The sequence below is a fragment of the Neophocaena asiaeorientalis genome, unplaced genomic scaffold, assembly GCF_003031525.2.
Source record: "Neophocaena asiaeorientalis asiaeorientalis breed wild unplaced genomic scaffold, Neophocaena_asiaeorientalis_V1.1 scaffold147, whole genome shotgun sequence".
Lineage (NCBI taxonomy): Eukaryota > Metazoa > Chordata > Mammalia > Artiodactyla > Phocoenidae > Neophocaena > Neophocaena asiaeorientalis.
The window spans coordinates 6,591,668-6,702,382 of record NW_020173758.1 but is presented as its reverse complement, the minus strand read 5'-3'; the positions used below and the strand labels follow the sequence as shown (position 1 = coordinate 6,702,382).

At 35.8% G+C, this 110,715-nt stretch overlaps 2 protein-coding genes and 1 non-coding gene across 6 annotated transcripts; 2 read left to right on the top strand and 1 right to left on the bottom strand.

The window, feature by feature from the left end:
* Positions 1 to 2,900: 2,900 nt before the first annotated feature.
* Positions 2,901 to 86,237, bottom strand: SLC30A7 (solute carrier family 30 member 7). 3 transcript variants are annotated; one of them, XM_024751240.1, is made up of 11 exons: positions 85,983 to 86,237; positions 85,662 to 85,763; positions 72,440 to 72,553; positions 68,034 to 68,121; positions 67,268 to 67,394; positions 58,336 to 58,479; positions 52,733 to 52,783; positions 49,342 to 49,477; positions 24,375 to 24,465; positions 18,272 to 18,421; positions 2,901 to 9,347 (listed from the first exon to the last, which is right to left on the bottom strand). In XM_024751240.1, exons 1-11 carry the CDS (start codon positions 86,060 to 86,062, stop codon positions 9,300 to 9,302), a joined length of 1,131 nt encoding a protein of 376 aa, XP_024607008.1. In that variant the 5' UTR covers positions 86,063 to 86,237; the 3' UTR covers positions 2,901 to 9,299. The 3 variants fall into 3 exon arrangements, with proteins under 3 accessions (XP_024607008.1, XP_024607009.1, XP_024607010.1); XM_024751241.1 differs by having other exon boundaries at positions 72,440 to 72,511; positions 85,983 to 86,224; XM_024751242.1 differs by lacking the exon at positions 85,662 to 85,763 and having other exon boundaries at positions 85,983 to 86,224.
* Positions 20,230 to 20,335, top strand: LOC112403707 (U6 spliceosomal RNA). The gene has a single exon (XR_003003960.1). It is a non-coding gene; the product is annotated as a U6 spliceosomal RNA (small nuclear RNA).
* Positions 86,238 to 86,953: 716 nt separating the features above from the next.
* On the top strand, positions 86,954 to 102,442 carry EXTL2 (exostosin like glycosyltransferase 2). 2 transcript variants are annotated; one of them, XM_024751275.1, is made up of 6 exons: positions 87,006 to 87,130; positions 87,349 to 87,515; positions 89,729 to 89,808; positions 96,650 to 97,077; positions 97,719 to 97,789; positions 100,353 to 102,435. In XM_024751275.1, the coding sequence occupies exons 3-6, from the start codon at positions 89,804 to 89,806 to the stop codon at positions 100,839 to 100,841; spliced, it is 993 nt and encodes a 330-aa protein (XP_024607043.1). In that variant the 5' UTR covers positions 87,006 to 87,130; positions 87,349 to 87,515; positions 89,729 to 89,803; the 3' UTR covers positions 100,842 to 102,435. The 2 variants fall into 2 exon arrangements, with proteins under 2 accessions (XP_024607044.1, XP_024607043.1); XM_024751276.1 differs by having other exon boundaries at positions 86,954 to 87,515; positions 100,353 to 102,442.
* The last annotated feature ends 8,273 nt before the right edge of the window (positions 102,443 to 110,715 follow it).

Sequence of the window (110,715 nt, the reverse complement as noted above, 5' to 3'; positions counted from 1 at the left end):
GTAACTTTGTCTTGGTTTGAAGTTCCGAGGAAATCAGTATGACCTGTGTGCAAATTATTGCTCAAGGGGAAGTAGTATGATGTACATACAGGACAGATAACCCCTGTAAAGTTGAACAACAATCTGATCTAACTTAATGCCTAGGGTGGAAAACAGTGATGGCTAATCAGACAGACCTTATTTATAATTTTAGAAGCAGTTGCAATGTTTTCAAAAGTCCAGGCCAAATGGCAGGGTTCTAATTGCTGTGAAACTATACCTATGCTTAGATGTGAATCTTAACTTCTTGTTTACTTGTACAGTGAGTGTCACCCTTTTAAAATATTATATGTACCTAAAGTCAGGAAATACTTTGGGGAATGCTTTTGTTTTCATATTATTTTGTTTTCAATCCTTTGACTTTAGCAGGGACTGTCTTTCAAAGAGTACAATTCACTTTAACAATCCATACAGAACCATTTTTCAAAAAGGTGCTAACCTTTATATTGTAAGCATAATTCATCCATTGTTTTCAATAAATATCGATTGTTTAAACGGTGCCAGACTTGATGCCTTTGAGTATTGTCACACTGTTACCATTATTACTCCTATTGGTTATAGGAATTTATTAGATAAAGTAGAATTATTCATTTACATGTTGGTAGCTTGTGCTAAGCCTGAACTTCATGGTAGATTTTTTTTTTTAAGTCTGGAAGTAGAGCTGGATGAGCTGACAGATTGTTTGAATGAGATTGAATCCTATTAAAATGATGTTTTCTTTTTCTTTTCTGCATACAGAATGAAAAATACTAAATTGCTGTCATTTTATCTACATCTGTTAGACCTGCTTACTTCTCTCTCTCTTTGCTGTTTCTCTGGTCTAGAGTAATGAGAAGTTTGCTTATTGCCATATCATGGGAAATGAGATTGAATAAGGAGGGAAGGCAAAGCATTATGAGTTGCTAAAGTTGTTCAGAGGAATTTGTATTTGATGAGCATTTAGACAGCCACTCGATTCCTGAGCTGAAGGAATCACAATGGAAACTGGGAAGCTTACTTTGTTAGTATAACACAGGGTGGCTTCTGGGGGGAGGGAAGCCAAAAACTCTAGATAAAGAAAGATTGGGTAGTGAACTATTTTAGTAAATAACTTGCCTAAACCTGTATGTAAACAGAAGAGGCTGCTCTAAAGGGGCGTTGATAGGCCACTGTGGACTTCCACTAGGCCAGAGGCTAATTCCAGAGAACACAGGAAAGGCAGGGCAGGGAGTCCATGGCAGGTGCTGTAGCTCTAGCAGGTCAAAGTCCACTATGCAGGAGGGCAAGCAGAAGGTAATCAGGAAACCAGGTTAGGGGAAATGTTTTTAAAGGGCCTGGACAGTAGTCTGATTCAGCAGAAATTCCTTGTCTTCCTGCCTGAGGCCAGAATTTTTTTTGTGGTGTGTTGTGTGTGTGTGTGTGTGTGCTGAAATGGAGGTGGCTAGAGCTGGGCATGGAATAGACGGGAAGTCAGACAGTTCCTCAGAGTGACTCTGCGTACAGTTATCAATGAAGTACTAGAGTAGGGCAGTGGGAATGGAAAGGTGAATTTAAAAGATTTGCAAAGAATTGTTGCAGGGAGGGGGACCCCTTCCAGGGCCCGAGAGTGGGCTGTCGTCTAATACTCGGAAATGAACTGTCCGAGGAGACACGTGTGCTGACAAAGCAAGAGACTATTGGGAAGAGGCGCCTGGGTGGAGAGCAGCAGGGTAAGGGAACCCAGGAGAACTGCTCTGCCACGTGGCTTGCCGGCTCGGGTTTACGGTAATTAGTTTAGTTTCTGGGCTGTCTCTGGCCAGTCACTCTGCCTCCGGGTCCTTCCTGGTGGCGCGTGCATCGCTCAGCCAAGATGGATTCCAGTGAGGAGGATTCTGGGAGGGTGGTAGGACATAAACGGACTGGCATCTCCTCTCTCCTTTTGACCCTTCCCGAATTCTTCCGGTTGGTGGTAGCTTGTTAGTTCTGCGTTCCTTACCAGGACCTCCTGTTGTAGGAAAACTCATGCAAGTGGTTGCTGTGATACCTGGCCAGGGTGGGCGGTTTCAGTCGGTGGTTCCCCTAACAGAATGAGGAGGACTTTGTGATAGGGATTCAGGAAACGGGGGTGTGGCAAAGGCGACGTTTAGATTTCTAAGAATTCTGTAAGGAATTCTGACAGAAATGGTAGTTGAAAAGAGATCTGAGTGGGAAAGGTAAATGTATTATTCTCTTTTTGTTGAATTTGAGATGCTGGTAGTTATGCCACAGTTGTGACAAGAATCAAGCCACCGATGGCCTTTGATTAACTCCACAAACTAGGGAGGAGTGAAGCAATATTACTAGGAGCTACAGAAATGGTTAGAAAGGAAGTGGAAGAAGCACATGTAAGATGCTTGACAACAGACACCCTGAGGATGAAGCCCTCATTGTGTGGCAAAGATTGCATTGTAAGAGTATGTTTCAGAAAGTGGGATGAGTGGGATCCGGGGTTTTGTGGAGAAGTTACTGAAATAAAAGAATTTCTTCTGATTAGAGGGAAAAAATTTGGAAGGATAATGGAGGCTCATGTCAGATGGTTTTGGTCTTCATTTCCTATAAGCTGAGATCATAGGGAATGAGGTGAGAGAACAATTTGGGGTTAATGGTAATGTCTGGAAATACTTTAAGACTTGTTTATGAGGTAAAATAATGAGTTTGAGGATCCACAATGAGGATCTTCACAATGTCAAGACATTTCCAAGTCTCCTGCCATCTCCTCTTTCCTGATCAACTTTGCTGTTTCTGGGCCCTGAGAATCATTCTTTCCCCTCCATTCCTTAAGTCCTCCAGAATCTGTTCCAATAACTGTTAAATTCACAGTGTTCTTTTCAGTTCATCAAACTAATAGACACAATTCAGGTAAACATTTTTAAACAGAAATTTTATTGGAAGAATTTTGATACAATAGTTTATCATTCTTTTTAAATACATCTGAGGTTAAACAAAATATATACATGAATGTCTTCAAGTAGAAAAAAGTGAAATATACATTATGAATTTGTTGTGTTGTTCTTAGGCAAATCATAATTGCTCACTTTAGCATATTTAAACCAAATTACAACATAGTCTTTGACATTCCAACCTAGCCTTGTACTCAAACGTTTATTTAGAAATGTTTTGATGCCATACTCTTCACCATAGGAATCAAACCGAAATTCAAACTTGGCCATATGTTTAGAAACCATTAAAGACAGGGAGGTAAAGAGTTGTAGGGGTGTTTAGAATAGGATTTGGCAATTTTTCATTCACAGTATTTCTGATATAAAAGACCCATTCTGTGTATTGATCAAAGTCACATATGTTGGGGCAAAATATCACTTGGGCAGAGATATCACTGAATTTGCTATTAGAGGAAGCAATGAGAATCTGATTACTTGGCAAGCTCTTGACAGGATATGTCTAGTTCAGAACAGAATCTTCATTGAGCCTAATCGATGCAGGATATATGATACATAAAACTCAAATACTAAAATTCAAAATAAAGCTTTTTTTTTTCCACTAGTGAAAAAGGGAAGTTTTACATTGGCAGAAGCAATGAAAAGAGATGGAAAATAAGTAAAGAAATAAAGAGAAGCTCTACTGAAATTTAGTATTTAGAGGGGAAAAGACAGAGAAGATAAAAACTATCTTAGGAATGTTTAAATCACTTAATGAATACATGTAGTGTTGTTTTTATAGAAGTACCTTCAAGATATACCTTTGAAAGAGTTTTAGATGAAAATACATCTGGGATAAATGAAATAGAATGTTATACACAGGTCCTTAAAGTAATAGGAATATGGCAATTTTCTATAAAAACAAAGGACAGTGTGGTTTCTCATTTGGCTATACAAAATATAAAAATTCAAGTGACCCAGGTTCCACAGTCCCAGTTCTACGAAATTCCTGTCCAACAGCATGCAAAATGGAAAACATCTCGATATTTCCACTGTTCCTGTATTAAAATGAAGGAGCAGCTAGCTTAGAGGGCTACTTGAAAAAAAAAAATGGCCAAAGTGAATATAAACTCACTTATTTGTGCAAAAATGCCAAAGAAAAGCTGAGATGTCTTCTGTAATAAACAGTAAATTACTGGTTTACCTGTCCCCAGTCCTTACTTGTGTATCCACTGCTGTCTACAATATTTACTCACTGGTTATCCAAACATTTACTAAGTGCGTTAAGTGTAAATTCATGCTAAGTGTGGTGACAATAGGATGTATGAGACAAAGACATTCTTTTTTACAGACTTTCCATCAGGATCAAAATTACAAATATTAAATTTTCAAAGCCATGGGAAGAGTTCAAAGTTAAATATTATTAAGTTTAAGCATAGATTACTACTAATTGTGAAATATATTTCTTCCTTTTGAAAAGGTGTCTATAAAATGTAATGTTGTAAATCAAATCCTATGTATCCCTCTCATGCAGTGCAAAATTATTTGTACTTCTTGGAAGACAACTTCCTACTAACTAGGTTAATGTCTCTTGGCCAGGAGTTCAGTTTCTCTTCACACACTGGTGCTGACACTATTGAATCAGTCCCTTTTAAGCAGCTTACTCTGTGTCAAAAAAACTTTTTACTTTTTTTTTTTAAAGTTCTTAAAAGTGCTTAAAAGAGCTCTGATTGCTCTTTTTAGCCTGCACAGTTTAAGTTAAATGGCGAAGGTAATAAGAGTAAGAGAGCATCCAAAGAAGGAATGAGTCTAACCAATGTATATATAACAACTATTCCCCTATATCAATTTTGTCATGGTGATGGTTCATGATTTTATAGGAGAGTGTGTTTAGATCTGCTACAACTTCTTGGACCTTTAAATCATTGTAGAATGACATACAAAAAAGAGTAGCTGTCACCAAGAAGTACTGGATCTAGAGTCAGTGCTCTACCACTGGCTATCCCCCAGTTAGGTCATTTACAATCTCTCGAAACAGCTTCCTCATCTGTAAAATGGAGTTATGAATTAATTCCTTCCTCACAAGAATGTTAGGAGAATCAGAAGATAAAATATATCTGAAAAAGATCTATGGATCAAAATCATGGAAAAATCTTTCTTTATAAAAATATGAGGATTTTAAATGTGATAACATGAAAAAGGCCATACAAAGAGCCTGATATATAAACACTTAATAAAAGTAACCCCACCCTTCCTGTATAATTTGTAGTTAGGAAATGGTTAAACATAAACCAAAGACACACTCATCAAAGACATCGATTTGACCTTTAAATAGAACTATACTTCTCTGCAAATACTTTTTTTGATACATAATTTTTCATTGTCTTGATTCTATGATAGAGGTCTGGATCCCTAAGGCTTTTGGGGATAGTGTCTTGAAAGAATCTTCTATGAGTAAAACTTTTATTGAATGTTCTTTAAAGAATAAAATAATTTCCTTTTTTGTCAAAGTTCTGGTGAAGTGAAAAATAATTTGTTTCGAAGATAGTGACAGAAAGAAAAAAAAGTTTAACTTTTTTTTTTTTTTAACTTTCTCAAGGTAATGCTTTTAATGAAGAGTTGAAAGTAGCAGTTTAACATCTGGGATTCTGATAAGACTTCAAAATTTTACCCTATTAAAAATTTTGTTTTGTTCTATACAACATTTAATGCCCAATTTTGTGTGGCTCTGAGAATAACGTTAAGAATTCAAGAGCTCTCTGGTGACTGAAAACTTAACAAGGATGAAATGATATGACCTATGAATTAGCCTGGTTTCTAAAAAGCACCAATTCACAGAATTTAAACAAAATAAAGAAACTAAACAATCCTTAAATTGGATTTAGTCTTGGGCAATTAACAGAAAAATTTACTCACAAGTTAAAAGTATCCAATGCACACCTGTCACTATTTTTTTTAAAAAAATCAGAAACTGGTTCCAGAAGAGTAAAAAAGAGTAAAAAAATTAATCATATATTTCATAAAGAATACTATGGAAATAATATTCTAAATCTCATAATTAGCTATGAAAAATAAGACAATAAAAAAACTCCATTTATAACGTGCCTTAATGTACCAAAAATGGAGGTCAGCTGTCCTTTATTTAAAAATGCTTCTTCAACACATTTACAGAATTACACTGGAGACAAAGCACAGTAAGTCAGAAAACTTACTGGATTCTGGTCTTGGCTTTGCCACTAATTATCTCTGTGACCTTGAATAAATGACAGCATTTCTGGGCTTCAATTTTCTCATCTGTAAAGTGAGAGGTAGAATGAGAGACTGCTTCTAAGGACAGTCTCCTTGGATGTAAAATTCTATGCTAAGCAATGAATTATTTTTGTTCTTAAATCCCAGCATTATATAAGAGGATGCTACCATATTAATAATTCTGTAAAACAGATTATACCATGGTAGGTAAAAACATTATAGAACTCTGATCATCTGCATCTGGAGTCAACGATTTGGCTGCTTTACAGAGATGCACAAAACTCACAGTATTTTGGTTATTGGTGTTTACCAGTAGGCTTTGAAGAACGCTGGAGCATTCCAAGTACATGGGAAATGCCAGTAACATCTGTTACCACTTCCTTATGCCTCTGCAGAAGATGCTGTGGGGATGTGTGAGGAACACTGAGCTACAGATAAACTAGCTACTGTCCTTCACAAAGTGCACAAGGAGTAAGCAAGATAAGGGAGCCATACATAGGTTAAGCCCTTCATCTCGATCAATATAATCTAGATTTAAAAACACAAAACTAGTATAGGTATATTTCTCTTTGGGGAAGTTTACTTGGCAAGGTAAACATTCCCTGAGCAATACAAATTTTTTCTCCAGAGAATATTTGGTTTTTAAAATATCAGCAAAGTTATACTCGGATTTTTTCTCCCAAGAATTAGGCCAACAATAGGGACATTCTAAATTTATAATAATAATCAAGGAGTATTTCTCAGTGAAATTATCTACTTTAGCAATACATCTGTGCCAAGAACATTGAGAAGACAAAGTATTTCCTAAAAGGGAGAAAAAAATTCCTTTTTGTCCTGCTGCACACACAGGTTTAAGAACATTTCATTAAAGCATAAATGTTAAGGCCAACCTGCTAAATGATATGAATTGGAGATCTCTTGTAACAGGTGCAAAACTAAGAGTTTCATCTCAGTCAAATGTCCTATATATATATACTCTATTCCTTATCAAAGAAAAAAACCATACTCATGCACTTGTGTATTGAGAGCGTAGTTAAATAAAGTGATGCATATTTTGACAAGAAACTTCACTTGGAATGGAGGCCTCAGTGAAAGGCAGAATTGGATCTTCAATGTGCACTGTGAATTTTACAGCCAGTGCAAAAATTATCTCTGTATGTGAAACATCCGTACAATGTCACATAATTAGTTTTTAAAGGCACACATCTAAAATCCCCGCCTTCCTCTAGGTCTGTCATTTTACACAATATGCCAAAACCTATAGAATATCGCAGGCCTCTATCAGGCTTGGTAGTGGATGCAAACTTCCAAGTGACTACTTATAATGAAAAAGCAGTACCATTATCAGGACATTTCCTTTTATATTTCCATCCTGAAACATCTTAACAATTGTTTCAGTTAAATGCATTCTATTGCAGGAATTCTTAGCTTTAGAACTGCCTGGCAGTAAGTAAAAATGTTTTGAAAATACTACTTAATCTGCAAAAAGGGGACTATCAACAGTTCATGGCAATCTGCAGCGGTTTAGAAAAGCATGAAGAAAGCAGTCTATAGTTTTCCTAACAGTATATTTCATAAATTGTAGGTCAGAAATAGGGAAACAGATACCTTGAAACTTAGACAAAATCAACAGTGATTTCTGCCACATCAGTGAAAAAGTGCTTATTACTGATCTACATTCTAAACATTCATTTCCATCCTGCAGGGTTTTCCCCCCAGCAATTTAAATTTTTCCCTTTCAGTTAAAAGGGAATATATACATTGTGATAAAATGAAGTACAATGGGAAAATGTCTATTCAGAACAATTTCTTCATAAAACACAGAGAATATTTAAGTAGAACATTCAAGCACTTATCTCAAATTGCAACTTTATTTTTCAAACACACAAGAGCCTAGAAATCAACTTATTTATTAACTTCCAAGATACCTGTGTTAGGAAGAGTTCTATGTTACCACATTTACTCAGTACCTTCAATACTTCAAAGTCAATAAAATGCTGCTTTAGGATTCCTGAAAGCAACTGTATTTGTGTAACACTTGCACAGGAAAACGTATGACTTGGCATTTGAAGAATGAAAAAGCAAAATAACATTGTCACAACCATTTCTGCCTTCACTCTACATGCCTTTTCCTTTCATTAATAGAATCTATAAAAACAGCAAGGAAAGATATACGAAAGTTTATCACAGACACAGTAGCTTTTATAGAAATTTGGAATTTAGCAGATGTTTTAAGTAAGTTAAAACACCCGTCTGTATAACAGAAGCATTTGCAAAGTTTTGAAAACACAGTACACAAAATAATTTAATGTAATAACTGAATTTGATTTAAAAAGCAAAATAACACCTTTTATTTTTTGATGGGATAAAGCAATAAAAGGCAGATTTTTATATATCTAAACCTATGCTGCAAGTACACAAAAAGACATCTGTATACATTACTAACAAGAGTCTTATTTTGTACAGAATACAGAATACCCATTAAAAAAAAACATATACATGACCTTTGATGGTACATTTCTATGCTGGCAAATACATTTTCTGATACAAAGGCACTTTGAAAACCCAATATGGTTTGGTTCATAAGTTTGCAAGGTACAAACAATTTTACAAACATGGTTATATTGAAGAACGTCAACAATTGTGACATTACATATAAAGCAGATTTCCATTTTTCTTTTTCTTTTTTTTTTTTTTAAATAACACTGGTTTTCTGGGAATGAAAGCAGTGGTTTCCAGCAGCTTCAGTGAAGACATTCCAGATGATTAGAGGCCCACTGTCTGAATTTCTTACTGGCTAGGATGAGAGGTGGGAGTGAGGGCATTTGAAATGAAAAAAAAAAAGGAAACAAACAAACAGAAAACAATACCCTGGAACAAAACTAGAAACCTCAGAAATCAAAATGGTTTGGAGGGAAGAAGCACAGAAGACCAAAAGTCCAGGAGAGATCCTCTTAATTCTGATCCCTTAGTTGTAAACTCCTGGCAGAGCACAATCGGCTGACTCTGCCTGGTCTACTTGGTGCTGGGGAGTTGTAGTGATGATTTCTCTTTTTAAAAAGCTAGGTACCATGATTAGGATTTTACAGTACCAGAAAAAATTAGGTCCCCCAAAAAGCATAATTTCTTTTCATTCATTTACATGGCCGCAAAGTCAATCTGTACATAAAGCTGTCTCACTCCGGCCTGAAAAGTTAAAAAAAAAAAAAAAATTAGAAAATCAAACAAACCAATAATAGACTATAAATTTCAGAAAAGTAGTAGGAAGAAAAATTTCTTTTCTTTTCTTTTTTTTTGAAAAAGGAAAGAATTATTTTCCTTTTCTGTCTTTGGGAAAGAAGTCTCCATTTTTCATCATAAAGTGCCAATAATTTTATTTTAGAAACAAGTATGTTAATAAGTTGCAAAAAAGATTCTCCATTTAGCCCTACAAAAGAAAGCTATGCCACTAATTACATGCCCTGCCCAAGTGAATTTTGGAAAAATGAGGTTACCCAGCTACCATTATTCTGCTAGAAAACACCACAGTGCTTGACTAGTTGGCTACTAAAATCATAAATCTATCCAGTCTAAATCTTCCTATGATAAACGATTTTAAACACTGAAATAAGCATAACCATCTACTGGTTATTTACTCTACACTCCAACTCCTCTTTTCAATTTTGGATATAAACTTGCTATTCAAGGACACTGATCTCAAAATTGCCCCCACCTCTCCTGTTTTATCAATTTTTCTATATTTGCTATCTATAATTCCTTTCTTCTCTCTTGAACTCATTTCAACCAAACTTTTGCTGCCAACCACTTCCCCAAACTGTCAAGGTCACCTCTAAATTGCTTAGCCCAGCACTCAATTCTCAGTCCTCATCTTAGTAATTAATCTAGCAGCAAAAAGGACACGGACAATCACTTCCTCCTACTGAAACACTTTTCCTCCTCTTGGCTTCCAGAGAATACCCACTGGTTGACCTTTTACCTCACTTATCAATCCTTCTCAGTCTCCTTTGTGGGTTTCTCCTCCTGTCTTTGAATACTAAACACTCAAATACCCAAAGGCTTAGTCCTCAGACCCCTTCTTTTTTGACACTTGTCCCCTAGATGGTCTCACCCAGTATCCAGACTTTCAGTACCGTCTACATGCTCACACCTTTTGTAGACTGGAACCTACCTACCATCTACCTGACAGTTCTACTTGGATGTCTGACAAGCATCGAAACACAGCCAAATTAATCCCTATTTCCTCCCCTCTAAACTGTTGATCCTATATCTTCTTGGGCTCAATTCCTTCCTCAATGCTGCAACTTAAAAACCTTTCTTTCTCTCATACCCAACCCATTAGCAAAACCTGTTTGCCTTACCTTCAAAATAATGCAAATACAGAATCTGATCAATTTACATCACCTCCATTGCTATCCCCTGGCCCAAGTCACTATCATCTCTTGCCTACATTTTGTAACGGCCTCTGATCTCGTTTTCACTCTTTTACCTTTGCCCTCCTTTGGTCTGTTTCCAGTAGAGCAACTATAGTGATGTCACTCCATCACTCAAACCCTACAACAGCTTACCTTCCTCAGTCCTTAGCCCAGAGTCCTACAATGGCCTTCAAAGCTTTCCCATGATCTGGCCCCTATTACCTCTCTGATCTCATCTCTTACTTCTCTCCCTTTGTTGACTCTGTTCCAGCCACACTGGGCCCTCTGCCTGGTACAATGTTCCTCAAGATTGCCACATGACATACTCCCTTTCCTGTCATATCTCTACTCAGATGTCAGTGAGGCTTATCCTGACCACCCTATTAAAAAATGCATTCAATTCATTCATCCAACAAATACATTTTGTGCATCTATTGGAATCCAGGCACTCTTCTGTCCCCCGGGAATACAACAGCCAACAAAATAGGTAAAAAATACCCTTGCCCTCATGGAATTTATAAGCTGTTGGGAACTAGGAAGGAGGGGAGATGATAAACAAGCAAGTAAATATAGTATGTCAGATGAGATGATGAGATAGATATTATCTATCTCTCTCTCTCTCTCTATCTATCAAAAGAACAAAAAACAAAAACAAAGCTTGGTGCAAGAGATGGTAAATGCCTCAGCACCCCCAGTCTCCCTACCCTGCTCTCCCTATCTATAACACTTATCACTTTCTAATATATCATAAAACTTATTTGCTGTGATTGTTACTCTCCAATGATAATGTCCAAGATAAAAGGACTTTGTCCTGTCTTTTGCTGCTGACTCCCAGAACCTCAAGTAGTGCCCAGCACACAGTAAATGATCAATAAATACCTGTTGGATGAACTGAAATTCTATTAATTTCCTTCTTTCAAATAAAAAAACAATTTTTAAAGATTAAAGCATACAATCGGTTACAATTAAGCACTTTCTTGTCAGCAACATAGAATGAAGAGTAAAGTGGAACATCTAAGAGAAAGAAAAGCCGGAGTGGGGGATAAAATAATAACGCTACCTTCTCCCAGGAATTTCTGGGCTCCTGAAAGCATTACTTTCTACCATGGCTTTTCTTCTAGCATTCCAGTTGGGGGGCTCTGCCCAGCACTAATGAATGTCTAAGGGGTCAGGAGCTGCTCTAGTGGAATAAAAAGCTGGAAAAGACCCCAGTAGCTTTCCAGCACAGAAAACATGCTAGCGTTTTTGCCTCATTAAAAAAAAAAAGAAAGAAAGAAAAGAAAAATCCTTGCTGTGGTAAAGTTAAAGTTCTCTGAAAATACATTGAATTGCACGCACTCAAAGAGTTTTGTGGCAGAAAAAAGAACTTAACATCTGTATGATTTTAAGCTAAAAACTGAAACAGAATCTCAGTTTTCCTAATTTTAAAAGTGTTGATAAATACCAATCCTACTTATCTCACAAAAATGTTATATATTCATCCAGTATTTGACAAACATTTAATAAATCCTTGCTACATATCAGGCACTATTGCAAGGATCATATGTGAATATACAAGAAAGGATTCTTACATGCTATAAAAAACAAATTATTATGATTGATTATATTTGATTTACTCAACTCAGATGGGCCCCGTAATAACTGTACTTAGGAGCCCTTCTGAAAAATTCTTGTGTATCTAACCTTAGGAGAAAACAACTATTGCCCAAATAAACTGGCTTAATTTCTTTTCTCTTTAACAAAATTGTTAATGAAAGAAAAATGGACAAGATAAGTTGGGCTCCCATTATTATCTGCCACTTTCCTAACATCCCCCCCCACCCACATACAGTGAAGATAGTAATAAGAAATGAGGTAGCCCAAGGCAATAAAAAAGAAAGAGGAAAAACAAAGAGGCTAGGTAAATTGATCTTTGCATAATCACAAGTTAATTACTCAAGCTGATACCTTTCCCCAGAGGGCCTACTGCTTTACACAAAAGCCCAGTCTAACAGAAAAAGTCATTTTGTTTCATCCATCTGGCTGGATGGGAACACCTTTAAGTCTTCCAGCTTCCCATTTTCCTTTCTCAATTGCCTTCAATGTAGAGAGAAAAAGTGGAATTTCCAACGACTCCTTTAGGAAGTCACCCACTTCCTGAATGCAAACTAGGTTTTCTTTACAGTTTATCCACACAACAAAGACATGACAAATACTCCAGCAGATCAAAACAGTGCCCAGTGCCATTAAATATTCTACCTGCCGCTGGGATGACTCTAAAGCCGGCTGAGGGTTGTCCTCAAAAAAAGTGAAAACCATAGAATACTTGTTGTGTCTTATATCCTGAGAATCATGTATAAACCGTAATTCAGTTAACACTTTTTTAAGTTGGAAAGACAGCTAGTTATTTTTAACATCCATGCTTCTAAGAAAATAAGTGTTAACCTGAAATCATAGACTTAGAATACTCTCCATAAATACTCATTGTTGTGGAAAGGAAGACAAATCAGCAGTAAAAATTTAGAAAAATAAACAAGAATACGGCTAAAGAAAATTACTGGGTTGTTTGTATTTCTCTACCAATTCTCAAAAACTGCAGAAACTTTCTACTTTAATTTTTTTTTTTGCTGTACGCGGGCCTCTCACTGCTGTGGCCTCTCCCATTGCGGAGCACAGGCTCCGGACGCGCAGGCTCAGCAGCCATGGCTCACGGGCCCAGCCGCTCCGCGGCATGTGGGATCTTCCCGGACCGGGGCACGAACCTGCGTCCCCTGCATCGGCAGGCGGACCCTCAACCACTGCGCCACCAGGGAAGCCCTCTACTTTAATTTTTGACTCAATGTAGAATATTAGTCTTTATCCCTTAAAAATGAATTCTTGAAAAACTGCCTTACTCTTCCATGTGAAAACTGAATCATCTCAGAATTCGTGAAATAGTGACTTACTATGATGAAATTACAAGTCATGAACAATAACTTGGGTCTGGGTTCCTTTTTCTGTAAACTGGGGAGAATACCCCACCTGTGCTGCAGGTAGATTAATATGTTAGGTGTCTATCGCAGTGCCTGGCATGTGGTGGGCTCTCAAAAAGGCTAGCTGCTGCTGCTGTTATTATCTCCACCACCATCAACCAATGGACACTTAACCCCTGTGGATTAATTAAAACTAATCAATCATTATAAAAGATTAAAACTCCCTACAAACAGGAAGGGTGGAAAACTAGCTAGCCACCCGGAAAGGCACAGAGAGCTTCTCCTATTCCCTACTGTCAGAGACAGGAAGGGATCACGCAGGCAGGACAGCAGTGCAGGTGGGAGGTCCTGAATCTGGGGGAACTCCCATCTGGGTTAGTGAGGAGGCTTTTTGGTTCCTTCCTGGCGATCAGTGTTAACTTCTATTTTGAGGCAAGAAAACAGAGCACAGAAAGCTGAAGCAGGAAGCCAGGGGTTCAGGACTTAATAGGTATAACAGAAACAGGCAGAAGAGAAGATGGAAGATATCGAGGTACAATTTCTATCAAGGAGCAAATAATATGCATTAGCCTTGATTGTCTTTTCTGCTGTGTGGAACTGAGGAGGGTAATGAACCCAAGCATATTCTAGATTTTTCTTCAAACTTTATTTCTAACCAAAGTGTATTAAAAAAATTAACAGATGATATCAGCCAGTTTAAAACAAGAAACATAAATGATAAATTGCCTTCCTCATCCAGTATCCCACATCCACTTCCTGTTCATATACTAAACATAAAGAATTAAGTTTTCTATTTCATCTGTTCCCAAATGATAAATCATTTTTAAAAAGTTAGTGCACATGGTGGAAAGGAGAGGGACTTTTTCTATGTCAACAAAAAATCCTGTAGTTTAAAAACTGGATTATCACTTAACTAATAATCCCAAAGGAATCAAAGTATTGAAGAGACTTCTACCAATTCACTAGTATTGCTCTATATTCGTGATAGCAAGCCAACTGCCTTAGCCATTCATGATTAAGTGATAACTATGGAACATGAGAATAAAAAGACATGCTTAATGTACAGTTCTAAAACAGTCGCAAAGCTTATAGTTTTAAAAACAAAACAAAATGTTATAATTCTCAAACTTATGTTAACCTTTTCAAAGCTAACCCCATATAAATTTTAACAAGAACTTTTTAACCAAAAAAAAATTTTTTAATTCCAATTTAAGATCAGCTATAAGAAAAATACATTAAAATGTCATAGAACCACAAAGTATTGAGAAAATCCTTCTTTTGGTCTTTTGGAACTAAGGCCACCAGTATTTCAAGTCTTTCTACAAGAAATGTACTTAAAGGATTAGTCTAACTTTTTTCTTAAAAATGGAGCAATTTGATCCTTACTACTTTTGATAAGTAAAATCTATGATTAAGATATAATTTAAAATTTTTAAAAAACATAAAAAAAATTTAAATTTCATTTCATGAATTGCAAATGTTACTGCAAGGTATTGGATATACTCATAGCATAATGAATATGCATGACTAGGGCATAAGCAGTAAAGGAAAATAAATTAATAAAAAACTTCAGTTTTGCATATGTCAGAACCAAAACAACTATCACAAAACAACTTTACAATCATTAAATGTATGGAATGAAAATCATGAGAAGGATGACTTCTCTCTGCCTGCTGGGAAAAATGTGTTGAACCATTTTCACTGCAAGCCTAAGAGAGTCCCTAGTCTCTGCAAGGAATGAAATCAAGTGGGCTTGACCTTAGCTGATAAAAAGGCTTAAAATATGTTTTAGAGCTTAAAATTTTCAAAACCCAAATACAGTTTCCAAAACCAAAGAGGCAGCTGAGTAAACTTTCAACTTCAGCCGTTTTAAAAGCCAAGATTTCTAAGGTTACCAGAAGAACCTCCCTCCACCTACTTCAATTATAACTTCAGCTGTTCTAAGCACAGACACAGCTGCTCACACATTTCTAAACCTATAAATTGCATTCCTTCTCAGAGGGAAAATTAAGTGACTTATGTGCCGAAGTCTTCGGACAGTATGAGGTATCCTAGAGGTGGACAGAAGCTCAGACTGTGAGGGTGGAAGGACATGGTATAACTAGGAGAAAATCGAGACTGAAGGAGAGAATAATGACCTAGAAATGGCAGTGAAAAGCAAGGTTGTTGCTAGTCATGTTCTCCTTTTTGCCTCTGAAAAAGGGAGGAGGTGTGAGAAGGATTCAGACATGTTGTGAAGGTTTTGCATGCTGCATTATGAAACTCATGGTGGTACAGACTTCTTATAATGTCTGTTAAGAAAAGACAGTTCTTAAATGTCTAGAGTAAATAAGTGGTACCAGCATATTGTTTTGTAGTAGAGGACGTCTGGCTGTTGCCTACATTATAAGATTATTTCATTAATTATTCCAAAGGAACATAACCATACACCTCTATTAGAGAAGAGAGATCGTTTAATTTATGCTAAGGTCCTGAATTTAAACTGTCAGTCTGTCCCTCTCTCTTTCTCTATCTATATGATGCTTAGAAGGGTCTTTAAGGCTTCAGAGAGAAAGTAACAATTGAATTGGACCTTTACATTAGAGTAGGATTTTTGTCTCACACAGGTAAGTAAATAGTCTGGTGGGGCTGGCGTATGAAGTACATGGCAATGAATAATAGTAGGAGAGAGGCTTGAAAAGTTAATTGTGTCATGCTAGAAAGTTTGGGCTTTATCCTGGTGGCAATGAGGAGCCACCAAACTTTTATTTTTTAACTTTTTATTTTGAAAAGGCTTAAAGTCAAAAGAATAGCACAATAAATGCATATCTACCCATCACCTGTGTAAACCAATTGCAAACATTTTGCCACATTTGCCTTATTTCTTTATATATGTATTTATTTATAATCCTTTTTACTTTTGCTGAAACATTTGAAAATTAGACATCCTGATACTTTGCCACTAAAGCCTTCAGCATGTATCTCCTAAGAATACGAGCATTCTTCTATAACCACAATACCATTATCGTACCCAAGAAGTTTAACACCTACACAATTATATGAGCTATTGTGTGGTCCATATTCTAATTACCCAATAGTTTCCTCTGTGGCTGTTTCTCCCCAGTCCAAGATCCAATCGAGGGCCACACATTGCATTTAATTGTGAAGTCTCCTCTAATCTAGAAGAATCCCCAATCGTTCCTTTTTTTCCTTTCATGACACTGACACTTCTTAAGAATCCAGGGTAACAGTCCACAAGGTGACGGGATTCACATTAACCATTTCTGGCAAGAGTGCCACACAGGTCATGCTGTGTACTTCCCACTGCATCACATCAGGAGGGCTGGGTCAGTTTTTAAGCACAGATTTTTTTGTTTTTTAACATCTTTATTGGAGTATAATTGCTTTACAATGTTGTGTTAGTTTCTGTCGTATAACAAAGTGAATCAGCTATACGTATACATATATCCCCAAATCCCCTCCCTCTTGCGTCTCCCTCCCACCCTCCCTATCCAACCCCTCTAGGTGGTTACAAAGCACCGAGCTGATCTCCCTGTGCTATGCAGCTGCTTCCCACTAGCTATCTGTTTTACATTTGGTAGTGTATATATGTCTATGCTACTCTCCCACTTCGTCCCAGCTTACCCTACCCCCTCCCCGTGTCCTCAAGTCCATTCTCTATGTCTGCGTCTTTATTCCTGTCCTGCCCCTAGGTTCTTCAGAACCATTTTTTTTTTAGATTCCATAAATATGCATACAGTATTAGCATACAGTATTTGTGTTAGCATACAGTATTTGTTTTTCTCTTTCTGACTTGCTTCACTCTGTATGACAGATTCTAGGTCCACCCACCTCACTACAAATAACTCAATTTCGTTTCTTTTTATGGCTGAGGGATATTCCATTGTATATATGTGCCACATCTTCTTTACCCATTCATCTGTCGATGGGCACTTAGGTTGCTTGCATGTCCTGGCTATTGGAAATAGTGCTTCAATGAACACTGAAGCACAGATTTTTAAGGCATGGAATCAGTTTCCTCATTAGATTTATGTGTTAGATAATTTTGGAAGCAGTATCAACATCTAGATTTTTTGCCAAATATTTCCAGCAAGCTAGACCAAAAAAAAAAAAAAAAAAATCTGTGGTCTCTCTCTTCAGATAGTCTTGACATGATGTTCTTATTCTCCCAGTATATACAGAATAACCTAGTAATCACTTTTACTTTATCAGTCACTGACTATGTCAACTCATGATGGCATAAACATTACCTGATATAATTTGGTTGCAGTCATGCACTGACTAATTCGTGATTCCATATACAGAATTAAGAAAAACTCAACAGCGTATTAAGCCATTAAATGACACAGAAGTAGAGATGGCTTTGCTATCAACAAAAATGTTAACATAGTTTGCTTTTAGCCAACGCCACTGACCAGACATTATTCTTATTCCAAATGCTACCTTAGAATTCCTAGCTTCAAATATCATATAACATGTCTTATAAGGAGAGTACAGTAAGGGAGAATCGACTTTTTCTTAAAGGAGCTCAAATCAGTACAACAACGAGTAAACAGGACTATCTTCATTAACAGCATTCACTGAAGTAAGGATCTCCCAAATTTGACTCTGTGGTTGAAAAAAACTTTCACACTTACCTCACAGTGTAGTATATATATATTCAATATGTTAAATAGTAAATCTTTTTAAGACTAGTAGATACAATAAATTCCTAGACCCTTAAAAGAAGTTAGTAAAAAAATCATACCTGAGTAAAAATATTATGTGTTTGGCTTAAAATCCACCTGGCATCAGCATCAGGTGCCACTACTAATTTCAAGGTCCCAACATAAACATCAGAACATAAGGTCCAGAAATGCTGTTCTTGTAAACTGTAAACTCCTTGCAACTGCTGCACCTAAAATATAAAGAGCACATATTAACATGAACTCAAGTATAAGTACACCCAACTTAAATCATGCAACACATCAGTAAACATGGATTCTACTCTCTAATGAAAAAAGTGGCCTTAAAAAAAAAAGGGGCCGGGGGGGGGGGGGAGGTGGCTTGCATTGATTAACAAATACCTACTGGGTACTTACTATGTGCTGGTACCATGACAGGTGTTTGGGAAATATAAATGAGCACATATCAAAATTTGTGGGGCACAGCTGAGAGAGCGCCTAAGTGAAATTCACATTTTCAAATACAGTTGACCCGAGAACAGCACAGGGGTTAGGGACGCCAGCCCTCTTCTCAGTCAAAAATCTGAGGATGCAACCAACCATGGATCATGCAGTACTGTGGTTATTTACTACTGAAAAATATCCATGTATAAGTAGAACGTGCAGTTCAAACCTGTGTTGTTCAAGGGTCAACTGTACATCGATCAGAAGACAAATACAAATACAAATGAGCTAAGAAATTAGGAAAAAAACAACAGAGTCAACTTAAGAAATAAAACGGAAGGAAATAAAGGATGGAAATCAACGATCCACAAATTTAGAAATGACAGAGTTCACCATATCAAAAAACTAGTTCTCTGAAAAGATTAACGAGCTAGAGAGTCAGTGTTTCGTACGTAATGGGGGCATGTTTTAGACAGGATGATTCTTCATCGTGTACAAGTGTCAGGAACTACAGGATCTTTGCATCCCCAGGACCCAGGGAACTACATGCCAACATATACCCTTCCCCAACTCATGTGACAACCAGAAAAGGGAGGGATGTCTCAAAGTTTTTCCAGTGGCTCCTTAAGTGTTCCACACCCTTAGGTTGACAACCACTGGCAAGACAAACTCTGATGGCGGTAAAAAAATAAAATAAATGAACATGCAATTAAACAAAGTACAAAATGAAAAAGGAAAAGAACTACAAACAACAGATTTTAAAAACCATAAAACGGAATACTATATGAATGTATCAATATGTGAGTGTACAAAATACTACAGCTGAGTAGAATCCAAACACTTCTTACCACCTCTACTGCTGTCAGGCTAGTTGAAGCCACTTTAGTTTGGATTATTATAATACCTTATTAACTGGTCTCTCTATTTCTAGCCTTGCACCTCTTCATCTATTCTCAAAACAGTAGCCCAAGTAAGAATCTGTTACTTTAGATCAGATGCTTTCACTCTGTTCAGAATCCTCCAGTAGATTCCCATCTTACTCTGAACAAAAACCAGTGCTTTCACAATAACTTACATGGACCCACATCATGTGGCCCCTTGTTATTTACCTTATTTACCTCATCTCCTACTACTCCTCCCCTTGCTTCCTCTTCCTCAGCTACAGAAGCCTCTTCACCACTCTGAAAAGTCAGGCACACTCCTGCCCCAGGGCATTTGCTATTCCCTCTGCCTGGAGTGTCTTTCCTTCCAGATTTCTGCCTCGCCTACTTTGTTTGGGTCTTGACTCAAATGCCATCTTCTCAGGAGGTCCTTCTACTGTTATTCTATGTAAAACTACAATGCTTTTATTTTTACATTTCTCTGGTTTGTTTTACTTTTCGGCATATAATGTCGCACACTACATTACTATGTTATTTATATTGTTTCTTGCCTGTCTCCTCTGGCAGAACTCAAGCTCAATAAAGGCAGGGATTTATTTTCGACTTTTATGTTTTGTATCCTCAGCACCTAAAACTTAAGGACCTAAGCCTGGCCCAAGTAATTGCTCAGTAAATAGTACATGTATATATATAAAATGAATATAAATTCAATTTTGGTGTTTGCTTTCGTAACACATATACTAAAATGAGAACGATCAGAGAAGATTAACATGGCCCTTGTGCAAGAATGACACGCAAATTCATGAAGGGTTCCATGGTCATTTCACAATGTACATGTATATCAAAACAACATATTGTACACTTTAAATATACATAATTTTCATTTATCAATTTTACCTCACTAAAGCTGGAAAAAATAAATAATAAAATCAGAAAAGCAACAACAAAAAACACAATTTCAAAAATCTAGACAAAAATGAATAAATTTCTGGAAATACAGAAAATGCTGTAATATAAGAAAAAAAACAGAAGATATAAAAGGGCCATTAAAAACTGAAAAGGTAATAAAAGTTCTCTTTCATAAAGCCCCCCCCAACCCCCAGTCCCAGAGGGCAGACTTTCAAGAAACTTAACATAACCTCTTAGTTTTGCCAGAAAATAAAAAAGAGGTGCTATCTCATATAAGAAATAATCTTGATCCCCAACCAGATAAAGACAATAAATCATAAGCTAATTTCTCTTATGAATTAAATAAGCTAACTCCAACAGTATATTAAAAAATAACATATCATGACTACGTTAGGTTTATCCCAAGAGGGAAAGATTAAACATCAGAAACTCTATTACTGTTATTCTTCAATTAGTGAAGCAAAGGAGAAAAATCACATAATCATTTCAATAAAAGCATTACAATTATTTAATAAAATTCAACCCCTATTTATGATTGGAAGGACACTTCCTTAACTTAATAAAAGCTATCTACCCAAAACGTACAGAAAACGCTTAAGGAAAAAACGTTAGATGTATTCCCTTGAAGATCAGGAAAATCTTTACAAAGATGTCCAAATCACCGCTATTGTTCAATATCTCTGTATAGATCTAGAGGAGATGAACTAAGATCAGAACCCAGAAGTTAAAAAGATCTTTATAACAATTACACCAATTTAAAAAAGAAAGAGGTTACTCAGTGAAGGGGCTAACTACCAATTCCTGGAAATAGTCAAGAAGCCGAAAGACCAACTGAATGTCGCAAAGGAGATTCTTCCAACAGATAGAAGTCTGGGCCAAATGAATAATAAGATCTTTTTGAATTCTGAGATTCCCTGATTCTTAAGTAATCTGTTTGGGCTGCCAATTAAGAAAAAGTTGAACTTATATTTATCAAAAATATTTATTTTTATCAGAATTTGTTGTAGGATCACTTTCTATAAGCTCCAAGACACTTGGTGGGAAATGTGAGACAATAACCATTGTGCCCTTTAAAAAAACTGCTTTTACTAGGGAAAGAGGTCAAGGTGCACTTCCTCTTCCTCTTTCAGGACTCTGATGACACAGTGGTTTGAACCTGATATCCCTCCACACTTTTCTAAATGGAAATGGTATACTGCTAGGGAAACAACACCCTGACTGAACAGATTTCTTCTACCTCCACAGATATAGCAGTACAAGCACATTCCTGCAGTTATCCTAAAGCATAAGTTAAGGAATGAGTCTTATAGAAACTGGCATTAACTTTACTCGAATTAAAAAAAGTGGGGAAAGTGTAGCTACAGATGAAAATCTGTGTCGCTCTTCCTGCTCGGACAGTGTGGTTTAACAGAAAGAGCATGAGCTTTTAAAGCCAGAATGATATGGATTTGAATCCAGATTCAGCCACTACCATCTGTGACTTTAGATGAGTTACTTAAATCCTCAAACATCAATTTTACTCAGTTTTCCTAGGGAAAGGAAGATGAAACTTACCCTGTATGGTTAATGTGAAGAAAAGAAACAATATATGTAAATCACTTAATATAGGGACCAGCTTAGAGTAGGCGTTCAATAAATTGCCCCTTTCTCTTCCACAACTATGCTGACTGGTCCTACCTTAAAATCATAAAACCACAAATGTCAAATGGGCAGCACTTCACTTTCCCTATCTCATAAAGGACTATTCTATACCTTCTCTTTTCTCCTCTGGTCTTCTAATTTCTCTGCATGATTACTCTGCCCTGTAAATCAAAGAGAAAATAGAAGCACACAGGAAATCCCTTATCCTGCACCACCAAATCCACCAGTCAGCCCTCATCTCTTTCAGCACTTTCTGTCTTCCCTTGGGGGATACAGTACCCCTGGCTCCTATCTACAATGAATTCCTCCATAGTGCTTTGGGTTCTCTCCTTTTTCACCTTCTCAAGACCTTCATTCCTTCAGCAGGTAGTGAAGTAACCTGCTTCGCTACCATGCCATCAATTTCTTCCTGTAACACACAGGCTCCAGAACTGCACTGTGCAATACAGAAGTCACTAAACACATGTGACTAAATACATGAAAATGAAATGAAGTTTAAAAACTAGTTGCGCTATAGCTCCAATTATTAAGCTTCAAGTGCTCAATAGCCACATGTTCCTTGTGACTTCCATACTGGGAAATGTAGATTATTGAACATCTCCATTACTGGGGAAAGTTCTATGGGATGCTGTTTTAAAACATCTTATTTTAAAAACAAATTCCCTCACCACTGTTACTATATCTACAGCCAAGCTATCAGCTCATTTCTTTGTTCCCTTTAACAACACTTCTTAAAAAAAGTTGACTGTAACCACTATCTCTACCTCCCCAATTCATTTTCTCCTTAATCTACTATTATCATGCTTTCTCCAAACTCTACTGAAAATGCTTTTATCAAGGCCATTAATGCTGTTCATGATCCCAATCAATGGTCACTTCTCTGTTCCTACTGTAATTGTCTCACAGAAATATTTGGCGCCGTTGATTACTTCCTCCTTCAACTTCTTCTGGGTTTTCCAGCTCCCATTCCTGGCTTTCCTGCCTATGCTCTAAATCTGGAGTGGAAGCTTGACCTAAAGATTAGAGCTTAATCCTCCCAAGGTAACCTTACATAATCCTAATGTTTTAAATGCTAGTCATATACTGATGACTCAAACTCCCCCTAGTTCTCAGCAGTCCCTAAAACTCCAGATTTGCATATCCAACCACTTGAGTGACATTTCCCCTAGATGTACAGTAGGCATTTCATTTTTAACATATCCAGAATAGAACTCTTGATTTGGGAGGCTTTTCCACCCTCACACCTGCATCAACCTCAACAAATGGTATTAGCATCTACCTAGTTGCGATTCAACACTTTTTCTCCCCTCTGCTAATATAATCCATCTCCAAAAACTTATCCAAAATATCTACTTAGCTCCATTTTCACTTCTACCACTGTAGTCCAGGCCATGATTTTTCAGATTAGAACAGCCTCTTAACTGGTTTTCTTTGCTTTCATTCTCCCTAGAGTTTATTCTCTAATAGCAAGCAGAATAAGCTTTTAAAAACTTACATTTTGTGACACTCTATCTGCCTAAAAGCTTACTAATGCTTCCCAGTGATTAGAATTAAATCTAAACCTCTTAGTAAGACCAAAACCTCTATATGATCTGTCCTCTGCCATTCTCCCCAGCCTTTCCAGCCACTCTTCCCTTTATTATGCTTCAGCCACAATGGCTTTTTTTTTTTCCTGTTTTTCAAACACACTAAATTAGTTCCAGTCATAGAACTTTTCGCATTAGCATTTTCCTTTGCTTGGAACACTCTTCTCCAAGATGTTCATGTCTGGCTCCTTCTTGTCAACAAGATTTCAATTTCCTTGAATATGACTTCCTGGATAAATCTGACATAGCCATCCATGTCTCACAAGACTTTGTTTTATTTATATTATAGTAATCATCACTGATATTTTCTTATTTATTTATTGTTTAGTGCCTGTGTTTTCCCACCAGATCATAAATTCTTTGATAGACCCTGACTACCTTATTTACCATTACACCCCTAATACCTTAGAAGAATATATGGCATAAAAGGGGAGCTCACAAAATCTATGCTGAAGAAATGCTTATATCATCTGCTATTTATATTTATATTTTAAAAGAGCTGCTTGATTTCTAGATGAGGACAACTTCTACCACATTTTCTTTAGTGAAGCTCAATATTTTCCAATGATTTTATTCTGGTTCATATAAACGGCATTCATGGTCAGCATTTAGTCTTGGCAGAAATACTAAATTATACACACATGCTACCCATATTTATAAAAGTTATAACCCCTAACAGCTTGGAAACAACCAAAACCCAATGGTTTGGAAGCTTTGAAACTTACCCTCTGATAGCACTGAGGGAGAGTATTTTCCAAAAGGGGAGGAGTTCGCTGCATTAATATTCCAACAGACTCTCTTAAAAGAGGAATAACACTATAGAAAAGGAAGACATCAAACTTATTAAAGCCACATTCTGACAATCCCATCCTGCAAGAAAGTAATAATATACCTCCCATTAGAATATAACAAAGATTTGTCAGAATAATATGAGGAAAAAGAATCCAGCCGTTGCTCCAAATTTTTCATGGGACAAATAAGTTATTCTTTAAAGTAAAAGTAAAAGAGCTAAATGAAATGTATCAATGTATGAAACAATAAACACGCTACTGAATAGTACTGGAGCATCTAAAATTTAAACACAGCAGTCGTTCAACTGTCATTTATAATATGACTTCAAATGGCTAGAATCTTCAAGGATAATCTATAAGGCATATCATGGCCAACTGGTCCTTAACGTTTATCAAATATTTACATTCATTTATGTGAAGAGTACTGTTAAGGAAAATACAAAAAAAATTAATACAGCATATTAAGTTCATTCGTCCAGTGTTTTTCCAACCCGATTATATATCGGTCTTCATTGATTATTAAAAAAAAATAGAAGCCTGGATATAACCACAGATCTAGTGAATCAGCACCTCTTGTGATAGGGCCCCAAAATCTGTATGAACTGATGTAATTAGTCCTCAACCAGTATTTGGAAATTACGGCTTTAGGCTACTTGGATGGTTAAATGCACACAAAGCAATTAATAGTGTAATGGTGAGGCTGACTCTAATGAGGTAGTTTTCTAAACCAGCTACATATCAAATTCACCTTAGAGTCTTGTTTGCTGTCATTTCTAACATATTGAATGAGAATCTCTGAGGGAGAGTTGAGGCATCTATGTTTTTAAAAAGCTCTCCAGGGGGAGTCCAATGAGTCAGGGGGTGAGGCACTGCTCTATTGCTTGAAGCAGACTGAGAGGGAAGGTCAAGAATAGCTTCATTACACTTAATAGCTTAAACCAGTTCTTTCTTTTAAACTTGTAGTATCTCAATATTTCTAGAGTAAAACCCCTCCTGATTATAGCTATAGGAGACAGAGAGAAAAACAAAACAAAACAAAACATATACCTTTTAAGGAAGGCAGAAGGTGAAGTGTACCTTAAAAGATTAGTAGTACTTCTGACAGACAGAAAAGAAAAAGATATTAATGAACACACAAAGGAACAGGGACAATGCTTGTCTTGTTCACTGTTATATTCCCAAGGAGGCCTAGTAAAGTGCTGGTCACAAAGTGGGCCCACAATAAATACTTGTTGGTTAGATGAATGATAAATGCATAGATATTAGATGTTTTAGAATCTAGATTAAAGAAAGGAAAGGCCCCAGGGAAGAAATTAGGAGACTGTTCCATACTTTGTGTACAGTGATAAGTATCTGGATAGGGAGGGTAAAAACAGGAAGAGAAACAAATAGGAAAATTAAACAGATACTGAGAGATATTGAGATATTTAGAAACTGGTGTCCAGGGAAGCAACACCTAGGGCAAGCTTAGAAAACTAAAAGTGTGGAGAGAATAGCAGTAATGAATATAAAAGCTCAGTGTAGACAGGAGTTTAAGTCACATTCAAATGAAATTATTCTTCAGTCAGACAGTGATTTACGAGCCAAGAATAATTGGATGCCACCTTTAATTGCTTCTTCTCCCTTAAAACTCTCATGCTCTAAATCACCGAGTTCTCATGACTTAACATTCTAAACACTTCTAAACTCCATCCCCTCCCTGTCATTCTATTACGCATGTCTACAATAATCTCCATATCACTTCACTTGGATTATTACAACAGCCTCCTAAATGGTCCCTTTACCTCTAGTCTTATTTCCTTAAGTCTGCTGTGATAGGCAGCTTTAAAGATGGATCCCAATGACCCCTGCCTCCCTAGCGTTCATGCTCTCGTGTAATCCCTTCCCCTCGAGTGTGGGCTGGATCTAGTGACTTGCTCCTAATGAGTAAAGTATGGCAAAAATGACAAGATGTCAATTCTAAATTAAAGTACTCTGGCTTCCATCTTGTTCACCCTCCTCTCTTGCTCTCTCACTTGCCTGCTCAAAGCTGCCACGCTACGAGCTGTCCCATGGAGAGGCCCAGGGCAAGGAACTGAGAGATGCCTCTGGAGAGGAACTAAGACCCTCAGTCCAACAGCCCAAAAGAAACTCAATACCGTCAACAACCACTTCAGTGAGCTTGGAAGTGGATCCTCCTCCAGATGAGTACTGGAATGACTGTAGCTGGCTGACACCTTGACTGTTAACTTGTCAGAGACCCTGAGCCAGAGCCCAGTTAGCCACGCTCAGGTTCCGGAACCAAGGCAAAGATAATAATGTGTGTTATTTCAGCTACGAGGTTTTTGTGTTAAGTTCTTACGCATTCATAGATAACTAATATAACCATTCTTTACAAAGCCATTAGACTAATCTACCTAAAATCAGTATCTGACTCTATTCCTTCCCCATTTAAAAAAAAATCCATTAAGAGCTCCCTACTGCCTAGGGGATTAAGTGTAAGCTCTTTCACATGGTATATTTTTTTGATCTGCCCTCCTCTAGCTTCACTTCCTATCATTTTTGCTTCACATTTTAAGCTCTCTAAAACGTAAGCATGTTTGTACTTCACTTTCTGCTGTTTTTCCTTTCATGTTCTGGCTCATGCTGTAAACTCTCTAGAATGTCCCTAAACTGCCCTGTAATCTGGCTTCTATTCCTTCTTTAAAATCTCAAGTGTCTCCCCTTTTAGGGTATATTCCCTGATCCCAAACTGTCCTCCAAACTGTATAAATGTCCTCTCTGTGCTCCTGTAAAAAATCTGTGATACCTATATTAACACTGGAGGAAAAATGGGTGGAAAGCAACTGGAATCGGGGTTAAGGATTTTGACAGTGAAAGAACATCGGTTATTCCTTCATCTAACCTGAAGAGTAGTGTCTGTTTCTATCTACTGTGCTGTTATTAAATAGGTGAGGACTCCCTGGATTTACAAAAAGGCAAAGAAAAACAACACAGTAGAATAATAAGGCATAATTCAACCATTACATTTTTTCTTTCCTCTCTCCATCCTCATTTCTCAGGAAAAAGAAAGGATCAGTCCCTAAATGTTTCTATATATCTAATTTACACAATTTTTATGTTTTCGTACTTTCCTTATTGTACTTCTCAGAAAATGAGGCAAAAAAATGGTTCCCCTAGAATAACTGTTTGAGAATAAGTTTAAAAAAATTTTTTATACAGCAGGTTCTTATTAGTTATTTATTTTATATATATTAGTGTATATATGTCAATCCCAATATCCCAAATCATCACATCACCACCCCCCCGACAATAAGAAAAGTTTTTCCATGTGCCCACTAAATTTAGCTATTTTGATCATTTCTTCTCCAATCTTTATCTCAAGAAACTCCTAATAATCTGGAGATATCTGAGGTGGAAAAATCACTCAAATGTAAATCATGAGACTTGGGGTTCTAATTCTGCCATTAAATAGCTTCAGGCAAATAGTATAACATTCCAGAGCATCAGTTTTCTCATCTATAGAATGAGGAAGTAGATTAAATATCTAGGCAATTTCTTCCATCTTTAATTTATTTTCATTCAATAAGAAAAAAAAGGTCAATCTACAAGGAATACTAAGAGGGAATATATTTGGAAATGAGAGAAAATATAAGTTGCCTTTATATTCTAAATAGCAACAACAACAATGCACAACAGCATCATCAAATAAGATACACTTTGCAAATGAATTTAATCTATTACTAATTAGGCAATCCTGCAAATGGATTTTATTACACAATCAATACAAATAAGCAATAATTAAGCACTACATGCTTTGCTTGGCATCAGATTTTCTCGAATCAGATGGAATCTTACTCTAGAGTTGTGGAAATGGAGACCTAGTGCACCAAAGTAACTTGCCCAAGGACATAGCTAGTGAATGGGAGAGCTAGAAGAGTAAGAACAGGTCTTTTGACTCCAAACTCAATTTTGAAAAGTTCAAGTCAACATTTACTATATGCCTACCATGTGCCAGACATGTGCTAGGCACCAGAAATAAAAAGATAAATATACAATGCCTTACCTCAAAGAAATTCACAACTATTGAAAAAGCCTGTAGAGATCAATGGAAATCAGGCAACAAACACTTATTTAGGACCCACCATTTGCAGGAAGGCACATATGAATTCAAAACAACTGTAGATTAAAAGCCTGTATCCAATTTCACTTCCCATGAACTTTTGGTGAACGGTTTTTTTATTAGTATGTTGACAACTTACTTTTAAACATACCTTTAAAAATAAAAAGTATAACTTTCAAAATAAAGTGGGGGAAAAAGGAATAGAAGAGAATATGGACTCTACTGTAACAGAAGGCATGCAATATGAGCAATGATATTACTTAAGCAATAGTTGTAAAATATCACCTTGCAAACAACTTTTAAAATATTTATTGTCTTAGAATACCTAGGGCTAGTCTAGCTTTCCCTGCAAAGAGCTAAAACACAATTAATATAAAAGAGTTGAGTCCAATCTAAAATAATCCTTAAGGAGATCAGCTTTAAAACATTAAAGACATTCCCTTAATACAGTCTCTTAATAAGTCACCCAAAATAACCATCTACAAATTTATCCAAACCTTTGTTCAAATTTTTGTGTTAACCCACGTGTGTTGCCTCTCAAAGACTGCTACGCTCTTGTAAGAACAACAATAACAACAACTAGTATGGCCCTTTTTCTCCTGAAGTTTACTTTCACCTGTGGCACTTAGTTTGAGGATTCTAGAACTGGTGAAGTTCCATGATCACAGATTACACACTATTAGAATTAACAGAGGGGACTTCCCTGGTGGCACAGTGGTTAAGAATCCGCCTGCCAACACAGGGGACACAGGCTCAAGCCCTGGTCTGGGAAGATCCCACATGCTGCGGAGCAACTAAGCCCATGCACCACAACTACTGAGCCTGCGCTCTAGAGCCTGCGAGCCACAACTACTGAGCCCACGTGCCACAACTACTGAAGCCCGTGCGCCTAGAGCCCATGCTCCTCAACAAGAGAAGCCACCACAACGAGAAGCCCGCACACCACAACGAAGAGAAGCCCCCGCTCGCCGCAACTGGAGAAAGCCCACGAGCAGCAAAGAAGACCCAACGCAGCCAAAAATAAATAAATAAATTTATAAAAAAAGAATTAACAGACAATTTAGAGATCACTCATTTTAACACAATTCAAGATAAGTATTTTAATAATAAAATTAATGTTAGAAGCAAGCATCTATTTTAAAATAACTAAATAAAAGATATAACTGATATGTATAAGGAAATAATATATAGAGAGTGTATCAACAGGTTCTTACTGATTTTGTTATACTATAAAATTTGGAATGGTTGCCTACTTAGGTAGAATTTTAATAAAATATTTACATTCAACAGCAGCAAGCATTTCACCAAAGCACATGGAAGCATCACACTAATTTTCTCCAATAATAATTTTAAAATATTGTTAAGAATTTCAGATGTAGGAGCTATATAACTAGGTTATGAAACTGGGGTGGGGAGAAAAAGGTGCTTGCTAAATCACATGGTGATAAGCAATTTAGAACCAAAGCCAATTTCTATAACAATCTCAGAGGTCATAAAAATGTAAAAGAAACCTGTAGAAACTCTATTTTTGCTTTTTAAAAATTGTGTTTAGCTCAGGAGTTTACGCCCATATTTTTCTGATTAACTATTGTAATAGGGAATCATAAAATAGATTTTAGCATGGATCTATCTAGCCATAATGAAAGGATATGGGGAAAAAGACAAACTCAGCAAATTCCTGACTGAGCTAAGACTTAGAGCTGCATCCAAACCCAGAAAGTAAGCATTTGGAAACAATTAGAGGTTCACTTCTGGCTGACTAACTCAATTCTAGCTTTAACAGTGAAATAGCATTTTCCTAGCATACATAAAAAGAATGAGTCATTAGGTACATGAGTTCACCAGTAAAACATGGTAATAGTTTTATTCCTCAAAACCTGAAGATAAATCAAATTTACAATCATACACTTAAAATTAATATGAAAGCTTAAATGTTAGCAGATTAAATAAGCAACAGTTATTACTCTTTATTGCCAGTAACTTTGTAAATGAAAAAATACTAAATCTTACTTCAAAAGCAGCATATTTAGTGAGTCTCACCATTTCAACAGTACATAAAATTATCTAGCAATAATTATAAACAAACCAAACCAAAGAAAAGGGTATACATTATGAAAACTTTTGAAGAACAGACTGGTGATAATCATAATCATTAACAATAAAAAATTTCAGAGAGTTGAAACTATTACTTAGATCTGAGAATAAATATTAATAATAATTAAAAAATAATTACTGATTCAACTTTTTTGAATTGGCTAATGGGCTTAAGTCCTCCTGCATATTACCAGTGGTTCTTATAATCTACAAGCGTATAGGTAGCGGTACTTTATAAAAGAACCCATAAATTTAAAGGTCTAGTATATATCATATACTCGAAAATGTTTAGTGGACAAAAAAAACAAAGAAAATTGGCCCCCCAAAGCAATGTATTCTGCATTCAGACATGGTGGTCCTATGACAAGCTGTAAATATGCAGTCATATTTACACAAATACAATGATTCCGTAGTAAAAAACAATTACCCATTAACCCAGAATTTCATGAGCCTAATATAGAACAGATAACCCAGAACCACAGGAATTGTGGTTCGCCTTATAATTATTCTGAGTTTCTGAAACCTATGGTTTAAATCAACGCATATTTACAGAGTACCTACTTTACTCAATAATGGAGACAGTAAGATATCCTAAAATACCCCTAGAACTTAGAGCCAAAGTCATGAAAAGGTCACTCTTTTCCTTAAACTTCTGGAACTTAGTTATAACACTTAATGCATTTGGTCTTTGGACTGAAACCATTAGTAAATAATGTCGTTAGTAAATAGTAATGTCTTTGTTTAGACAACACTTAATAGTTTTTAAAGTATTTAATAAATTTTTTCCAATTTGATCCTCACAACAACCTTAAGTAACTTTCAGAAAATGCTGGAATCACAGATGTAAGCAAGATCATAAGAGATCATTTAGGCCAACCCCCTCATTTTACAGAAAAGAAAACCATCTCAGAGAGATTAAGACAACTTGTTCTTTGTTACACACTGGTAAGTGGCAGAGTTGGGTGGGATAACTCCAAGACTAAAGCTCTCTGCACTACACTGCAGAGTCTCATCATGATTGAGCCCTCTGGAGTCAGAGACCATATTATATTCTTTTAATTCCCAGTGCCCAGCACAGTGTATGGAATATAATAAGTGCTTGACATATGTCTGCTGAATGCATAGTCTATTTTAAAATTTCAAACACTAGAGGAAGATTATTAAAATGTAAAACATCCCTTGTTTGACATGACTTTCAACCCTTCACAATAACAGCTAAATAACAAAACAAGAAAAGAGCCCCTCAATTTAGTCATTTCCCCAAAAGAATCTCCAATAAATAGAAGCAAAAGTATCTTATTCTCTATTCAAGTATAGGTGAGAAAGAATTAATTACACTTAGGCAGAAGCAATCAACATTCCCAGCTCTTGATGTGCAATTTGTTATCTTAATAAAGGCTCTTTATTCTAATGAATAAGAATATTCTCATAAATAAGAAACTAAAATCACACCAACAATATAAGTAAAAAAAAAATTACTAAGTGACACATATGTATCTATGAAGAGCAAAGGTGCAAATAAATAAGAAAAATGAATGAAAATTCATAAATACCCTGTCAAGAGGGAGGGAAATGGGAAAAAACAATGGAATAAAAGAAGTAAGAAGAGAGGACTTCCCTGGTGGCACAGTGGTTAAGAATCCACCTGCCAATGCAGAGGACACGGGTTCGAGCCCTGGTCCGGGAAGATTCTACATGCCGCGGAGCAACTAAGCCCGTGTGCCACAACTACTGAGCCTGCACTCTAGAGCCCACGAGCCACAACTACTGAAACCATGTGCCACAATTACTGAAGCCTGCGTGCCTAGAGCCTGTGCTCTGCAACAAGAGAAGCCACCGCAACGAGAAGCCCATGCACTGCAATGAAGAATAGCCCCCGCTCGCTGCAACTAGAGAAAGCCCGCGCACAGCAACGAAGACCCAAGGCAGCCAAAAATAAATAAATAATTTTTTTAAAAAAAGGAAAAGCAGAGAAAAAGGTGAAAGGAGTAAAAAGAAAAAGACGAGGACAAAGAGCACCACAAGATATACATAGTTTTGAGAGAAGACTGGAAGAAATCTTCTTATTCTTATTAAATATGGTAATGTTTGTATTGAAAAGATCATGAGACTTGGAGGTACCATCCCATTACCTCTGCAACTCACTGAAAGCAGTGGCGAGGCTAAGATGGACAAAGGCAGGAGATGACGCTCTTTAAGGAAATCTGCATTTTAAAAAGTACAGAAGTGAAGAAACAGGATTTTATTTAGGAAAACCAGATAAGAGGGCAAGAAATATTTATTAATCACTTCAGTGATCACAAGTTTTAACTCAGAACAAAAAGGCCTTAAGATCAGCACGAAAAATCCAAGAGGAATGGGACCAGAGTGCTGATCAAATACCTAGGTTCTACAAGGCTATTAGGAATCTGAGCTAAACAGTGTCTATCTGGTTTTAGGTTAAGCAATTAACACACAATGCTTGCCAAGTGGCAGGTCTGTTCTAGGCTTGGTATATCTTAACCTATTTAATCCACATATAGCAAATTATGAGGAAGATACAACTATCATTGCCACTTTAAAGATGAAAAATTGAGGCTAAGTGGCTTGTCCAAGGTCACACAGATAAAAAGTAGAAACAGGATTTGAACCCAGGCAGTTTTGCTCCACAGTAAATGCTCTTAACTTCTCTGCAAGACTCCTTCCAACTAAGTCATCAGGGTGGCTTTGCTAGTGCTCCCAAAACACCTTTACCCAAAGGAGAATTCTGACATTAGGAAATGCTAACCTTCAAAGTGTATAGGAGGCCTGGACCACAAAAAGAAATTTAAAAGCTCTGGAAAAGATGATCAGTAATAACAATATGAAAGTTTTCTGCCATCTGAGAGCTGACTGGTAAAGTCAAAAGTTGAACAGAAGCAAACCCCTGACACCTGGTTTCTGTTCTGGACCCATCCTCAATGATAACTTCCAAAGTCACATGTCTGAGAAGCAAACCTAACATAGGAAATGAAAAGCAAAGGAAAAAGTACTCTTATTTGCTTACCCAAATTAAACTTAAAATACCACTGTGAGAGTATAATTTTTATTAAATATCTCAAAGTAGGTTTCTAATTGCTACAGTGCTACATTGGATGCTGACTACATTAAAATATTTAGTTACTGAGGTAGGAATAGAAATCATGTTTTCAAAGGATAAACTAAGCAAGAGAACAGAGTAACAAGTGCAGACTATACCTAGTGGTGGAGAATTTCAAATTAATTACACACAAATTAACAATGAACAATGAATAATCAAAGGGACGAATAGTTTTTCTTTTGGCAGGAGTAAATTAAGAGTAGAAAAAACTTAATATGCTTTCAACCTTTTAAATTTTACTTTTATTTTTTTAAAGGCTAAAAATGTCTATGATTCCGAAGTCAAAAGTATATTTAAAATATACTTCAAAGTCACTTCTAATCCCTTCCCTCTGCCTAGAGGTAACTATATTTATCATATTTGTTTTTGGTTTATTCTTTGTGTTTCTTTTCAAAGTTATAAGAAAACATGCAGATTATATGTGTATCTCTTCTCCTTATGGAAAAGGTAATAGTGCTACTTTTTGCCTCTCTTATGCTATACTCCTATATACCATTTGCTACATATCAAGTGCTATTTTGTTTTCTTAACAATACATCTTGAAAATAATGCCACATTACCATATAGAGCTATTCCTTATTCTTTATTATTATTATTATTACGGTAAAAAACATGTAACACTAAATTTATCATCTTAACCATTTTTAAATATATAGTTCAGTAGTGTTAAGTAACATTGTTGTGCAAAAGATCTCTAGAACTTTTTCACACTGCAACACTGAAACTCTTTACCCATTAAACACTATAATTCCCATCCCTCCTGCCCCAGGCCTTGGCAACCACCTTTCTACTTTGTTTCCACAATTTTAACTACTTTATATATTTCATATGAGTAGACTCATACAATATTTGCTCTTTGGGATTGGATTATTTAGCTTAGCATAATGTCCCCACGTTTCATCCATAATGTAATGTGTGACAGACCTTCCTTCTTTTTAAATGCTACATAATGTTCCATTGTATGTATGTACATTTTCTTTATCCATTCATTTGTTGACAGATATCTGGGTTACTTCTACCTCTTGGCTATTGTGAATAATGCTGCAATGAACATGGATATATGAATATCTTTTTGTGATCCTGCTCTGAGTTCTTTTGGACATGTACACAGAAGTGGAATTGCTAGATCATATGGTACTCTATTTTTAACTTTCCATAACGGTGGCATCATTTTACATTCCTATTAACAGTGCACAAAGGCTCCAAATTCTCCACATCCTTGCCAACACTTATTATCTATTCTTTTGATAGTAGACATCCAGATGGGTGTGAGGTGATGTCTTATCATTTTGATTTGCATTTCCCTAGTGATTAGTAACACTGAGCATCTTTTTACATGCCTATTGGCCAGATGTAAATCTTCTTTGGAGAAATGTTTATTAAAATCCTTTGCTTATTTTTAAATTGGTTTATTTTGTTGTTGTTGTTGAGTTGTAGACTTTCCTTGTATATTCTGAATACTAACATCTTACAAGATATATATGACTTGCAATTATTTGCTCCAATTCCATAGGTTGCCTTTTCACTCTGCTGATTTTTCCTTTTGATGAGCTGAAGTTCTTAAGCTTGGTAAAGTCCAATTTGTCTATTTTTTATTTTTTTTGCCTGTCTTCTTTGGTTAGTATCCAAGAAATCATCCCTAAAACCAATATTCTGAAACTTTTCTCCTAGGAGAAAAGTTTTTGTCTAGGAGTTTAATAGTTTTAGATCATATGTTTAAGGTCTTTAATCCATTTTGAGTTAATTTTTTTATGTGGTGTAAAGTAAGGGGCCAACTTCATTATTTTGCATGTGGATATCCATTTTCTCAAAACCATTTGTTGAGGAGACTGCTTTATCCCCATTGTGTAGTCCAGGCACCCCTGTCAAAAATCATTTGGCTATATATATGCAAATGTTTACTTCTGGGCTCTTTATTCAGTTTACTGGTCTATATATCTGTCTTTATGCCAGGACCACACCATCTAAATCACTGTTTCTTTGTTGTTATGTTTTGAAATCAGGGAGTGTAAGGCCTCCAACTTTGTTCTTCTTTCTTAAGATTGTTTTGGCTATCATAGTCTATTCACATTCCATACAAGTTTTAGTATTTCTTAAAAATCTATTTCTGAAAAAAAATATGTCATTAGGATTTTGATAGGGATTGCACTGAATCTGTAGATGACTTTGGGCAGCATACACATTTCAACAATATTGAAGTCTTCTGATCCATGCATGAGATGTCTTTCCATTTATTTATATCTTCTTTGATTTCTTTTAGCAATGCTTTATGGTTTACAATGTACACATGTTTCACCTCCTTGGTGGAATTTATTCTTAAGTATTTTATCCTTTTTGGTGCTATGGTAAATGGGATTGTTTTTAAATTTTCCTTTTCTGATTGGTCATTGTTATTATATAAGAATGCAACTGGGTTTTGAGTGCTGATTTTGTATTTTGCAACTTTGCTGAATTCTTTTATTAGTTCTAACAGTTTTTGTGTGTATGTGTAATCTAGGATTTTCTACATATAAGATCATGTCATGTGTGAACAGGGATAATTGTAATATTTCTTTTCCAATTTGTATGCCTTTTCTTTTTCTTGTCTGATTGCTCTGGCTAGAACTTTCAGTACTATGGCAAATAGTAGTGGGAAAATTGGGCATCCTTGCCTTGTTCTTGATCTTGGAGGAAACATTTTCATTCCTCCCCAGGTGTGGGTTTTTCACATATGGCTTTTATTATGTTGAAGTAGTTTCCTTCTAGTCTTGGTTTGTTAGTGTTTTTAATCATGAAAGGGTGTTGAATTTTGTTACCTTTCTGCATTGTTTGAGATGACCACATCTTTTCTTCCTTCATTTTGTTCATATGGTGTATAATACTGATTGATTTTCATTATGTTGAACCATCCTTACGTTCCAAGTATAAATCTCCCCTAGTCATGGTGTATGATGCTTTCAATGTGCTATTGAACTTGGTTTGCTACTGTTTTGCTTAGGATTCTTAAATCAACACTCATCAGGGATACTGGGTCTATAGTTTTCCTGTTGTGTCTTTGTCTGGTTTTGATATCCAGTTAATGCTGGCATCATGAGTTTGGGATTCTCCTCTCAATTCTCTAGAATAGTTTGAAAAGAACTGGTACTATCACTTCTTTAAATTTTTGGTAAGATTCACCAGTGAAACCGTCTGATCCTGGGCTTTTCTTTGTTGAGAGTTTTCGATTACTGCTTCAATCTCTTCACTAGTAATAGGTTTGTTCACATCTTGAAAATTTCTTCATGATTCAGCAGTGGTAGGTTGTATGTTTCTAGAAATTTATCAATTTCTTCTAGGTTATCCAATTTGTTGGCATACAACTGTTCATAGTAGTCCCCTATAGTTCTTTTTATGTCTGTGATATCAGTTGTAATATCTCCTATTTCATTTCCTATTTTAGATATTTGAGTCTTTTTTTTTCTTAGGTGGTCTAGCAAAGTTTTATCAATTTTGTTGATCTTTTCAAAAAACCAACTCTAGGTTTTGTTGACTTTTTTCTATTGTTTTTCTATTCTCTATTTCATTTATCTCTGCTCTAACCTTTAGTATTTCCTTCCTTCTGCTGACTTCGAGTTTAGTTTGTTCTTTTTCTAGCTCCTTGAGCTGTAAGGTTAGGTTGTTGATCTGAGATCTTTCTTTCCTTTTTAAAAAATGTATGTGTTTATAGCTATGAACTTCCCTCTTTGTACTGCTTTTGCTGAATCCCATATGTTTTGGTATGTTGTGTTTTTATTTGTTTTCATTTGTCTCCATATATTTTCTAAATTCTCTTGTGATTTCTTCCTTGATCCATTGGTTGTTAAAGAGCCTGTTGTTTAATTTCCACATATTTTTGGATTTTCAAGTTTTCCTTTTGCTATTGATTTCTAGTTTCATTCCACTGTGGTCAGAGAAAATATTTTATATAATTTCAATGTTCTAAATTTTGTTAGGACCTCTTTTGTGACATGACATATCTTCTTTCTGGGAGAATGTTCCATGTGCGCTTGAGAAGAATGTGTATTCTGCTGTAGTTGGGTCAGGCTCAACAACAACCTGTTAGGTCCAACTGGTCTATAGTGTTCAAGTCTTCTCTTTCCCTATTGAGTCTCTAATGAATGACTGGTTGATTTCCTAGTTCCTCTAAGGTACTGAAGTCTCCTACTATTACTATGTTGCTGTCTATTTCTCCCTTTTTGTCAATGTTTGCTTTATATATTTGGGTGCTCTCATGTTAGCAGCATATGTATTTACAATTGTTGTATCTTCCTGGTGAATTGACCCTTTTATCCTTACAATGTTTCTTCTTTGTCTCTTGTGACAGTTTTTGTTGTCTATTTTGGCTAAGTATGGCTACCACTGCTCTCTTCAGGTTCCTGTTTGTACAAAGTATCTTTTGCTACCCTTTCACTTTTAGTCTATGTGAGTCCTTATAGCTAAAGTGAATATCTTGTAGGCAGAATAAAGATGAATCTTTTTTTCTTAAAATCCATTCAGCCAGTCAATGTTTTTGAAACGGTATGTTTAATCCCTTTACATATAATTACTGGCATGGAAGGACTTACTATTACCATTTTGTTCAGTTTTCTGTCTATCTTGTAGCTTTTTCATCTCTCTTTCACCTTTTTTCCCTCTTTTACTTCTTCATTTGTGTTTCATTGATTTTTTGTAGTGACATGTTCTGGTTCCCTTCTCATTTCCCCTTTGTGTATATTCTATTAATATTTCCCTTGTGGTTATCACTGCATGTGACAAGTTGCTCTTCTTTTGCTGCTTTCAAGATTCTCACATTATATGTAACTTTTGACAGCTTGATTATGATGTGCCTCAGTGTAGGTTTCTTTATTTTATATTTATCCAAGTTGAAGTTCTTTACATTTCTTGAATTTGTATATCTGTTTTTCTTCTTAGATTTGGGAAAGTTTCTTTAGCTAGGTATTCTGCATCTTTCTCTCTTTCTTTACTTTCTGAGACTCCCATAATGCATTTATTGTTCTGCTTGTCCATAAATCCCTCAGGCTCTCCTCATTTTTTTTCTTCTTTTCTTTTACTCCTCTGCCTCAATAATTTTTGTTAAGTCCTGCCTTCAATCTCACTGATTCTTTCTTCTGCCTGGTCAAATCTGCTGTTGAGGCCCTCCAGTGAAATTTTCAATTCAGTTATTGTTGTTCTTTTGTTTGGCTCTTCTCCACAGTTTCTATCTCTTTGATGATATTCCCATTTTGTTCATGCACCATTTTCCTGATTTTGTTTAGTGTCTACCTGTGCTTTCTTTTAATTAATTGGGAATCTTTATGATGGTAATTTTGAATTCTTCACCTGGCAATTCATATGTCACCTTTTTTCAGGTTTGGTTTCTGGATATCTAATTGTTTCCTTGGTTGGCTGTTTCTTTGTATGTCTTATTTTTCATTCTTGGGATTTCAGCACCTTAAGAATCAGTCAACTTTCCAGATTTTGTGGTCTGGTTTCATGCAGGGAGGACTTACTCTATATAGCCTGGCTGGAGATTCAGGAGACCTCTCAAGTCTTTTCTGATACATGCCCTCTCTGAGCTTGCGCATGTAACCTCCTATTTGAAAAAGGATGCTGGCTCCTATTCAAGAGCTCCTCCTGGTGTCTATCTGCAATACTGCTGCCTCCTGGAGCTGTAGTAAATCACAGTCCTCGAGTTCCACCTAGTGTCTGTCTGTGATACTGCAGACTGTAATGCACAACTGACGTCTATTCCCAGGGATGCCCAACCAAGGCACCGATTTTTGTCAGTACTTGGATACAACCAAGACAAATCTCTCAGGCAGCACCACCCTAAAAGTCAGTTAATGTTAAACTCCTTTCCCCCCGCAGGAATATGGGAATTGGAGGTTTCCTCCCAAACAGTCCACCATGTGCAGGCTTGGGTGGTGGGAGTGGTTATGAGGAGAGAAAGTGGGGAGTGTCATGAATTTCCTGTCAAGCCTCCATGTGGTTGGCTTTCCATTAATTAGCCTGGTGTGCAGGAAACTTTTAACTTGTTTCTGGATTTCTCACAGAGGTATTTTGTCAGTTTGTTGTGTTAAATCTGTCTCCATGGAGGAAAGAGAGTCTAGGGCTTCCTATTATGCCATCTTGCTGATTATACTTCCTGTCTCCCTTTATTCTTTATTTTTAGGGATACATAGAAGTCCCTTACTGATGTATATATGTGTTCTTTCCAATCTTTGGCACAAACACATAAAGCCACAAAGAATGGCCTTAAAATATATCTTTATGTATTTTTGCCAATTTATCTTTAGGATACATTCCTAGAAGTGGGACTACTTAATCAAAGGTAAACATACATTTAATTATGCTAGATGTTTGTCAAAGTTCTCTCCACAGAGATAGTACCACTCTCATTTCTATCAGCAATGTATGAGAGTACTTATTTTACCTACAGCCTTGCCAAAAGATTATGCAAGTTTTTGGATATTTATCCACCTGATTGGTGAGAAGTGGTGTTACAATATAGTTTTAATTTGCATTTCTTTTTTATAAGTGAGGCTTAACTACTTTTACATGTTTAAAAGTCATCTGTATTTCTTTTCCTTTGAACTAAATGACCTTATACTTTTGCCCATTTTTCGATCAGGCTTTTACTTTAATTTTTATTTTTAAGAGTGCTCTCTATATTAGGGAGGTTAGCCCTTTATGATCTAAGTAGCAAATATTTATCCCAATTGATTATGCCTTTTGACTTCCCTTATGGTGCTCTTTTTTTCTATGCCAAAGTTTTTTTTTAAATGTAACTTAATTCATCAATCTTTTCTCTCAGATTCTAGGTTTTGAGCCATAGCTGTTCCCCTAATATTCCCATGTTGTAAAAATAATTCAGACATGCTTTTTTTCTAGTATTAGCATGGGTTCCTTTACTTTTAGAGCTCCAATCCATTTAGAATTTATCCAGGTAACAGTATGAGGTACAGTTCCAAATTTATCTTTCTCCACATGGTTGGTTATCCAGTTAGTAGAAAGCTCATCTTTGCCCCACTGACTCAAAATGCTGCCTTTATCCCTATAAAATTTCTATTTGCATATAAATCTATTTCTGGAATTTCTAATATGCTCCATTAGTCTGTTTACTTTTTTAGGCATCTCACTATTTTAATTGTAAAGGCTTGGGGTTTCCCTGGTGGTCCAGTGGTTAAGCCTCCATGCTCCTAATGCAGGGGGCCTGGGTTCGATCCCTGGTCAGGGAACTAGATCCTGCATGTTGCAACTAAAGATCCTGCACGCCAAATGGAAGATCCCGCACATGGCAACAAAGATCCACGTGCCACAACTAAGACCCAGTGCAGCCAAATAAATAAATATTTAAAAAAAAAAAACTGTGAAGGCTTTACACTTTACATCTTCTTTTTCAAGGTTTTCTTGGCTATTCCTCCTGCTTCTTCATTTTTCCTTATAAACTTTAAATTCAACTTTTATTACCTCCTCTCTAGAAAAAAAACCTGTTGGTATTTTTATTAGAATAGTTTAAAATTTATAAATAAGAGTTAACATGTTTATAATGTTGATTCTTTAAAAACACCATAATTGACCAAAAAAAGGCTCTGTTCAAGTCTACTTTTGTTTTTCAGAAGTGTTTAAATCTTTTCTCCTACAAGTTTTACACATTGTATCTCTATTTGTTATTGCTACTGAAACGGTGTCTTCTCTTTAATTGTAACATTCAAATGGATTTTGCTTATATATAAAGGGTACTAATTTTATACATTAGTTTTGCAACTGTAACTTTACTAAATTACCTGTTTGTCATAGTTTTTCCATTGAGTCTTAGAGGGTTTAAAGAAATATAGTCATATATTTTACATAAAAGAATAATCTCTTCTTTCCAATTTTTAAGTCTCAAATACTTTCTCTTATCTAATGTTATTGGCTTATGATCACTAATACATTACCACACTTGCTCTGTTCCTTCTAATATTTCTAAGACTGTCTGCCAGCCTTTCTTAATTGGGATCCCTCTTCTGAACCATTGAACACAAAATGATTTCAGTGACTATTTCTCAATGCCCGCAAGAATAGTACATAACCAGTACTTTTCTAGATGCAGAGGTGAAGTTAATAGCTGCATACAAATGGATACTTTACGGCATTAGGGTATTCTTTCCCAGAATGCTGGTTGAGAAAAGCTGTTAGACTATTCAGTATTTATAAATGCTCTTACTAACTATGATGGTTTTACATGTGATTAAAAAATACAATTACCATACAATAATATTCCCATATGTTTGATTTTACAATATGAGTACAAACAGCAAGTTAAAATCTTGGGAAACTGTTTATCTTTATCTTAGTCCCAAAAGTATAGTACACAAATTATAACCACTTGAAAGACAAACCACAAAGGAAATTGTTAGGCAACACCCAAAACCATTCTCGAAAAAAAAAATCTGTAATTTCTCATATATATATAACTATTTGAAGATATGGTAGCATATTACTTGTTTAAAAAAATGCTTTTTTGACTTAATATAGGCTACAAATAATTATCTATTTAACCACAAAATCAACAAGGTTTATCAAAATCAGTATCTGATCCAAATCCTGTATTCTTGAACAATGATAACCATCTAGATAATCATTTAGAATTTCAACTTTATAAATTTTGTTTCATTACTGTATATTCTTTCCATTTCATACTGCAGCTTATGACCACTACCTGTTATTTCTAAAGCCTGTACCTTGGTTTGCTTCTAAAAGCTGGGCTATTTTTTCCTTCTATATGATAATAAATAAATATATTGTTTGAAATACTTTTGCCCCTAACAAAAAGACAATTTCTTTTTTTAAGAAAAGTTTTCTTTGTGTTTACAAATGATTAGTGAAAGTCACAAAGCAGCACAAGATAGTATCTTCTGAGTTGCAGAAAACTGATTAAAGAAAAAAAAAAGGCTTCAGAAATACCACACCAGTAACAAAGCTTTTTTCTGCATCCTGTTTATGTATTTTTTCCCATCATGCACAGGTACCCTTTTTATTTAAGTGAATCAAAAATCAAGCTACAGATTTATGTAGCTTTTAAATCACAGTGCAATTCAAAGCTACAACTAATTGTTCAGATTTCTGTTCTCTAAGTTATGAACCCACTTTCCATTCCAATTCAACTTACTAAGGGGGGGGGGGAAGTGAAATCACACTGAAATCTCCTATATTTTCAGATGATAAAAGATTATACTCTTGCTCTTATACTCAATCTCCTGCTTTTCACTGGGAAAAAAAAAAAAATCCATCACAGTACAACCGAGTTTCACACAGAAGTTTAAATTACCCTTTGCATGTTAGGAAATGTTTAGAGAAAAAGATGTCTTTTTCTAGGAAATCACTTTCACTTGAAAGTGATGCTGCAACACTGGGCAGTCTAGAAGGGACAGACATCTATTTCATGGCACATTCTCAATTGAGGAACATTTAGATCTAGAGAATATATAAAGAGCACCATTATTTCTCTTGTTTTTAGTGAACTGAGAATATATGAAAAAATTAACGGTAAGGAAAATTACTTCTCTAATACTCCATTTTGTTGAGTGCTTAAAAATTTTAATCTACTTCCTAAAATTAGCTTTGGCTAATTAGACAAACTCTTAATCAATTTGAGAAGTGTCTCAAAGTTATCTGCTTGCAAATATTTCATTATCATGTAAATATTTAAGTAAAATAAGTTTGCTTTCTTAACAGAAAAACAGACTGAACTGGAATGTTTTAATTTTGTACTTTGGAGCTTATTGATTTACTTTAGAAAAATTAGGAAAGAAGCAGAATTTTAAAATTACATCACCCAGAGAGATCCAATTAACATTTAGGGATATATATATATATTTTTTCCCCCCATCCTACATGGACTGTTTACAATAATGACTCATACTTATGCATTGCCCTGTATCTTGTCATTTATTGTCACTGAATTAAGACCTTGCTACCTAATAAATCATCCCAAAACTTTATTGACTTAAAACAATAACTGTACTATTATCTTTCATCTAGAACCTGCGAATGCCCTACTACTGACCAAACTTAATAAATCAGCACATGTAGTAGAAACTCAATAATGGAAAAAAAGAAAAGGCCTAAAAATGACTAAAGAAATACTGTTAAAGTGATAACGTGACCCCTGCATGTTGTGATCCCGACTGATCTTTCTTGACTTCTTTATATTTTCATCATTTCCCAAGTTTTCTATAATGACTACATATTTATTATCAGAAAAAGCTAAAAAATTTTTCTTACTCAGAATATAATCTTGTATACATGATACAGATAAAAATACTATATATTATATATATATATAAATAAAAAGAGACTCAGAATAAAAAAGTCAAGCCCATAAAAATATTAACATAACTCTCTTGGCTGGTGGAACTATGGGTAATTTTTTCCCTTATTCTTTTTTATATTTTACCAAGTTTCTTTATCAACATAACTATTTCCATAATTTTAAAAAACTACTTTTAAATATGTAATTTTCACTAAATCTTTAGCCTCCCCTCTAAATAGCCGCAGCATGTTCATGCTCTACCTGAAAACTGGCTATCCCCTGAGGACACTTTTCCTCACAGCACTTTCTCTCCCACACTCCCTGTACTACTGGGACTTACGGGGAGGTAAATGTCCTCCTCACTTATCACTACTACTGTTCCTACTTCTCCCCAACACAGCTCCTTTAAGGCCCATGCCATCAGATTATGCCACCTTCTACCCACCCTAATTACTAGTGATACAATTCTTGATAGCTCCCCTTCAGTCACTGAATAGTTTAGCAACAGGCTTATTCTCTTTCCGTCTCTACGTTTTTCATTACTCTTAATTGAAATATTCACATGAACAATCCATCCAACATTTGGCCTCTATATGATGCTCTTTTCCTGGATCCACCCCTATGATCAGACCTTAGACCTTAAGATCTCAGTTTCAAGCATCTCAATAAACCTTCCTACTTCTGATTTCTTCCCCCAATCCATCTTTAACACTTTTCCCAGAATTCCAATCCAATCCACTCCCATCACTTTCATTTTCAGAATCTATTATTACCTTTAAATCTTAGTTTCCTACGTCTAAAATCCCTGCCTTGCTCCTTTCTCACTCTGCCAGTGAGAAAGGAGCAAGGCAGGGATTATAGACATGGGACACTAACACCACCCAAAACTCACCCAGCAAAACACTCACCCAACAAAACCTCAGACCTTTTAAATCCAGCTCTCTGCCTATTCCATATCTTTTACCAAGTAGCTGAACAAGACTAGAAAAAAAGAAAAAGAAAAAAAAACACAACTGTGCTGGTTGCTTTCACTTTAAATTCATGACCACAAACCTCAAAGTGAGCTCTCAGTGTCGCCAGCAGTCACTGCTCCCCTTTACAGCAAAGGGCCTTGAAAAGGAGTTGACTACAGTTACTTCCATTTCCTCCCCTCCCATTCTCTCTTGAAGCTACTCTGATCAGGCTTTCATTCTCATCACTCCTCTGGGCATGTTACCTAAGTTACCAATTATCAGCCCAAAAGCATTTAATAGGCTTAATTATTCCTTCTTGTTTAAAACACTTGCTTTACACGGCTCCTAAAACAAGGCACGCCCATGTGTCTCCTCGCTCCTCACTGGCCACTCCGCTTTCCTCTCCTCTGCTGGAGTTGCCTCTGTTCCCCACCTTCCCTAGGGTTCAGTCCTCCAGCCACTTCTATCAGTGCTCATTCTCTGGGCAAACTCATCCAATCTCATGGCTTTAAATACCATGCAGCTTGATGACACCCAAATTTCTATCTTTCCCCTCAACCCCTTCCCCAAATTCTAGATACATATACCTGCCACCTCTCTGCCCTACTCACTGCACTCCCCTCTCGTCATTCCTCAAACGATGCAGAGGACTTTCCAAGCCCTTCTAAAATACAGCCCCTTCCCCTACTTCATAGCATTTATCACTATATGACATACATTATCTATTTGCATGTCCATCTGCTTTATTGACTATAACCCCTATTAGAATATAAGCTCCATGAGGGTAGGGTATTTGCTATATTGTTTACTGACTAGCACAGAGTGGGCACTAAAACATTTGTTAAATGATTTAAAGATTCGTTAAAGTTTTCTGCTTTATCTCCAAGTGGTGGGATTGAAAGGACATTTCAATAGACAAGTTGCACATTTCAATAATGTTTGAGTTTTTTACAATCAACATGTATTACTTTTGATATGAGAACAAAGGAAAAGAACAAGTAAAAATGTTAAGCTTAACAAAAATGAAAAAGAATCAAATTATATGAATTTGAGAATATATATTTATGTAAACTACTGAGAAAAAGTTTTATAAACAGGTCAGTAGGACTCAGACAAGGATAACACCTAAGTTTTATCGGTTTATCTTGAAAGCCAACTGTAGTTGGTTGTGGCTGCCTGAAGCATTATTCCCTTTAGCTAAATTGGGTTCAGCAGAAAAGAGGGTTGCTTTCCAGGAAAATGGAAGGGGTAGGAATTGTGGAATTCATGACAGATAAATGATACTCCATGACTTTAAATCTATATGTGAACTATTTCCAATCCTTTATATTCAGCTGAGTGCTCCCAAGAATTCTGTACTTGTACTTGCACCACCTACTTGAGATCACCATATAAATGTCTATGAGAGACCTCAAACCTAGCAACAACCAAAACAGAACTTCTGATGAGCAATGCCCTTTGAATCAGATAAAACAACTCTTCCCCTAGTCTTCCCTCTTTCAGTAGAGGAACCTTCATTCACCCAGTTGCTCATGTAAAAACTCTAGGAATTACCCTTAATTTCCCCCCTTTCACTCAACCCTTCACCTAAACATTCATATCTAGGAGCAAATCTTATTAATTCTAGGCCCAAAGCATTTTCGAACTTTAGCTACATCTTTCTACCTCCTAGATTATTAGTACCTTAGACCAAGGGACCCTGGCCTCTTATTTGGTCCACTTTAATAGCTTTCTAGTTGGTCTGCCTGTGTGCCCTCTTACCCCCTTTTAATCTTATTAACTACAAAGCAGCCAAAATTATTTTTAACAATACAAATCAAATAATGTCACCCCCTATGGTTTCCTCCTCCACCTAAAATAAAATCCAAACTCCTAACCCTGGCTAATTTTCCCAGGCCTATCCCTCCGGCTTTATTTCAAAGTACTCTCCCCTTACTACCTATACTTCTGCCATAATGACCAACTTTCAGTGCTAATGTTCTTTCCACTACAGGGCTTTTACACTAGCTGTTCCTTAGACTAGAATGCTCTCTCCAACACTCTGATCTCAATTTAAATCCTCCCTCTTCAGAAGTCTTCTCTTATGACTCAATCTAAAATGGCACCTCAGTCACTAACATCCCATCTTAACTCTCTGCACAATTAACTGCTAGATACTTGAGTGGTTTATTGATTAATTTGTTTGTGTCTCTCTCTTTTACTATAATGTAAGAGCAAAACAGTAAGTTATCTTGTCCTTTCACCACCCTGGTGAGAGGGTCTACTTAATAAATATTTGCTGAAAATAATTTGTGTAGCTTCTTAATGTGTTATATTTCAGAAAAAAAAAGTTCTCTTGTCCTCTGTGTGTATTTATTCATATTTGTGGAACAAGTGAATGGGACTAGAGCTAAGTAAGAATTCCCAATTTAGGATTAGAGAAAATAATTCTCTGAGGCTGAAAAAACATGAATTTATTTTGATTCAAATTGAAAATGTACCAACTTTTGCCTGGCAGAGTTAGGTGCTGACTTTACAACAATGAAAAAACAGTTTGCCCTTATGGAGCTTAAGGAAGACAATAAAACGGGCTATTTCAACATAGTTAGTAAATGCCACAAGAGGAGTAGCAGGCGGTGCTACAGGTATGCTTAACCCCTCCTGGGAGGCAGACGATCAGGAAACGCTTCCTCAAGGAAGTGCCATTTAAACTGAAATCTAATCTCAAGGATGAGAATTGTTATCTATATACTTGTGGGGGTGAAGGGGAAAGGAGAAGGTACTCAGTGTAAAAGTATTTTATTTTGGAGAGAGGAAACAAGAGCAAAGCTCAGAATCCAGAAAGCTCATAACATGTTTTCAGGGAACTGAGTTATTTACTGTGGCTGGAGACCAGAATAGAAATTGAGACAGGGTGAGAGAAAGACTGAAGAGATAAATGGGTACCAATGTGAAGGCCTACTGAGGAGTTCAGACTTTATCCTGAGGGCAAGAAAGCCATGGCAGGATTTAAAGCAAGATTATTTTTCCATGTACCATAATCTTCATTAAAGAAAGATCACTTTGATCACAATGTGGGAAAGAAATTAGAGGGAGAAAGAAAGGTCAATCTCTTCCAAGCAACAAATGATAGGAGAATTAGGATAATAAGAGTGGAGACAAAGTAAAATAAAGATTAAGATCCTACTCTAAGAAGTCTTAGAAGCAGCCACAAATTATAACACAAAATAAAATAAACACTGAACATGCAAATAGAGAGGTACAGATGTAAGTTACCAAATCTATCAGGAGTTAAGTTTCATAGAATATGTGAATCCAAGCTGAACTTTCAAGGAAATATGTAAGATTTCCAAAGATGAAGAAAGGAGATTCCAAGTTTTATAAAAGATTTTTACATAGCAGAGATGATTCCTAGTACAAATAATTTAAAGAAAAATTTAAAATAATCTGCATGTTTAAAATGTATACTGTATCCTATTTTTTAAGCAAAAACTTGAAAACCTACATTTATGACTAATTTATAAGATTATAATTCCATTGTAATTTTTAAAGTCTATTCTATTCAACTGCAAGCTATAAAAATCATCACAGTCTGCCCTCTAATAGCTCTTCTATCATTATAAAGATAGCTTTACTAACAGTAAAATCATATGGATAAATTAGACAAAAACAGTCCAGTCAAGACATATCTATATAAATAATTCACATTGTGAAATAAAGGCACATAATGTTCCATTATTCTGATAAAAATTAAAATAATAATAAAATAACTTGACAGAAATTTAAGAGATAGTAACCATACACTAATTCAGAAAATATTTATTGAGAATTTATACACACTCACACACATTTTTACATACACATTGGTACTATGACAGGCAACAGAGAGCCAAAGAGCTAAAAGATAGATTCTTCCTCAAGAATTTATAATCTAGATAGGGAGAAGGACGTAAATATGCTTCAGTAAGCAATTTTATAAGACTTCTGCAATGATAATATAACTTTATAAATTAAAAATTGTTCTAGAAGAGATTTTAATATTCTTTTGCATTTGATAGTGCAAAAGACAGATGTCAAAGGAATAATATTCTAACATTAATACATTTTATATTTCCAATGTTCTACTCTACAGATATAGTGTTGGATTTAAGAAAATTACTACTGATTTGATTTACAGAAGATCAATTACTAAACACCAAAAAGAAATATCAAACCCTAGGTAAACACAGAAAAAAACAGTAAGATGAAAAGAGAAATAATCTATGTAGAAATTTGTTAAAGACCAAAAAACCCCCAACATAATAATAATTTAGATCTGTAATTTAAGTAGTATATTTATCACCTCTCATTTTAATACCTGAAAGTAACATACCAACACTTACCTTACAACTATGAGCATGGCTATCAGGATTGAACAAATAGGATCTGCTATCATTAGACCAAAATTCTGCATCATGATGGCAGAGACAATTACACCGATACTCCCAAGTGTATCTGCTAGAATGTGTAAAAATACACCTAGAAATAAAACATAATGAAAATCAAAATAACATTTTCTGATCAACTGAAAATGCAAATATTTCTTAAAACTATATTCTTGATTTTATATATAAAAAACTAGCAATTTGAAAATCAGTAAGAATGCAGATTCACTGTTTAGTAAAGAAGTAATATTGATAGTACCTTTGGGAATTGAAATAATCTTTCCTTTTAAAAAACAGCAGGGGTTAAAATATTTGACTCATGAAGTTATGCTTGCTCTTAATGATCCTTAGTATTTTGCTATAATATAAATGAAGAAGTAGAGAAATAACTGATTTAAAAAATTTTTTGTGCACATTCATCTCTGGTTAAGAGTCCAGAAGTTAATTAATACTTTGTTAGAAGAAAACTGCATTAGGCTGAAAGAATCAGTCAAGAAAACATTGTTTATAACTACAAAATATGTACACACAGAGCCCTCTGCTGGTAATTAAAATTATTACCATTTGAGACTAGAATTTCCTATGGACCATACTGCTAATCCTGGTAATTATCCTGAAGGTATTGCTACCTAAAGTTACACACTAAACTCAAACCTGATATGAAAGAAAGTAGAGATTTGAATATTTTAAAGTGGACGTAAATATATTTTGAACTTTTAATAATTAAATATTACATTAGTAGGATACTGATACTCTGCCCAAGAACCTAGATATATTAACATTTAATAATTGATACTTGACTGGAAAACCATTAAAAAAATGTCAAAAATTTAGTATACATTATTTTAAAAAATTTTAATTAAGACAAATTATTCAACATTTAGATCTGTAAGAGGTAAAATTTACTGTATAGCAAAACACTGTATCTTAAACAAACCTCAACCACATGTTGCTAGAAATAGAACATTCTTCAACAGCATCAACTACTCTATCTGAAAAGAAATATCTAATGTGTGAAACCATGTGTGTACTTTAGAAATATTTTTCTTTTTTATTATTCAATAAGCAATTAAAGGTAACCCAATTATGTTTTAGGTATAAAACAGAATTATTTAAACTTGAAGACACTTTCTAATAATTTAAAAATGGACTATTAACAAGTTGTTAATTGAATCTTAATACACTTGAATTGAATCTTAACACACTCTATGAAAATATGCTTCAATCGATCTGCTAATGTGGAATTTTATATCATGTATTAATACCAAATGTAACTGATTCCTCAGTACCTAATACGCTTTTTCATTTGTACACAGCATTGACCTTTACAACAACTCTTCAAAAAGTTAACAGCTCTTTTTTCTATAACAAAAAATATGTTACAAGCACACTTATTAAAAAAATATTCTATTTCTCTATGGTGTTTCATATAACAAAGAATTAAATAGGTTAATAAATTTTGGGACCACTTTAAGTTTTAAAATTAAAACCGGAGGAAGATACACATGGAAGTGGATTGAGGGTCCCTAACCTTCAAAACTCTTAAGTGATATGTGATTTTAAATTTTTATACATTCTTTAATCAATGTTTTCGTAGGACCAGAATTGAAAGCAGCTCTAAACACTGAAAAGGAAAAAGAAAAGAACAAAGGTTCTTGATTTTCCTTTGACTGGCAAGTCCCTGGCTACATCTTATTTGCTGACCTGAAAACTGTTTACTAGCAAATGTCGTTAACTAACTAAGCCCTTCTTACTTTCCAGTAACTCTTTCAAGAAGAAAATCACTACAGAGAGAAATCTAAACTAACATGTTTAACTTATATAAAAATTAAAACCCTTAAAAAGACTTGGTAGGATACTGATATTTTAACTGCCCAAGAACCTACAAAGCCAGGGGTCATATTGAAAATGCAGCAAATAACTGAAAAATTCAGTAAAGTCAGTTTTTCATGTGTGAGTATCTATATGGAAAAGTTTTAGTACCTGGAAGTTATCCTAACCTTCAGCTTTCTACTGGGCTGCTTCAGCCACCATAAATTAATGGATACTCTGAAAATACAAGCTAATTTTCACAACAGCTTGTATAAAAGATAATTAGGAATGCAAATCTGACCTCCCTTCCCTCAACTTGTGATGATTTCCAAGACTAAAACTAAATTCTTATTATCAAGGCTAAATTTGTAGCATTGGATACAGATGCATTACATATGCATGATTACAAGCTATTTCAGCAAATGCTCTCCTAAAACAATTCTGTGTATTTCACAAATGGAAAACTAGTCACTACAAGACACATTTAAGCCTCCTGAAATAAGCTCTTCAGTATGGAGGAACATATTCACAGTGAAAAAATAAAAAGCAAGAACTATATCAAAGAATAGAGGAGAAAATAAAAATAAGTCCAGTTGAAGTTGGATCACAAGCTAGTGAGAAAGTCAGACTGCAGTCAAAAGTTAATAAAGGCAGGAAGATGGGGAGCTGCAAATTAGGAACTATGACAGTGAAGTTTATATGGAAATCCAGAGCCAAAGGTTGGTTCACATCCCAAAAAAGAAACTACCATAGTTCGTAGACAAGACTGATTTTCTCTAGCTTGTAAAATTCTGTAATATATCATTTTACATAATATGTAAGTCCTCTTTATGTGTCATCATTTGATGCCTATGGATATGAGAAAGATCTCCCTTTGCATTAGTTTTTTAAAAAATATAAAGGACTTTACTTTTGAGAGCAGTTTTAGGTTCACAGCAAAACTAAGTGGAAGGTAGAGATTTCCCTTACGCCCACTGTTCCAACTCAGGCATAACCTCCCTCATTGTCAACCTCCCCCACCAGAGTAGTATATTTGTTACAAATGACACATCATTATGACCCAAGTTCACAGTTTACATTAGGATTCACTCTTAGCTCTGTACATTATTTGAGTTTGGATGCATTACATTTTTAGCATTAAATTTTTCCACAACATAAATACATGTTGAATGTTATTCTTGGAAAAATTATTTAATAATTCTACAAACGCAAACATACTATTATTTATTACTAATATATTTATTACTAAATATTACGGTGTTACTAGAGTCACCGGCATGAGTATTTATTTAGATTTAAGCAGTATAGTTTCTGAATATTTTAATCTTCTTATTAAATCTGAGAAAACAGCCTAGTGACAGTTAAAAGAACATCTGCTAATATACCTAATAGTATATATTAAAAAATCGACTAGGAAGGCTAACATTTTAAACACAAATACTGTGTTATACATTTTTCTTAAAGGAAAACTTCAGATAGCTCAAAACTACGAAACCAGTTTCATAAAACTGAGAAATATACAAATTGCTTGTCATACCTTGTAAAATCTGTCTACTGGGTCCTGTTGTTTCTTTTAAGGAGGGGCCATCTGTAGAGAGTTAAGTTAAATTATTTTAAAACATGTCTTCATTCCTGATTCAATTTTTGCAACTCAGAGTACTTTTCATTCAAATGTATCGTGAAGGATGCATGACTATATAGCCACATCAGACCTACAAAATTATTTTTAAAATTTAATATGGTAATTAAATGAAGATAGACATAGGAAATTTCAAACTGCATCAACAGTACAGAGTATTTAGGAAATTATTATATTAAGCAATCTAGTAAAAAAAAACAGTAAATAAAAACATTGAGTCTTCTAATATTCATAACATACCTTACAGAGCCTGCTGTACCAATTTTACAATTGGAAAATCCAGAAAAAATAAAACTACTGCTTGATATTATAAGAAGACCAAGAAATGAAGCCAGGACAGCATCCAGGAAAACTGGACTATGGCAGTTTCCCAATAACTTCTAGATGAACGCAGCAAGCTTTTCATACAGAAGAGATAAAAATACTTTTTCATATTGCCTTTATAATGACGAAATGAAAAAATAATGCAATTTTTATACTTGGAAGATTACTAATCAGTATTAACATCAAAGCAGAAAATACAGGTAAACAATGTAAAAGATCAGCAATGTTTGTTATGGGATCATCAAGTGGACTGACGAGCTTTTGATCATGACTAACAGTCATGGTTCTTGGCCCACAGCACCAAAGAGTGGACACACCCTTGTTACTACATCTTTGATGGAACACTGTAACAATGCCAGAAGAAGTATAAAAGCATAAGGCTACACAATGACTTCTGACTTAATATGGCACTGCTGCGTGGGGAGAAAGATGGAGCTACCTTGAAAATCCTGATAGTCAAAAGTGTAACTCTTCTAAAAATGCAGCTCCCAATCAGAGCATGAGATTTCTGTCTATACATAGTTGGTCGAGATAAAGACAGTCTTTTTTTTTTCCTTTTCCATTATGGTTTATTATAAGATATTGAATACAGTTTCCTGTGCTATACAGTAAGACTTTATTGTTTATCTATTTTATATATAGTAGTTTGTATCTGCTAATCCCAAACTCCTAATTTATCCCTCTCCCACCCCCTTTCCCCTTTGGACCATAAGTCTGTTTTCTATGTCTGTGAGTCTATTTCTGTTTTGTAAATAAGTTCATTTGTGTCATATTTTAGATTCCACATATAACTGATATCATATGGTATTTGTCTTTCTCTTTCTGACTTACTTCACTTAGTATGATAATCTCTAGGTCCGTCCACATTGCTGCAAATGGCATTATTTCATTCTTTCTTATGGCTGAGTAGTATTCCGTTGTGTATATATACCACATCTTTCTTATCTATTCATCTGTTGATGGACATTTAGGGTGCTTCCATGTCTTGGCTATTGTAAACAGTGCTGCTACGAACATTGGGGTGCATGTATCTTTTTGAATTAGAGTTTTCTCCAGATATATGCCCAGGAGTGGGACTGCTGATCATACGGCAACTCTATTTCTAGTTTTTTAAGGAACCTCCATACTGTTTTCCACAGTGGCTGTACCAACTGACATTCCTGCCAACAATGCAGGAGGGTTCCCTTTTCTTGAGTTAAGTTAAATTATTTTAAAACATGTCTTCATTCCTGATTCAATTTTTGCAACTCAGAGTACTTTTCATTCAAATGTATCGTGAAGGATGCATGACTATATAGCCACATCAGACCTACAAAATTATTTTTAAAATTTAATATGGTAATTAAATGAAGATAGACATAGGAAATTTCAAACTGCATCAACAGTACAGAGTATTTAGGAAATTATTATATTAAGCAATCTAGTAAAAAAAAACAGTAAATAAAAACATTGAGTCTTCTAATATTCATAACATACCTTACAGAGCCTGCTGTACCAATTTTACAATTGGAAAATCCAGAAAAAATAAAACTACTGCTTGATATTATAAGAAGACCAAGAAATGAAGCCAGGACAGCATCCAGGAAAACTGGACTATGGCAGTTTCCCAATAACTTCTAGGTGAACGCAGCAAGCTTTTCATACAGAAGAGATAAAAATACTTTTTCATATTGCCTTTATAATGACGAAATGAAAAAATAATGCAATTTTTATACTTGGAAGATTACTAATCAGTATTAACATCAAAGCAGAAAATACAGGTAAACAATGTAAAAGATCAGCAATGTTTGTTATGGGATCATCAAGTGGACTGACGAGCTTTTGATCATGACTAACAGTCATGGTTCTTGGCCCACAGCACCAAAGAGTGGACACACCCTTGTTACTACATCTTTGATGGAACACTGTAACAATGCCAGAAGAAGTATAAAAGCATAAGGCTACACAATGACTTCTGACTTAATATGGCACTGCTGCGTGGGGAGAAAGATGGAGCTACCTTGAAAATCCTGATAGTCAAAAGTGTAACTCTTCTAAAAATGCAGCTCCCAATCAGAGCATGAGATTTCTGTCTATACATAGTTGGTCGAGATAAAGACAGTCTTTTTTTTTTCCTTTTCCATTATGGTTTATTATAAGATATTGAATACAGTTTCCTGTGCTATACAGTAAGACTTTATTGTTTATCTATTTTATATATAGTAGTTTGTATCTGCTAATCCCAAACTCCTAATTTATCCCTCTCCCACCCCCTTTCCCCTTTGGACCATAAGTCTGTTTTCTATGTCTGTGAGTCTATTTCTGTTTTGTAAATAAGTTCATTTGTGTCATATTTTAGATTCCACATATAACTGATATCATATGGTATTTGTCTTTCTCTTTCTGACTTACTTCACTTAGTATGATAATCTCTAGGTCCGTCCACATTGCTGCAAATGGCATTATTTCATTCTTTCTTATGGCTGAGTAGTATTCCGTTGTGTATATATACCACATCTTTCTTATCTATTCATCTGTTGATGGACATTTAGGGTGCTTCCATGTCTTGGCTATTGTAAACAGTGCTGCTACGAACATTGGGGTGCATGTATCTTTTTGAATTAGAGTTTTCTCCAGATATATGCCCAGGAGTGGGACTGCTGATCATACGGCAACTCTATTTCTAGTTTTTTAAGGAACCTCCATACTGTTTTCCACAGTGGCTGTACCAACTGACATTCCTGCCAACAATGCAGGAGGGTTCCCTTTTCTCCAAACCCTCTCCAACATTTGTTATCTGTAGACTTTTTAATGATGGTCATTCTGAGTGGTGTGAGGTGATACACTGTAGTTCTGATTTTCATTTCTCCAACAGTTAGTGATGTTGAGCATCTTTTCATGTGCCTATTGGCTACCTGTATGTCTTTGGAGAAATGTCTATTTAGGTTTTCTGCCCTTTTTTTAAATTGGGTTGTTTGTTTTTTTGTTATTGAGTTGTATGAACTGTTTGTATATTTTGGAAATTAAACCCTTGTCGGTCTCATTGTTTGCAAATATTTTCTTCCAGTCTGTAGGTTGTTTTTTCATTTTGTTTATGGTTTCCTTTGCTGTGCAAAAGCTTATAAATCTGATTAGGTCCCATTTGTTTACTTTTGCCTTTATTTCTATTGCCTTGGGAGTCTGACCTAAGAAAACATTGGTACGATTTATGTCAGAGAATGTTTTGCCTGTGTTCTCTTCTAGGAGTTTTATAGTGTCATGTCTTATATTTAAGTCATAAAAATAACATTTGGTGATAGGTTATGTAATTTTTGGAATGTAATTCTGAAGGTGTTCAAAGAATTAACTGAAACTGCTATAACAGAATTCCTTAAAGTTTCTTAGTATTGATACTTACATTATAAGGATGGAAAATAGGAACAGAATTGATGCCAAACCTGTTTTATGCTAATAAGTGTTATTTGTCCATAAACTAATTGAGGAAAAAAAGACTTCTAGTCATATCATTAAGATATGCATTTCAGGGACTTCCCTGGTGATGCAGTGGTTAAGAATCCACCTGCCAATGCAGGGGACATGGGTTCGATAAGATATTGAATATATCTTATCAATATCTTGGGATCTTCCTGGTCTGGGAAGATGCCATATGCCATGGAGCAACTAAGCTCGTGCGCCACAACTACAAAGTCTGCACTCTAGAGCCTGCAGGCCACAACTACTAAGCCCATGTGCCACAACTACTGAAGCCCATGTGCCGAGAGCCCGTGCTCCCCAACAAGAGAAGCCACCGCAATGAGAAGTCCGCGCACCGCAACGAAGAGTAGCCCCTGCTTGCCACAACTAGAGAAAGCCCGTGTGCAGCAATGAAGACCCAACACAGCCATATAAAATAAGATATGTATTTCAAATAAAATGTTGCTTTATGTTTATATACATATCAAAAATCAAAATAGAATTATTTTCATTGACTTTATACTAGTAAACGCTACAATAACTCCAACCAAAAGAAATGTTTAAATGTTGTCTTGTGTTCCTAAGAAATAAAATATTTTAATTTATATACATATTTTATTGCCAAGAAATATAACAGGTGGTCAACTAAGGACTTAAATATACTCCATTTTATAAAATTCTGGAAAGGAAGTGGAATAGAAATAAGAATTCGAGGAGAAACAGGATGCTGTAAAATTTATAACTGTTTATGCATTTTTGAATGGGTGACAGTGGGTCTCAAATCACTAAGGCATTTAGAGTCCACTGACTGACTATATTCAAAAGTAATATGGAAGTTTCATTCTAAAATATAATCTATAAGGTATCAGAAATTACATTCTTTGCAATTATTTAAACAATTTTTTTTAGAAATCATCTTAAAAATGTGAGCAATATACAGTTTTTCAAAATTATTTTGGGATGCATGTGAGCAAAAAACTTAGAAACGCAGGTTTTAAAGCATATCAGTGTAATAGTTACAAAAATATAGCAAATGTTAGAGACTGAAAAAATTAGGAGCTTAGTATTCAATCTATAAGGCCCATTTCATATTTTCAAATTGAAAGCTTTAGGATTTTGTCTGTGTGCCAAGTACAGACAATTTTTAAGCATATAATTTATTTAAAGATTAATCAAACGGTATCACCTAAGTAGCTTCTATCTATTAACCTATATTCTAAAATTTCGTGAATAAACTATTTAAATATAATTTTAAAATACAATGTTAATTAAGTTGATAAATACCTTATAATTTAGTACCCAGTACTATATAAGTTAGCATATAAAGATTTCTAAGGAAACATGGAGGTAAATATCAGGTGATAGCTATCAAAATTACAAGAAAAATGTGAAAAATTGAAAACTGTCATATTTTTATAAGCCTATATATGGCACAAAAGGCCTCAGTATACTTCAAAAAAATCATTTGCTAAAATGCAATAGTTCCTCATTCACTGACACTCATTTAAAATAGTGTCATTTTATTATAATAAACTCACTGAAAAAAGCTACATTCACTGCCCATGCCAAGTTAATTTCATTATATACTAAAAATAAACTAGTCCAGGAAACCATTCAGTCTGACTCATTAGAAAGGAACTTGATTGCAATATTTTTAACAGATTATTTCAACTACAAAAATTAATCTACGCAATTTCTGCTTATTTAAAAAACTGTCCACTTGAAAGTATTTAGGCTGTACTCACCATGAGAATGAAAGTGTCCATGTCCATGAGCGTGATCATGGCTATGTGCAGCACCATGTTTCAATTCATGACTATGGCAATGATCTCCATGGCCATGTGCCTGATCCAGAGCACCGTTAAAGAGGGAATGACTGTGTCCATGGCCTAAAAACAAAGAGTGTTAGAACAAAAGTTATGTAAAAATATATTATTTAATGGTTACAATAATATTGACATTAGTGAAAAGAATTAGCTCTAAAACCAGATTCGATTTACTTGTAGAAAGTGCTACAGATTCACTAAAACAATACTGAGTTTCTAGTATAAAGTACAGGAAAGAAATAAAAGCATGGAAGGAAGTAGATTTTCATTTGCAGTAGACTTTACTGGAGATGAAAATAAGTGAGAAGTACACAGAAATATTTAAAGAGATTAGACAATGTTGTTCATTCATTCATTTGGGACACATTATGTTACAGCATCATTCTAGGCACTAAGGATAAAGCAGTGAATAATACAGACAAAATCTTGGCCAAAACTTTGCCAAGTACTATTATACATACTAACAAAGATAAAACAATGCATGCATATGGTCACATTAAGACAGAGGCAGGGAAGCAGCTGCATTTGGTAAAAGGACCAGTAAAATTAAAGCAGGTAGAATCCTTAGGGGAAAAAAAGCACAAAATAGTGGGGAATCATTTCTCCATAGCAGACCTAAAAACTACTAAACCATCATAGAAACATCTTCTACAAACTATTCCAAAGCATAGAAAAAGACTGGATGTTACCTAATTCAAAAATATCACTTATATTTACAAAAATCCTAAATACCAGAAAATCAAATTCAGCATTGCATTACATGAAAAATCATGAATAATGGAGAAATCAACTTCCAGAATGGTGGACAGAGGATGTGGGCAAACTAGTTCTCCTGAAACAACAAAAATATGTGGAACACAACTAAAAAATTTCAGAACTCTGACAATTAACCAAAACCACAAAAGGAACTGAAAATCATCTACCCAAGAAACTACCAAACCTCAGTAAGATAGTAGGGTCTTGATGTTTTAACTTGGGGCTATGCCATTCCACTTCCTGCCTCAGCTCAGTTGAGAATAGCCAAAAGCCAGCAGCTGTGCAGACAGTGGAGAGATCTGATTTCTTCTGAAGCACTGTTAAAAGCACCATGTCCAGAGCACAGTCAATATTTTGTCCAAACTTTCAGTTCCCTGAAAAAAATTTCTATTCTCAATGTGATAACTATCAGACTCAGAGTTCAGCTTTGAGAATTCAATAGCCATACACTGCAGGAAATGAATTAATCCAAGGATGTCATACAACAGAAATAAAAACTACAATAATGTCAGCAACAACAAACTCTGAGAGGGTGAAGTAATCTGATCTCAGTGTCATTTTAATATAAAAGGTCCAGTTTTCAACAAAAAAATTATAAGACATGGAAAAAAAGAAGTATGCCATATATACAGGAGAAAAACCAGCCAAGAGAAAATATTCCTGAAGGGTACTCAGATTTTGAACTTAATAAACAAAAACTTTAGATCAGCTCTTATAAATATGATCAAAGAACTAAAGGAAACCATGTCTAAAGGATGAAAGTATAATAATGATGACTCATCAAGTAGAGAAAATTAACAAAGAAACAGAAATTATCTATCTATTAGAAAACCAAACAGAGGACTTCCCTGGTGGTGCAGTGGTTAAGAATCCACCAGCGGATGCAGGGGACACAGGTTCGAGCCCTGGTCCAGGAAGATCCCACATGCCACGGAGCAACTAAGCCCACGTGCCACAACTATTGAAGCCGGCATGCCTAGAGCCCGTACTTCGCAACAAGAGAAGCCACCACCATGAGAAGCCCGCGCACCGCAACTAAGAGTAGCCCCTGCTCGCCACAACTAGAGAAAGCCCGTGTGCAGCAATGAAGACCCAACACGGCCAAAAGTAAATAAATAAAATAAATTTTAAAAAAAAGAAAAGAAAAGAAAACCAAACAGAAACCCTGGAGTTAAAAAAAATAATAACTAAGATAAAATATCCACTTTAGAAGGGCTCAACCACAGATCTGGGCTGCAACAACAGCAAACTTGAAGATGGATCAATAGAGATTATCCACTCTGAAAAGCAGGGAAAGAAAAGAAAATCAAGAAAAATGAACCTTAGAGACCTGTGAAAACATCAAGTGTACCAATTAAGTATAAAGGGAGTCTCAAAGAGAGAAGAGAAAGAAAAAGAGAAAAAGTATCTGAAGAAATAATGGCTGGAAACTCCCCGAATTTGATGAAAAATATTATCTACACATTCAAGAAGCTCAGGAAACTCCAAGTAGAATAAACTCAAATAGATCCATATCTAAAGACATTGCAGTCAAATGGATGAACATCAAAAAGAAATCTTGAAACTTGAATAGCAAGATAAAAATGACTTATCACATACAAGGGAACTTGAACAAGATGAAATGCTGACTTCACCACAAAATCATGGAGGCCAAAAGACAATAGGATGACAAAACTAAAATAAAAAAAGACTCAACCAAGAATTCTAAATTCAACTAAAGTCTCCTTTAAATATAAGGAAAAATTAGACATTTCCACATAAACTGAAGTATTCCCTACAAATGAAATGAAAGGACACTTAAACAGTAACTCAAATCCACTCAAAAAAATAAAGAACACCAGTAAAGGTAATTACGAAAGAGAGGATAAACATATTTTTTTATTTGTAACTTGTTTCTTCTCCTATACATTTTATTGGGTTGGCCAAAAAGTTCGTTCAGGTTTGTCCATAACATCTTACAGAAAAACCCGAATAGACTTTTTGGCCAATCCAATAAAAGACAACTGCATAAAGCAATAATTATAAAACTGTATCGATGGGCTTAAAACATAAAACGTGTAATTCATCTGACAATAATAGTACAAAGAAGAGAGGTGGGGATCAAGGTATATCAAAGTTTTTGTGTATTATTAAATTACTATTAATCTGAATTATTAAGTTACTATTAATCTGTTTTAAGTTAAGATGATACTTGTAATCCCCAGGGCAACAGTTAAGAAAATAACTAAAAAATATACAGTAAAAGAAAGAAGAGAATTAAAAAGGTACACTAAAAAATATCTATTTAATTTAAAAGACAAGAATCGAGGAACAGAGTAACAAAAAGGACAAAAGATACAGACAACAAATATTAAAATGGCACATGTAAATCCTACCTTAGTAGTAATTACATGAAATGTAAATTTTTAAAAAACCCCAATCAAAAGGCAGAGGTTGTCAGAATGGATTTAAAAAAAAATGATCCAGCTGTATTCTGTCAGCAAATTCTAGATTCAAAGACACAAATAAGTTGCAAGTAAAAGGACAGGAAGGGGCTTCCCTGGTGGCGCAGTGGTTGAGAGTCCGCCTGCCGATGCAGGGGACGCGGGTTTGTGCCCCGGTCCGGGAAGATCCCACATGCCGTGGAGCGGCTGGGCCCGTGAGCCATGGCCGCTGAGCCTGCGCATCCAGAGCCTGTGCTCCGCAACGGGAGAGGCTGCAACAGTGAGAGGCCCTCGTACCGCAAAAAAAGGACAGAAAGAAAAGTATACCAATACCATGCATTATGGCGTGCGTGTGCCATAATGGCTATCATAATACAATAAGCTAGAATTTATTGTGAGAGAAAAAGAACATCTTATATAACAAGTTCAACCCCTCAGGAAGATATCCCACAGTTATAGAAATATATGAACTGAACAACATACCTCCAAAATACATAAAGCAAAAACTAAAAAAATTAACTGGGAAAATAAACAACAATAGTTGAAGACTTCAATACCCTACTTTCAATAATGAGTAGATAACTAGGCAGAAGCTCAACAAGGAAACGGAAGATTGAGCAACTATGAACAAATCAGACTTAACAGACAGCTACAGAACACCCCACCTAACAGCAGAATACATACTCTTCTCACATGTACAAGGAAGAGTCTCCAGGAGAGACCAAGTGCTAGGTCATAAAACAAGACTCAACAAAACTTTTAAAATTTGAAATGATAAAAAGTATGTCATCTGATCACAATGAAATTAAATCAAAAATCAACAACAGAAGAAAATTAGGGAAATTCACAAATATGAAAAAAATCAAAAAACACACCCCTGAATAACTAATGGATCAAAGAAGAAATCAGAAGGGAAATTTAAAAATACTTTGAGATGAACAAAAATGAAAACATGACATACCCAAACTTACATTATAGCAATGCTTAGAAAAAAATGTTTAGTTATTATGCCTGTGCTAAAAAAAAAAAAAAAATCAAATCAATAATCTAATCTTCCACCTTAAAAAAATTAGAAAAAGAAGAAAAAAATTAAACCCAAAAGCAAGGAGAAGAAAGTGCGTAATAAATATTACAGCAGAAATAAAATGAAATGAAGACAAGAAAACCAATGGAGAAAAACCAACAAAACCAAAGGGAAGAATAACTAGACTGACCAAGAAAAAAAAAGAGAGAAGGCATAAATTCCTAAAATCACTGCTGATCTTATGAGAAAAAAAAGGCATACTTTTAAATACATATCTATAAACAATAATAAGTTATTTAGATGAAATGGACAAATTCCTAGAAACACACAAACTGCTGAAACTGACTCAATAGGAAACACAAATCACAATAGACCTATAACAAGCAAAAAAACGGAATAATTTTAGAACCGCCAACAAAGAAAAGCCCAGGATTCACAAGTGAATTCTGCCAAACATTTAAAAAGTACCGCTACTTCACAAACTCTCCCCTACCTATGTCCTCCAAATAACAGAAGAGAAAGGAACATTTCCCAACTCATTATATAAGGCCAGTATTACCCTGATACCAACACCAGCCAAAGATATCAAAAGAAAACTACAGACAAATATCCCTTAAGAATATAAACACGAAAGTCCTCAACAAAATGCTAACAAATCAAATCTAGCAATATGTCAAAAGGATTATAAACCATGGCCAAATGGGATTTATCCTAAGAATGCAAAGGTGCTTTAATATCTGAAAATCAAGCAATGTAATATACCATATTAATAGAATAAAGGGTAAAACCCAACTGATCATCTTCAAAAATAAAGAAAAAAATCACTAATAAAATCCGATACCCTTCCATGATGAAAACGCCCAGTAAACTAGGAATAAAAAGAAAACTTCCTTAATCTAAAGGGCATTTCTGAAAAACCCATAGCTAACACAGCTAAAGTCATCTTTAATAAAGAAAGATTGAATGCTTTCACCCTAAAATCAGGAAAAAGAAAATGTCCATTCTCACTACTTCTATTTAACACTGTAGGATCTGGCCAGGGCATTTAGACAAGTTATAAAAAAAGGCATTCAGATTGGCATTCATCTGGGCCTTCAGCAAGTCACAGTAGTAACATCAAAGATCACTGATCACAGATCATAACAAACATAATAATAATGAAAAAGGTTGATATATTGCAAGAATTACCAAAATGAGACACAGAGACATGAAGTAAGCAAATGGTGTTGGAAAAATAGTGCTGATAGGTTTGATGCAAGGTTGCCACAAACCTTCAATTTGTAAAAAAATGCAAAATCTGCAAAGCTCAATAAAATAAGGTATGCTTGTATTTAGAAAATTCTAAAGAATCTACCAAAAACCTGTTAGAATAATGAGCTATTTCAGCAATGTGGCAGGACACAATATCAATATACAAAAATGAGCTGTATCCCTTATCCCATTTTGCAATCCAAAGAAAACAATCCCACTGATAATGGCAGGCAAAAAAAAAGAAGCCCTACAAGTAAAGTTAACAAAAGAAGTGTGAGACTTGTACCCTAACAACTACAAACCACTGTTGCAAGAAACCAAAGAAGCTACAAATAAATGGAAAGGCATCCCATGTTCATGGATCAGGAGACTTAACATTGTTAAGATGACAATAATTCCCAAAATGACCTACAGATTCAGTACAATTCCTATCAAAACCCCAGCTGCCTTTTTTTTGGGCAGAAATTGACAAACTGATCCTAAAATTTATATGGAAATGCAAGAAGAGACCCAGAGTAGCCAAAACAACCTTAAAAAAGAATAAAGTTGGACAATTCACATGTTCCAATTTCAAAATGTACCCCAAAGCTACCTTAATCAAGACTGTGTGGTTCTAGCCCTAAGGACAGACATATAGGTCCATGAAACAGAATTGAGAGTCCAGAAGTAAACTCTCAATTGATTGTTGACAAGGGTGCCAAGACAATTCAACAAAGAAAAAAACAATCTTTTAGCAAATTCTATTGAGAAAAGCAGACATTTATATACAAGAAAATGACATTGGACCCAGACGTCACACCATACACAAAATTGACACAAAATGGATCACAGACCTAAATTTTAACCCCCAAATTTAAGGACGGTTCCTCATGAGAAAATCTATCAATGTAATTACTAATTTTAAATTAACTAAAGCAGGAAAAAAAATGATTACTTCAATAGATGCAGAAAAAAAAGAAATAGGGCTTCCCTGGTGGTGCAGTGGTTGAGAGTCCGCCTGCTGATGCAGAGGACATGGGTTCGTGCTCAGGTCTGGGAAGATCCCACATGCTGCGGAGCGGCTGGGCCCGTGAGCCATGGCCGCTGAGCCTGCGCATCCGGAGCCTGTGCTCCACAACGGGAGAGGCCACAACAGTGAGAGGCCCGTGTACCGCAAAAACAAAAAAAGAAAAGAAAAATAAAGAAATATCCTTAACTTGATAAACCAGTTTTATCAGAAACAGACCACAAACATCAGACCCAATGGTAAAACTTTAGCAGCGTTCTTTTATTAAAGCAATGGTTCTGAACTTTTACTGCACACGAAAGTTGACTGGAGAGCTTCAAAACATGCTGATGTTTGGGTCTCTTCCTCCAGAGATTCTGATGTAAATATTCTGGGATTAAACCTGGGCATCAACGTTTCTTTAAAAGCTACCCAGGTGATTATCCAGGTTGACACAATGATATAAGCTATAAGTATTTCTAATGAACATTGTTCTAGAGGTCCTGGCTATGTAATTAAGACAAGCAGGAATAATTGTTTTCATTCTTAATAGTGAGAAAAACTTTTCAAATACCTAAAAATGAACCAAATGAAAACTATAAAGATCTTTATTAAAGTGCCTAAGACAATTTAATAAAGGACTCAAAATATAAGATGTTAATTCTCTGCAATAAACATAAAGACAATGCATTCCCAATCAAATCCCAAAAAGATTTTTCATAAAACTTGACTAGCTGATGAAAAATACCAAATGAGCAAGACAGGCCCAAACAACTTTGGAGGGAAAAAAAAGAGAGAGAGAGAGAGATGGGATTAACCCTACCAGATATTAAAACATAAAGTTTACAGCAATTATTCCAGTGTGATAGTGGGGTGGCCAAAAATAAACAGGCCAGATCTGATACATAAAGCAATTTAATATAGGGTAAAAGTGTCCTTTTATATCAATGATGTAAAGAGCAGATTAATAAATGGTGCTTAGAAAACTGCTTATTCATTCACACCGAGAAAAAAAAGTCCTAACTCACCCCATCACAAAAATAAATTACATACAGATGAAGGACCAAAGTCGATGGGAAAAAACCATAAAACCGAAGTTTTCACAGTATTAAATAATAAGAGAATACGTTTATGACCCAGGGACAGAAAATTCCTTAAACAAAGCAGAAAACATACCACAAAATATATGACAGAAAAACTAGACTATACCCAAATTAAAAACCCCTATATAAAAGCTTAAATAGACAAGCCATAGACTGGGAAAAGATATTTGCAACACATAAAACAAAGAATTAATATACAAAATATATTAAAAATGCTTGTAAGGGGATTAACAATAAGAAAAACAGGCAAAAAAAAAAAAGGGGGGGGGACAATTCCAGAAAAGGAAAAAATCTGAATGGCCTAAAAACATACAGAAAGATTTTCAACCACACTACTAGGCAAAGAAATACCAAATAAAATGATACCATTTTTATCAAAATATCACCAAAATGGTTTTAAACCCATAATATTAAGTTCTGATATGGGTGAGAGAATACTAGTACTTGAATTTTTTGCTGGGGTAAAAGGGAATGAGTCATTTGGAGGGCAAATTGCTAACATCTATTGAAACTAAAAACTAGATATCCTGTGTTCCAGCAATTCTACTCATATTCCAGCAGACTGCAATTCAAAGAACTTTCTGTGATGATGGAAATCTTCTACATTTGCTGTCCAAATGGTAGCCCTATGTGACTACTGAGCACTTGAAATGTAATTAGTATAACTGAGGAACTGAATTCTTAATTTTATTAAATTTAATTAACCATAATGTAAAGTTAAATAGTCACATGTGACTAATGACTACTGCATAGGATAGCACAGCTTTGGAAAAACACTTGCATGTGTTCACAAGGATATGCTTCATATGGAACTGCGAAAAACAAGAAACAACTTAAATCCATAGAAGACTGGTTAAATAAACCATGGTAACCCACACCATGGAGTTTTGTGTTTCTGTTAACAAGAGAAGGTACACTGATGGATACCAGGTGGAAGGATCTCAAAGACAGATTGTATGATAAATTTCATACCCCCATACACTGTAACTTTTTAGTAACTAGATTTGTACTGTGGTTTTGATATTTGTTTGTTTTATATAAATGATATCATACTAAACAGATGAGCTACAGAGGTCTGGAAGTATCCACACCAAGCTGATAACATGTACAACTCTGAGAAGCCACTAAGAGGGAGGGACATGGAGAAGCGGGAAGAATTGTTCAGGAAGACATTAATATGAGTCTATTAACATATTACTTTCTTTATTAAAAGTCAGTATAGTAAGTTAAACTTTAAAAATTATCAATTTTCAAAAGTGACTATGACAGAAACCAGAAATGAAGAAACAAAGGGTTCTAACCATCATACCAGAGCCATGAGAATGTCCATGACCTCCATGCTTGAAAACAAATATTCCTACTAGGTTTACCAAAAACCCAAGAATTGAAACAAGAAGCAGTCTCTCATGGTGTACATCTGGAGGGGCTAATGCTCTCTAGAAAATACAGAATACAAACAAATTGCATTGATATAATTTCTGACTGATCAACTGGTAAATTTTTTTAAATTTTTAGTTATTTTCAGAATTAAAATCACTCCAAAATTATCTGCCAAAACAGTTAATAAAAATAAAACCATTGCTCACATACTGTAGAAAAGGTAAGTTACTATTCTTAAATAAATACATTTAAAAGCATGAACATTTGGACTAAAACCATCCTTCTTCAGAATCTTAAAATACTGTCATTAATTTTCAGTTGATTAATCTTTAAATTTTCTCTTTACTTGTTTTAATATACAAAACATTCAAGATTCATTGGCAAAATCCTCACATTCTATCTTAAGAACTCTTCCAACAGACCTCACTACAGGGACTGTGTGTTTACTTTTCATAAAGTGTCAACACTTCATTCACAGCACTATTATTTGTTTTCAATTTGAAGTAGTTTCACATATAATTTTTTCAATTACTTTATAAGTTCCTCCTGTACACACATAATATTTTATCTAATCCAAGACTGGCCTCAATAAATAATGATAGTGTGAAAAATAGCTCTATTACAAGTATCTTTAGTTAGTAAACATTTTCATTATAGAAACATAATTTACTGACTCTAATTATTATCTACTATACCTCAATTCCTTCTGAGAAAATAAAAAAAGCAGTGAAGATCAAAAACAGGCCGTTGACAAAACCAGCCAGAACTTCTGCTCTAACATACCTAAAGAAGAGCAAACAACTGAATTAAGTTATTTCTTAAAAATCAAATCACAAATTCACATATATTCAGAGGTCCTAAACCATACTATATGGTTATAAGCAGCCAACAAAGTCCCAGTGTTTATAGTATGTTTTATTGTACATATAGCATAAAATTGAGAAAATAAATTTATTATGAGTTATATTTAACAGCAGAATGCCATAAAATATATAGATTTCTACAAAAGACCTTTTTAGAGTAAGTAGGTTTAGACAGACCTTTCACAGAAATGTAAATCTCAAGCTGCCAGTGGAGAAGGAAGGACAGGACAAGATAAGTGGGCAAAGAAGGAAGGATACAAAGATAAAAAGTAGAAGAAGAGACCTTGAAAAAGGGGTTTTTATAACTTGTTAATTCCTTCTTTTCTAAGAACTCCTTATGCCTTCTGCTTTGTGCCTTTCAGCTTTCAAATCTTTGGCAAGGGGAGCTTTGACTGAAGGAAAACATAATTATTTCTGAATTATCCCAGAGACAACTTCAGATTTATATTTCTATCACTCTTCTTCTAAGATTAATAAATTTAACAAAAACTTTTCAATTCTAGCTTCACATAATGCTAATTAAACTATTTTTAAAATACCTCTCTTTTTCTCCATGGGCTTCTGAAGCTTTCTGCTTCCTACCTCTGTGAAGCATTGGGGAAAGTTTTTATTTTTCCATGACGTATATTTGGCTTAGTTAAAGTCATTAAAACAACTTTAACTTGGCAGTTTTACATGTTCAGACATTATTTAAAGGGTGCTGACAGCAATTAATGACTCTGGTTCTTGAACAATGTAACAGGAGCATCAAAAAGCTAGACTTCCTAGCTTTCTATGTTAATTTCTAGATAATACAATTTTCACTGCAAAAAATATTTTTAAAGAGAAAAAACTCTTTAAAATATACTCCATATGGTTATGTTGAAGCTTGTCTGTTAAGTACATTCCAACATAGTGTATATTTCTACACTCAGAAATACTGCATATGTCTACCTTCTAATACATATATGTGAATTAAATTAATATCTTATTTGTCAAAGTAAACACTTTTTTTTCATTAAATTCAAAGAATTCACTGCCTGCTTTCCACAATCCACACTTAGGAATTTATCTAATATATCAACAGTGTTACTGTCCAAGAAATAAAAAACACTCTCTTTTAACCCACCCTTCTAATCCCATAGCTAATGCTTGATGGAAAGCCTTTTGTCCTTGAGTTCCATTAGATTTCAAGATCAAAGGCAGGATTGTTTTTCAGGCATCTTTTTGTCCCTAATGCTTAGCTTAGTAGGTGCTCCATAAATTCTGATAAATTGTTGGGCTAAAGTGATTTTAATTAGGTTTAATATATTTGCTAAAGTTGACTGCAGGATTAAAATGAAAAACTTGTGAAATCTAGACACACTTGCTTTTCCAAACACACTGTGTTTACCTGAACAGACTGAGTCTTGGAATTAAAACATACGATCCATGAATGTGCTATTGACTATTTAGTATGATGGTATGTGGATTCTTTAGCCAGGGAGAAAAAGATACAAATATATGTACATATGTATATAAGCATGCACATATGCATCTATCTACCTATCAGATATGTATTACTTTTTTTTTTTTTTTTTTTTTTTGCGGTACTTGGGCCTCTCACTGTTGTGGCCACTCCCGTTGCGGAGCACAGGCTCCGGACGCGCAGGCTCAGCAGCCATGGCTCACGGGCCCAGCCACTCCGCAGCACGTGGGATCCTCCCGGACCAGGGCACGAACCCGCGTCCCCTGCATCAGCAGGCGGACTCTCAACCACTGCGCCACCAGGGAAGCCCCAGATATGTATTACTTTTATTCTAGCTTTGCTGTTTCAAAATTAGGAGTGTGACAATACACAGAGATGACTTTACATAAAAAAAATACTGAAAAGTTTTTGCTGCCTTTCAGATTCTGCCTATGGTTTCTACTATTGCAGTCAGCCTGCTATTCTGATCATACTGAATTAGGGGTTTGGGGACTCATCACTGGCTTAGCCTACTCAGTATAATTCTGTTATACTGGCACCTACATTTACTGCTGCTACTTACTACTATAGCAATTACTAATAGTTCCAAATGTTACATCAGCTTTTTTCCCCTAATTTTTCCCTTCTCAAAAGAAAAAAAAGCAAATAAGGAGAAGACAGGATAAACAAATTTAAAAATGTCAAGAATATTACTCTCATATATTTTAGTTAAAGTTGAATCAGTAAAACCTGCTATGGTACTGAAGGTATTCAAAGCTATTTCTAAATACTATCTTATACCAGGAGATTATGCATTCTAAATAGAAAACAATAGATACCCTAAGAATTAAGGAATTGAGGAGAATTCTTACAGTTAGTTACTGTCTATCCAGGAAGATTGCTTAATAAGATACTCTAATTAGATATTTTTATGTAAAATATATATGAATTACTAATTTTCCAACACAAAATTATAACTTCACATACAACCTTTAGTAATTCAAAATATACTTAAGAGTCTTTTGATTATACAATGCCATGGAATAGGTTCTTTTCTGAGCTTTTGAGCTGTTTGGATTTATAAATAAACAGGATCTCTTGCTCTATAAATATAACATAATACTATTTTTTGTCTCACTTTTTATAATGTTACAAGTAATCATATCACTTGGGTTATACCCCAAATCAGCAAGTCCTGTCACAGAATTTCACATATCTCTCTTTTAGCACTTGTCACACAATGTATAGTTATCACAGGATTTTTACAGAACTGTTTCCCCATCAGACCACAAGCTCCTCCGAGGCAGACATCCTATCTTATTCATTTTTATATCATTACAAGTAGCAAAGTATTCAAATCATATTGGGCCCTCGATAAACATCTGAAGAGAACAAGAGCACGTGCAAGGAGCAGAGAGTGTGTAATTACTCAAGAACAAAAGCAAAGCTAGAAAGAAAGAGGAAGTAGTAGGGGAGCACCAGTAGAAGAGAGAACCAGGGGCACAAGGAACAGTGCATGTAAGAGGGTGGATGTGAACGGAAGAGAGAGAATGAGAGGAACTGCACAGGAAAGAAAGTGCACAGGGAAGGAGAATCAGGGAAAGAAAGAAAGAGAGCCTGGGAAAGGGAGAGGAGAAAAAACAACAACTACAGCTGAAGAGGTTAAGGGGTGGGGAAGATGGGATGAGAAAGAGTCAGCGATACAGTGCTACAGCATAGAGGAAGAGTAGGAGAAAGCAAAGAATAAGAGAAAAGAAGAGAGGGAGGGAGAAAGGGAGAATGGAGAGTAGAAGGGAGAGGGAGAGAAAAAGACCATGAGCACAGACCCAAGTAACTAGAAAGAAAGAACAGGAAAGGAGAGAAGGGAGTTTAGAAGTAAAAGGGAGAGAATGAGTATGAGTATGGGGAGACAAATGAGAGATGGAGTGAAAACAGGAAAGACAGCAAAGAAAGGAGGGAGTGCAAGACAGCACTCACAAGGGAAAGCGAGGGGAGGGGAAGAGACACGGCAATAGTCAATAAGTAAGCAGGTTGGGGGGGAGCAGGAACGAGAAAGTGGGTGGGAGAGAGAAAGAGAAAGAGGATATTAGTTTTGAGCGCTACTTATTTACACATAAATATAATTACACTGTAAAACAGTCTATGAGCTCAAAAAAAGAGAGAACACTCAGGCAGAGTAAATCAAATAATAGAAACTCCATTGCTGCTCCCAATCAGAGATGGCAAAAAGCAAACTCTGCCTCTAACGTTACTAGGCTCAGAAGTGAGACCAGCCCCTTCGGCATAAAAACACTTTCCAAATATTTAGTTAATTGTACATATTCAGCAAAAGTAGGGGAAATACTTTACATAAAAGCAGAGCTGAAGACAATAAGTAAACAAAATATCAACCAAAAAAGAAAACTAAAGAAACATGACCATTTTCATATACTGAAACTTTCTCTTTTTCCTCTTTCTTCAAAAAAACACAAAACCAAAAAAATAGATTAAGAGTTGAGAAATTTCCCTATCTAGTAACAATCTCACCTGAAAATTTTTGGCAAAATCAAGATGCAAGAGAACTCAGATGCAAAAAAAAAAAAAGTACACATTGTAGATTCCAATTATATATTGTCCAAAAACAGGCAAAAGTCACCTATGGAGTTAGGAAAGCGAGAAAGTGAGTGTTAAAGAACTAGAAGGAGGCATGAGGGGTTTTCAAGGGTTCAAGTTAGACAATGTATTCAATTGTGAAAATTCATTGAGCTTGAGTTTTATATATTATTTTCTGTATTTCTTATACTTCAATAAAAATGTTTTTAAAAAGTCTTACCCATAAGAGAAAGCATCATTATCTCTCCATTTTGAAATAACGGACGCTGCCAATCCAGCCAAAATAGCAGTGCTATCGAAAAACATGTGAAAAGAGTCGGAAATCAAACCTAAGCTGGAAAAGAACAAACACATTGGCATATTATAATAATAACCAAATAGTAGTCATCCTTTTCTAAAAATCTAAGATCCAGCCTCTGCTCATCAGGAACTAATCTTCTGAAAAGACAACATTAAAATATGATATATTGAAAAACATTAAAGATAATTTTTAAGCATCAAAGAAGAAACCCTCATACCCCTTGCCAAAGGAAAAGCCCAGCTGCTACTGAAAGAAGGATAGGCATCTGTCCGCCCTCTGATGACTAGCTAAGGTCAGCTGTCACTGAAAGAGAAACAGAAAAAAAAGCCATCTGCTACCGGGGGCAAGGCTAAAGCCAGCTTGGGCCCGGGATCTTACACTGATACAAAGCAAAGGTCTGCTGTTGGAAGAGGTGCAGGACCCTTGCTCCTTTTCTTGATACACGGCTGCGGGGAGGGGTGGGGAAAGGGGCAGGAACATTAATAACACCCACTCTGACACTCAGGGGGAAAGGGCCTACCTAATGTTGAGGCTGCAACAGGAGAATGAAATATTCATTCCCCCATTTCCCCACCCAAAGCCTTGCCTAAAGTAAAAGACAACAGCAATCTACCTCTGAGAGTAAAGCAAGAGCACGGAGAGACTCCCTTGTGGCACAGGTATGCAGGGCTTGCTGAAAACTGAGAGTGAAACAAGAACACTGAGAAAACCCTCCAGTACTCAAAATCCTACACTAAGCACAAAGTGGTAGAAGCCTCTGGAAAAATGTGACATCTGTGGCTTGTTGACATTAACTACCAATATACCACAACACAAAAGCCCAGCTCAACTATTGATCAGATAAGTTCAAAACCCCCATGCTGACAAAACAAAACAAAACAAAACAAAAAGGGCGTGCACGTTTCTGGGCACAAATATTACTAACCTCAGTCTCTATTACTCTTTAAACATAATATGCAGCACTCAATAAATATTTATAAGGCATATAACAAGATCAAGGAAACAAAATAATAAGACCCATTGTTAAGAGCTGAAACAGTCAACAGAATCAGAAGCAGAAAAGTCCCAGAGATTAGATTGTAATAGGGGCTTTAAAACAAATATGATTAATATGTTAAAGGACGTGGTACAAAGCTGGAGAAAATTTATGAATGAACAGGGACTTTCCACAGAGATAGAAACTATAAAATAATCAAATGGAAGTGATAAAAACTTATAAAATATCATAGTATTAAAGATTAAAAATAATATACATGGGCTTCTGAGCAGACAGGACACAGAGAGAAAGCATCAGGTCAAAACAAATTATCCAAAGTAAAACACAAAGAAGAAAAGGAATGAAAAAGAAAAAAAAATAAAAAAGAACATTCAAAACCTATCAAACAGACTAAAATACAGGTATTTGGATTCTCAGCAATAGAGAAGAAAGAATAGGGTAGAAAGAGCATTTAAAGAGAAAATGTTTGAAGAGTTTCCCAAAATTAATGAAAAACAAAAACAAATCACATATCCAAGAAGCTTAATGAAGTACCAGCAAGGGAAAAACCCTACATACCTCACAAATTGCTGAACACCCAACAGAAAGAGAAAATCTTGAAAACAACCAAAAAAAGAAAGAAAGAAAAATTGGATACAGAAAAACAAAGATAAGATTAATAGCATATTTTGCATCAGAAACTACTCAAGGCAGAAGGCAGTGAAGCAATGTCTTTAAAGTATTGAAAGAAAAAAAAAGCGTCAACCTAAAATTCTATATCTAGCAAAATATCTTTCAAAAATGAAGATAAAATAGATTTTTAATACAACCAAAACAGAGAGAATTCACTGCCAGCAGATCTGAACTACAAGAATAAAAAGTTCTTTAAGTCCAATATGATACCAGATGGAAACTTAGCCTTGTATGATGATCACTGAAAATGATAAATAGGTGTAAAAATATTAAAAATAACTTTATTTTAGTATCTTTAAAAGATAATTGAGAATAGAAGAAAAGAGGAAAAAACAATAACCAAAAATTGGTTCTTTGGAAATATCAGTAAAATTCACAACCTTTAAATAAACTGACCAAGAAAAAAGAGAAAGGGCTCAAAGTACTAAAATCAGCAATGAAAGTGAGATACTACTACTGACTTTATAGAAATAAGAAGGATTATAAGAAAATACTATGAACAACTAAATATAAACCAATAAATTAGATAACTTAGATGAAATAAACAAATTCCTAGAAACAATCTAGCAAAACTGGGTCAAAAAAAAATCTAAATAGATTTATAACAAGGAAACAGATTAATAATTTTAAAACTTTCAACAAAGAAAAGCCCAGGCCCAGATGGCTTCACTGATAAATCCTACCAAACATTTAAAGAACAATAAATATCAATCCCTGGGCTTCCCTGGTGGCGCAGTGGTTGAGAGTCCGCCTGCTGATGCAGGGGACGCGGGTTCGTGCCCTGGCCCAGGAGGATCCCACGTGTCGCGGAGCAGCTGGGCCCGTGAGCCATGGCCGCTGAGCCTGCGTGTCCGGAGCCTGTGCTCCACAACAGGAGAGGCCACAGCAGTGAGAGGCCTGCATACCGCAAAAAAAAAAAAAAAATTCAATCCCTTACAAACTCTTCCAAAAAGCAAAAGATGAAGGAATACTTCCCAACTCATTGTATAAGCATTACCCTGATACCAAAATCAGACAAAAGACACCACAAGAAAAGAAACTACAGACAAGTATTTTTTGTAAATACACACACAAGAATCTTCAACAAAATACTAGCAAATTAAATTCAGCAATATATAAAAGAGTATACACCACAACCAAGTGGGATTTATCCCAACAATGCAAGGTTGGTTAACTAAATGAAAATCAATCAATATACTACATCATATCAATGGAATGAAGGACAAAACCCACATAATCATCTTAATAGATGCAGAAAAGCATTTCACAAAATCCAACACTTTTATGATGAAAACACTCAACAAACTTGCTATAGAGGGAACTTCCTGGACTGATAAATGGCATCTACGAAAACCCCACAGCTAACATCAGCATCACTAGTGGCCAAAGACTGAATGCTTTCCCCTAAGATCAGGTACAAGATAAAAACGTCCCCTTACCACTTCTATTTAACATTGTACTAGAGGGTGTAACAAGGGCAATTAGGCAGGAACTGAAATGAAAGGCACCCAGACTGGAAGGGAAGGAGTAAAACTATCTCTATTTGCAAATGGCATGATCTTGTATATACAAAATCTTAAAGACTCTACTAAAAAACTATTAGAACTAATAAATGAGTCTGGCAAGGTTGCAGGATACAAGATCAACATACAAAAATGAATTATATTCCTATATAATGTGATGCACAAAAATGAAATTTTAAAAATTTCCATTTATAATAGCATCAAAAAGAATAAAATAATTGGGAATAAATTTAACAAAAAAAAGTATAAAAGCTATACTCTGGAAACTATAAAATATTGTTGGAAAAAAATTGAAGACCTAAATAAATAGAAAGACGTCCATGTTTATGGATCAGAAGACAATACTGTTAAGATGGCAATACTTCTTCAATTGATCTACAGATTCAACTCACTCTCCATCAAAATCCCAGCTGACCCCTTTGGAGAAATTGACAAGCTGATCTTAAAACTCATATGGAAAAGCAAGAGATATAGAATAGCCAAAACAATATTGAAAAAGAAAAGCAAAGTTGGAGGACTCACACTCCCTAATTTCAAAACTTATTATAAAGCTACAGAAATCAAAACAATGTGGCACTGGAATAAGAATAAACGTATAGATCAGTAGAATGGAATTTAGAGTTCAGAAATAAACCCTCACACATTTATGGTCAACTGTTTGTTGACAAGGATGCCAAAATAGTTCAATGGTGGAAAGAATAGTGTTTGCAACACTGACACAACTGGATATCCACATGCAGGAAATGATTTTTGACCCTTACTTCATATTATACACAAGGGTTAACCTAAAATGGATCAAAGACCTAAACATAAACGCTAACGTATTCACAACCTTGGATTGGGCAATGGTTTCTTATGTATGATATCAAAAGCACAAGCAAAAGAAAAAAAGTAACAGACTGGACATCATTGAAATTTTAAAACTTCCATGCTTCAAAGGACATATAAACAAAGTGAAATGACAGTACACAAGTGGGAGGAAATATCTGCCAATCATATATCTGACAAGGGGCTTATATCCAGAATATATGAATAATTCTTACAAATCTTCAAAAAGAGAAATTATCCAATTTTTTAAATGAACAAAGGATCTGAATAGACATTTCTCCAAAGAAACATACAAATGCCCAATCAGCACTAGAAAAGTTACTCAGCATAATTAACTACAATGCAGGGAAATGCAAATCAAAACAATGAGAAACAACTTCACATGCACTATGATGACTACAATAAAAAAGCCCAATAATCCCAAGTGTTGGTGGAGAAACTGGAACCCTCACACACTGCTGGAATAGTATTTGGTAATAAAAATAAATGAAATACTGATACATGTAGAACATGGATAACCCTTGAAACCATTATGCTAACTGAAATAAACTGTCACAAAAGATCACATGCAAATGATTCCATTTATATGAAATGTTAAGAATAGGCAAATATATAGAGATAGAAAATAGATTAGTGATTGCCTAGAATTGGGGCAGATCAGGAGATGAGAGAATTGGAGGATGATGGCTAGGGGTGCAAGGTTTCCTTTTGCAGTAATAAAAGTGTTCCAATATGGACTGTTGTGATGGTTTTACAACTCTGTGAATACTATACTAAAAGCCATTCAATAGTAGACAATAAATGGAAGAATTTTAAGGTATATGAATTGTATCTCAATAAAGCTGTTTTAAAAAACCATATCTGACAGTCTAAGGCAGGGTGAGCAATCTATGGCCCACAAGCCAAACCTGGACCACCATTCATTTTTGTAAATAAAGTTTTACTGAAACACAGTTACGCTCATCTGCTTATACACTGTCTATGGCTGCTTCTGTGCTGTAACAGTAGAATGGAGAAACTGTAACAGAGATCTTATGACCCTTAAAGCCTAAAATATTTATTATCTGCTGTCAACAGAAAAGGTTTGCTAACCTCCGGTATAAAGCCAAAATAGGAACACTGTATTGTAGGGTTTATGTAAACGTGAAGTGTATGACAATAATAGCATGCAGGGACTTCGCTGGTGGCACAGTGGTTGGGAGTCCACCTGCCAATGCAGGGGACATGGGTTTGATCCCTGGTCCGGGAGGATCCCACACGCCGCAGAGCAACTAAGCCCGTGCCCCACAACTACTGAAGCCCACACACCTAGAGCCCGTGTTCCGCAATGGGAGAAGCCACAGCAATAAGAAGCCCACGCACAGCAACGAAGACCCAAGACAGCCAAAAAAAAAAAAAAAAAATTAATAATAATAATAGCATACAGGATAGAAGGAAATGGAAGTGTATTATTATAAAGTTCTTACAAGATACATGAAGCAACATATTATTTGTGATGTTAAAGATTTGTATTATACATGCTTTAAAAAAAAGCTACTGGGGGGGTGGGGCAGGAAATCCTATTGGGCAGAGGATCCTGTACCAACACAAAGCAGATGTTTTGCTCTGACCAAAGAAGGAGCAGGAAACTCACTCTCACCCAAGACCATCTACATAAATGTGACAGACTTTAGCTGTCACCAAAGGAAGGAAAAAATGTCAAAAACAAACAAACAAACAAAAGAAAAACAAACCAAAAAACATACCCTTGAGGCCCAGACTCACAGGGCCTGCCTAAGACTGAGGCTTGGTCAAGTTAATGAATGCCCCTCTGCCCTCACCACAAACCTTACACTGAGTAACAATCAACAGCAGTCTATAGCTCGGCAGGGGGAGGGTGCATTGAGCATGAAGAGAGAACTTCTGTGACACATGCATATGAAGAATACTGGAAACAAAAGGCCTAATCGCCTGTCGGAAGATGCATGCCTATTCCTAGTCATAAATACTACTACCTCAATATCTACTGATCTCTACTCACAATGTCAAGGCTTTGATCAAAAATTTCAAGAAACACAAAAAATAGCAAGCAAAATAACTCGTTGTGAAGAGATAAAGCAGTCTACAGAACCAGACCAAGATGCTGGCCCAGATACTGGAACTATCAGAACTATAATTAATACATTAAAGGATCTATGGAAAAGGTGGGGAAAAATGCATGAATCAATGCGAAATTTCAGCAGAGAAATGGGAAGTACAAAAAAAAAAAAAGATTAAATGGAAATGCTAGAAACAAAAAACAAGGCATCAGAGATGAAGAATTCTTCCACTTGGCTTATCAGCAGACTGGACAGAGCTGAGGAAAGAAATCAGGAAACTTTAGCAAGCATATTGGCAGCTCAATCTTTAAAAAGCAAGAAGCATCAGAATGGTTAAGAGCACTACTTCTGAAGTCAGAGTATCTGGGTTCAAACCCCAGCTCTACCATTTATTAATTCTGTGACTGTGAAGTTGTTTAACTACTTTGGACCTCAATTTCTTAGCCATCATTTAAACAGGTGACAGTAAAAAATGTCATAAACGTTAAAACTGAATTAATATACGTGAAACACTTATCACAGTGCTTGTCACATTAAAGCCACATCGATATTCCCATTATTACTATTATTATTAATATGAATACCTTATAATATCTAGTATTCCCAGTATGATCTATAGCTCTCAATATTTGGTTATATGCTACAGCTTTCTTCAATTGTAAGTGCTACAAACTAAAAGTCAAAAACATTCTTCATAGAAGTTGAAAAAGCAGTTTTTACATTTCCTTATAATTTAGGATAATTATAAAATTAGAAACAAGTAAAGCACATTACTCACCCACACAGAAAGGAACAAAAATTTATAAATTTCTCAAAAATCATTATAAAGTATTTTGAAAATGTCTTAAGTTTTATCATGAACCTTGTATATTTTATTCAACTATATATAGATTCATAAGATAGTTTAAGTATCGTCTATACTTATCTGATACCCAACTCAAAGCAGAATAAGAAATAGTGAATAAATGAAAAGGCTGAGTGAGAAAATCAAAACCTGAGAACAAGGTAAGGTTCTTGCTATCCAAGCAATCCTCTCAGATTTAGTTATTTTAAGATTTTCCTTGGATAGTTAGATCACCGTAAAACTACACACTTGGCCCTTAATAGCTTTTTAACACTGAAAATAATAATTTAATTATATTTTGAGGTATGAAAGACCCGAAGAATATCTCTGTAAGGTGTTATAAAACCAATAAAAACATTGTTTAGGATTTTTTCTATGCTCTGATAAAGGACTGATATGGAAAGCTATTTTTAAAATTTGGTTTCAGAAAACTCTGTCTCTATTCTGATAAAATATTGTTGTGGTGTTGCAGTAAAACCTGACAATGAGAATCTTTACCCACCCTGCCTTGATTTCATGAGATTTTATAACCGAATTTAAAAGTCAATTTCAGCAACGACATTAGGCTACATATTTAATAGGTTTATTTTTTTCTCTGTATATGTGGTTTTTAAAGTTTTTATTTCTTAATTGGAGGGTTTTATTATATATATGACTTTTATTCTAAATAACTGCAAATTAGTTGTAGAAGAAGGCAAGTTTTCATGCTAAATAAATATAAATTTTAAAAGTTACTGATTTATTGATCTACATATATTAGTGCAAGAAAAGGGTAAACTTCTACTGTATACTACAGCAATCAAGTTCCCTTTTAAAGAGGCTTAGATATAGCATGGCAATTTTAATACTCATCAAAATGAGATTTTGATTTCATTTAAACTTTAAGTAAATTTAATTGTCATTAAAGTGTTATTTTATTTTTAGCATAACATAAAACATGATTCTACCTGAAATAATACTTCCTCTTCTGAGGTGGTAGAACATCATGTTCTCTTAAAGCATTGTGATATGAGATCTTTTCACCTAAACCTGATATCATGATTGGAAAATTACTTAGTTACAACTATGTAGGCAAACTCATGTGAAAAAAGTCTACTTCTAGTTCTCTGCTCACTTATTATATGTCAAAATAGTGTTCATGAGGAATGTCAATTTTGCTGCTCATCTTCAATATCAGTAAATGTTTCTGATTGTGAATTATCACTTAAATTACATGGCACAAAATTCCTTAGAAAATAAAGGTAGCATAGAGAATATTTAAGGTTATATGAGTTACACATCAAATGTGACTTGATTAAAAAAATTAGTTGCTAAAAGCAGCCTCCTCGTTTTAGGCTCCTATCTTTAAACACTAAATATTAAAATGTATTTTTAAACATTTTTTTTAAGTGACCACTTTCTAAGGACATTTTTATAAAGAAAACTTCTTAGGATATAAAAAAGAAACCTGATCACTGAAGCAAAATATAATAAATGTGAACAGAACATTTGGCAAAAGAAACTTATGAAATGGATTTTATTTAAGGTCTATGAAGGAAAAAACAAAGAAAGGGAGAAAGAACCTATAAATTAAGAGGTATGAGACATATCAACCAAATACCATTGATCTTGTTTAAATTCTGATTTGTAAAACCAACTTTAAAAAGAATTTATTTAATAAGGGACATGTGAACACTCACTGGACATTTGATATTAATAAATTATTAATTTTTATAGGTCACAATGACATCAGATTATGTTAAAAAGGGGGGCTCTTATGTTTTAGACTCAACTGAAGTAGTTATGGAAGAAAATATACTATATCTGGTATCTGCATTAAAACAATTCAATGGTGACAAGTGTAACAGATGAAACAAAATAGGCCACATGTTAATAAACATTAAAGCTGGGTGATGGATACATGAAGTCCACTAAACTCTCTACTTTTATATACATTTTCCACAATAAAAAAATTTTTAAAGGTCTACTGGTAACTAGGCTAACAGAATATTTACAGTGGTTGTTAGACATTAATTCAAAATCAAAGAAAGGGAATCATCAACTTGGGTTCCATGAGATAGAAAGGGGAAAAGAAACTATCAACTATCGATTAATTAGCAAGAATTAGAAAATCCTTAGAATCCTGATATTTGTATAAGTTGTTAAACTAATGAGAGTTACAATGAAAAACCCACAACTCCACTACATTCCATATAACCCTTTACTCTAAAGAAAAATTCTCAGCACAATGGAATCGAAATCGAATCGAAATCTACATTTTTAAAGTAGAAAAAAAAACTATAGAAAAGCAAAAGTCATAACCATAACCTGGTAAGTAATGTCTTTTGGGAAGAGAAGGGAAAAGTTGATAAAAGTCTAAGACATTGAAAATTTTTAATGCTATAGAAAAATACGTAACTAATGGAAGCCTTTTTCTTAACCAAGGAAGTACTTTACAAACATATGCTATGACATACTTTATAAGAAGTAGGACCAAATGAGTGACTGGTATGGCCTAAAACATTTCTTTAACACATAATTACTTCGCTAATACAAAGACATTTGCCTTTAGAGTTAAATGAGTTTCCTCTATATCTAAGGGGGAAAATGGTTGTAACAGCTTTGGTAGAAAGTATCACTGAAATTAAGAATTTTAAGACAGTGAAGTAAAAATAAAATAGAAGAGCATAAAAACAAAGAAAGCAAACTATATTAAGATACTTGGGAAAGAATCACCGTATAGTAGAAAATACTTGTATAACAGGTACTTCTAGGCTCTTCTGCTACTCTGGAAAGTAAAAAACTCCCTAGGCCTCCTATACTTTTCCACCTGTAGAAGAGGTCAGACCGGCTTATTTCTCTTTCTAGTCCCACTTCATGAGCCTACATATTCCCTTTCTTCATTAGTGAAAAATCCTTGACTTTCAGCAGAATACCTGGTTGACTGGAGCAAATATGGCATTTGCAACTGGACATGAACATGTCACAAAGGTTGAGCCACTGAAATATCAGTGAAAACTGTTATGTGTTAGCGTCCAGATAAATCTCCTTAAAAGACACTTTACATACTTTTTCATTCTGGACATTCTGCTGCTAGGGATGGCTGGAACTCTAATAGCCACTTTGGAAATAAAGTTTTATCTTGTTTAGGCAATCACTAATTTGGGGTTTTTCTAAAACTTGAGAAAGAACTTAATCCTAGATGGTACAAAACACATTGTTTACATATACCATTCTATCATGAGATTAGTTACTCAACGATAAATAAGTAAATGAAAATAAATGCTAGAAGGAAAAGAACCCTAGAAGGGAAGATCACATATGGTATTCCCACCATTTTCCTACTAAGAATAGGAAGGGTTTAATGTCCCCCTCACCCTGCCCCAAATGGGGTAGTTAGCATGGTTAGTTTAGGGAGATTAATTCCATATATTCATTATTCCTTCAATATTTCATTCTGTAAACATGTATTAAGCATACTATGCACCAACTACTAAGGTGCCTGACAGAAGAGATCCCATTTTAATAAAGTTTACATTCTAGTAGAAAGGTAAAAGGCACTGGATATTTAATGAGGGAAAATATACAAAGAGCTTAGCTATTCTCCACTGATGACACATTTTCACCAACAAAAATATAAACCAAGTATAATTAAGCTCTTATTTAAAATGAAGGTGTTGAATAAGAACCAAAACTATTTAACATTTGTTGCAACTAGATCAAATGTTTCTAAGAACCTTTATTCATGAAGAGAAAGAATGTTTCATCTATCTTTTAATTCCATAATGGAAAAAAACCCTTGACATTTCATAACATCTTGAAACTTAACTTTTACATAATGCAAAAGAACACAGAAATGACTATGACAAAAACAAAAAACAAGTTTTGGTAACAAATTTACTCAAGGAACTTAAAATCTAATTGAACCTTCAGGAACAGAGATAATCTAGTCATATAAAGAAATCGTTGATCAGTCAACAAAGGGGCTCAAAATTTGTTGTGTCTAAATAAGACAAAAAGCCAGATTATGAAAAGGCCCAAGCAATTTCCAAGTCTGCCAAGGCTTCAACGGGAACACATTTGTTCCCCCAATTAGCTGATAAAAATTAATATTGGGGGAAAAATGACTGTGGATGTGGAGGTTAACATAAAAATGTATACCTGCTAATTAATCTAGGCATGACAGACAGTGGTTCAGAGCTAGACTGCAAATCTGTAAGATATAACACAAAGGGAGTAAACTGGAGGAGAAAAGGCCTAAAATTAAAAGAACAAGCTACCTGAGGGCAGAACAAGTCATGCATCACTGATGTTTTCCTTATGTACTGATGAATAGATTAATGGCTTAGAAAACAATGGTTTTAGTAATTTCCTCAAGGGATCTCTACAGATCAAAAGAATTACTTTCCATCAAGAGATGGTTTAGGCACTTCAAATATGAATCCCTTGAACAAGACATTTCACATAGTAATTTATGCAATGGAAAGCCATAGTGAAATATAATGTATTGTAATATAAAGTAATTGTAGCAAAACTGTATGTAGGCAAACCACAATACAGCCAGCACATATACCACAATATGGCATAATTTAGGAAAAAGAAAATATAATATAAATATCGCATATTTATAATAAAGTATGATTATTTCAATACAAGTTAAGACAATAGAGTGCTTTTAACATGTATATTAACATGTAATATATTGAAGGGTGTTAATATTACAGGACACATATACCGGATTCCCAGAGGATTAAAAATGGTTATTACATATATTGACATTTTATTATGTTTCAGTATGCCTTTTACACTTAAGTGGTGACTAAACCAATAACTGTCATAATCTGCTGAGTATTTTTTTTTTTTTTTTGTGGTACGTGGGCCTCGCACTGTTGTGGCCTCTCCCGTTGCGGAGCACAGGCTCCGGACGCACAGGCTCGGCGGCCACGGCTCACGGGCCCAGCCGCTCCACGGCATGTGGGATCTTCCCGGACTGGGGCCCGAACCCGTGTCCCCTGCATCGGCAGGCGGACTCTCAACCACTGCGCCACCAGGGAAGCCCTGCTGAGTATTTTTGATAAAACTGAATTTAATTTAAATTTGAATTTAAAACTGAATTTAATTTAAATTTGAATTTAAAAGTCCACGTTTTCATATGAAAGTATACATGTCACAAAAACTGGTGGTATCACCTAATGTCATTGTTCAATCTCAATAGAGATAAAAATCAAGAACAGCAATTCTCTCTGAAAATGGACCTTAAAGGACAGAGACTAAGTCTATTTAATTAATAGTAAATAAAGCATAGATGGTATAGGTTCTTATTTTGGGGTCCAAGACCTATCTCAAGAAACCCAAGAAAAAACTTAAGTTTTATATAAAATTTTGAAGTGTTGGCTATTATGAGATTCTCAAATGAGTATGATATTTAAAGAGGAATCAGTACACCGACAAGTGAGATGATCTTATCGTTGCTGAACAATTTTATAAGACCTTAAGTTATTCAACAGCAAACACCTGGATAACAGTACTGCATCTTCACAGTTACACTGGATAGACCTCTTTCCATTGCAGTTAAAAACAAAAACAAAAACAACCAAAGGTGACACCAAAAACCATCAACTCAAGAGATGTAAGGCTTTTAGAAAACTATATGGGATCTTCTACCACAGTCAAGACCAAAGGAAAATCATGATACAGTTTCAGCATAAAATTAAAAGAGAATGAAAACATGTTTCTTTGGATATCCCCTTTATAAACCTCTTCCTGGTTTCAAGACCTAATAACAAACTAAGTAGAACATCTCAGATATTCCCTCTCGGAATTTTATGGGTGAATCCCAAATGCCACTCCCCCACAGAGTGGCAGGAAACGCGTTTCTCCCAATTCCAAGAAAGTGGACAAAACTAAGGTGTGTAAGGACAAAAGACTCTCTCCATCTGTCAAAATGAGGAGGGGACTTGTCACTCCGGTTTGACGGAGTGGGGGGAAGTGGGAAAAGGAAGAGGGGACCTAAATCTTAACTGCTGCACGTGATGGCCTCGGCTCTTGAGAAATGTAACCGTGCCAGATTGGTGTGGATATGAGAAAGCAACTCAGCAGCAGAGGTAGTGGCAAGGGCAAGAGCTGAACCTCCTGGTGAGGAGCTACGTGGCATTAAGCAAACAGTGCTTCGTCTCCCCCACCCGCTGCTTCCGCCCCAACCCTTTTCCCCTTTGGTTACCAGTTGCTCCAGATGCCGTACAGTAGTTCAACAAAAGCGAAAGAGAGGTTCAGGCACAGGAAGAAAAACAGGTTCCGAGACGTCTTGTCCGACAGGATAGACCTAAGCATGACACAAGTAGGGAATAGCCGGGAAAGTCAGAGGAGTGCCGGACCAGGAGGTTGGGTTCCCCTTTCAGGACCCTCCCAGTCCACCCGTTCCTGTCCTCACACGAACGAGGGTGTCCCTGACGCTCCCTCCCTGGACCTCGGGCCATCCTTAAGTCTGGGCCTTTTCCCCTTCTGCCGGACACCCCATTCCCGCAAATACGGCACCCCGCACCTAAACCAGCCTGAGATCTTGCCGAACAGATTGAACTTAGGTGGTTTGTATTCATCGTCCTTGATGGACAGGGGCAACATCTTCTCTGCCCGGCGAAGGGCCGGGTCTACTCCCCTCTAGTAGTGGCTCCGTGGGTGATGGTAGTGACAGTGGTGACGCCTCAGATGGGAATCTGGGAATCCCGCTTGCCCCGGGCCGCGCGCGGCTTCGAGACAGACAGACTCAGACACACACCGGAGAACCCGCCGACTTCCGGCCCAAGCCGCGCAACGCGTCCTGGGACGGGAAAGGGGGAAGGCGGGGCCGAGGGAGGGGCGTGCGCGGTGGGGCGGGGCTTACGACGAGGGTCGCGTTGCGCGAGTTTTGCTGGGGGCATGAAGAGTTGGCAACTATTAAGTGGTCTAAAGGGCCGACTTGGAGTGGAGTCCCGCCACCTGGACTCAGGAAGAAAATCCTGAGATGGCCACCCACAGACTGGGCTGGCTGGGAGGTTGTGAGCCCACTCACGCCCACTCCGACTGCCTACCATTCTTGTTCCCGGATGCGCTGGCGTCCAGCGCCTGCCCTTTCGCCATTGCCCCTATTAGCATTAAATCCTGGTGCATTAGAGAGCAGTGCTTAAGAATCCAGGCGGCGACATATTCTCTCGCCGCCAGTCCGCAGGAAGCGCAAAGAATGGTTTTGCTGGATGGACTCCATGGGCGCCCAAATCCTAGTAATCCACCCCGTCCCGCCCCCGAAAACAGTGCCTGACCTTTCTGTACTGCCACGCAGGAGGCAATCAATAAATGTCTTCCGAAAGAATGTTAAAGGTATTTAAAAGAGCCTTTTAAAAGGAGATCCTACGAGACCGTGTTGAAATTGAGGTTTGGTTAAGGCATTGCGTCCCAGACAATCTCAATCCGTTCATAACCCAAAACTCGAGTTCCTACACGTCCCCTTCACTTCCAGGTCATCCCGGAGGCCGCCGCCGTGGCTCTAATTCTCGTGAGAACCCCATAACCAGTTTCAGGGAAGTGCAGGGAAAACTGACTCGTTGGTGGGACGTGAGGGCTTGCGGAGCGCCAAAGGCGAGCCCTGCAGGCCAGTGCTGGGCGCCCACGGTGGTTGGAACTCCTCTTCCAACGCCTCTCTGGGAAATTGTTTGGGTAAGGTCAGGTGGTCCATCACCTGAATGATTAAAAGTTGTTACCCTGGGGGGGAGAAATGGGGCAAAGGAGGACTGGCTTTTGGAGGTGGGCTAGAAACTACAAAACCGAGATTCTTGGGAACGGCTTTTTAGTCTAACAGGAAGTGGAGCGTCACCGAAAGGGAGGGGCGGCCACCCAGGACTGCCCTCTGCTTCAGGCTCTCTCTTTGTGGGCAGCGTTTCATCCAGGTTATCAATCCAGCGAGTAATGCCGGGTGAATGCACGCTGCTGGGTTTGGAAAAAAAATGAAAAATGAGCAAGCGAGACCCCCCTTTCGTTTCATCGTAACCAAGCTGGAAGCAAATAAATCGGCTAGGTCCCACTGCAGTCTTCTGCACTCGAGGTAAGGAAATAGGAAAATGCTCTCGTGTTAAAAATCTTTTTGCAGTGAGAAGATATGTGTTTTGCACTCCTTCTTGGAACTTTGTGAGTGTGTGGGGTACTGATTCTGTGGTTTTATTTTTGAAAATAAAATTTACTTATTCTACCATTTTTTTTTTTAATGTTCGTGTTAATTAAACTGCTGTGTAAAAGCAGCTAGATTTCAGAAATTAAGTTCTGGAAAGAGTATTTTGTCTTTGTCTTTCTTGGCGTATATTTCATTATTTTAATTTGAACATAGAAATATTTTCAATTCGTAACATTTACTTATATTTTTAGGAAGCTTTTATATTAGCCATAGACTGAGTTTTACTGTACTGCACTGCTGGGGAAACGTTAAGTGGGTACAAACTAGGTTGAAGATAAATATTTCCACAGCGATTGAGTGTTTCTCCAAAGCTGCTTTATTTCAGTATGATGTAACTGGGAGTGGGGGTGGGGTGTGCATATATGGAAATAAATGAATTTCAGCAACTGGTTTCCAGCGTTCTCTTAACTCATCCAGGTCAGCTGCCATCTGAGCCTGTGTTTTTGTATTCTGCCTTTGAAAATAAATTCTACATTTTGCCCTATATTGCTGCAGATGAGAAATTGTTCACCTGGGTTATGGAGAAATCTGCAATACCCTTTTTCAAATAGTTTTGAAATAAGTTGGAGAAATTGAAGTTTAATTTCAGTTACAGTGGTCCTGGAACTCCTAAATTCCCCACTGCTCACTCCCCAGAATATAAGATAGCTATTCCAGTGAGGGCCTTCTTTCAAAAAGTGGCAATGCCACTTCACATCTTTCATTCCTAGACGACATAATTACCAACTTCAATACTAAATATTTTATTAGAAATATAAATTGGACACTAAATCAGGAAAAGTGCTATGAGTGGAAAATGTTTGACATGTCTCACGTGATTTGTCATCTTGAAATAATGTTTGTCCCATATATGTTAACCAGTATATGTTGTCATATCAAAATTAAAGTTAGTTTCATTCATTCAACAATCATTTAATGAGTGTCTACTATGTGCTAAGCTCTGTGCTGGGCACGGGGTGGGGGAAGGGAGGTAGGTTAAAAAGCCTGATAAAGTTCTTTCCCTGGAGGAATTTTATGGGCCGAAGAAGCGGGATGTGAGGAGAGGGCAAATCAGTTCAGGATTTTAGAACTAAATGATATTTAAGATGCGCACAAGAGGTGCTTTTGGTGTAGTGAGGAGGAACAACTGTCACCTGATGAGCCCAGATACATGCTAAGCCATCCCTTTACCCCTTCAGTAACTTGAATCATGAAAGAATATAAGTTTGGAAAATCAAAAATGATTCTTCAGGTCTATTCAGGTGGTCATTACAGATGCAGTATCTTGCTGGTCTCCAATCAGTTCTGAATTCCTTCATATGTTATGGATTTATAAGATCATAAAATAGGTAGATATATTAATGAACATTTTAAACCAATAAATGGATTTCTACCCTGAACTTTTAAATATTTGTTTAGATCATCTACTAATTAATTGCATTAGGTTAACTGTGCAGACTATATGGGGGAAAAAATCCCTAACTTCTTAGACATGTGATTAAGGACTGTGAGAAATGAAAGCCAAGAAGATTAAGGGGCAGAAGCTCACCTCCAGCCAAGGTTCCAGCTCCTTTTGGGCAAGAGTAAGGAATAGGAAGGATGCCATCTGTCATTCCTCAGTAATCAACGCTGACATTTACCTGCAACCCTATTTTAGACCCTGAGTTTTTTTAGTACTTCAAATTGAATGCCTTATGAACCTTTAGTGAAAAAAGTAGTTTTGATGGTAGATAAAACTACAGATACTTAAAAATCTAGAAATTGAATACAAGTGCAGGTTGCTAATGCATTCAGAGGTCTTGCTCCATGGCATATATGTTCTGGTTTCAGAAGTGTAAACACATTAGATCATCAGCATGATGTGAGTTTATTCTGCTTCTGGATACCTAAGAGAAAGATGAAAACAAAAAATATAGCAATGTTAGCACCAACCTGACAGGTAGCACCTACCTAATTGCCTAAATGTAGTTTTTAGAACACAGTATAGCAAATTTTAATTTCTAAAAATAATTCAAAGCCTATGGACGATAGCATTAAAAAGCATTTTTTAAAAATTTCCTGGTGATTGACAAAAACATCACAGAAAATTCTTTGATTTCCCTTAATAGTGCCAAGAGAGCCTGTTCCTATCAATTACTGAAGCCATAAGGAAAATTTTTTTTAAAAATTAAAACTTTACCATAATGAGGTAAGTACCAGTATTTTTTTTTTTTGCTTTTTAAAAATTGTGGTAAAATACACATAATATTTGCCATCTTAACCATTTTTAAGTGTACAGCTCAATAGTGTTAAGTGTATTGACATTGTTGAGCAGCCAATCTCAAGAACTTTTTCAGCCTGCAAAACTGAAATTCTATAACCATTAAACAACAACTCTCCATTTCTCTGTTCCCCGGGCCCCTGGCAACCACCATTCTACTTTCTGTTTCTATAAATTTGACTACTCTATATTCCTCATGTAAGTGAAATCATAGAGTATTTGTCCTTTTGTGCTGGCTTATTTCACTGAGCATGATGTCCTGAAGGTTCATCCATGTTGTAGCATGTGTCAGAATTTCCTTCCTTTTAAAGCCCAAATAATATTCCATTGTATGTCTATACCACGTTTTGTTTATCCATTCATCTGTCAATGGACATTTGGGTTGCTTCCATTTTTTGACTATTGTGAATAATGCTGCTATGGACATAAGTGAAATACCAGTATTTTTATCTGAGAAAAATTGTTTCCTATAGAGGTTTTTTGTTTCCTTGGAAATAAGAGTTTTTACTTGAGCCAGGGTCTGTTAGAAAATACTGTATTGCCTGTTTTAGATCTTATCCGTTGAAATAGTATTCCAGGTTATAGTATAAAGTCAATACCTACAAAGTTGAAATATTCTTGTAGACTAGAACAAAGCTGAAAACAGAGACTACTTGAAAGACACTAAAAATATAATGTAGGTCAAGTGTGAGAGTCGGGAGTTTGTTTGGACCCACCACTCTTTCTGTGGCTCAGGAAACATCATTTAATATTCTCAGTCTCAGCTAGCGCATCTACAAAATGGGGTGGATATATTTTAATTCCCGTGTCTCTGAAGGTTTGAAACATTACTGATTTGAGTTGTTAGGTAACATAAAGAGGGAAGAGGTCTGACAACTTCCATTACTATTGCTAAGCTCTGTGAGGGCAGGAATTGATGGCCTTGCTCATTACCATCCCTAGTGCCTGACAGTGCTGGGCTCGTGCATGGTAAGCACCTAGGAATGTTTATGGACTGACATAACTACTATGGATATTCTGACCTTCCTCTAATAAAGTTAGGAAGCTCATATGAATTAAGATTACGTCTTTGTTAGGTTTAATATCTAAAGCTATTTACAAATCATAATTCATGTGTATGAAATCTGTTTCTCTTAGAGAAATGATTTTGCAGTGTGAGTTTATTGCTGAAAACCAGTGTTGTATAAAAGGGAGAGGGTTCCATAGAATATTCCAGGTTTCTGTTGCCCAACAATCTTGCCTCCCCTGCATCTTCCTGTGACTAAAACAGAGAGAAGTTCAAGTGAAAAGCTTCAGTGTCCTGGAATGGTAAAAGTAATGTATTTGCAGATGTACTTGGCTTCTTTTTGACCCATTTCTGGAACTGATTTTGCATGGCACTGTACTGAGCTAAAAATGTTTTTCTATTTCTAGGCTTTCTTCTTAGGATGCATTGACTCCTTGGATCGTTATAAGTCGTGGATGTTCCTCTTAAGAATAAGGCCATTCCTTCTCCTGCCCTGATATATGTCCATAAGTTTGGTCATCTCCAAACACCACCATCATCATTATCACACAATTAATTGTCAATTCCTGGAGAAAGATGCAAGACGAGAAGGAACTTTCATCTAGCATAATTCAGACCTGTGCACTTTGAGGGTAGAGAAGGCCTCACTGCCTCAGTAACAAATAGCTGGATTGAAGGACACAGTGCTTTAAGAAGCCTTTATACATAATATTTATGTTATTTCCTCTTAAATCAATGATGAGAAAGCAAATCTAATTAATTGGTAGTAGCTGCCTGTAGAAGTATTGAGAAGCAATTTGATGCTTTGTACAGGATGCTTAGGAGGGAAAAACAAAACGCCAGGACTGACAGGCAGCCTTTGCTACTGATAACAGGGTGAGATTAGGGAGGGAGGTGGAGACACAGGTACTTAGTGTCTGCTGTCTGTTTTAAATGTTGTCTTCGGTGTTTATTTGAATCTGATTTACCTGTAAGGGAATGGCTCATTCAATCTTGCTGCCAGGAGAAGAACTTGCTCTAATTTAATGCGACCAGTGCAGAAATTCTTTCCTTAACAGCTTGAAGTGAGAAATGACCTGTTGCAGCAACTTCTGGTTTTCAAATGTGATACTGTAGGAAATTCAGCTATTTATCAATATGTTTTAGCACCTCTGTTTCAGAACTATAGACTCAACATGCAGTCTATAGTCCTAAGCTTTCTAAATGACAGGACTTAGATTGGCTACTGATGATCATGTATATGTTGTTAAAGTGATTTTCTGTTGACAGTATATTTGCATCTGCATCAGTTCAGGCGAATTCCTTATGCCTGGACCTTGGGTTCTTTATCTATGAAACAAGGAAGCTGGCTTAGGAGGGCTCTGAGGTCTCTTTCAGTTTTCTGAGTTTATGATGTGTTTGTATCATAAGGCATATAGATACTGGGGCAGTTTTGGAGACATTGCTTTATCCTTCATTGAGCGTAATACATAGCAGTAGGGATTTCAGGGGCCACTTGGCTAGCAGTGTTCGTGTTCAAGGTAAAATATATGTAGAGCAGGGCTTCTCCACCTTGGCATCACTGGCATGTTAAGCCTGTATAATTCCTTGCTGTGGAGCCTGTCCTGTCCATTGTAGGATGTTTAGCAGCAGCACTGCCATCTGCCCACCAGAGAGCAATAGCATCTCCTAGCCCCAGTCACAACAATCAAAAATGTCTCCCGACTTTGCCCCATATTCCCTAGAGAGCAAAATCGTCCCTGGTTGAAAACCGCTGGTCTAGGAGATGCTATGTAACCATATCAAAATAACTAAAAGGATGTGCTCCCTACTCATGAGGAACTAAATAAGTTAACATATGTGCAAAAAATATCATCTGGGGATCTTTGATTTTGCAGATGATTAGGAGAAAAAGAAGGATTTTTGTTTTGCTGACATTTACTGTGTTTATCAAAGTCACATTTAGTTTACTATAGTCATAGATGGAAGAAGGGCAGAAAGGGGATAGACTAAGAACTGTCAGATCCTTTTTGGAATGAGGCAGGGTGCCAGGAAATATATATATCAATAGATATAATTTTAAATTAAATAATTTTAATTCTTGGTTCTTTCTAAGTAAGACATAGGTTATCCGAATGTATTCATTTTCATATCCCCCCATTCAAAACTCAAAGCTGTGATTTAGGTGATAGATACTTCTCTGGACAAAGGACAGAAGAAAGCTATAAACTGAAATCCAGATAGCCATGAAGTCATCACCACTCTCCATACTGTTCTAAGGCTGTTTCCAGTAGGCCTACAATAAAGTTCCAGACTTCAGCTATTCTCAAAGTACAGAGATGCCACTTGCACTGCAGTCTATAAAGTTTTTGTTCTTCCTTTTCTATGTATACTACAAATGTAACATAATTTTATCAGGCAATATCATTTAATAAATACTACATGAAATATTTACATTGTCTTTCCAAAGATATAAATTATATCTCTCAAAATATTTTTGATACAAGTAAAATAGGGGATTAGAAGCTATCTGAAAGAGGAAATTTCTATGACAGATAAAGTGGGGTAACTCCCACTTTAAAGTATAGATAAAAGTGAAACAGTCGTTCACGATTATCTTTGACGATGTATATTTATAGTAGGCTATAGAGATGAATCTTCATTACTTTTTCTCCACTAAAACTGCCAGGTAGCTATTAATGTCTGTTTTAGAGACTAGAGACACTGGTATGTAAGTTTTATAGTATGTTACTCCTACTCAGCTGAAGAAAATGAACATAAAGATCTTAATCAGGGTATACTTTAATGCAGTTGTCAGGATTGTTAACTCTGAGTGCTTATAACCAGCCATTTTTATGTAGAACTGAAAATATGTTTTATGAGACCTGCTTTTGAGTCAGTATTAGAAGGATTATCAAGGCCTTTGAACCAAGATTATTAATTCATAATGGTTTCTCTTTGGTTTACCACATTAACAGTATATGTTGTTTTAGTAAAAGAGTGTATACAGTGAAAAGATTTGTGCTCTCAAACCTTAAATCACCATCCTTGAAAAGTAATCATGGTAAAGCTGAAGTTACTTCAAAAATAATTCATTTTGTTCGTATCTTAGAGTGAAGCTATGATAAAAGGAGAAACACAAAATTTCTTAACAGAACAGGCTGCAGAGAAAGTCCAGGAGACAATATCCTTGAAAGCTCTCCAAAAAGATTACTGCAAGGGAACATTTCTTTTCAAATCTGGACTTTTGAAAAGTGAGAGTTGCTGAATGACAATGACCATTCCCTTGTCCTTATGAATAAGTTCTTCCTTTGCTTGCACAGGCCTCAGCGCATTATCACATCATGGGATGTGTTCCCCTATAAGCCTTGCAATTCTCCAGTCCCCACTTCTGTGAACTTTAAAGAGAGATGTTAAAGGCATGGTCTATATGGCCTCTCTATGTCCTTGCTGACCTGTATAGAGAAAAACTGTTGCTACAGTTACAAAACACGCCTCACAACTTGAAACAAGATCAGGGGAATGTGACTGTCACTTTAACTCCACCACTGCCAAGTTTCCTCGATGAAAAATGGAAGACTGATCGGACATCATTTGGATAGCCAAGTGAGATTTTGTTTGGAACCTAATCTGTTAAGACAGGAAGATTTAGACTAGTCTTAGGATTGTCTGTAGAATGGTGGCCTAGCTGCAGATGCCCAACTGAAACCACAAGGTGCAAAATCAAGAGCTTACATACAGACACAGTGCACTTTTTCATGAAGGAAACCAAAATAAACTGTACAGGAGAGTGTTATACAAGGAAGAACAGTGACAGTGGCTTGTACAGTTAGCACACCACAGGTGTGAGTTAGCAGTGAGAAGTCTTTACCAACTTGATATTATTTATCTGTAATAAGGAATAGATAAGGGTATCTGTTTAGTGTATAGCCTGAGGAAAAATTGTATTAAAAGTAGTAAGAGTGGATAGACCATGGGTCAATTAAAGTCATCAAGAATAATAATATCTCAGTCTTTCTGGTTCTGAGAGATCTATTTTTTTTTCTTAAAGATATGTTTTATATGTCTCGAAACTCCTGGTTGATTTTTGTTTTCAGTCTTTTTATAAGTAAATTTCTTTAAGCTTTCTTTTTCCTCATTTCAGGCTTTTGTACTTGAGTAGAGTAGTAGAATAGATCTAGGAAAAGTGTTGAGATGTATTTGAAGGCTCAGCTGCCAGCATAGAAAATGAGTCCATCCCTCAAAAGCTTGTGGAGGCTTGTGGAGGAGTAAGTAAAGTAAGTAAATCAAAAGCAGAAAGAGCAGAAGAATCAAACAACAGCAGCAATTGAAAGCCAGCAGTGCTCCAAAACGAGGCAGTAGGGGTGATAATGAAACTGTATTGGAAGCCAAGAAATCAGAGTTCTGGGTATCTGTAAAACAGTATGAGATTTAACCTTTCCTTACATTTGTGACTGAGTTTTGATCAGACAAAAAATTTTGACCAATAAATCTCCAGGCCACATCCCTTGGTTTTTGTTCGCCTACTCTTCTGTAGCCATCTCAGGTGGATCCTGTAGGTATAGTGAGGAATACGAGAGTCCAAAGCTGATGACAATACCTGGTGATCCTCATGTTCTGTGACAGAGGTTGCTTTGGAAGCTCAAGAGCCCTACCTCAGCACATCCCACATTTGAAACTGGCAGTACACTCCCCAGCCCATGATGATGAAAAAGCCTGGGCTCTGGCAGGAGTTTTTTTCCTGGATAAAAATCCTAGATCCATTACTTCAGTTGTTTAGTAACCTTGAGAAAGTTATTTAACCTCTGTAAGCATCCAAATACTATTAAATGGGAATAATAGTAAAATGTAAACAGGATTCTGTTGCTCCCCTGATCAAAACCCTCCAATGGCTTCCCATCTCACTTAGAATAAAATCCATACTCCTTACTCAGGCCAACAAAATCCCCCATAATCTGACCCTTGCTTGTCATGTCATTCTGATTTATTCTCTTCGTTACCATCATGCTGAATTAGCTTTGAGTTTATTTACTTCGTTACCTGTTTGGCCCTACTATTTCCTCTGCTACTAACAGCAGAGACTTTGTCTATCTTATTCATTGCTATACTCACAGAATCTAAAACAGTGCATGGTACACTAAGTGCTCAGTGGTTATTTGTTTAATTTACTGAGTAAGCACGTACTATGACACGCAAAGCACATAGTACAGAGCCTAGAATGTAATAAACCCACTATAATTGTTTGCTTCTGCTGCTATTACTATTATTTCATATATTAGGGTTCTGCATATGATTTCACTTGGAAAAAAGTTTGCTACCAAAATGTAAGTTTAAAGTTAGTGTACTGAAATATACATATATCAGAACATCAAGTTGTACACCTTACATATATACAACTTTTATGTGTCAACGATATCTCAATAAAGCTGCTTAAGGAATTAGTATACTACCAAGAAAAATATAATCCCATCTGAAAAAAATAATCTCAGTTCCAAATGTTTAGTAGTGAAATGAGGGCAAATTTTAAAATGCACTGCTTAATTCTTCCTGTTCGGTGTGTAGATAACCCTTTGTCTGCAGCTGCAAAGTGAGCAGGCCCAGAAGGAAAGGTTTATTCACTGTACTTTTCATCTAAGGCCAAATCACCTTATCAAAGAGGCAGGGTAAACTGAACTTGAGTCAGCTAAAAGATGATTAACCTCTCTCCTCAAAAAAGCAAAAACAAAAACATAGTAACTAGTAAGAATGCTAAGATTCTGCATTTTATTTCCATTTCTACTCCAGGTGTTGCCACATCTGCAAACTCCCTGGAAGAGTGATGGGGATTCGAGTACTTCGTTTCTCTTTGGTGGTAATCCTTGTGTTACTGCTGGTAGCTGGGGCTTTGACCGCTTTACTTCCTAATATCAAAGAAGATAAGATGCTCACTTTGCGTAGGGAAATAAAATCCCAGGGCAAGTCCACCCAGGATTCCTTTACTCTCATAATGCAGACGTACAACAGAACAGATCTCTTGTTGAGACTTTTAAATCATTATCAGGCAGTACCATATCTGCACAAAGTGATTGTGGTGTGGAACAATGTTGGGGAGAAGGGACCAGATGAGTTATGGAACTCTCTAGGGCCTCACCCTGTCCCTGTGATCTTCAAAGTACAGACAACAAACAGGATGAGAAATCGACTCCAGGTCTTTCCTGAACTAGAAACCAATGGTGAGTTGCAGCTGGGTTCTTAGTCTGGCAGGGCTGCAGCTAACCAGAGCTGGGGGTGGGTGCGTGGCTTTTGGGCCTTCTACTTGTCTTAATTGGAGAAAATAGGGAAATTTAATCATAAGAGAGCATTTTGAAAAACTTAAGGGGCAGTTTCCAAGATGTCAAGAAGCAGTCTCCTGGGGAAGAAATCGCATATATCTTGCAACAGTGACAAAGAGGTTAATATTGTGAAAGAAGATATGCTATGATTACATATTACTGCATCACAGAAGTTAGTAAAATGCCATTTAACTTATGCTTAATGTATTTTTTGCTGCCTCCTTTTCCTCCCACTCAGCAGTTACTGAGATTGTAATTTGCTTAAAAGAACCTTGGTTTTATTTATTTATAGGTTCATTAGTTTCTAGGATAATGGATGATAAATACATGATAATTTCCCCCTCAGGAAATTATAAAAATCAAATACAGTTCAAGTAAAAACTTTTTCTGCTAGACAAATCTCTCCAAGAATACATTTTTTATTTACTGAATTTCATTCAGAAAATACTTCATTTGAATGACTTATAAAAACACCACTGTATCTTATAACTTTTTTTTCATTTCCAAACTGTTTGATTTAAATTTTTTTCCTTTCATTTCAGCGGTGTTAATGGTAGATGATGACATGCTAATTAGCACCCAAGACCTTGTTTTTGCTTTCTCCGTGTGGCAGGTAATGTTGCTACATCCTTTATGAAATCATCAGTATAAAGTCTGATCTAGTGTTTAACCAGAGCAGCATGGTTTAATGTGAGAGTCACCCAAACCAGCGTGGACAGTATTTATCTAAAAGATAGATGAATTTGTCATAATCAGATTTCCTGAGCTCAGTTAAGCTAATCTGAAAGTTACAGTATCTTTTATCTGTATTTGATTTATATTTGGTATATTGGAAAGAAGAGCTAGAACTGACTTCCAAAGAACAATGAGGAAACGATCTGGTATATGATAGAGCAAAGACTAAAATCCAGAGGCACTTTCGCCTGTATCTCAAATGAGAAGTGTATTTCTGTATTAATATTGCACAGAACTTCCTTTGAAAGAAACAATTTATTACATCCATAAAATTTAAGTCTGATTCTGAGACCATTGTTTAAAAATTAATAATACTGATAATAATTCTGCATGGACCATTGTGGTGGCAGTTTCCCCCACCCCCACCCCCTTAAATTCCAAGCTGGGGTAAACAGGCATAAATTACCTGGTATCTATAAAAACTCCTTTTTCCTACTGAATATGTGTTAATAGTAGACAGCTTTTACAAGTTGCACTACAAGTACCTGAAACCAGAACTGCATACAAATACTTTGAAGCCCTGTCCAATAATTAAACACTGTGCTGCCCAGTAAATGGTCTAATTTGCACTATAGTAACTCTCCTTAATTGGCGACTTGGGATGTAAGAACATGAGGTATTAATGGTAAGTGGTCACGGTACTCTGCAGATATCATCATTCTCAAAACTTCAGTTTTCAGCTTCACGCCTAGTGTACTGATCAACAGATTTTTTTCCATATCAGCAGTTTTTCCAGCCCTATAAATAAAAGCTTCCTAGGCGAAAAGTTCTAATGTAATACTCCAGCTGTGAGATTTCTATTTCAGGTAAAAAATCAATTTCCTGAAAATATCAGGGTGGGGGGAAATATGAGAACTGCGGTTAATTAGAACAATCCAAGTAAACCATAATTAAAGATGGATAAATATGACTTTAGGTTTTATTCATAAAACCATCAAGAACAGTTTCAATCCATTGCACAAGATAATTTGACTCCTAAAGTTCTGTCCCATCAGTGCCCTGCATAGTGTAGTGATTTGGGGCCTAGAGAGAAGCAAGATTAGAGCAGACAGGTATCTGTGTCTTTGCACTCACCCATCACCTCCACTTGCAGTGCTTTACCTTTTCCACCTCCATTCATCCGTGAAATCTCTTTCATCACATAGATTAAGTGGCACATCTTCTCTGAAGGCTCCCAGCCTTTACACCCAACCCTTGACATTCCCCTTTGCTTCCCAGCAGCACAATTGTCATCCTGTCCTCGATGCCCCCCTGAGAATTGCACAGCTGCATTTACAGCTTTTTCACAGTGTGGTAGTTCCTGGTTCACATATCTGTATCATACCCTCTCTAGACTATGCGTTCTTTGAAACGGGATTTAACCCACCCTGACTTGTGTGCGTGGGTCCCTAGTTTAGTGTCTGTTCTGTAAATGAATGAAACTCAACTTATTTGTGAGATTGAACTAAACCTTTTAATTCTATAAGTTCATGCTTCTTTTCCATGATTCTCTGCTTTTCTTTGCTGATTTTTGTTTTATTTTTAGTCACTCTCATCCTACTATTATTGTTTTAATACTATCCTTCAAAGATCCTGACACATCTCATATATCTATATATATGTCTATATCTATCTATCTATCCATCTATCTATCTATCTATATATCTTTGAGCAACATGGATTTGAACTGTACAGGTACATTTATACTCAGATTTTTTCAATAAATACAAACCACAGTACTACATGATCGGTGGTTGGCTGAATCTAGAGATGCAGATCTGTGGATATGGAGGGCTGACTGTAAAGTTATAGACGAGTTTTCTACTACGCTCGGGGGGTCAGTGCCCCTAACCCCTGCATTGTTTAAGGCTCAACTGTATATGTGTGTGTTGTGTATATATGTGTGTGTATATATATATTTTTCTTATGTTTTTAAAAAAGGGACACCCAAGCTGAAAAGAGGTAAAAATAAACATCGTTTAAAATCAATGGTGACTTTCAAAAACATTGAAATCAACATGGAAAAACAATAAAATGATACATGTAAATCCATAATTTTATATATGCCTAAGAGATTGAAACAGTTTTTCAAAATAATCACATTATATCTTCTTATCTCCTGTAATAAATATCATTCATACAGTCAACTTCTCTCATAGCAAACTGAAAAACCAGACTCTTTGTTAACTCGAATTTATTAATATTGGATAATGTGTAAATTAGGAGAATATTTGTGAGGTTAGAAATTTTGTTAGAGATTTGGTTATGATGAATTGACCTTTAAACTTATCAGTACATAGATTTATGAATTTGTCTGGAGTTAAAGGAAATTGAGATGTAGAAGCCAGGAATAAAATAACACTGACAAATCAGTTTAATTCTTTCTGTAGTAAATCATTGCCTTTCACCATGTCAGCTTTAAAGAAATGCCACACTTAATTGTTCTTTTTCCATCTTTTCAGCAATTTCCTGATCAAATTGTAGGATTTGTTCCAAGAAAGCATGTGTCTACTTCCTCTGGTGTCTACAGTTACGGAGGTTTTGAACTGCAAGCACCGGGGTTTGGAAATGGTGACCATTACTCTCTGGTGCTGATTGGAGCCTCATTCTTCCATAGCAAATACCTTGAACTCTTTCAGAGGCAACCTGCAGCTGTCCATGCTCTGTTAGATGAAACGCAAAACTGTGATGATATTGCCATGAATTTTATCATTGCCAAGCACACTGGGAAGACTTCGGGGGTATTTGTGAAACCTGTAAACATAGACAATTTAGAAAAAGAAACCAATGGTGGCTATTCTGGAATGTGGCATCGAGCTGAGCACTTTCTGCAGAGGTCTTATTGTATAAATAAGCTTGTTAACATCTATGACAGCATGCCCTTAAAATACTCCAACATTATGATTTCTCAGTTTGGTTTTCCATATGCCAACCACAAAAGTAAAATGTGAAAGTAAAACAAACAAAAACAAACCTCAAAACTGCTTGGTATTTGAGTAGCTTCTTCATGCTATGGTCAGTTTATTTATTTATTTATTTTTAAGCACATCATGAACTTTTTTCTACTCCAGAAGTCTCTACAAGGGGGAAAAAGTGCTTAGGGCTTCTAGCATATAAAATTTACAGGCACTTCAAAACCCAAGAAGCTGGTATTACCCAGATAGGTCTTCCTGTGAGAAGTTTTCATCCGCAGATATGATTCCTTGGTCAACAATTTTATTGTTTACATCCTGAGACCGTTCTACAATTTAAAAAAATTTTTTTAATTGAAGTATAGTTGATTTACAGTGTTGTGATAATGTTCTACAATTTTTTTGACTCCTGGCACTTGCCTTAAGGACCTTTAGCAAGCTGTTTCCAGGATCAGAAACTCAGGACAAGTATTTCTTAGCTTTTTCATTAAAGGATGATTATTTTCATTTGAAGCCTAAAATGCCTCTTCAACAAAAGCCTGTGGTATAGGGAAAAGCCATGTGAGGAGAGAATAGTCTCAATCCCATATAAAAACGAGTGGAAATTTTGTGACTATCAGTACTTCCCTTGTGGTCCTTCCAACCAGCCCTTTCCAGGACTAACTTATCCCAGCATGATTTTGGTGTAACCATCAGTGCTTTTATTTCTGTGGATATCTGTTGTGACTGGGAGGGTTAATTTTAGTAGCTAAAGGATGTCTAGTTGTTCACTTGATTTTTGTGAACATTTACTGCATGGATCACAAGTGCAGCCTCTGTTTCTTACATGCAACTTATATGCAGTGAGGAGTAAATGTGTTACTAGATTCAGGTAGTGCATTTTGTCACTGAATCTGACTTTGAGATTGCACATTAATTCTTAGATTTTACATAAAGTATGTATTGTTTAAGAAACATGTATAAAATAACTCTTTTGAAAGAATGTTTAAGTAGGAACTGGCAGAAATTACAACCCTTACTATCAAATGATCTTTATTGTTATAAAAGCGTAGGTTATCTCCTGGATACTAAAACGTGTGTATTACGCACTAAGTCAATCTCTTGCATTCAGAACTTCTTCCCTCCACACAGCAAAAGATCCAGAGATCATTTCAATTACATAGATACAGGAAAAAATAAGAGACCTGAGTCATAGTAGAGGAATTCCACAGGGAGTCTGCATCAGCTGATTGTTAAGTTGCCCACTTCCTGTTATGTGAATTAGTATCTGTTCCACACGGTGTCTGTGTTTGGTCCTCGTTCACTATTGGTGGAAAGGAATACTCAGGCCTCTTTCTGCCACCTTCTCCTCTTCCTATGCCCCCTCCTGCTCCCAGTATGCCGTTATATTCTCAAAATTGCAAAGCTATGAAAATAATCGTGGTTAATGTTCCAACAATGAGGTCTCTGTGCAATTAGCTCAGTGTATATTGTTCCTTTACGTGGGCATGTGTATGTATCTTAATGCCATCAGAGAAAGCCAATAGAACTCGCAGCCTCACTAAAAATTTATAGTGTTAATTATCTGCTTTGTCCAACCTTGGTAGTGACATTTTGCCTCTTGAGATTGGCAGATAAATAAAATAAACTTTTACCATCCAGATGTTCTATGTTAATTAAGCAGACTCATGCTTTCGTGGTCGGTATTTACACAGATTTTCAAATACTCTCATATTTTGTTCCAAGATTAGAGGTATTAACTACATTGCCCATGGGAAAATTTTCCAGTGGGAAAATATTCTCAGGTTTTATTTCTCATCTTGCATTCTTAAACTTATCTTCAGCATCACTTCATATTTTTCAGACCTTATAGAGCATAATTGAAAGCAAAGTGAAGTTCAGTCTGTGTTACAAAAACTCTTGCATTGATTGAGGCTAGACATATACTAAAACTTTTTCCCTGCACCCTCTTATTCTTGCTCCAAATGATCTGGAGAAGAGAGGATGCTCAGGCTTAAAGCTACATCAGAAAAGCAATATAGCTTAGGGGTTAAATGTGCCAGTGGAGTCCTTGGGCTCAAATCCTTCCTGCATCTCATGTATACTTCACCTCTTGGAGCTTCAACTTCCTCGTCTGCAAAAATGAGAATAATATCTACGTAGGGGTTTGTTTTAAGGAATAAAGGAGATAACTTGTGTAAGTATGAACACAGTGCCTTGCCCATTTTAAATGGTCAGTAAAGGAAAGATGTTGGGGTGTGTCATTGACAGTAAAGGCAGTTCATTCTACTCAACTCACCTCTCAAGCATCAGAAAGGCCCCCGGACCCACCAGGTGCGATATTTGGGAAACTGTTTCTACGTAACAGTGTTTCCGCATAATCATGGCAATTTTCATCTCATTTTCTTTATTTCAAATGCCCTTTTTCTAGTTAAAACGGTACATATTCATTCTAGCAATTTTGGCGTATTCAGACCAGTATAAAGAAGAAATGAAAAGCCCCCAACCGCATTAACGATGGCTAAACATTTTTGTGTCTATTCCTCCTGACTTTTCTAGGCATATATTTTAAAAGCATGATTTGTTTGGTATTTCATTGAATGGGTAAACCATAGTTTATATAATCAATCATATTGCTATTCTGTTTGATAATTTCTTATTATTGTAACAACATTTGGGTAAGTGTCCTTGCCATGAACAGGTCTCTTTGAGCCTACCTATAATGATTTCTTTAAAATCAAGTCCAGCAAGTCTAATGCCTGGATCTATCTAGTCTTCGTATTTTTAGGGGTTTTAATACATATTGCTATATATACCCAAGAAACATTGCCATAGCTATAGTATTACCACATCTGAGAGCACCTGTTTCTCATCAGATTCCCAACATTGCGTATTATTTTAAATTTCCTTAATTTCTTTTGCCATGCACAAACGCTGCAGAATTTGGAAGGACTCTGGCTGTGTTAAGAGCTCCATGTTGAGAAGACTGAAAAAGCAGGCAATCAACTGTCAAATGAAAGATTCCAGGACAGTGTAAGCTTCAGGAATCCTGAAGTGCTTCCAGAAATTCTTTGCTCCCAGGCTTGAGTATAGGCAATGAATTGTTGGCTCTTTGCTGGTCCCAGGAAAAAAGAACTTGGAAGCAACAAAAAATGCTCACAATGGTTCCTCTGAAAAAGACCTAGGGCTTTGACCACAAAGTCAGGAGTGGATTAGTGAATGTGTGTGTGTATGTGCACACCTACGTGCACGTGTGGTGACAGTGGGGAGGGTAGGAGGTAGAGGGAGTGGGAAGGAAGGGTTTGGAGTGGAGGACAATGCTGTGATGGAAGAGGAAGACAGAGGTGCTAAATCTCATTGGTAGCTACGAGGACATAAATGGTGAGATCTGATCATCCTCTACCGCATGCTATTTCATACGCCAGTTTTTATTTTTCTGCTAGTTTCCTCCAACTTTCTCTCTCTCTCCCCTTCCACCTCCTCTCCATTCATGAAGGCTCTCTCAATATAAAACCCAAATATTTTCAAAAATATACTTATTGTGGATGAAACACAAAGAGCATTTGATTCATTGGAAACATGCACTGAGTCCTGGCTCCACTAAATTTCCTCATCTGCTGAGTGGGGTTGAAAGTACCTGCCCTAAAATTTCACTGGTTGTTTTTGGTTTCAAAGGGCACAACGTGTAGGAAGAACTTTACAGTATCAGGAAAATGAAAGAATTTTTTAAAAGCCATTACAAATAAAGAGCAGCTCAGCTGAGAGTGAGAAAAACTTGGTTGTGAATTAGTAGCTGTGTCAAAATTATACCTTAGCACATAAAAAGAAGTGAAAATAAATATGCAAGTACCGAAAACAATTTAAGGAACCCACTTTATTAGCTCTGGCTCAGAATGAAATATTTAAATGAAGTATTTAAACTAGAGATGACTCAAGGCTCTTTCTCTTTTCATATGTGAATATTTATTTTATTTAAAAAGAAAAAGGACAAAATTTTTGGTCAGAATACTTAAGTAGATTAAAAAAAATAAATCTGGGCTTCCCTGGTGGCGCAGTGGTTGAGAGTCCACCTGCCGATGCAGGGGACACGGGTTCGTGCCCCAGTCCGAGAAGGTCCCACATGCCGCAGAGCAGCTAGGCCCGTGAGCCATGGCCGCTGAGCCTGCGCGTCCTGAGCCTGTGCTCTGCAACGGAAGAGGCCACAACAGTGAGAGGCCTGTGTACCACAGAATAAATAAATAAATAAATAAATAAATAAATAAATAAATCTGAAGGAAGCAGCTTTAATTTACAGCAGTGGTTCTTCACTTGGGCTGATTTTCCTCCCAGGGGTCATTAGCAATGTCTGAAGACACATTTGGTTGTTACAAATGGGAGCAGTCTACTGGCATACAGGGAGGATGCTGCAGCACTGCCGCTCCCAATTAACTGTCCCAAAATGTCAATAGTGCTGAAGCTGAGAAAAAACGTGCATGACATATTATAGAATATTTGATTGTTAATTTACCTATATAACTAACACTTTATGACACTGCCAGTTGCATTCCTAAAGTTTTATCTTATATAACAGTGCCTATTGGAACAAAATTAAGTGGGGGGGGAACATGTTTATATTACTATTAAGACATCTGGTGCATAATTCTGTGACCCAAAATCTGATCAAGGAACCAGAAATTTCCCTGGTTAAGGTTTATTTCTGACTTTTTTTTTTTCTGATCCACTTGCCTTTTTCTGTTTTCACATCTGAAGAAATAGACAATAGAGCTTCAGTTTCTGGGAAGGACCTATGAATAAACATATATTTCTGAAGAACTACAGAGCAATATTACATAATATAGTGTGTATTTTCATGACACATCTCTAGTTAGAGAAAGTCAGGATGGTTAAGTTAAAGTAAACTAAGTACAAATTTTCAAATAATCATATTTATGTATGGTCAAGTATTTTTGGTTTAAACAATAAACTTAATAAACAGCTAGTGAAGACAATTTATATAGGAAAGAATCCTGGAATGAGAGAATTAAGAGACGTTTTTCTTGTATCAGCTAGGCAATGAGTTCTGTAAGTTTATCTAGGTCTCAGTTTCCACATCTACAAAGGAGAGGGGTAAACTAAATGATTAGTAACTTTCTTTCCATTTGTAAAATTCTGTGACCCTAAATCAGTGTTGAATTGGTAGGTTTTAAAGGAGCCATGTTATACCTCCTGACAAGAAAAAAAATATTCCCTAGAGTTTAGCTCTGCTGGAGCTTACAACCTTCCCTACACCTTAAGCCTATCTTTCCAGGAATCCTTTCTCAAAGTGAAAACTAACTTAATAAACATCACTACCGTTGTACTGCTTTAGGACCAAAAGACATAATCATGATGATGGGATAAAAAAGAAGTTGATGATGTCATCGTTCAGTGTTAAACACTGACTAGAAGAGGTTATGATTTAAAAGATGTTTTACAGAAACGGACTCACAGACTTAGAGAATGAACTTATGGTTACCAGGGAGGGAAGGGTGAAGGAAAGGGATAGTTAGGGAGTTTGGGATTGACATGTACACATTGCTAAATTTAAAAAGGATAACCAACAAGGACCTACTGTATAGTACAGGGAACTCTGCTCAGTGTTATGTGGCAGCCTGGATGGGAGGGGAGTCTGGGGGAGAATGGATATATGTGTATGTATGGCTGAGTCACTTTGCTGTGTACCTGAAACTATCACAACATTGTTAATCAGCTATTCTCCAACATAAAAAAAAATTTTTTTAATTAAAAAATAAAAGATGTTTTACTTCTTAACCAAGCATCTGTTGCCACTGGCCTTTAGGAAGATCCCAAAAAAAGTTGCAACAGGCTAACAAACCACTTGAATCAAATTGAACTATGAATCAGAAATCATTAGGTAAAGCCACTAATTTGTTAAACCCAGAATGCAAATACAAGTTTTAAAGACTGAACTAAACTATTTGATTCTATTGAAATTTATAAAACATGATTTTAATGAATTTTCTATCTTACCAGCAGATGTCAGTGCAACCTAATTAACTGAGTAACACTTTTTTTTTTTTAAAGCAGATTAAATACCTGCCAGTAAACTGAGTGAAAACAGTCTTAAAATAGCAGTTAAAAAATCTACTGTCAATGTGTTTGATTAAGAATATCTTCTTAAGTGGAGCTATAGAAAAAAATCAATCCTTCAGAAGTTATTAAGTTAAAACGGGCCCTTGCCTAGGTAAATCATATTACATAAGTTATAACACATTGTTATTATCGTCATAATTCATGTGACAATAGCATTTCTCAGTGACATATAAAAGACATGACCTTAATTAAGTACAAAATGCTAATCTGGGGTAAAGTGTAAGAATAACAGTGTTTTAAAAGCTCACACATCATAGACACTAGAGCCAAAGGAAACTCATTTGTCTCTGGGTGACATATTTACAGTCCCTGAAGAAACACAATAATTCCTAATGAATCCCTAAAATATCTAGAGTGTGATACCATCTGTCTTCTAGAATGTAGCCTTTGCTTGTAGCAAAAGTTGTTAATCTAATGGCAGTAACAGCAACGTCTATGATGTGGGGAATTTGTAACAGCCTACAACGTAGATACTTGTATCACCCACCTTTGAGGATTCAATAACTGATGTTCAGAGAGGTTAGGTAATTTGCCTAATAAAGAAAAGTTACGCAGAAAGTCAAAGTGACAGAACTCAGATGGTTCCAAGGCTATATTCTTTCCTTTATGCAATATTCTGCTCCTCTAAAACTGCTATTTCATGACCCTGTATTAAAGAGGCCTCTTGTTGCATTTTTTGGTCACACTTGGAGTTCAAGCTATATTTTGTACAAAAGATTTCTACAACAACGGTATGGGACACAACTAGAATTAGGCTAAAATAAAGAGATATGTGTAAAACCATTTTTAAAAAGCAAAAGCCAGTTTTTTTAATAAAATTAAATGTGCACTTACCATCTAACCTAGCAATTTCATGCCTGGACATTTACCCAAGAAATGTGAAAATATATATATCCACACGAAGACATGCATAAAAAATGTTTATCAAAACTTTATTCATAATCATCAAAAACCGAAAACAACTCAAATTTCCATCATCTAGTTAAAGGATAAATATATTGTGGTTTATCCATGCAATAGAATACTCAGCAATAAATGGGAACCAACCACTGATAGATGCAACACCATGGCAGAATATCAAATCATTAAGCCAAGTGAAAGAAGACAGACACAAGGCTACATACCATATGATTCCATGTGTATAACATTCTGGAAAAGGCAAAACCATAGAGACAAAACAAATCAGTGGCTCTTTCTACAAAAGAGCCTGAAGGAAATTTGGGGGATGATAAAAATATTCTAGATCTTGATTGTGGTGGTGTTAATGTGACTATATACATTTATCAAAACTCATAAAACTACAAAGTTAAAATTGGTGACTTTTATTTTATGTAAATTTTACCTCAGTAAACCAGACTTTTTAAAAAATTGAAAGACATTGGACACAAAGTATTAATAATTCCATAAAAATTTATGAATTGTTGAGTCAAATAACAAGCGATAGAGAAGTTAACAGCCTGAATCTTGCCTTGGAATACTTAGCCTCATCTGGGAATGTAGGAGAAACCAGGGTACTAGTGTTAGCTGGCCAACCCACTTGTGTGTGATCCTGAGTGAGAATTACTTTTCTCCAAATCTCAGTTAAGGCACTGTTAAAGAAATTGCATTAAATATCTAAATTATTTAAACCTTCTTGAACTTCTCAAGCCAAAAAAACAAAAACAAAAAAAAGGACCAGATTTACCATTCCAAAAAATCTCCCTCCTGCTGATTAAAGATGATTAAAGGAAATATAATATATAATTCCTAGGTAGGAGAACAGTATTAATAACATCAGCTTTATTTACTCACCATTCCATTGGAGAGGGAAATTATATAATTTGGCCAGCAGGTGTCATGCACTCATCTATGAAAAGCTGACAACTCTTTCAAAATGCTTTCTTAATATTTGCCTAATATTTTCATCTGTAATGATTATGAACATTGTTTCTCTATATAAATGCTTAAAGGAAGGAGGATGTTTGAAATATTCAATCTTTTCCTCATTTTTTTTCTTAGTTCTAATCAAGGATGGTAATTAAATCTATATATCAAGATAGAAATCTCTCTTATTCCATTATGTTTAACGTTTCAAAGGTTTTTAGAAAACAGAGTAACAGCTTCATGAACATTACTTGCCTAGTTTCGGCAAACTCAGTCCTTTAATGGCATTCTGTTTATTCTCAATGTCACCTCTTGCATGAAGCCTTCCTCTGGTATCTCATATACCATAAAATGTTCTATGTTCTATGTAAAGCAGCCTCCACATTGTCTTATAACTGTTTATGTATGTCTGTCTCTCTTCTCTTTTGACCACTCCCCAAATTATAAATTCCTAGGAGGTACCAGGGCTGCATCTCCAAGTTGTAACATAGAACCTTGTGCTCAATAACGTTTGTTGATGGTAAGCAAATAAGTGAACGAATACTTGAATGGATTTTGCCATTTCCAGGCATGTGGTTTTTCAACAACCAGGTGAAAAGTGAAAGGACCAATATGCAGTCAGATCAATAGAAAAGCACATGGCTATTTTCCCTGGAGGAATGTTTAGGACAATTGTGGCTTATTGAAATAAGGGCAGCAGCATATAAAAACCAAAAATTGGGGATAATAGAGTAGTACATGGCTTATGTAATGGACTAGCAGGAAGTCCTAACTGCTTAGTACCAAAAATTCTTTGACATCTGGGGAAGCCTACAGATCCTTTCTTAGAAAAGTGTTTTTAAAGAACATAAAATAAAATACATAAGATTACAAAGAAAATTAATTACATATAAATACAGTTTTCAAAATAGGTTTAAACAATTTATTAAGATTTAGCAGTCAGTTTGATAACTACCATAATTTCATAAAAGCGATGAGTGTAAATGATGTTTTGAGAAATCTGTGACAACTGTAATACGATATGAAAATATATTTTTGACAGTCACAGCTATTCTTTTGCAGTTTTTACCTACATTCATAAAGTAGGCAAAGTTGATGAAAATGCTAAATTTCAGGCTAGTAAAATTAGAGCTGTAATTTTTTTCTCCTTTCTAAATTCATAGACCCCTTAAATTCTATTCATGAACCACTTGACAGGGTCTATGGACCCAAGGTTGAGAACCTCTGGATAAAAGGGAAGTTGGCATAATGGAAGATAGGTAATTATACAGGAAGAGGGAGCAAAAGGAGTTTCCTTCTACAGGTAGTCTTCTCTCTCTCTTTTCCTTAAGAAAGCTCATATCATTCACTTCCTAGCCTCTCATCTGTTCTTTGCCTCATTACAGTAGTGTTTGTACCCCTGTCATTCCATGAAACCATCCTTTCCCAAGTCGTGTCTGCTGTCCAGGCAGGACATTAACCAATGAGTGTGTCTCGGTCCTTACCTTGTTTGATTTCTCTTTGGCTTTTGTACTGTTGACTACTCTCTTTTTAAAACTTCTTTCCTCCTTGGTCTCTTTCTTTTTCTTATATCTCTTTGGTTCCTTTTCAGCCTCCTATCCTATTTCCTCTTCTGCCTTTGGATGGGTCCCTGGAGTTCTACCCACCCTATACTTCTCTCTCACTCGGCATGCTTTCTCTGGATAGTCTCTCGTCAATCTAGTTTACGTCTCTAGCCCAAGACTCTTTCCTGATCTTAAGTCCCTATATTCAACTACCTATGCCACAATTCTTCTTAAATATGCCAGGGATCCCGCAAACTCAATATATCCCAAATTAAATTTATTCTCTTCCCCTCTCTGCTTCTTCTCTTATGTTCCCCATTTGGGTGAATGACACTACAATCCACAGCTTCCCGAATCAAAGGTCTGGAAGCTCTTTTTGATTTCGTCTTCTCCCT

What these genes read in the sequence shown, in the direction of transcription:
- EXTL2 (XM_024751276.1), top strand. An exon ending in TCCTGAACTAGAAACCAATG is followed by an intron (nt 97,078 to 97,718) that starts GTGAGTTGCAGC and finishes CTTTCATTTCAG; the next exon opens with CGGTGTTAATGGTAGATGAT. An exon ending in TTGCTTTCTCCGTGTGGCAG is followed by an intron (nt 97,790 to 100,352) that starts GTAATGTTGCTA and finishes CCATCTTTTCAG; the next exon opens with CAATTTCCTGATCAAATTGT.
- SLC30A7 (XM_024751240.1), bottom strand. Translation starts at nt 86,062, where the DNA reads ATGTTGCCCCTGTCCATCAAGGACGATGAATACAAACCACCTAAGTTC. An exon ending in AATGATGCTTTCTCTTATGG is followed by an intron (nt 68,122 to 72,439) that starts GTAAGACTTTTT and finishes GCTCTTCTTTAG; the next exon opens with GTATGTTAGAGCAGAAGTTC. An exon ending in CACATAATATTTTTACTCAG is followed by an intron (nt 9,348 to 18,271) that starts GTATGATTTTTT and finishes TTAACTTTTCAG; the next exon opens with GCCGGAGTGAGACAGCTTTA.